At 37.5% G+C, this 144,179-nt stretch overlaps 6 protein-coding genes across 42 annotated transcripts in view; 3 read left to right on the forward strand and 3 right to left on the reverse strand.

The window, feature by feature from the left end:
* Positions 1-534: 534 nt before the first annotated feature.
* zpld1a (zona pellucida-like domain containing 1a) lies at positions 535-7,509 on the reverse strand. Of its 2 annotated transcripts, XM_088921947.1 has the most exons (10): positions 7,380-7,509; positions 6,804-7,024; positions 6,085-6,266; positions 5,257-5,329; positions 4,564-4,661; positions 3,587-3,667; positions 2,711-2,882; positions 2,247-2,355; positions 1,098-1,127; positions 535-710 (listed from the first exon to the last, which is right to left on the reverse strand). In XM_088921947.1, the coding sequence occupies exons 1-10, from the start codon at positions 7,483-7,485 to the stop codon at positions 535-537; spliced, it is 1,248 nt and encodes a 415-aa protein (XP_088778073.1). In that variant the 5' UTR covers positions 7,486-7,509. The 2 variants fall into 2 exon arrangements, with proteins under 2 accessions (XP_088778073.1, XP_088778072.1); XM_088921946.1 differs by lacking the exon at positions 3,587-3,667 and having other exon boundaries at positions 7,380-7,485.
* A 10,555-nt stretch (positions 7,510-18,064) lies between these two features.
* picalma (phosphatidylinositol binding clathrin assembly protein a) lies at positions 18,065-67,148 on the forward strand. Of its 26 annotated transcripts, XM_088920518.1 has the most exons (24): positions 18,066-18,644; positions 38,129-38,271; positions 39,834-39,909; positions 42,119-42,221; positions 42,723-42,816; positions 43,253-43,364; positions 45,468-45,574; positions 45,665-45,706; positions 46,758-46,843; positions 48,736-48,859; positions 49,526-49,662; positions 50,227-50,327; positions 52,401-52,553; positions 53,578-53,661; positions 53,988-54,065; positions 55,953-56,063; positions 57,824-57,952; positions 58,730-58,760; positions 58,875-58,974; positions 59,856-59,879; positions 62,011-62,070; positions 63,719-63,823; positions 64,999-65,103; positions 65,761-67,142. In XM_088920518.1, exons 1-23 carry the CDS (start codon positions 18,515-18,517, stop codon positions 65,089-65,091), a joined length of 2,223 nt encoding a protein of 740 aa, XP_088776644.1. In that variant the 5' UTR covers positions 18,066-18,514; the 3' UTR covers positions 65,092-65,103; positions 65,761-67,142. The 26 variants fall into 26 exon arrangements, with proteins under 26 accessions (XP_088776641.1, XP_088776644.1, XP_088776619.1 ...); XM_088920493.1 differs by lacking the exon at positions 53,578-53,661 and having other exon boundaries at positions 57,836-57,952; positions 65,761-67,148; XM_088920495.1 differs by lacking the exon at positions 53,578-53,661 and having other exon boundaries at positions 57,857-57,952; positions 65,761-67,148.
* Positions 66,517-76,972, reverse strand: ccdc83 (coiled-coil domain containing 83). The gene is made up of 10 exons (XM_088920519.1): positions 76,859-76,972; positions 75,569-75,653; positions 75,107-75,275; positions 74,001-74,168; positions 72,318-72,409; positions 72,077-72,145; positions 71,547-71,668; positions 71,355-71,449; positions 69,378-69,562; positions 66,517-67,686 (listed from the first exon to the last, which is right to left on the reverse strand). Exons 1-10 carry the CDS (start codon positions 76,924-76,926, stop codon positions 67,507-67,509), a joined length of 1,233 nt encoding a protein of 410 aa, XP_088776645.1. The 5' UTR covers positions 76,927-76,972; the 3' UTR covers positions 66,517-67,506.
* Positions 76,973-94,216: 17,244 nt separating this feature from the next.
* On the forward strand, positions 94,217-138,122 carry sytl2a (synaptotagmin-like 2a). 10 transcript variants are annotated; one of them, XM_088920521.1, is made up of 20 exons: positions 94,217-94,276; positions 105,837-106,315; positions 109,259-109,410; positions 112,918-113,041; positions 117,482-117,551; positions 117,736-117,844; positions 121,036-121,929; positions 122,685-125,432; positions 128,355-128,459; positions 129,303-129,356; positions 129,718-129,765; positions 130,785-130,879; positions 131,751-131,870; positions 132,822-132,991; positions 133,355-133,457; positions 134,116-134,277; positions 134,674-134,752; positions 135,094-135,193; positions 136,178-136,383; positions 137,356-138,122. In XM_088920521.1, the coding sequence occupies exons 2-20, from the start codon at positions 106,215-106,217 to the stop codon at positions 137,502-137,504; spliced, it is 5,589 nt and encodes a 1,862-aa protein (XP_088776647.1). In that variant the 5' UTR covers positions 94,217-94,276; positions 105,837-106,214; the 3' UTR covers positions 137,505-138,122. The 10 variants fall into 10 exon arrangements, with proteins under 10 accessions (XP_088776647.1, XP_088776649.1, XP_088776652.1 ...); XM_088920523.1 differs by having other exon boundaries at positions 121,036-121,857; XM_088920526.1 differs by having other exon boundaries at positions 121,036-121,365.
* A 645-nt stretch (positions 138,123-138,767) lies between these two features.
* Positions 138,768-141,841, forward strand: crebzf (CREB/ATF bZIP transcription factor). Of its 2 annotated transcripts, XM_088920531.1 has the most exons (4): positions 138,768-138,893; positions 139,312-140,208; positions 140,398-140,470; positions 141,076-141,841. In XM_088920531.1, the coding sequence occupies exons 2-4, from the start codon at positions 139,421-139,423 to the stop codon at positions 141,154-141,156; spliced, it is 942 nt and encodes a 313-aa protein (XP_088776657.1). In that variant the 5' UTR covers positions 138,768-138,893; positions 139,312-139,420; the 3' UTR covers positions 141,157-141,841. The 2 variants fall into 2 exon arrangements, with proteins under 2 accessions (XP_088776657.1, XP_088776656.1); XM_088920530.1 differs by having other exon boundaries at positions 138,772-140,208.
* Positions 141,842-143,322: 1,481 nt separating this feature from the next.
* tmem126a (transmembrane protein 126A) overlaps positions 143,323-144,179 on the reverse strand; it is a 2,077-nt gene continuing 1,220 nt past the window's right edge. The window contains exons 4-5 of the mRNA XM_088920532.1: positions 144,066-144,179; positions 143,323-143,769 (exon numbers count right to left, since the gene is read on the reverse strand). The exon at positions 144,066-144,179 is cut by the window's right edge and continues 1 nt beyond it. Of these exons, the coding sequence (XP_088776658.1) occupies positions 143,574-143,769; positions 144,066-144,179 (310 nt within the window). The 3' untranslated portion in view covers positions 143,323-143,573. The remainder of the gene's footprint in view (positions 143,770-144,065) is intronic.

Consider the following 144,179-nt stretch of genomic DNA (forward strand, 5'->3'; position numbering starts at 1 on the left):
GTGATGGTGCATGTACCTCCTCAGATTTAATGTGATTGTCTATAAAGGTTACAGATTAAGTAATCTAATTCGATCTTCTATACCTACAATAAAAAAAAACACAGATTGGTATGTGACCAGTTGATTTACATTTTACAACATTATTTATCTGTGGTTGTGTCTTTGACCCTAAACCCTGCAATGGAAATAGAAAATAAGAAGCTGAGGTATTGAACATATTTACTTCTTACCTGCTGATCCAGGAAATAATTTTCTGTTATTTCAACATTCAGGTATTTGTATAAAACAATCTTCTGCTCTAGCCGTGGGTTAAACGATAAAACAAATAAACAGCAGTATTCACAACTACAGTACGGATGTACAATACGCCGCTGTTGTAATCACATAATAGGGTCTCTTGTCTACATTACATCATATCAGGACTTACACTGAGAAAACAAAACAAATGATTTCTGTTTTTTATAATAATATATTGTAACGAACCCAAACAAGTTCGTTTTAGAAAAACAAAAACATTAACACCAAAAGTGAGTGTCAGTTGAAGACGGGGTTCCTGGTTCCAGACAGCACTGCAGAGTTGTGCTGCTTCCCTTTGAGCAAGGTGAGGGAGAGGATGAAGAAAGAAAAGCTCATGACTCCTAGAATTATGACACCAGAGATCAGAGCGCTTGTCACTGAATTCAACTGGAAGGCCGGGCCGTTTAGCTGTGCTGAAACAAAATTAGAAAGAACTCGTAAATTGAGGGTTAACTAAAGAGCATAATTCACAAGCCTATAATTGTTACTAAAGTATTATGATACAAACATTAGTTAATAAAACTGTTTCTGTGATTTCTCTTATACTGTATACGTATACAAACAGTGTACGTGGGAATTCCACAATTTCAGTGATTACATTTTACTTGACTAAGGTTGTCACCAAGCATTTTTTTCACAGTTTGTAAATGTAGTATTGATATATTCTGGGCCTTGGTGAACTGTGTTAAGATCTAGTATTGATTTTTAAAGGACTTCTGAAAAGAATGTAAACAAACTTTCTGGTGATATTGTGTTGTTAATTATGTGATGCTCTTCTCACACACAACACAATGGCTTACCTAGCTGTGAGTTGTTGGTTGGAGTTTCATCTGTAAAAGAGGATTAAATTAAATCATCATTAAAATCATTCATGATTTGCTTTTGACAGGCATTCATAAACTTTGAAAGAATTTTAACACATTCAGAATTCATGGAAATGCACTATAAGGGAATTTTCACTCTATCTTTACCCTCTATATCTGAGAGACAAGGATTTTCCAGTTACCTGTTCCTTATTAAAACTGTTTGTCCATGCATTTGTAAAACAACAGTTCTAGTATTACAGGTGGAATCAACATACAGTTGTTATGATGCAGAGGTAAAATGGAAAAAGTCATGTCTGCTGGACAGGCTGTGGAATCCAATTGCTTGATCCGAGTGAAGGCACATGGAGATATTAGAGCTGGCGGAGATAGCCCAACAGAATCAGTACAGCGAAGGCAGGTGTAGACTGACGAGCAAGATATGCGCTTAGCAGCTGGACTGATCAGAGACTAAGGGCAGCTAATGGGGCAAGCTGGAAAGCAGACGTTCGGCACAATGCTGGGCTAAAGTGATGATAAATAACAGATGGGGAGCTGGATCGCAGCGCAGTTTGGAAAAAGGCTGAGAGAGATCAGGCAGGTTATCCTTCTCTGTAGCGGACTAGTTGTGCTGCAAACACTTCCCTAACAGAAGGAAGCTCAATGACAGAGCACTGGACCGGGTTTGAATATCCTGGGCTAAATGGGATGATTACCCGTTAAGTGGGGACAGGTGGCTGGGACAACTGGCCCAAACGATCCCTCATGGGAGGTGTGACCTCTCATGCAAATGTGGCTGAGCTCCCCAAGTTCTGGCTCTCCCAGGCATTAAAATAGCGATACAGAAAGTGCCCCAGTTCTATGATCGTTCCCAAAGCATTATATATTGCACAGATGTGAATGTCCCATAATGTGTTCCATAATCATCCAGCTATAACGAGAGCCACACTTTATTCTTTTCTTTCTAAATGGCTCACTAGAACTAGCAGCACCTTGAATCCTAATGTGCGAAAGAAAGGTAATGGGGCTGAAACATATGCAAAAAGAAACAGCTCTTTTAGACCTTGTTGATGAAAGTTAACACTTCAGGATCTCAACAAAACTGCTCCATCTGAACAGCACTCTTCAGGCGGAGGATGCACATACCACTTCTGGTGATAATTGGACCAGCTGTGATGACTGCGTTTCCAGAGGTGCTCTGAGGTTTGGGGGTCACCTTCTCTGAAAGATCTCGTTTCTTTCTGCTACCACAGATCTGTTATCAAGGTGTGATGTTAAAATGAAAGAATCACATTAAATCATGTACTATATAAAAAGAGGTAAAGAAAGACTTGGGGGCGCTTATTTGCATTTTGAATCTATGGTATAAAACAGTATCACATAGAAATCAAAAGACATGTGATGTAAGGTCCCTGGTTCATAAAATAAGTATGATGAAGTCACTGGTCAACAAATGAATCATAGTACCATAATGGTGATGGGTTCTGATTAATAGTTTAACAACAACAATGCACATTATTATTATTATTATTATTATTATTATTATTATTATTATTATTATTATGATGATTTACAGTATACTATTAAAACCTGTGTTTTTAGTTTCTTACTGGCATGAGTAAAGGGCAGTCATCTGCCTTGCAGAGCTTGGTGACACAATGTAGAAACACCGTTGACATTTTCTGGTTTTTGTGCTTGACAAATCGGAACACTTCAAAGGAAAAACGGCCCATTTGACTTTTACCATTTTCAATAACTGTCGTTTGTGGGTCTTTGTCACAACTATTTCAAGGGAAAAGAAGAGAAATAGAAAATCTGGTGACTGCAGTTCTCAAACACACACAAACAAAGTACAAATACCCTGCTCTTATTATGATTTACACTTATGAGTGCCACTTCTACACACATAAAAGGTTAATGCATCATTAAAAATCTGCTAGTTAGCATTAGTTAATAATAATAATAAACTTTATTTTATATAGCGCCTTTAAAGGTGGCTTCTCAAAGCGCTTTACAGGATGACAATAACAATAAATAAGAAGAATACAACAATAAATAAGGAGAATACACAAGATAAGACACAATTACAATTACAACAATACAACAATAACAATAGAGGAGACCGTGGATGGTGGTACTAAGAAGAGCAGAGGGGTGAAGAATGGGACCAGTTAAGAAAAGGCTTTTCTGAAGAAGAAGGTTTTGAGTCTGGATTTGAAGGAGTTTAGAGAAGGTGACTCTCTGATATCCGTGGGCAAAGAGTTCCAGAGCTTGGGGGCATAACAGGAGAAGGACCTGTCACCCATACAATGTAGACGGGCTTGGGGGACAGTAAGGAGGGCAGAATTTGAAGAGTGGAGGTTGCGAGGTGGGGAGTAGGGCGATAATAGTTCAGACAGGTATTGAGGTGCCAAGCCATGTAGAGCCTTATAGTTACACTACATACTGTATAACAGAATTCTGTAATATATAGATGTTTTAATTACCTAAAGAAAAGGTCATATCGAAGTTCATCACTGGGATTTCCAGAAGGAGTTGTATAACAGTAGTCCATCATAACATTCCATCTGTTGAGTGATTGAAATAATTATAGGATTATTTTTTTTTGCCAGAAACAATAGAGTTCTTAGTGGACTTGCAGTTATGGGCTCATTTAGGCACTAGAGCCTCATGCCAGGATAGGAATGGAATAAAACTGCACAATACTGAAAGCTGTCACTAGGATTTTTCTTGGTTATGTACTGACTCTTTTGGGATATGGGCTTTTATAATGCTTTTTGTTGCATTTGGCAGTCAGAGTCAGTCCAGAGAGTATAGTAACTAGATTGTGTGGAAAGAGACATCTGGTGCCACTGTATCATAATGGATTGGATAAGGCAGAGTTTAATGGCAAAACGGTCCATGCTTGCTATATAAGGGACTGTCGCACAGCTGTTTCCCTTGTGGTAGAACTATTTAAAAACATGAGAAGCTTTTCTGTTTTGGGACATTCTGAGGTTACGGATACAGAAAAATAACATTGGTCTAGACTGCAGCAGCATCGAAATATGTCATAAAATACAAGAGGGCAGTTGCAAAGTGAAGGAAGAATGGCTGATATGAAAACGATATGCGTAAAATCTAGAGCAAATGGAGGCAGTTTTAATTTTTTTAATCTGTCTCTTACACTATGTGAAGTGCAATACAGCCTTCATGTTTTTAAAAACAGTTTGCTGGTTCTCAGAAACAGAGCACCCAGGTATTTCTGTTCATTCTGCACTTGGAGAGCAAAGAGAATGAACAGCCTCTGTAACTTTCTTAAAATTGTGAGATATAGCTGTAACCTTAATTTAAACAAGCAACATAAGAGCAAAAAAGTACTGTATTGCTTACAAATGGCATTAATAATCTTAAAAATAAACACCACGTTGGAAAAAAATATGACACTGAACTAGTATTTTTTACTGATGATGTACACTGTTACCTCCTGTCGAGATTGGTGGCTTTCACTGCTGCAAACACCTTAGTCTTTAGTGTCAACCCGGCCATTGGTATGGAGAGCTGTTGTGCGTACGTTGAGTCCTGGAAACAAAATACAACCAAGATTGAACATTGAGGACAAATATTTTTTTCTGCAATTTTAAGATATTAATGTCATTTGTATTTATTTTTGCATACCTACATATTTTAAACAATGGCTTCTTTCCATTGTAAGATATTGCTATTTTGCACACGTTTATTTAAGACTTGCATTTCTTTTAGCTGAGGATATTTTTTGTGATCCAATAGTTTCTCATTTATATTGATTTTTTATACACTTAGAACATACAGTAGATGTATTTTTAATGTTTCATTCATAAGGTTTTTTTTTCTGATCAAATGTGTTTCATTTTAAAACCAGAAGAGATTTTATAAAATTCAGCTTCAGAGATTTCTTGTAAGAGAATTTAACCACGAGCTGCTGTTTTCTTCAGTGGAAATTTGCATTTCATCTCTCCAATGTGCTTCACAGATGTATTACAAAATAGTCTGTCAGATGCTTTCAACATTTTCATCTGCTGTGCTTAGCTTTTTAATATGTACTGCAAAAATGCTAATTTATCTAATGGTGAATTATAATGGCTAGCCTTAACAACAGAAACTGATGCATTTTAATACTTATAAATTCTTCACTTACATTGTACAGGAGTAAATTCAAGGTGCTTAGAAAAGTACCATTGTTTTCCTTCACAGATATAGCAGCAGATGACCTGTTAAAAAAATACCCTAATTTTAAATCTTAAAATATTATCTTAAAATGTTCAGTTTGGGAAAAAAAACTAATTTTAATTTACTTTAGACCTATTTTCAGTCATAGATATTCAAACAGGTAGGAAAAATTATGAATTACAACATCAAAAACAGATAAGAAGAATTGTTAATTTTAAGGACTCTAAAACTTTAATTTACAGTTTAAACTTCACTATAAATATTTAATGTAGGAAAGAAATAAAAAAATAAAAATGAAAAATGTTGAATAAACCTTCTGCTTTGTGGTTATTCTGGTAAAAATGTTCATTTTCAATTTGACCATTTTAACAATTCTCTAATAATTACTATATGCTTGTATGCTTGGCTATCTGGTTTCTGGAAAATTACACAGTACATCATTGTACCATCCAATACTATACTAAGATTAACTTATTTTAACTCTTCTTTGAAAAAAAGAATAAATTCAATTTAAGAAATAAAAGCCTCAAGTATATCTCAACAACATAAGACTATCTATACTTGTAGCATTATCCTCCAGTTTTAGATGAAAGTTTTTCTTTTTTAGCTTCTGATTTTTTATTTTTAATATTTCAATTTAAACCTTAATTTTGGTATTCTGTGATGCGTCTGTGGATTATAAATAAAAAGAAAGAACAATGGGCATTGCATTTGGTCTCACAGGTTGAAAGGCCAATTGTAGTTTTGGAAATTTGAAAATTGAAAATTTCTTGAATTTTCAGCAGAACAGACTTACGAAGCTAGTTGAGTGTTGTTGACCAGATACTCCAAAGGATAGCTGCAGCTGAATTTGTACAGCAGTCCAGGCAGGTAACTGATAATTGTTGGTGGATCGGGGGTGTCAATATATCCTGATATATTCCCAATCTGCACCAAGGACAGATTTCCAAAGGCATTCATGCCCTGGGCTGAGGAAACCTGCAAGAAAATTGCAAAAATATCCTGAAGCCCCACTCTGTAACTATGCTATTCTGCAACTCTGCTGACTCACACTCACACTAACAGCCATTGACAGACAGAATAAAATCTTCCAGCAAATTATCCCATTAAACTAATCCACCCCAATGATTCCCATCCTAATCCTTTAATAGTCGGTCACGACAATGTACATCAGGGACACATATTCCCTCACTGACGCCAGAACACAACCTAAAGAAAGAGGCCCTCATATTTAATAGCATTTCTTTTTACAGCAACCGGCTTTTCCACCCACCTTTAAAAACCTGCTGATACTAAAAGCGAACAAAAGAAATTCCGTCTTTCCCATACTTTCTCTTAAATGATCGCAAAATGCCGTTTTGCTCTTAACGATGAATGGTCAATGAAAATGGACAGCGTCGCCCCTGCACGCGTGCCACGGATGTCGTAAAACAGTCTGCACTGAACTCTTATTCTTTCCCTCTTTAGTGTGCTGCATTTGCACAGGCTGTAACCTGGGGGCCGTGCAGCTCTTACCACCAGAGAGTTGTCACAGGATTCCAGAGTGTTCAGGCTGATGGTAAAGAGAACCACTGTGGGGAAGGTGTTGTTGTTGATAAAGCCCCGGCAGTGGGCATCTCCGTGGCGACCATTGAGGGCCAGGTCGGCATCAGTGTACCCAGAGAAGAGCACTGGGCAAAAGTTAATCTTCAGGGTAATCGTCTGCACCCCGCAATACACACTAATATCCCGCTCAGCTGAAGATGGGAGAAATTGGTTAATGCTTCAGCAATCAATTTTTGCTAAATTGCAGCTAGAAAGCTTTATGTCTCTGTGGATGCTGTGTCATTTTCTGTTCAGTGTCAATTCACTCCCTGGGATATTTAATACAGCTGTTCATAAGATATTAAAAAATAGTTTTCTTTTCACCAAGTTTTCTTGTCTCGAAAGTTATCTGACTCACATATGGTTAGAACAGAAGGCATATTAATAAACACCAATTAATTCATACAGTTAGCGTTTTCTGTATTCTGCTACAAACTGATCGAACCAAAAAGGAATAAAAATAATACTTAAAATATCAGAAAAGAGAAGACGTTTTGTTTGCCTTACCAGGGAAGCGACTGTGGTGGTTGGCATCGCAGTTGTACCCATTGAACTGTGCACCGACTGAAAGAGCCTTACTTATAAGTAGGATAACCAAACATATTTGTTCCATTGCAGCACCTAAAGGAAAAGAAGACATTAGTGTTTCTTTTTCATAGGTATGTTTCATCCATCCAAGAAATATTTCAGAGAGCTGAGATAAACTAAGATATGGAATGGCAGTACCATTGTGTAAGCATCTTCATAGCTGCTGGATCACATTGAGAAAATTTAAAACTAATTTTGTGACATGCTGCCGATTTCTGTCTGAAAACCTTTGGCTTGCTTAGGAAACTAAATTCTTCTGAATTTGGCTGTGTGTAGTCCATTTCTATTTCATTTATGCCTTCAGTTTTCCGAAGCTGAGATAGGCGCTGTATTTTAGGAGAACAGAAATGTGAGCCAGAATATTAATAAAAGAATGAAACATGGATCCTGTCGTTTTTTCCCTGCTCTGTTTGCTTCTTTGGCTTGGCATTAAGTATTATCCTAAATAATAGATGTCAAGCACATCATCAATAACATTTTTTTTTATTTTAAAACAAATTGGTTGTCAGTTTTTGCTTTGTTTGCCATCCAAAAGCTCCTTTATTTCCCAAATCCTTTATCACCATCTGATAAGCCAGCTTGGAGCTGGGAAACAATTAGGTAAGATGGATGGCATTGGCTAACACAGTGACTTTAAGATCAGTTTTTGCGGCTAAATCAGTTGAGGCAGCCCTGCCAGCAGCCAGGAAAAAAACCTGTAAACGCTTTCACTTACCCTGTACCCTGGAAGACGGCTATTCAGCGGTTCTCCATGTGCTTTGGGCTCCTGCATGTGATCGAATGGTCAGCGCTGCAGACCTACAAACAACAAGGAACATAGGTCCCAGGAAGAAAACATAAGGAGTCATTATTTGAACACTTCAACAAAAAAGGGTTGTCTGGGAGAACATGGGAAAGTCCATCAAACTTCAATGTATTATACAAATCTTTTCACAGGCCCAGAAACATGAGGAGGTTCTGCAGTTTCCCACTCATATCCTTTCTGTTTGATTTTCCTCTGTCAACACACACAAACGGTTTGACGCTGCAAGAGGTCAATTTCGGGGAATTATCTTTTCATCGGCTGTTGGAGTGAGCTGGTCCGGTGAATGAAGCAGGCATTCTTTTGCCTTTTGGAGCTAATCTGCGCTGAGGTTTGTTTGAGTGCTTTTGACGCTTGGTGTCCAATAGCCCCATCAGCACATTTCATTTGCCCTCTGCCTGTGGCTGAGAACTCACAGAACTCTTCGCTGACTCAGGGTGGATCGTACTGCTGTTTCGCGCAAAGCGAACTAATTTGAAGTGCATACATTTCTGACAGATTATGCCATTGACTTTCTCAGCTGGTACCAAAATTCAAATTATAAGGTTACATATATATGTTTCTTTGGAGTTGTTTCTTAGGAATAATACAGTGAAATGAATCTAATTATCTTCAAGAGCTGTATAACCTACCCATCCATTTTCTAACCTCTTTATCTAAAACAGGGCCACAGGGAAGTCAGCACCTACCAAGCAATGGGTACTGGGCAGGATAAATCCTGTACACCAGTCCATTGCAGGGCACATACACACACAGCAATACTCACATTCACACCAGGGCCAATTTTCCCAAAAGCCAATTAACCTACCACCAAGCCTTCAGACTATGGGAGGAAAACTGGACATGCAGAAAAAGTGGAAAACATACAAACCCTACACAGATAGCACCCCAGGAATTGAATCCACATGCTCCAAGGCAGCAATGCTAACCACTGTGCCACCATGCTTCCTTACCTCTTTTATAAACCAGCCAAAATAGGTTGTTGATTTGTACCGAGCACTGAAAAATGTACAGTCTGGGCCTTAATGTCCTATTCTCATCCCATAATTGTACTTCAAAACAAAAACCTGGTAAAGATAAATGTGGAAATACACCGCCTGAAAATAAGATGAGAGCAAAAAACAAACAGGATGAAAAACACTACCAAACAATCCATATACAGTATATGGATAATGAAAATAATAATGATAATGATCATGAAAATGCTACAGTGTAGCCATACTACACTTTTTCAATACTTTGCACTAAGAAAAGAAATACTTGCACAAAGCAAATTCCTACAGCATCCGTGCTAGAAAACAGAACAACAATGAATGCCAGTGTTGTTTTGTTTTCTAAAGTCCTTTTTCCTCCCATTAATATATGGTTATTAATGGGAACACCTGAAGAAGGCTCCACGGCCGAAACGTTGTGTTCTCTTTCTTCTTTTTTTCAGCATGGAATAAACCTATTACTTGTTCCGTTATCAGATGGACTGGGGCTGTAGAAGTCAAAGTTAAATGGTCAATGGTATTTTGCAGGATCTTCCTTTCTTGCTGCATACAGCATTGTGAGATTGATTGCTCCCAGTTTCAGGGCGTGCAAATGGCATGGTCACACTCTACCAACATAATCACGCAGTAAATACTGCAGTAAATATGTTACAACGTGTGAATCAAGAATTTTATGGTTTTGGCCAAACTGTTGTTAATACCTGAGGAGAGAATAGTAACTTAATTAAATTAACCTAATAACCACCTCTAGATTACAGTACCAGAGCATATTGTGTTTTTTTTTTATTTTCACTTGATTAATCTTCTAACGTTGGTGTGCAATTATGCAGTGGACTACAACTTCACATTATGGTACAGGGAAGAGCAAGAGTGGGAGCTGTGTGGCCTGCATCACATTCAGGGGTTTTTCCTTTCATTCTCATGTGCTCCTTGCAGATCTTCATGTGTGTTTCAGATTAGTTTGCATAATTGTGTCAGTGATTTAAAGTTTAGAAAAACAGTTTGGAAAAAAAATTGTCAATGATTTAAAGATACCACTTAAATGTTAATTCTTCAGGAAAGAAAGATCATCTCTTACTCTGCTGGTAGAACCCCTTCGATTAACATTTAATAATCTTTAAAGGACGTGTATATAATCTTCTTCCCCATGCTAATTATTCCGCTATTAACGTTTTGACCTCAATCAGTCACATTAACGGCCAGACTAATTCTTAAATAACTCTAGATGTGCCACCCACAGGGATGTATCCCTGGCTCAGCTGTTTTGGATTACATCAGTGAAAATAAAGACAGAAATTCTGAGTTTTTCAGCAGTGCCTGACAATACACTCTGTTCTAATATTATCTTGGGTGTGTCCTGATTCAGTTCTTAATGTTGGTCAAGAAGTATTTTGTCCTATTTAATCAAATTCAGATTTTCAATTGACACCAACAGGGTCAAGAAGAATGAAAATATGCCAGGGCTGGATTTTAAAACTTACTGAAACTTAAATTGATATTGTAATGACCATGCTTATATTCGGGTAATGTTTCTCCTTAACAAAAAAGGCCTGATCATCTTTTATCTAAGATGAAATCAATACAGACTCAGAGTCTCCAGAAAAATATCGTCATCTGATATTAAATAGGTTGTGGGTAATCACTTTCCTTTTTATGAATGAAAGGGCATTCCTCTTCCCTTTTGTTCCTAACGATAATGAATTAAATGTCAATGCTTGCCTTACGTGCAAGCAGTGGGTATGGTATAAAATACCCAATTACTAAAGCGTCATATCCAAGTTTTTAAAAATACATTTTGATACATTTCGTGACAAGTTTTTTTGGTTAGCTTGTGAAATGCTCGTGGGATTCAGCTATGAAGAAATGCTCCTTAAGGTAACTGTTCAGTGAAATTGTTGCATTTTGAACTGATATTTCTGTTGATGATCAGTATACTTTTCATTTGAATAAAAAGCAAATAGAAAGAATCTCCACTTAGAGTAAAAATGTTTATATTTAAATTGTTGTCTCATAGCACAGTGCTCTAATAAGAACAGGCAACTATTTTTAGAGAAAAAAAAAGTAAATTTGCTGGTTAGAAATAATAGGTAGTAAGACCAATGAAGAAAGTTCAAAACTTGAAATGACAAACTCAAAATACACGTAAAAGACGCAATAGTTTACTTTCACGGAAAACACAATAGGTTTTTTGAGGCACTTTATAATGAAAATACCAAGGGATAGAAACCAATAAATGGTAACTGCAGAAAAATTTCAGGACTGTTGGTTTAATGTGCAGTAGGAGATATATAAAACTATCACTAATAGCCTTTTTATGTATACATTTTCACAAACAATCAACCCCAGCTTACTGCTTTGCCATTTGCTGAGGATAATGAGATCCTGATTCTGTTTCAAAGAACTCGTGAGACCCTGTAAACTGATACAAATGATATCACGAATGTGTTCCTTGAAAAAAATCGCAAAGATGGAAGAGAGGGAGAGAGAAAACGACCAGACATGCCTTCTCAGCACTTTACAGATAGAGTGTGCTAAAAGACCTGAATGAGATCCTTCAGACTGACAATCATTGTTACTCACAGAACCAGATCTGTCACAGTTCAACATTACATTCAGTTTCAGATGGAAAGGTTTATGAAAATTTGCAAAATGTAAATGTCTGAATATTAAAATATAAAGATATATTTAATTATGGACATTTTATAATGCGACTCTACCACAAAATAAAAAATATAAGACCAGAAAAGAACATTTATATGTCATACACAAAGTACTAGCTGTGCATTTTTGAGATTTTGTTTTATATTGAATGAGGTTTGAACAGATGTATACTTAATAATGTGGGTCAGACCATCATGTTTAAGAAGTTCCTTTGTGTAACATACCAGACAGAAAAGCCCTTCCAGAACTAAGCTATCTCCCTAGTGGGGAAGCAACAAGACCCCTATTGTTTATACATGAAACACTAGACTTTAATTCAGAAAATATGTTATTCAGAATTGATGCACACATTAGACTGAATCAGTTAGGTTGCATACTGCTTTAAAGTGTCAGAGATCAGCACAGTTGCTAATCTGTGCTGTGACTTAGTACCATGGCATCTGTAGGCTTCTGGGTTGCTTATTTCACTGACAGGACCACTGAAAGGGATCAGACTGTAATTATACAGACCCCCCTCTTTTCTAGGGCTACTGGGACAAGTATGGACTGGACAGGTTTATTGGCTCTGTGGTGTGTTCTTACTGGTTACTATTTGTTTGCTTTTGTTTTGTTTCCCTGGTGTTGTGGTCCGGCTGTTTAGTGAGAGCAACACTAGAAGATGAACACTGTAGCTTAGGGAATAATAAAAATAAACTTCATTATATATAGCACCTTTAACAGTGGCTTCTCAAAGCGCTTAACAGTAGGAGAAACAAGCACACGCTGAGAGGAGACAGCAGAATTGGAGAATTACAGTAAGGGATTGGAATACAGCAGGACAGCAAAGGTGCAGACACAGAACCATTTAGGTGACAGAGCTGGCAGCATTGCAATGGGTGTGTTTCTGACTATGTGCTTCCTATTCCTCATGTTTGTATTTTTAATGTTTTGCAAGAAATGGGGTATTATTCCCTTGTCGGCAAGGAGAGTCACTGATTCCACTTTCTAATTTACTCCCACGGAACCCCCTGTACATATATACATATACAGTATGCCCTAGAGAAATATTGTAATGGGACAAAACAGCTTGGAAACGTCCATAAAGGAATGGGGAAACACACAGGGATGAACTTCCCTGCACAGTCTTTACAAGGTTCTGTCTATTCAAGAAAATGCAAGAGACGGACATTTGCGCATGAAATTGTTGCTCTGAAAAATATACAAATGGTACTGTAAGTGCTGTAAAAGTAATTAAAATCGGAGTAATTTCATAACTGACCATATTAAGTACTTCATGAGTATTGAAATTAAAGGTGTTCAAGTGTCTCTGCTCATTAAAACACAAGGAGAGATGATTAAATATTTGGTTTCTAGGCTCCTCTGCTTGTGTTTGTTAACATAAATACTAAATTATCTCTTTTCCTTCAGGGTATGACCTGATGATTTTCCAGAAGATAATTACTCTGTTTTTTTTTTTGCAGTGGTGTGGAATAATTCCAATCCATATTTGACATTTCCCCTTCTGTTTTCAAAATCGATTGCATTGAGATACCCAGCAATGTATCTAGTAAGCTACCCAAACATGTTGTTAAAGCTGATACCCTGGCATCTTTCAAAAAACAGCTGAATGAGATACTCAGACCAAAGGAATATTTAAAACCAAATTAGCTATATGGACAGAATTGCCTCTTCTTTTTTCCTTGCTGATGTTCTTATGTTCTAACAGTATTTGAACACAATTTCTGACGTTTCTCCCTTTTTCCCTAATTTACTGCTTGTACACTTCTCTCCCCTACCAGATCACTGCAACATACATTTTATTAACAAACCATAAAACAGACAAAGTTCTTAGACTTTCTTATGGCTTCCTGAAATGTTTCTGCTGATAATGCTATGCAGATTCGGCAGTCTTGATACCAACGCATTCTAGAAAACATTTGTAGGAGGCAGAAATATGACTGACATGTAAAGAAATTTTTAAAGAACAAATTAAATTTTAGAAAAAAAACGTAGACATGGCTTGTGTGGCAAATAACATATAATGTTGCTGGTCTTGGCTTTGTATCTTAATTTCAGGCTTTGGTTGAGTCTGTTATTCCTTATCCTGTGGTGCATTTTATTTCACTTGCTGAAGGTGTGCTGAAGCAGTTACTCAGGCAGTGCTACAATGCCCTCTAGTGAGCAGGGAGACAATGCTGAGCCACATGGAATACAGTAGGTTACGTCTTGATTTAAAGAAATAGTATTATTGAATGTTAGTGGCAATATAATAAAACAATATAATGAGTGTATTACCGTTAGTAGTTGCAACCAAATATTATTGTCCCCTGTTTTATTGCGGTCATCCACATACTTCAAAATGGTTTCATTTGAAGTAGAGACACAGTGCAGACTGACCCCCCCATTTCACAATGCTAATGTAATCATGACAGTAATTACAATATGAAGACCAGGACATGTATAAATGATCTAAGTAAGCTCTACTGCAAAGTGCTTGAACTTCTTGATTCTCTTGAATATCTCTAATGACAATGAAGTCAACTTAAACTCTTAAAATACTGTTTGATTCATAGAAAATGCCTTGGTCCTATTATTTAGTTTAGCTACTCAGCTATTTGCAACTACCTGTCATATAGAATAACCGGCTTATTCCAAATTAGTTTAGAATAAGTCTTGACAGATTTTGTTGTTTGATCAATACCTCATCTGCTTGGATGCATCATTTATTTTTTATTAAAATAATATATATATATTTTATATTTTTGTTTTTATATTTTTTGTATCCAAACTAGGTAAGTCACCAACTTTATACCACTCTTTATTAGATGACCTATAGGGAAATGAATCTATAAATCGACTCCACAGAGACTATATGATCTTGAAGCCAACCAGAGAAACATGTAAGCTAAGCTAGAGTCTTACGGTATCTGACAAACATTAAAAAATAAGATACAAATAAATATACATAATAAAAATAAAACACTAGTTTTGTGATTTTCAAAATATTATTTTGAACCTCAACAGATTTTGGTTGTCATAGTGAAGTAGTTAAAGACTGAGAATCTTCTACCTTTCATTAGAAATCAAATTTATTGACATGCTTTAGCATTTACAGTCATATTGGTTTGAAGTGTATTGGTAGGTTATAAATATAAAAATCCTACAGGCACAGGCACAGCTGTGGTATTTACTAATCTGTAGATTTGCTGTATTTGTAGTTACTTTTCTTCACACAGGACACCCATATAAGACATTCCTATTCTTCAATCCGGTTTTGCAGCACAAACAGTTGTTCATTGAAACAATTAAGTTAAGACAAAAACGAAATTATATGCAAATACGAAATTACATTCTTTATGCTTTTAAGAGATTTCTTAAATCTAAAGAATTATGATGTGTCATTAATCCCTGATTTAATTATTTTCAATTTGTACACAAAGTAAACAAAAAGCATTTGAAGGACATTGTTTTATAGCAAATATTACTTTTACTTTTACTAAATTAAACCACTGAATTTCATTATTAGGAAGGAGTGCTCTAAACGTTTTGAAGCATTTCTAAAGATAAATGAAGAAAAATGATATGGCCATATGATAGAAGAAAATGTACATTACATTACATTTGCTTTTAAATTATTTTTTGAATAGTTTTGAACTTGTGATTTCTTCCAGAAAATGATTAATTCATGCAACTAGTGATGAATCTTTTAAATTGAAAAAAATATTTTAATTGAACCTCTACAGAACTTAAAATAAGTCTATAGTTCTGTTTAAATTGCTCATGTAGTGTGATCAAACATTTCACAACAGCCTTTAGGTGTGATTCCTAGATCTTGCCACAAGATGGCCATGCATTACATTAGTAATGTAAGCACTGTAAATAAAAATGTTGATGCTTGTGATGATCCTGGACCCTTGTGAAAAATTATAAGCTAGTCTTTAATGCTACTTCTTAATGAAATTGATATCTGTCTTATTTAAATTGGGTACATGTTTGCATAGTATGGGACTGTCTCCACATGAATATAGTCACTGTGTTAAAGATTAAATGCATTATAATTAAAACCACAAAGAATAGGCAGTCAACATACAATTTGTAGTGGATGGGGAAGTCCAACAGTTTTCACATTATAGTTTGGAGTTACATATTTAAGCTTCATGGCTCATCTGGCTGGAGCATATCACATTTTCTGTAGTGTTACGTGGATACAAGCACTCCCTAGATGGAAGGCTGGCTCATTTAGCATAAACCTGATTATATTCAGCTGAGTGGACTGCAGCATTCAGGCAAATTTTGTAACCCCTGTGCTGGACCTGTTCAGCACTGCTTTGGGAGTCAGGTTGATGCTGTTAGTATAGTTTTAGGTGTCCCCTCGGCCCTCCTTACAAGAATCCCCAAATGAATGTGCCAGAATGGTGTTAGAGAACACTGGTGCAATCATTTGAATGAGATGTTAATCCTTGTGGTCATTGAAGATCCCATGGCACTGTAAGAGCAGGGGACTTAACCCTGGAGTCCTGCCTAAATCAAATTTCTCCTCAACTTCTGCTGATGGAGAACAAACTCTACCTGCCTGATCTAAAGGGTAGTGAACAGGCAGAGAATGGCTACCTTATACCCAATAGGTGGGTGCACAACATCAGAGGAGGATAAAGTAGCACACAAACAAAGATAAGCATGTTACAGAGTGTTACGTCACCCTGGAGTGCAACTCTCCTCTGTCAGAAGAATGGTAATGTATGGTTCTTGAGTGGCTAAATCGCAGCAGGGGAAGAACTATATGCATCACATATGCAAAGATGATCTTTATTACTATGCACAAACATTACGTGCGTGCTTCGGAGAGCTCATTATCTTCTTTTTTTTTTAAGCAGACTTTGTGTTTTTACAGTGAAAGATCCCTTTTACTCCCAGCATGAATGCCAGCTGAGCTCAACTGAAGCCTCTTTAGTTTGCTTGCACATATGCCCCTCTGATCATTTAAGTAGTTCCCAGGGCAGACCCAATGGAAAACCGGCCCAGTTCCACATCAATTCTTCAAACATTTTTTTATTTACAAACACAATTTCATATGGTCTTGGTTAGGCTCACAACAGAGAGTGGAGTTCAGATTCCTGTAGCTAATTAATTAGGTTACTTTCCATTGTCTGGCATCCTGTACATCGCAGGCATACGTGAATGCAATCAGACTGGACGCACTGTGAGGTAACTCGCACTGCTAATGAAACTTGGAAGAAGCATTTATTGACAAATGACAACACCCTGGTGTAAAATGGTTCCGCTGTTTACTAAACGTGTTGGTGTGCCATTTGATCTGATCCACTTGACTGATACATTCCCGAGATGAAAAGAATGCCAAGAGACTTTTCTGTTCTACGGTGGAATTTAACATTGAGGTACGTGAGTCAAATGGTAAAATGACCTCTTCTGCTATAAGGGGTGGAGCGGTGGTTCTGTAGCTAAGGATCTGTGCCTGTGGCTGGAAGGTTGCTGGTTCAAATCCCGCAGCCGGCAGAAGAATCCTACTCCAATGGTCCCCTGAGCAAGGCCCTTATCCCCCGCTGCTCCAGGGGTGCTGTACAATAGCTGAGCCTGTGCTGTGACCCTAGGCTTCTCTCCCTGTCTGTGTGTCTATGTGTCTCATGGAGAGCAAGCTGAGGTATGTGAAAAGATGAATTCCTAATGCAAGAAATTGTATAGGGCAAATAAAGTGATGTTATGTTATAAAGCCTACCTTAAGAGTTGGTTTATGGAATGAAACTTCATCAGTGGTATTTTTCTCCAATGCACAAATTACCTTCAAGACTAAAGTTACAAAAAGGGAGCACGCATGGGTAAGTGAGATCAGTCTGCTTATTTGAACGACGGAAGCAAAGACTGTTTTAACAGAGAGCCACCCTTTGATTACACTGCTAACAATACTTTCTGCCGAAATAGAGCACTATGGAACGTGTGACAGGTCACGTGAATTGAAACCATCCCTGCTGGTGTACAGACCGAAGACGGGAGCAGGGAAACTACTGTTCGCTTGTCGCCATGTTGGCTCTACAAACTCGATTCTTGCCCATGCGTTGTCGAAAACACGCAGGAGCCACAATGGAGTCAGTTTCCGAACTACACAATACCTTGGGAGGCTCCAGCAAGAGAAGGAAACGGACCCGCCATTTTCCTGCAAGCCTCCGGTCCATTTAAACCCAGCAGGGGGAGGCGAAAAAGAGGAGAGAGACACAGAGGGTGAGAGAGAGAGAGAGAGGTGGGGGGGAAGAGAGAGTGAGTGCGAGAGAGTGTGTGTGGTAATAGGTTGAGGGAGTAAGAGAAACGAGGACCCTTAAGAAAAAAAGAAGCACTCTTTTTTTTTATCTGCCTGCAGCCCGACGTCCAGTGATCTTTGGCATTTATACTGGGGCTTCTTGGACCAAACAGTGGATATAACAATATTGTTTTTCCTACTGGTTTTTCTCCCGAGTACGGACGGTTTTTGTCTCTTTTTTTCTTCTTTTCCTTTCTGTGTCAGGTGGTGGAACCGTGGAAGCCCCCGGAGGATATCCGAACATACCGATTCTCTTTAAAATATCGGGAAGATATATCCTGTTTTTCATTCCTTGTACAGAAAAGCGAAGATGTCTGGGCAGAGCATAACGGATAGGATAACTGCAGCTCAACACAGTGTTACCGGGTCTGCAGTCTCGAAAACTGTGTGCAAGGCGACCACGCACGAAATCATGGGACCGAAAAAGAAACATTTAGATTGTAAGTATCTTCGTGTTTAGGGCTCTGCCGCACACGAAATAACGTATTTCACCCGTTGCCCTCTGCGTATCGGGGCTAAAGTTGCGATAAGGACGGTGATGAGACCTGAGCTAAGTGCTGAGGCCTAAGTACATCTCATACTAATATCTTATCAGCCAGCACTACTAGCAGGATCGGCCCCCTAATATTAACGTCTCGCAGGTACGTTACATTTGTCACCGTGTCGTGTTGGGCGTAATGCTGTCACCTGTTTTTTTTTTAAATGAATAATCTGTGAGTTAGACCTCCATGCCCTCCATTTAAATCCTTAATTATTTATTTGGGAAAATAATTCACCGCAGCCACACAGCCTCTCTCTCTCTCTCTCTGTGGAAGTACGAGGCATCGATCACTGATCTTTTTATTTCTTCTTCTTATAGACCAATTTCTGATTCACCCCCCCCCCCCCTTCCTGCTCTCCACCCCCCATAAGTATCCTAATTAATTTTATTCGTAATTCTGAGTAATCTTGTCATTTATTTCTGATGGGAGGTTTATTTTATTGTGGTGTGGATATACATAATCGGTTTACCGTTTGATTTCTCCAGGCTCCTGCCCGGCTTGTCTTTGTTGGGTTGAGTTAGGACGTATTAAGTGCCCTAGTTAGCCTAATTATTCCTGCCTCCTCTGATGGCCGTGAGGGTGTTGGATAGGAGTTTCCCCACTTGCTGGTAACTTTCAACACGCCATTTAAATACTTTTTCCTTCCCTCTTCGGACTGTATATCACCAATTTCTGCACAGTTCGTAGCGCTTCGGGGCAGTTGAAGCTGTCTTATGAGGTGTGTGGTTTTGGGGGCAAAGATCGGCGGACCTGTGATCGTGATTTCGACGTGTCACCATGTCTAAAATATATGGAAGGGGGCGTCACACTTCCTTTAATTTTTTTTTTAACACCAGAGGCTACTGTCCGTCACACCTGGATACCACGTAACGCTCTTGCACACCGAATAGCGAAACAATCAGGCGTCAGATGTTTTGTAGTTGTAGTTGTAGCTGTCAAGTATGACTCCTGCTCAGAAAAAAAAAGCAAGCCTTATCAGTTGGGCTATAACGGGTTGCTTTACTAGTTGTATCTGTAATGTTAAAGAGACCCCGCTTGGAAAACCTAAACTTTTTAATCGTAAATCTTTCGAATCGAACGGCAGTTTAAAGTAAACTAATTTAACCCAGGTGACGTGCCAAGTGAAGAGACAGGGATCCTGCAGTGAGAAACTGAGAAAGTTTATTCCACTCTACAGAATAAAAGGCACAGCATACATGTGATAATATAGAAGGTTTGTCTGAAGAGATGTTTCATATGTGACATTCAGTTAACTTTGAATAACTGGAGATAAACCTGAGTTGTTGTTTTTTTTTTTCCCCTGTTGAAATGTTGAAAGAGTGCTGGAAAATAGCCACAGTTGTAAAGAGCCTTTAGAAACTGCTCTAAACTGGGGTGTATCTAACTTCCCTTGTACAGCAGAGGTAACGGACAACTCCCAGGGCTGGCGCTGGTGGGCTGGCATCTTAGAAGGCTACAATCTGCCTTTTTTAAGCCGACACTATTTAAGGTAAAGTCAGTAAAATCTGCTCAAGTAGAGAAGGCTGAAGAGTGACTGACCATTTCTTTTGCGGGATATGTTGTAAAGCAGTAGGAAGTGACACTCCACCTGGAACCCCATCTGAAAATCCAAAATCTGTGGAACACCGACGGAAAGTTGTGGATTTGTAACAGTTTTCCTCAGCTGAAAAGTAACACCGCAGATGTGCTAGACATTCGTTTGCGGGCTGCTACTGTTAAGAATTCTTCAGGTGTGGAAGGGCTGCTACTTTCATGCAATTTAAGTCAGCCTTTAATGACAGTTTTGTTCAAAGATGACACTTCAATTAAATGAGATTTCCTTCAGACGAGCTGTAAAATATTTGCTTATCCTTCAGCGTATATTTGCATAGTTGCGTCTGCTGCTGTACATTTACATGTATTTTGTTAATAGGAAAAACAAAATCTTTCATCACTCTTTCGTAAAAAGAGAAGTTCCAATTTTGACAACATACAGTTTGCAAAGAAAAAGGGAACATTCAGCCCATCTAGTTTATTTGATCAGGGGATCTCGGAGACTTTTTTTTGAAAGAAGAAACGGTATCAACTTCAGCAAAACTTGATGGTTTCTTCCATACTCTGAAAATCCTCCGTCTATAGCAGTGCTACTGTTCTCTCTTTAAAATGCATATAAATGTTTTCTTTAGTTACCATTTGTGTCCAATGATCTGTCTTTCACAGTGGAATTTAAAGAAGTTCAAAGTTGAGTAAGGAATTTTGACATCTTTTTCTTAATATATGTGAATCACACATCTTATTTTAAAAATTCCAGTTATTTATGGCCACTGTGCACTAGGAATTGTAACCCCCCTTGAACTAATGCATGTCAGGATAACAAAACCTAAAAATAGCTTTTTAATGGAATTTGTCATTCGTGAGTTTCTTTAGAGTTTAGGGATTGTCTGTAAATTTCAAAAGAAAAAAAAAACTACTACCTATTTTAACTACATAATTAAGGGCTTTCCCAGAAAAGAAGTCAACATCTTTGAGCTGCTTCCAGTGAAGCTTGTTAACTTGTATTATGGTTTTAGTTTTGGGATATGTTACAATGTGTTTCTGAATTGCATGAGCATTTGTAAAAGATTGTTTCTGGTGCTTTTCCAGCACCGTAAGACTTTCTTCTAAGTCTGTACAGTGTTCCATTAATGTCTAGAGCCAGGCTTTCTTGATTTTGTTGATAGATTCCTATTAACAGATATTTATCTTGAAACCAGCATTGTGAAACTGTTTATTTACTTACGAAGTGGCTTTCCCTAAATTTACGGAATATAATTGTCCAAGACCTTTACTCACTGAGCAAATAGTTTGTAAATATTTAATTAAAAGCTGTAAATGAAAATACCTATAGCTATAAAACATGGGTGTAGCAGGGTTATAGTACTATCACTTTCTATTTGCAGATAAGTTTAATAATAGGGAAATTTTTCACTTTTTATTTTTTAAACTTTTAACCAGTTGGTGGCCTAACAGTTATCCAGCAATAAGATACTCTCTGTTCTGGGACCTGATCAATTACTAGAGCTTTTAGCACGAGTATTTTTAAAATGTTTTGATCCCTGAATGAAGTTTAAAAATGCTCTCTGGATTTTGTTTTGTCTAATCCTATATTTTGAAATGTAAAAATAACCTGTAAAATGGTGCAATCATGTACTGTCATTGTTTCAAGGATTTTTAATGCTTCGATTAAGTGGCAGATTAACCTAGAGTTTTACAGGTTGATTTGCAGCTTAGGTGTTTTTTTTCCATCGATCATCCTATAGTTTAATTTTTCTAAGGTCATTAAATTGTTACACCAGTGTACTGCCCTATATGCCATGCTGAAAAGGGGGCACAGAATCCAGAAATGGACTCCTTGCTTTTTAAATGCTCAGAACACAACTTTCTATGATCTCATGGGGTTTGAAGAGGCATTTTGTTTTGTTCTCTGTTGAATTTATTAACAGTGTAAAGTGTCAAATGAGTGGGTGAGTTCTGGTTGTAATGTTGGGAAAAAAAAACATTGTTACAACATGTCCTCCCCTCACTTATCCTAGAACAGAAAGGTCGGCGTGTAAAGGAGATGACTTTCACCTGCAGTGAAACAGTTGCGTTAAATAGATCAACACCTGCTGCCATGCAGTGAGTGGAGCATTTTATAAAAATAGAAATTTTTGTGTATGAGTATTGGGATGTTGTGGGCACTTCTTTAGTTCCGGAAGTCTCTTCCCTTTACGTGATGTAGTACACTCTTATCTGTTTGAGTACCTCAAGTCGTTGGAAACTTCCTAACTTTAAAATGCCAGATGACAGCTGCAGACACTTTCCTGAGAGTGTGCTTACCTAGGCATATGAAAGACAAGGATGTTCTTTTTACTAAGTGAACTAATTTTTTTTTTAGTAATTCTTGGGAGTTGTGGAACCGGGGGTGTAGGAGTAGACTTTACCACATCAAGTGCACTCTTGATGAGCCTCTATTTCAGATATTTGGTTTTGTGGTCTGGGGGGCCTGTGTAACTCATTTCCTGTGAGAAACTATTTTTAGGTTCATCTCCTAAATAAGTAGCTGTACTTGGTCTTGTTTTAAGGGCATGCCTCAAATTCACAACCGATAAGACAAACTGGCTTGACTGACCTCTTAACATTCATTTGTAGGTTTAATGTAGACAGGGCCAAGAAATGCTTCTTTAGTAATGGGGATGTCGGGAGGGGTGGTGATAAAGGTTTTTGGTATTGCAGTTCTGGGATAATTGTGAGTGACTGCTGGCATTGCCTTTGGTATACAAACAGCATTTCTCCGGTGTCTAATTTTATAGGAGGTCCAAAACCCTTTCTCAGTGTGTGTGTAATTAGGGTTGAAATCCTGGGTAGTGCACTACATGAACTCAGACTTCAGTGCTACACACCCTCGTAAGCCAATTGCCTATGTTAAATGTTTGTTAAACGTAAAACATCAAGCACAAAGTAGTGCTTTAGAATTTAGTGAAGAACTTGTGTTTCTCAGTGAGGTCACTATTCTGAAAAGCCATGCGATGCACAAAAAGACCATCTGTGCTATAACTTTTTTTTGCTGCTGCCCTGTATTAATGCTGAGGGACATTAATCTTCTGAGTTTATCATGCACCACAGGGGCTTTGATTTGTTGTATAATTTCAGGTCTTTTTAACTACCCCTTTATTGTCGTCATTAGGGAAGTTAAGATGAGTTAAGCAACGTCCAATTTTGAAAAGCACACACAAAGATCTGGTTATGTTCCTTAAGTTTTTTATAAATATTAAAATCAGAAGTGTCTTTTTGTATTTCAGTGCTGTTGTATCTACCGTCATCGTCGGACACGACGGACAACCATCACGCTGTTGTACTTTGAATCTCATGCTAATCTGGATAGCCCATATGAGGTGGATTAGGTGGAGTGGTCTGATCAAGGTGAAAAGAAGTTCCTTACCAGATCTCTAGTGTGCAAGAGAGCTCCATTACACCTCAGCAGTTATTACTGACTGGAAAGTGATGAGACAGCTTAGGCTATTGACATGAGCTGTTATCCAAATGCTCTAATGAGTAGTGGAGAGTTCTGCGTTTTAGATTCCATTCCATTCCTCCAGTCCAATAAAGACTTAGATGGACTGCGAGGTACTGTAGAACCTAGAAAAGATAAGAGTCAATTGTAAATGACCAATTGAGATGTCTTTGCTTTTTAAAAAAAGTCATTCAGAGTCAAAGGTGGCATCACCCACCTTTATTTATGACATAAGGTAATGTGCATTAGCAGACAGAATCCAAAATAGGTATTCAATATGTGCATAACGCTGGTCTCATTAAACTCATGCCTTCAGTGCTGGCCTTCAGCCTGTAAGAGGTAGGGCTGATGGCTTTTTTTTTCCTGTCATCAAGAGGGAAGGAATGTGAGAATTTCTCCTGATTGCCATTGCATTCCGTTCCCTCCAGACCCGTGAGACTCCCATCCTTTCCCATCATTTTTAGACAGTGATAGATGTGGTAGCTTCATTAGTGCTAAAGAAGAGGCCCATTTTATTTTTCATTGGAGGAGCATGCAGAACTATTCAGCAGTGCGAATGACGGAACCAGCTTGTTGCTACAACAATACAGTCATCATGTACCTTACAGGACTGTATAATGCATTATAGAAAACCTATATTTTTGTGTCATATAATCATACCACTCATCACCAAAACCTATGTGAAATCTAATGTCCTTATATTAAAGGAGAATGGTTTCTTATTTCATGGTTAAAGTAGAAAGGTCAGTATACTACTGTGGTGTCTAGGTGATGTGACTTAAAACCAATAATAAAAAACAGCACAATACATGTTTGTAAAATGACGTACTGTACTAGGGAAATTCAAGGGTAGTCTGCACTGAACAAAATGCCTAGAGAGAGAATGTAATGTTACAAAACTATGAAGGCCAGGTCTGTAAATTGCTTACTGCTTTTCCTCATGTCCAACTTTATTCTAAAGTTTCTTTCCTTATGATTTGGTTCTAATTGAGTCCGCAACCCATTTTCTGAGTTATTGTTGGAGTGGTTTGATGAGAAAAGCTTTTTCATCTCATCTACACTATGTTCTGCCAAACAATATCCATAACAACAAGGGAACCGTGAGTGAAACTTTGCTTGTGTGAACTGCTCATGTTAGCTATTGCACAGAAATGCCACCTGCATTCAGTGATATCACTGTAGTAGCTTAATTTCTACAGTAATGAGTGATAGAAATTGTAAGGCAGGTATGGTGAACAGAACAATTTGATAAAATAAGAGCAAATTTTACCCACTATAAAGGAATATAAGTATTTTTACTATAGTTTCCCTTTTGCTATAATACCACAGCAGAATGAGGAATAACAGTCCAAATAAAGCACATGAGAAGAATTTCTAGCTACAGTATAAGCTAGCATCTTTAAAAACTTCAAAAATCAATCAGTGACTTGACATGATAGTCCTTGTACTTGGTAGACGGATATCTTTTTATGCTAGTTTCATAAAAATGTTGGTCATTTAAATGCCTTGCTTTACTGCTCTGCCTCTGCTGGTATTATGATCACTTCAAGTTTTGTGTAGTTCGGGTGTGCTCTTTAAACTCTGCCCAATGAAATATTGACTTTGTGTATTTCATTTGTATAGTAACTTGTAAGAGCAGTTGTAATAAGAAATTTTGGGCTGGGTTCATTATGATGATGCATGCTTTGTATGATTGGAATACCCCAGAGAAAGGTTACCTCTAGCCTAAGAATCTTTAGAAAGGCTTACTAGACTTTGTTGAAAGTACAGTTTTATTAGAAGGTTTTAAGATGCCTTATGTGACTGGAGAAGATCTAAATAGAAAATAGTTTCTGCACGTTATGAAACAACACCTGTTTATTCTGGTGGAAAAATCTTTTTTCACAGTTAATTCTTTAGGCTCCTTCTCTTTTCCTGATGTGAAGAAGTGTTGCTTTACATGTACATGAGTTCATTAATGATGGCATTTGAAAAAGCAGCCTACATACTGATATAAAATCAGAAGTGAGATTCCTGTAACACCTTTGCAGACATCAGCCGAGTTTAGCCCATATGTATGCATGTAGTTTTAATGGCTGGGCCATAGCAGAATTCTGTCATCTCATATAAAACATGTGTTTTATAACATGAATGTAAAATGTTATTATGCAAATGGTACTCTGAAGCTTCCTCATGCCTGTCATTTTCTTTCTGCTGTTTTTGGCAGCCACATACTTTTAGAACTGAGCAGAGAACACACTGCTGCTGTTATTTAGAACCTTTCCTACTGCATGTGCTGGTGGTTTAAGAAACGCACACAGTGAACCCCACTTTGCTTTTCCCGTAACATTGCTCCCACCAAACTGCTTCAGAACTGCATGAAATAAAGTGCATGATATTCTCTTTGGGTGCTGAAGAGGTGGTTTCTGCGGGTGCAATAACTTCAGATCCTTCGTAAGTAAACACACGATTCACTTATTACAGTAATAGCTGGGGCTGAAGGAAAACTGGAAGACACTGGCATCTCAGGATCAGAAGTGGAGATCATCATTCTAGTGTAATATTTTGCATGTTTGCCGGTGTGAAGAAGTTTCATCTAGTGAGCAAAGCAAGGCATACTGAACCAGTTCCCTCAGGACACCCTCTTCTGCATTTTATGTTACCTGTGAAGTTACTTAAAAATGGAATATCTTATTAGGATGTAAAAAGAATTTTAAAAGAAAGAAAACAATTGTGCATTGATTTTATGTACTGTAACTGACTAAGCTTTATTGTCATGAAAAGTTTGGAATTGCATTCCAGGTTTTTTAGAAATAGTCCAGCTAAGTACAGGAAGACCAGCATCTCCACTCTCTTTTCCCCTTTTAAACTTTAGAATTACACAGGTTGAAATAAATTCTTTCCTCAAGGAACTCTCTAATGTAATAAACTATATCTGCAATAAAAGCCTCTCATTCATACTTGAATTTTTAATGAAAAAAAGTTATAATTATGCAGTGTGGTTATATTTGACCTCTTTAGCTCAATGTGAGCTCCAGCAAGTATGTAGACTACAAACATCAGTACAATTACAGTCACTTTTTGCAGTAAGCTAACTAGAGCTAACGAGTCCATGTGTACAGCAGACTTTTTTCATTTGCATGTATTCAACTGCTATGAATTAGTCATTAGTATGTGCACCCTAAATATACTTGAATGTGGAGTAATTATACATTAGTAAATACAGTACTTTGAATTATGAATGACTTATACTCACCTTCTACACCCTTAATAATGTATGATCTGCAGCTACATACACTTATTTTTTTCCCCTGTTGATTAGTATTTATGTAGCATATAACCTGCTTGATGTAGTATTATACCCTGGTTGCCGCTTTAGATGATGTTGGCAAATCACCTTGAGTAGTTTCCTTCTAGTTTCCCACCCTGCTGTTTCTTTAGTTGTATGAATTTTGCATGTTTATTTTAAATATCTACGCTATTCAGCAAAACTCTTAAAGTATAGCCATTGGAATACTTTGTTTCACTGGTGTAAACGACCGCGAAAAATACTAATGCATTGCAATTCGTTAAGCCCATTTCCTGGTAAGCACTATTCAAAGTGCTTTACTAGGATTTATTTACAGAAGGATGGGCTGTGAAAGACTGTGCAGAAAGCAATCAAAATGTTTTCTAAATTGATTATAGGAAGCTGGGAGATTGAGCAAAATCTTGAGTCATCAGAACGAGGTCGCTTTTTGTGGTGTTGGGGAGGGGCATCCTTGCTTACAGAAAAGACAGAGCATGATGGACAGCCCCAGGGAACAGGTGTCTCCTGTATAGATTAGAGAAGGGAAAAGATGGGGGATGCTTTAACAGTACCAGTTCTGGAGGTTTGACCTCAAAATGCATTATTCTAAAAAGCAGCAGTTTGAGACCTGGAATTAGTTGGGGACACTGTCTCCTAGTCAGAGAGGTACTTGGGGACATTGTAATGTTTGCCAAGGAGACATGGTTTTAGTATTGTGTTCATGTCTCTCTTTACAACTTCACATATTCTGCTGGTATATGAACCACCTGAAACCACTGGAACACACTCTTCATTGTTCAGTTATCAACATATTTATTTTCCATTGCTTCCGTGAAGCGATCTCTAAATTTTACATCCTCTACAATGAAAGTAGGCATATTGCCTCATTTGGAAGCAGGTGAGTCATCATTGGATCGACCACTTTGTACGACGAGAGCATGTCTCTTGGTTTTGTGTATGGTTCTGCACTGTGAAATAAATCCAACTTTGTGTTTGACTCCACTGCTGTTCTTTGATTCTCCTAGCTGCCCCAGTGATGTATAAAACTATAAACTGTTATTGTGATTCCACAGTTAGATACAAAAGACATATTAATGAAGGACATACCACAAGCCTACGTATTTTTTTCCAATGTTATAACTCTTCTTAAATTAACTTTAAAAGGGTGTATCTGCCAGACACTTTCCTGATAAATATTTTGATTAAGAGTTACGAAGTTAGCCCTGTGTTCTGAGGTTTACACTTTTTGGAGCGGTGCTTTAAGCACATGGAGTTACAGTGGCATTTACCACAGTGGTTCCTGGGCGTCTGCTGTGGGTTACTGAGGTATGAAGGCAATGCTTATGTAATGTCTACAGTAGAACCTTGATGAATTAGGTAGCATAAGGGAGTCCGTTTTGGGACACCCTTTTGCTTTCCTCATACTGTTTTGTTTTCCATGTCAAAAACTAAACCACAAGGCAAAGTGGAGATTAGTATTACATGTTAAGCAGAGGTTTAATCTTTTCTTAACTTAGTGAGGCGTAATACTGTGTAAGCAGTCTCAGGGTTCATATGAAGAACATATTACACCTAGTTTAGGGCAACTTCATTCTAGACTTGAACTTGAGCATGGCAAATGCTGCCTGATTGATTGGGTTAACATTCTTCTCTTTTCTGGCTCCTCAGAGGAGAACCAATTCTCACTTGAACCTTGTCTATTTCTGTATACATGAACTGCATTAGGAAATGGGCAGCTTTCCGGTAATGCATTATTGACCCCTTACTGAGTCCACATGGTTACTTATGTGTGATGATAATTCTACACATTGTATAGCTACTGCCAATTGAAGAATACGGTTAGCCTTGCTAATAAAACTGTTTATTACAAGGGGTACTAAATTGAATCCTGACAACACAATTTTGTACAGAGGTCATCTGTAAAAAACACTAACACTAGCTTGTAATTTCATGCCTATATTATAAGGTGCGGTGAAGGAGTGTTATATAATTTTGGTTTTGCCGTGGCAGTGGGGACGCATGCGCAGAGTGACTTTTCACATCCGCTGTTTGTAATATTTACTTGTCAGCAAAGATGAACCTGTTTGGAAGTGGTGTATGAAGCAGTTTTAGAGCTGCAGGTAGGTGGGTACATTTAAATCTTAAAGAGTGGGTGATTGAGAATAGTGTAGTGAACATTACCTTTTGAAATATTCTGACATTGTGTTGCTGTGCTGATCACAACAGCCAGGCTCTTAAGTCTAGTCCTCTAATGTGAAGGAACATGCAGACACAATGGAGAAATGTTATTTAAATGGTATTTTTTGCCCAAGTTTCCCCATCAAAACAAAAGCCTAGCTCTGTGCTGGGAACACTAACTGAATCTGTCAGGTTGCACTGTTACCAGTTGGGCAGCTAGTCTGCTTTCTAAATTTCTCACTCGAAGCGGTCTTTCTTATTAGGCAGTGCCAAGATAGTCTTCCATCAGTCTCTTTTTCTCCGATTCCTTGAAACCTATCTCCTTCTATTTCAGGGACATTTCCACCAGGATGGGAGCAGTGCTTCCCCACTGCCTAAGGAAGATTCTTCCATGGCGTTAAATTCTCATTAACTACCCCCTATGCCTATTGGTCTTGGCATCTGTTGGCTTCCTCCAGCCATGTGAGACCAAAGGGCTACCTTCCTCTTCATGTTTAATAGTGGCTCTGCACCCTTTGTGTGTTTCAGGCAGTAGCTTTCCCCATCTGATTTGTCTCCATCCGTGGAGTAACTTCATTGATTGCCAGTGTCTGTACATCATTAATATTTCTGTTTCTGGCAGTTGCTCCGGCAGCAATATTTATGTTTCTCAGTGCAGTGTACGTGTGAGAGCCTGCTTACCTGATCAGGTAAAGAAGCTAAAGATCTCCGTCTTTTGCCTGGATCTTTTATTATTAGTTTACTTCAGCTCTGTTGTACCAGGTATAAGTATGCTGTAAGGTTAAAATTCCTGCACGCTACATATAAACACAAAATGTAAATACATTTACGCAAGAAATAGCAGCAAAGTAATGTCTAGCTGCTGTCGTGTAGCTGACGTTTTTCAAGCGAGAGTGAGCCCTGTGTTTGGTTTACGTCATCCAGCATTTCGAGATTACACTTCTAGGTGAACCTGTCAGCAGTGTAATGTTACATCTATGTGCTGTCAGCCTTTACTTTTCTATACCACGTGGGGCTTACAGATATCCCTGGATAACGCAGTGAATGAGACTAAATGGTGCAGCTCAATAAGGTTATGCTGTCCTAGTTTATTTTTTTTTCTAAGATAAAGGAGAAATATAGGCCACAATGCTAGCCCTTGTCTAGCATTACAGCTTAGCTTTCTGTAGTGATGCTCAATGTCAACTGTAGTTTGAGCTGCGCATTGATAAGGAAGGCACTAACCTTGCAAAATATTTCTACGCTTTTTTGCGAAGGTCAGTATCTCTGGTAAGGTAAACACGCAGCAGGAAGTCGTTTCAATGATTGGGAAATATTTTTTTAAAGATAGAAACAGGTGTACCCTGTCTTGTTTCTTCAAAATTAATAGGCTGTTCCATGAAAGTGTAGACATTTTGAAATTCATATTTCTAGAGCTCCATATAAACTTGAGTTAATGAAAAATGTTTTTCATATTTATGAATCTTGGATTAAGTCATATTGAAATCTTGATAACTGCTTCTGAAAAGATAATTTTGTACTTCATGTTAAAAATAAATGGTCAGACTACAAAGTATTAGTAGTAAGGGATCGTAGTTAAGAAATGTAGAATAAGTACTCCACAGGCAGTGTTGTCAAGCAGTTACTCATTTCTAAAAATTACAGCTAATCAGAAAGTATGGTGCTCTAGTGCTGTTATGCCATGTGTCCTTAGGATTGTACAGTATTATCCTTAACAATCTGTGCTTCTATAAAGAGAAATTTTAGGAAAAGCCAGTGTAGTTTCAAATGTTTAATTTAATTTGATTAACTTACTATAGCTTTATTTTTGGTTCATAAGTCTTTATTAGCTGAGATCCTTGAATAGAGATCGGGAGATTTTTAAGTAATTGTTTATGAATTAGACATGAATGTGCTGATGTTAAAAAAAAAACACTTGTAAATGGTTGTGAACAGCTAATTCTAAGCCTGATGTCCCGAAACAGAAATTCAGAAAAGTGAATCGTCTTTGCTTTGGAAGAAAAAAGGGTGCTTTGTTAGTTTTTAGTTTGCTTCGCCATTCAGAATCTTAAACGTTTTATAGGCTACATAGATTTCCTGACTCTGTATCTCTGTTACCCTGTATATAAGATTTACTTGTCCCAGCACACTCCTTCCTGCTAAGCTGATGGCATAATTCATATTCCAACAAGGAACAGACTGCAAAGCAGGCCTGTTAGCGGAGCCAGTTAGTCCAGCTGGACAGTGTGGCAAGAGGTGGAAACACCTCTTTTTATGGACTAGTACGACCCCAGGTGCACACCCAATTTGGGTTATTTGGTCATGTTAACACTAGGACTTTATTGCATATTATACTTTAGAAGGTTTCCTGAAATATGTATTCAGCATTAAACCAAACCAAGGACATGGTGTGATTTACTGTGTCTGTTTCAGGTCTTTACAGTTGTTACATCCCAGATTTCTTTGCTCAGTAAACACTGCAAATGCTTAGAGAGGTATATTTGGCATCATTCTCTTGACATGCTACATTGAAAGGAGCACCCATAATAGATATCTTTGTATTACTCCAGGCAGAGAAATGTTCTTTTGCTTAGTGACCTGGCATACTTAAGAATACTCTTGACACTATTGAGAATGTCCTTGAATAACAGATCCATCAGAAATGTAATTTTTACTGGCCTTCCTAGTGTTTTGAATGTATGGCTCAAATATACAAAAACGTAATCACTTTTTTTTCCTCATTAGAATGAGTTTCTTTTTAAAATGCCCTGTTATCAAGTATATGTGATTTTCTCAATAACTGCATTGAGTGTTTAACTTTAAAAGATTTAAGAATGAACCCACTGGATTCTGCTGAAGGATAAATTGGTTATGTGCTGTCCTGCCTTTATTCCCACATTAAATGTTAACATTAAGTGTTAAACGTGTGTGTCTGTACGTGGCCCAGCTGTGCACTGTGCTTGAAAGAAATTGCTGAATTAAGGAAAAGTAAAGGTTAATTTTGCAATCTGAGTAAAGTCTTGTATTCAGGAAATATGCTTTAAGATTGCAGCATCTCCTCAATTAGTATAATAAAACTTGTAATGCAAGACTTCAGCAAATCCCTGTTTATTTAGCTTCCTCTTAACATTTACACTAAGGGAACTGTTTGAAAAGTAAGCTTTGACCGCCAGGTAACCAGAAAATGTATGAAAATGTGCTTGCATGTGCCAGGTTAATAGCCTTTTCTTCTTTCTAGAAACAAAACAGTTTATTCGACCTTGCTTTTTATGTAGAACTACATAAAATCATCAAACAAAAAAAGGTTCATTATCCTGTGTACTACAGTAAATCACTAAAGAAAGTTACATTTGTGATGTCGTCATCCTTAATAGAAAGTGTTTTCTTTTGAGATTTAATGCAGTCTGAAGTAAAGAATTGTGTAAATTAGTACCTCCGCTTGTCACATTAATATAGCTACCAAAACATTTCGTGCAGCAAGTGTTTAATTTATGTGTTTAGCAGCAGTAATTGCGGTTAATTGCACACTGTGTTTAAGCTGAGAAAATACACAGGCTTATCTTTCTCTACTCAATAGAGCATCTCCTCCTCTATATCAGAGACCCAGACTTGTTGAGCTTGAGCAGAGAAGCTGGGCCTGTGCAGGGCCTCTTCCTGCACCATTTAGTTTGCAGTATGAGCTTTTTATTAGCTGGCTTTTCATTTTCAATGACATTTCTTGTTGTGCCTATCAAAATATTATGAGTGCATCTTTCTTTGTCATGGATATACCGAAGTAGAGGTGTGTATTTCAAAACTTCAGTTGTTACAAAGTAACCAAATTGTGTTTTTTATGTGCTTCATTTCTGTTTTAATGAGGTCAGGAGATAATCTAGCAGCTGAAAATACATATTGGGCTGCTCAGACTCAAACAAGGGAATTATATGTCTCCTGTGCTAAAAATTGATTTCAGAGTACATTTAGTTAGAAGCATGAAATGACTTCTGTTTTACTTAGGACCTCGGCATGATCCTATAAAAGCAGGAAGCAGGTGAATATGTTGTTTTTGTTTGTGAATGTAAAGCAGCCACTTTTTTTTTTCTGTATTCCTCATGTGTTCTCACTCAGAAAGCACAAGCCATTCAGCTGAATTTCATCTAAAAGAGCGGCGCCCGTATTCTGGTTCGAAGCCGGATGTACTGCACTCTTCCAGAATCTTACCAAGGCCCCGTTTGTCACAAGTTGTTGGTTGGTGGCAGTGTTTGATTTGATCATACCATCTAGTACAGCTCGAAACATTGATGCCGATTATGCTTTCTGTTGCAAAGCAGAAGGCATGAGTATCCCACCGTTGATCTACTAGCCTTGACACATTTTACAAGAAGTTGAAGCCTTGAAGTGTTCCTCAGTAAAGGTCACTGCCACTACCACATTTCCCACATGTACGTCATCTTGATAAGGAGGAAAACACGCCTTCGTCATACTTTACTCTTAGGCATAAACAAAGGTTTTTTGAAGATCTTTATCTACAGGTTCAATCTAAAAAGCTTACATTCTCCTCAGTTTCCATGTAAATGCAATTTAATTCAATGTAGATGGAATTTTTGTCCTAATGTTTTCATATCAACATTTTATACTCCTATAGCTTTGCTGTTCATACGGCAATACACAGAATTGTTTAAAAGAAGGCTACCTAATAAAATATTTATCTATTATTCATCTGTCATGCTGAAATCTGGCATGTGCGCGATGTAAATATTATATTAGGGCAGCATCATCCTGCTGTTATTTGAAATCATGTGATTACTTTTAGTGTAGCTAGCCAAGTGTTTCTCATTTTCTGTCAGCCCAAGAATTAAAAGGGTCAATGAGTTTTTTTTTTAACCATATAGCCATGATCATTTATAGTTTAATGCCACGTTAATTGTATTTATTTGTTGGAGTAACTGCCTAAGCAGTCCAGCTTAGGTGTCCAGCATTAGACAATTGTAATGTTAGGTTCTGGTGCATGGAGTTTTTTAGTGATTTTTCCTTCAAAATACACCTAAGCAAGATGTTCTTCTTTGGAGAGGTGGTGGGTGAAAAGTATGTGACAGATGAGCAGATTTAAGGCCATGTGACAGCATGTTGTTATTGAAATATTGATATGTTACAGTACCTCCCTTGATCCCTTCTGAAGTCATGTTACTGCCTGAGGATCAGTTAGGGAATTTCTAGTTTTTCCCTAGTTTTCTAGTTTTTTATCTGGGTAGATAGAAATCGTATACTGTTTTGGGTTGGGAACTCTTCCCCCATATACACTTATCAAGAAAAAGAGCTCTGTTTTTTTTAGAAGTATAGTCTACCTGATGGATATCTTCATTCCCGACTTCAGTTTCTTGAGTATGAAGCAATGCTTTGTTAAAACGACGACTCCTTGCAGATTCCACATTGCTGTTTGGTGCAGTTTGGTAGGTTCATAGTAGGGCAGTGTTTCTCAACCGGTGTGCCTTCAGACGTTGATGGGTGCGTGACCGAATTTTGGAAGAGGACACGGGTGAGAAAAAACAAGGGCCACAGGCTCTCTACAACTGCATGCGCAGGAATGGTGTGTGGTACCGAGCAGAGTTTTTATTTACATTTAACGGAAACAGAGAAAAGAAAAAACGAAAATATCTGAGAGCTGAGCAAGAGTTTTACTGTCATCGTCTCCTCCCAGGATAACTGTACATTTTGAGGCAAACTCAGAGGAAACACTGAAAAAAGAGTTTTGTTTCTAACATTAATTATGTCCCCATGTCTCAATTTACAAATGTAAATCGTTGCTGGAAAAACGTTTGCAAGTGAAATTATGTCAACCAGAAACAAAATTCCCATAACTTTACATATGTAAAAAATTACGATTTGTTCTCAAGGTCTAGAAAATAGGTGTCTTCATTATTTTTAACCCTAACAGGGCAGGAGTTGTCAAAGTAAGACCTCTACTGCTTGTGATAATTCCCTTACTTACTCTAGTAGTACAGTCATTAATCTAAATATACGAGGTAAGTGTGTTATGTACGGTCACACTATGAGGATAGCATCCTCCATTCAGCTACAAAGGCCGTGCCTGCAATAGAGTGAAAATCTCTCTGTCACGGTAAAAAGCGGCTATGAAAATGCTTTGTTATGGTGAAAAGTTTTAAACCGGTTGTTCATAAATCTAAGGATGGCTATACTGTGTGATGTGTGGGAGGGTGGGGATGTGCTGCAAAACTATTATTTTTGTGCAAGTGTTGGACTGAAAAGGTTGAAATTCTTTAATAGGACATCGCCACTTGATCTCGTTCTTCCACTACATTTGGATTCCTGCAACAGGGCAATAATGAGCTCTTCATTCTCCGAAGAAACTGTTTGGAAGAACCTGCGCCAAGCTTCCTGAACTTGCTGGAGTCATTGATATACTCCTTAATATTCTATTTATTACTGTGTGCTCCGCATTAAAAGCTTTGTCTCTTCAATACATTTTCCCATGGGATTCATTAAAGTGACTAGGGGGCACACGGGGTTGATGTATGAAACAAAATGCTAGTCCTGCATTCTACTGCGGCAAATCACTGTTGTCTTTACAAAAGAAATATGACCCTAGGAAAGTTTATCCTGCTCTCATCAATTATTTTTTTTAGCCAACGAGCATATGCAGACTATATCAGTTATGTGATTTTAGCTCTGTTTAAAGATGAAGACTACTCAATTATTACGGCTGGATAAATGACTAATTTTGTTTCGTGCCCTGCACTGCAGTTTCGTTTAAGAGAAAAATTATAATGCCACGATTTCCCAAGTTTGCTTCCTCTCCCTGTTATCCTATCTACAATATCTAGTCTTTCCTTGGCTTTGGATAGTCTAAAGACTGTAACTGAACCTCACGTCCTCATTGTGGGGACTCTTGCAGCTGTACTGCAGTATGTTCTTGTGTTACTCTGGAGTATTTTGACATTTAATATTTTGTTTTGGAAGACAACCTGTAACAGAGTTTTGACTACAAATATGTTAGATTTTGATTTCAACCAAAAACTCGTCAGTACATGTTCTTTGCCCTTGTGCATTTTTTTTTCAGACTCCCAAGTACATCAATGTAATTACATTTGTTGTCACATGGGAGATTTGTTTTTTGAGTCAGAGCTATGTTTATCTTACATTGAGGAAAATACTGTAATATCAAAATGAGTTAGAAACCTTGGCAGCCAACATTCCATGCTCTGGTTTTTAAGGTCAGTTCTGTTTGGTTTAAATTCAGGTTTGCTGTAACTGTCTGGATGTCCATGGAAGTCAGAGGTTCAGTACAAAGATCATTTGAAATTTATATAACAGAGAAGAGCTGTTGACATTACCCTGAACATTGCGTGTATTTCAGTATGATTCATCTTCCAGCTAAACAGGACAGTATAAGCTGATGAACATGGCTTCATTTAAGCCCTTGTACAGTGTCACTGGCAATCATGGCTAAGAACATGTGCTGCAGAACATTTTGGTTTCTTTGCTCCAACTTGCTGAGAGCTACAATTTTATGTTCAAGGTATGAAAAAGGTGTAGCCTACAGCATGCGTTCAGCTGTACAGATTGCTGCTATCCAGTTGAAATACTTGATGTAAGGAAGCTATTCATTATGCTAAATTCTAGAATTTCATTTAGACTTGTTTCCAGTGTTTCAAGTGTTATAAGAATGTTTAAGAATGTTTCAGGATGAAGCATTGCAGTTTCAACTGGGAAATATGAAACTTGGAACAATTATAATATGAAAAGGGATAAAAAGATCTGTGTCTGCAAGTATAGTCTTTTGGGCTTTTGTTTGTCACATGTTAAACAAAAAGATCAGAAGAATTAGCTTGAATATCAAAGTCTTTCTTTAAGTAATACTGTTGAATATCAAATGGGGATTAAAGCCCCCCCCAAAATGCTGAATATAAGATCCTCCGCAAATCATTCAACACAAACGTGCACTGGTGTGCCACAATAAACTTGGATCTGAAGTTTTAACAGTTGGTAGGGGCCAGCAACTAAATTTCATTGTCCCTGTTGCTCTCTGAAACTGAAAGCAAAACTTATTTTCTCGTCACAACAGAATGTCTCTCTCGAGCGACATTTTGAGCTGCCCCTGAAAAATCAATTAACATTTTTCAGATCACTTGCTTTTTCCCAGTAGTGACTCAAGGCCCGAGCCAGCAACATATACCTAATCAATTTTAAAGGCTGAATATTATTAGGCTAGATTTGATCAGAGCTAATTTGTCTTCTTTTAGTTAGAAATGCTTTTGGAACGATCCACATGTGGTTTGCATCCTGATAATGCTTTACTTAACCATTATTTTATGTTTGTTTCCCATTACTTATTACCTATTTACAAGGGCCAAAAGAATTGTTACAGAGCACTGTTTGGACAAAATTGAAGACATTTGGATTGTGCTTAAGTTCTAGAATCTAGTTGGGCTCTTTTCTTTAAAGAGGGGAGGGTTGTGATTCTGGAAGATATGATCCAACATTGAAGACGGGTTTCATGGTGTGAATGTAAATGAGCTGTAAAGCACTGGCTTAACTTGAAGCCAGATGGTACTGGAACTGAGCCAAGGACAAATAATATACAGGGCTTCTTCTCACTATACATATATGTTGTATCTGCATTCTCCATATGGATATATAACTATGAAAGGTTTGTGTATTCTTTAGGTCAACTTCTCTACTTTGGAAACAACAGAAAATTGAAAGAGAGAGGTTAAGGTTTTCATAAGGCGCAATGAACTTTATATACAGTGCTTTGTATCTGACATGCTGAACTAATTTTTGTGAAGTGGCATTATTGATGAGTCTCCTAGGTGACAAGTGAGAAAGTCAGATCTCATTTCTTTAAAGTCTTGAGATCATACGCTTCCAGTTTTTCAGTTATATGACCTTCTGTCTTGTCCTCGTAGATGCAGATAATCACTTTGTCCCACTTTCCTTCCTCTCCAGACCTGATCCAGTGTACAAATGAGATGAACGTCAACATCCCACAATTGGCAGACACACTTTTTGAAAGGACTACAAACAGCAGCTGGGTGGTGGTCTTCAAAGCTCTCATCACAACACACCACCTGATGGTTTATGGCAATGAGGTAATGTGTCTTTTCAGTTGAGCACAATCTTCCCAGTGTTTTTGGTATGAATGCTTCCGTCTGTTTTCACAGGATCTAGTAGTAGTCATCTTCTTGCCCTTAATTTTGCAAGAACAAAATTGCTTTGTTAGTAGAGTGAGTACAGTGGATACCTATCACAACAACTTATTGCATACAAAGTATGATGTTTACGGAAAGTTAATGGCATAACCTTCTCTGAGTTTAACCTCACAGACCCATGGCTGTTTTTTCTACTAGACGAGTCAGTTGTGTTAGATGAAGAATATTTAGGTTTAGTGAATCTAGAAATGACTGGCCTTAAGTTTCAGTTACAGGGAAATTATTAGAAGTCATTTTTGGAAGTAGCTTCATATGATGACCGCATGATCTAAACTGATTACCACAATCCGTGGTAGAGACTCATGTTTTTCATTTTTAAGATTGCAATTTAATTACATGTTTAATAAGATATAAATATACGAGATCAATCACGAAAAGAATCTTCTTAAGTCTGTTAACTGATTTTTAAATGTTTCTTCAGAAGAATTAAGCTGATCGGTTGTGTATGTAAATTACTTTTTATAAGTGATTCATAAATATTTTGTAAGGGTGTTATCAAAAGCCTTAGAAAAATTGTTTAAGTATCTTAAAGAATTTCACTGTTCATGCAAAAATTGTCAGGGTTTACTAGACTGTAGCCAAGAAGCTTTAGACATGTTAATAATGCTAGTTTAAAAGCAAAAACATACAAGCAGCAGCCTCATCATTTAACTTAAAATTGCTGTTTTTCAGACGTGATTCTTAAGAAATTCAGCAGGAAAAGTTAAGGGAAAGAATTCTTCAATATACTGTACATGTATACCTGTGTGTGGTTGTGAGCTTTGTGGCTGCGAGTTGAGACGTGAAAGATTTACAATTGGGTAATCCATGTCAGGTGGTTATATCACAGATAAATGGCGAATTTAAATGAAAAAAGGGCTCGTCTCTCACTGTACAAAAGCAGTATGAACCTTGGCTGGGCAGCTGTGCCTCAATCCAAATCAGTAATTAAAACTAGACTGCAGCCTCGCGTGACAAGTTAAATGTGCATTTATCGTACAGTATCCTCTGTTAGGAATAGATGGCTCTAAAAGAAATGTGCTAACTTTCTCAGTGCATCTGTGTTATAAGCCGATTTTCTTTGGGGGAAAAAAAAGAAAATAGGCTACCACATGCAATATTATATTTTATCTGTTCAGCACCCTTTCCCTTTTTAATTACTCTTATTTTGTACTACTTTTAAAAGTCATATTGAAACAGTGTATTGTTGCCTTCAGGAGAAATAATATATTTTGTTTTTGCAGCTCAGGACTGCTAAATCCTTCAGTTGGTTGATGTAGCACACAATTTTATTTACTTTTACAGATATTTTAAACCAGGTGTAGAACTCTTAAAGTGATTTATGTACAGTGTAACAGTTTGCGTTGCTGTCTCTGCTTAATGTTTTAATTTTATCCATGTGGATTGCTATGCTCTTAACAAGACGTATTTCTGCCATATCAACCTTATTTTTTGCATTGTAGCGATTCATCCAGTACTTGGCTTCAAGGAACACATTATTCAACCTGAGCAATTTTTTGGACAAAAGTGGCTTGCAAGGTGAGTGAATCCAAGCTAAGCCTGTTCAGAATCATTATTAAAATGTAAAACGTCCGTCCTAGAGTTATTTTACACTTTTTGCTCAGAAACAAAATGAGGCTTCTCAGCTGGGGGTCTTGTTGCCTGAAAATATTCATGTGAAAGGTAGCAAAAGCACACGGTGTTACGCTCTCAGCTTTTTCACTGACAAATGTAAACCTTCTGTTTGAAACGTGACAGATTCCAATTCTGCCGAAGAAATAAGGGAGGGAGGAGAAGAGGGAATAGTAGCAGACTTCCATCCATCACTTGGTGTGCAAGAAGGCTGAAGCCTGGTGTCATTCTTGTGAGAGATGATAGTAGAGATGAAGCTCCCTGTGTGTGATGCCTTGTCACTGAAGACCCTAAGGCAGCTGTCAGAGGGGAGGGCTATAGGAAGATGGCAGGATCTTCTCAGCCCAATTCCCTCAGTGCATCTGCTTTCCAATCTTATATGGCTTTCTGCACAGTGATCGCTTGACTTTTCAAACAAGTACCTTTGCTGAGGTCCTTTAGGGAAGCTCCTTTTCAGTGTAGCTAACTACTGTTTTTGGCGAGCATTTAAGGTGATTGTATAAACAGTCATTGGTGTAAACCCTCCTGTCCCTTTCGTAGAAAATGCTGGCAGGAGGGGAGCCTCCCTGTTAGGAAATGACAGCAATTTATAGCTGCGTGACGGCAGAGTTGCAGTCAGGAAGCATCTCCAGCCGCTGCGCTGTGGAGCTGTCAGTTTCTGATGCCGGAGTTCTCCAAGGACTTGTCAGGAGTCTTCATTGGGTTTTGCTGTGTTTGCTGCTGGTAAATGCTGCTGACTGGAAGAAAAGGAATTAGAAAATGTAAAACATCCCACTGTTTTTATGGCGCCCTCGAAACCTTTGCCAGTTTTTGAATATTTTCAGTTTCTTCACTTGCACATGGTCACCAGTTGTGATGAAAGTTCCCCTGCACACGTTTTTCTAATGAAGGTCTGCTTTTCATATCTTGGCAGTGCTTAAGTTACACATCAGCCTTTTATTTAATCTTGCGATCTGCCTAGAACAGATTAGACCAAGCTCTGCTTATCCAGCACATTTTACACAAACCTTAAATTTTATTGTACCATTAATGACCATTTGCAACTTCACATTTAAGTTGGTTATTTAAAACCTTTGAGGTGACCATGGCTGATTAAGATCTTTTTAGCTTTATATTACATTGGCTGCATGTCTGCTTTGCAGATATTTGTGGAGTAGTCCTGATTAGGTCAGCAAGCTCTTTCACATGGCATTCTTTCTCCTCATAGGTCCTGCTCAGACATTCACAGCATGTCTAGACTGTGAGGAGGAAGCCAACCACAACTTGGGACTCTTTTATGTGGCTCTCTTTAATTTCTAGCAGGAAAGAGTCCCTTTTTGTTTTGAAAGACTCCCTGAGACGTGTTGAGAAAGGATTCATTTTCCAATTGCAGCATTTCCCCTCACTGAAAATCTTTAGACTGTTAAGTGTTAGTGAGTACGGTAGGCTTGGGTTGTGGCTAACCCTTATCTGTAGCAGAACCCAGAAGTTCGAAGCTGCTTTTTGGCCCGTTTCCTGGACTCGTTGAGTATGGGGCTGTGCTGTTCAACAAATAAAGTTTGGCTTCTTGTGGGCATCGTGGGAGTTTACGTAAATAGAAGAGAACTGTAGCAGATGTGAATGAAACAGTAAGGGGAATCGGAGATCAGTGTGATACAGTATGTTGTATGAGCTGTAGTTCCACAGAGCAGCTTGGCAATGCATGGTAGAAACTGGAAAAAATATACTTTGGACACCCATTCCATGTTTGGTACCCTGACATTTCTGGTTACTCTGCTGCTTTAATGGCGACAGGCCATGCATTCTGTATCCAGAGGCATAGTGTGTATATAGTGGTAACGGAGACTTCTAGTTTCATACTATTTCCCAATTATTACCTGAATTTTGAGAAGCACAGCTCTTCACATGCTTTTGCAAACCCTTGTCCATAACTTCTGCCCAGAACATTATAGGAAACGGATCATTGGGATAGAAACAGACTTAGTCGTTTTACAGACGTGGAACAAAGCTTTATTTTGAAAGCTTTTAAAAAGAAATCTGTATATTACCCTTGCGCATTTTGAATTCCTTCCCCTGCGGTGGTGTAAAAGATCTGTTGTAGTTCTAACTTTTTTTCACCTCTTTTTTTTTTTTAAAGGGTATGACATGTCAACTTTTATAAGGCGGTATAGCCGCTACCTGAATGAAAAGGCAGTTTCCTACAGACAAGTTGCTTTTGACTTCACAAAAGTTAAAAGAGGGTAAGATATTTTTTCCTGTAGTGCTTATAAAGAGACTCTAATTGATATTTCTTTAGTTTCTTTTTTTTTACAATACTAGTATTTAAATTGTAGTGTAATTTTGTTTGCTCTCCGAGGTTTAAGATGCCACTGAATAAAAATGAAAAGATGTAAGACCTTGTTAGAGGTTACAGATTTTTATGTCTCCTCCCAAAACTTAAAATATTGATGTTAGCAGTGGTAAATATTTAATTGAAAATCATTTTCACTTTTAACAGATGTGGTTCTTAAAAAGCCAATGAGTTAACTTCTATTTTGGAACGGGGGTTTATTTGTAAAGTATTACACCAAATGGCATTTTAACATACTGATCTTCCAGAAAAAGCAGTCTGTTACTGCTCATCAGTTTCTTCTTGCTGGCCTGTAGTCTTACAGGTGCTGTTTTCTGTTGATAGTAATTTTCAATCGGAATTTTAAGCAAGTACTAAATTTATATTTGTTTCTGTTTTTTTTTTTCTGCAGTGCTGATGGAGTGATGAGAACTATGAACACAGAAAAGCTTTTGAAAACCATACCCATAATCCAAAATCAAATGGATGCACTCCTTGATTTCAATGTGAGTTCTCATTAAGTACGGTCTTTTTTTTGGCAAGATGACAGAGTTCACTACCTTCTCTTAGCATAATTCAATTAATAGCATTAATTCACAGCACAGTGTGTATTATATTCACATTGAAATGTATTTAAGTGTATAGGTTTAATGTTGTCCCTAGACATTAGAACCCACAAATTAATGCACTGTACTCACTAGCACAGATCACGTAAAAGTAGCAGAATTATGTTATTCACCTCTTTTTATGTGGCTTTTCTTACAACAATCACTGGTGATTAGTGATCACGTTTTGAAAGATATGCCCCTCTGCGATCTAAGTAACTTTGATATGCCTGGGTGTGTATTTGGATGCTTTCTGTGAAGTTTAACACTTGGGGGACGTGTCTGTGGTAATGGAATAGCTTATAGTGCTGCTAAGATCAATGTGGGTTTTCCACAGGTCAATGCCAATGAACTAACAAATGGAGTCATCAACGCAGCTTTCATGCTTCTGTTCAAAGATGCAATCAGACTGTTTGCAGCTTACAATGAAGGAATTATCAACCTGCTTGGTAAGCGATTTGAGTTGACCCATAGAAGTTGGTGTTCATTTCCTGGAACCGAACATAATGTGCTTCCATCCCAGCAGTCTCCCTCCCCGCTTGAATGTGAGCTTTTTCGTTTTCCCTCGGAATCACTTTTCTCTTTGTGAAGTTGGTTTAAAAAACAATTTATGTTTTTTTCAATTGGAGCAGTTTTGCCCAACAGCTCCCCAGCTCTGATGCTCAAGGCCTCAGGGTCTCAAGGTTTAAATGACCTTGCTTTCATTACTAAACTAGGCCAGTTTATCCTTTTCCGGGTGGTCATTTAAGGAGACCTGCCAGAAAAAAAAAAGATTATATACTTCAAGCACTGGGGTTGATTAGGTCTGGTACTGACCCATTGTATTATAAGTTTCTGTAGTTGGCGAATAAAATCTAACTGAAAACAGCAGTGAAATTCTAAATCGTGGTACTATACACACTAAATAGACGTATATATCTGGAAGTAAAATGTTGTTGAATAAGTACTCTTTCTATTAATCCAATTTGGGTAACTGTATCCTTGTTTCTCCTGATCTGCTTTATTTGTGATTCAGGCTATTGTTCTGTTGCTGTGCAGGAGAGACTGATCAGAGGACACCGATGTTGGCAGTTGCCTTTAATCATTGTTTCAACATTTGTTTATTGCCTGTGCACATAAACCTTTGCTCCTTAGGCTGGTGTTCTGAGATAATAGCAGGCCTCTGTAGTTACCAATGGCACTGTATCCACACTTCATTTTGACATGGCACCCCCTTATCAGAAAGGTTGCTGTTGTTTATGTTCGCAGATAGGTACAGAGTACTGAGAAGCAGTTTTCCTTCTTGGAAATGTCATCATTCACATTCCACCATTGCAATTCAGATTTCCCAAGAAGGACATTTTGAGGGAGGGGGCTGCAGTCTGAATCTAATTGTAGTAGTATCTATTTTCACATCAACATAAGAATTTATTTCTACATTTAGATGAATTTGTTGCCATCTTTGTGGTAGTGCATTTTTCCCCTCTGTGATACCACTGTTCTCATTTTTCTGCATATTTTTTTGGAAATACGGTAAATGGGACTGTTGGTCGTTTTCTGACACATGCTTGAAGAGTGAAGGTAAAGAAAGACAGTCCTTGTCAATTTTCAAGGTCAGGTATACTGTACAAGCTCTGTCAATGGGAATTTGTTTTCCTGCCAATGGCTGGGCATCCCACAGAGTATATAACAAAGCTGTAGGTGAACACACTTGGTATTCTCACTTCCCTGCCTTATGCCCTTTTGTGGTTGTTAGTCTTTGAAATGTAAAGATTATTAGAATTCAGGAGCTTCCTAACTGTGACTGCTCAAATAGTTCAGTTAAACCAATCTCTTGCGTAGCAGATGAAAACTGCAATCTCAGAGATCGTTTGGAGGGCTACAGGGAGAAGAACAAATGGGATGGAAATATTGGGTGGTTGCCAGTAATATTTTGTGCAACTTAACTCCGTTTCCTGTTTATGAGAGGCAGACATCTGTTTAATCTATGAGAATGAGAGCATGCTTGTGTGAAGCTGACATGTTGGTGTGACTCCTTGTCTGCTTGCAGCATGACTATTACTGAGGGGGTACAAACTCTTCCAGAGAAAAGGTCGATTTGAAGATTTTTGGATTATGCAGCAAACACAAAAATGGCTAAATTACACTTCATACCAGTGACTGGTTTGCAGTCACTATCAAATGTTTATTTTAATGTCACAATCTAATTTGAAATGTCAAATGTGTACTTTGTTCCACAAATATATTTTCTTCAAACTCTGACTCCTTTTAGTAAGGTGATAAGTCTTGTTAATGAAAAGACATGTAGTTTAATATTGCTCCCCCCACCACTACATGAGAGTTTTTTGAAAACCTCAGTAGCTCCCAGTACAGGTGGACTTAGTAAATGAAGCCTTTGGTGCTGACAGAGACAATAACATTGGTTGTATAGAACATGGAATGAATACATTAGAATGTAAACCACCTAGCACTTTGTATTTTGTCTGTTTTAAAGTAGCACCTAATAACATGTATGATAGCACACAAACACATTTCAGAAGTGTTCTTATTCCCATTCCTGTTTCAAATTACAGAGAAGTACTTTGACATGAAAAAAAACCAGTGCAAGGAGGGGCTCGACATCTACAAGAAATTCCTCACTCGAATGACCAGGATCTCGGAATTCCTCAAAGTCGCCGAAGTAAGATGTAATGGGGTTTTGCCTATTTGGGAGTTAAAATTCAAGCGCAGTTTGTCAAGACTCTAAATGGTTCCACTTTTATTTCAACAGCAAGTTGGGATTGACAGGGGAGACATACCAGACCTGTCTCAGGTAAGAAGGCAGTGCTGCTTTCTAGCACAGGATAGCCTGAAAATCTCTGCTCTTCTAGCTTGACTTCTTTTTAGTTTGAAGCTAATCAGTATCACCTATCCTTGTGTATAGTTGAGCTCACTTGCCGAACTTTCCAATCTTGATAATGCTATCTGGCACTAACTCTTGCATAAACTTTCTTCAGATTAGGCACTGCCAAGTGCATGAATGCTTCCAGTGCATGTAGCTGATAGGGAAATCTTTTACCTCTTTTTCTTGACTTGAAATACAGCAAATAAAGGTGATAACTGGGGTCACTGTGGTATTTGTTTGGCCATCTGTATTGGGCACTAAATTAAAGGAACATCACAACCTAGGAATATAGAAAAGTATGGGTTCAGGTGCGCCCAAATACCAGGCCCCCTTCAAAAGGCCAGAGGGCTGGACGTGCTCTTTGTGTTCACCACAGCATCAGCAGGCTGAGAGGGTAACCGCTCATCTTCTTATGTAGGCAAACGTGTGTTACAGTGCAGTGGTATAGCTTCCTGTAATGCCCATATTCATGTTGGTGACATATGACTCAAGCTGGGAGTTTTTCTGGGTGCTCAGATGAGCTCGTAAAAGTACTCAGCAATATCTGCTGAGACACATGGCTGATACTTGAGGGACTTTCAGTAAGGGTTGTAAAGGTTTATCCATGTGATAACGACTACTTTTACATGTTGCAGTTTTGTAAGAGGAAACAGTTTTTTTTTTAGCTAGCAAGCAATTAGTATGTAATGATGCTTATTTCAGTAGCAGCGTTGAGTTAATATGTTCACTTGAATAATATACAAAACTGACTGAATGCTAATATTTTCTATATCTTACCATTACCACCTTTATATTCTGTATCTTCCCTATCTTTCCATTTTCAGTTTACAGTATGTGTAAGTATCTGCATCTCACTCTTTTTATATGTATATGTTTTGCGATTGCTTGATTGGTATTTAAATTTAAAATACTGCATGTTTTTATTAATTTAGTTTATTATTTTTTGCTGACAACTGAAGAATTGTACCAATTGTCCTAGGCCCCCAGCAGTCTCCTTGATGCTTTAGAGCAACACTTGGCTTCCTTAGAGGGGAAGAAAGTCAAAGATTCAACAGCAGCAAGCAGGCAAGTTTTACTTTGTTCTGTTACAACTATGTTCTGCCTTCAGATGTGGCTTGTTTTTTTCCAAAGAGATGGATATTGTTCAGAGGTCAAGCCTTTTTTGCTTGAATTGCGAGTTAAAAATGGAAAAACTCCCAAGGCTCATGCTGTAAAGGTACCTGGGCAAAACATTTTCCTTCTGATAACCGGCTGTTTTCAGTCTGAGATTTGTATTTCTTTTTTTTTTCTGAGAAATGCTAAATAAAAAAATAAATTCTGATATTTGCACCAAGCAAGAGTGTACAGAATCAGAATCAACTTTAATCGCCATGAACATTTCATTTACAAGGAATTGACTCTGGTGTACTTGGTGCTGCAGAAACATTCTACAGATAGCATGCACAAACAAGACAATAGTCAAAAGTAAAAAGACAGCCCTGGGATAGAAACTGGTCAGGTACCAGGCGGTACTGGTTGTAATAGACCAGTAGCGTCTTCCTAAGGGACGTTTATGAAACAGGTGGGTGAGAAGGGTCAGTAGCACTCTTTCTAGCCTGCTTCTTTAGTCTGGAGCTGCACCAATGGATGGCAGATGACAAACCAGTGACCCTCTCAGCAGAGCAAAGAACACACTGCAGTGGGCAGATTTGCCAAACCAAACAGTTAAAGAGGCGGTCATAATGCTCTCAATAATGGCTCTGTAAAACTGCATTCAAATTGGTTGTGAGACACCAAAGTGTTTTAGCAGGCGCACGAAGCACATTTTCTGCTGTGCTTCCTTTGTGATACTGGTCATGTTCATGTCCTGTTTAAGGGTATTAGAGATTATAATTCCCCAGAATTTAAAGGACTCCACCTCATTCACAGCCACACCATTGCCTATCAAGAAATCAGAACTCAACCACGAATTCCACCATTTTCAGGGTATTAAGCCCTAGGTGGTTGTTAGCACACCATAATACCAACCAACTTGCCTCCCTCCTGTACATGGTCTCATCATCATTAGGGTGATGTCATCCGCAAACTTAATTTGCTTGACGGAAGAGTCGCTGGAGGTGCAGTTGTCGGTGTGCAACAATAGGTGTAGAAAGGGATGAACGAATATTTGCCTTTCAGAAAAGCAGCTTTTGAGAATGTATAGAACATTTCTCTTATCTGATCAGACTGCCTGAGCTACTGGCAATAAAAGGTGCATTGAAGCGCTGTCAAAACACTAAATTCATAACCTTTCACATTTTCTCGATTTTCTTGACGTTTTTTTGTGTACCTAAGTGAATTGTCCTGCTAGCAGTTATCGTGCCATTTTCAAATCTTTAGTGTTTTTGTGCAGAAGGCATTTTTCTACATTTATTTCATAACTTTGCCAATTCTTTTGAACACTTAAAGCGAAAGGGGAAACCTGACGAAAATCTGGAAAATGGTCAAATTCTATTAAATCATTTGGGATTCTGACAAGGTACTCAATATTATATTCATAGGTGTACAGGGAACTTTTAAGTGCTGCCTATTACTTTTGTAGTAGACAGCATATGGTTTGTTTTAAAAGCAGTGGCTATAGAGGAGTTTTTTTAAACTTTATTTTCCCTAAGGCAATAATATACAATTCAAAAAATCCGTCTGTCAGTGCTACTCCCCCACATGTTTCTACCTAAAGGTCGCAGAGATAGTCATGCAGCAACAATGAGTGCCTAAGCTTCACATTCTACCATGAGCCCCTCAAAGCCAGGTATTTTTGAAGAACTATAGAAGAGTCTGGCGCAAATGATTTTTCCCTGAATATCAAAAGTCCTGTTTTCCCCGTGTTGAAAACGTGATCAAGCTTATATAAGTTCAGAAACGCCAGCGAGGCACTTTGTGCGCGGCACGCGCTATTGTTGTGTGTTGAACTCCTGTGTCTTCCTTCCTGGCGTTCCCAGGGCCAGCACTCTCTCAAATGCTGTCTCATCACTTGCAAACACTGGCATATCTTTCACCAAAGTGGACGAAAGGGAAAAACAAGCAGCTCTGGAGGAAGAGCAGGCTCGCTTAAAAGCATTGAAGGTACTTTTTTTTCCTTTAATTTATGCTCTGGATTGGCTTTCAGAATGTCTAGTTAGCTTTTTTTTTCTTATTTATTCAGCCACAGGATGTGCGATTTCCAGCTCGGCTTCCTTTCTGATAATTTATTTTGTGAAAGGAACTGAGTTTTGAGTCTTATCAAATGCATATTTTTCGTAACTGGGCTGTCTGTAATTGGATCCAAATAAACTGCTGTACTTGAGTACATTAACCCTCAGCACCGGCAGCCTGTGCCACCTGTGTGTCCTGATAAAACTGGATCTCAGAATCTAAGGGTGTTTTTTCCAGTTCTTCCTTAATTTTCATTCCCATGTAAGGATTTGGGATAATCAGTCTTTCACAGGCATGTTCAGGAATAAGTGTGGTTCCATCAGATAAATTATAAGTCAGAGTTTAAGTGATCTGTACTGAGTTTGTTGATAAATTCTCTGAAATGCTGAAGGAAATGGTCTGGGTGTGGAATGTTATCATTTCAATGACGCCACCGACTGCCAACCACATAAAAAACAAAAAGCCCATTGCTTTTAAGATGCAGTTTTTCCGTTCCACGGTCCTGTAACAGAATTTACATTCATCTCTGATTGCATGCAATGTAGGGCGACATTGAGAGTTCTGGCTGGAAGTTAATTTTTAGCCACTTCTACCTAGGAGCAGCGGCTCAAGGAGCTGTCCAAGAAGCCTCCGTCCTCTGCTACCACCGCCGCGTCGCCAGTCTCCACCACCGGGGGGAGCATCAGCACAGCGCCCGCCATTGACCTCTTCTCCACACCTAGCTCCACGAACAGGTCTGCACTGTAGACAAGGGGTTCCAGCACCCCTAGGGGGGTGGTATTACTGCATAAGGGAAAAAAACGAAGTTGCACAGTGTATGAGACTCTTTAATTTTCAACGTAGTTTTCATCTGGTATTCTGTATAATCTGCATCAATGAGGTTGGATTCTATGAAACTATTCCTTTTCCACAGAAATCTCATAACGTCTGCAAATCAGCTGACAACTAAGGTAAAAATTAGCCGAAATTATCGATAGTGGCAGCTGTTACATTTGTGTAACTACGGAGAAAAAAATGCATCAGCTGCAGTGGTTTATGCAGAAGCTTTGATATACTTAACATCTGTGCTTCCACGAGTCTGGTGCTGGCAGCAATGAAGGTATCGATTGCCTGTGAAATTCAGCTCCGAACCATTCTTGTACACTAGTATTTAAAATTTTGCCACGTTTATCTTCTGTGTTTAAATATTTGTGTTTTAACCTTTGTGTGACCATGGGCTGTGAAGAAAAAAAAATATTTCTTGATGTTTACGTTTTGGCCTGAGAGCGGAAATCAGCTGCTCTGATTTGTCTCCTCAGCACATCAAAGGTGCCGAATGACTTGCTCGACTTGCAACCAACATTTCAACCATCAATGCATCCCATCTCCACTGCACTGCCTACAGCTAACACATGGGGAGGTACGTAGCTTGGACAGAGGGTAATTGTGTGAAAGATCTGGCTGATTAGTTGTACATGCAATTCTTTAAGAAAGACATGGGGCCCTAAATTCAAGCACTTGTTTTCTTAAGCTCCTAAGTGTTTTAAGTATAGGGCCCATGGTTCTCATTTACATGATAGCCACAGATTGGATTCTGTCCATATCTCTTAGTAGGCCCTGAAACAAGTAACAAAGAACTGTATTTAATAATGCAAATGTCTTTAAACTCAATCAAGTGCTATGTAGGCACATCTCTGCTCTATGCATTCACACATGTCACAGGCAGTGAAAATGAGAGTTTCTAGCTGAAAAATATCTTTGGCAAGTGAATCTGAACATTGATTTTAATTGCATGACAGTTAAAATATTTAAAATTGTGGCAGGGACGCTCTGCTTTGTGTTGAGTTATAGAATCACAGTACTGCTCTTTTTAGGAAATTTGGATTAGGAAAATCCACCTAATAATTATTTGGTTTTGTTCCAAAACTGTTCTCAGATATGTTCTGGTTATCACTAGGTAAATCCTAGATTCCCTATTTATAGAGTAGTCATATTGATAAATAAGAGATGGTGTAGCAGCCTGTCCACTAGTCAGTCTCTCAAGGCTTTCTAGTTTATGTTTTCTGCTAGAGATAGGGAAGGGGGGGTTAAATAAACATTTTTATCACTGGTGCCTGCAGTGCCTAGCATTATATACTGTAGGTAGACCTTGTGGAAGTCGCTTGGCAAATACTGATGATAACAGTTTGATCCAGGTGAATAATATCACAGGCTTCTAGAATACTATTCCTATTGTGTGTAGTATCCTCTGGTTTTTGTTTTTTAGCTGAGCTCGCAGTCATATAGTTGGGTCTATTTTATTTAATAGAATTATTGTAATAATAATAAATTGCTTTTGGAAAGTTTCATGTAGTCAAAGACAAGTAAGTATAAGATAGATGTTGACCTTCTAGTGTCGTTGTACTTAATTTTTTTGAGTGGACCTGCTTTAGTGAATGACACAGGAAATGGTGTTCTTTTGTGGAGATGATATACCAGAGAACTTCTCATCTCCTAAAGGAGCACACCTGTCTTAATTTTATGCAGTGTTGAAGTTATGAGTACTTTACATCTTGGAGATCTTCTTAAAATGTTATGAATTCCTTGCATTCATCCTAAACAACATAAAAAACAATATAATACAGAACTGAAAATCATCACTTTTTGTTTTCATTATTGTAAATTCCTAAGCACTGGTTCCTGGGAGACAGCCTCTGTAAGTGAGCAACTTGTGAGAAAACAGAAGCAGTTTTGAATTTGCTCCTAATTTCAAAAACATTTCTCTCCCTTCTGTTTTGGAGGCCAGTGTTAAACAATTCCAATTCCAATAAGTGAATCACTACTGTTTAGTCTGTTACAGAGCTGTGCACACAATTATAGGTCTTGTAAAGGGGACTAGAAACGTGAATGCTAAAGTGAATTTCATTTGGTAAAATTCCAGCTCCTTAAAAGGTAAGTCTCTTTAAAAGCATTGGATGAATACTCTTCAAAAGAAATATTGGGGAGTACAAAGTTTTTTTTCTCTACATTATTTTTAATAGATTTAAGCAAGTCCTTACTTTGCTCTTCAGAAATTATGTAAAGAAAATTTTCTCCATCTGAAAAATTGTAAAAAGATGGGTAAAAAAATCTCTTGAACATAACCTTCAAAAGAAGCCTGGTTTGCACATGATAGTAGTGCATATGCTTTTATTTCTCTTCCCATTTTCAGTTGTGTAATTTCCTGCATAGCAGCCACATAGTGTTGAAACTGCAAAAACTTTCAAATATCAAAAACACAGGTTTCTTCATTTTCAGGTTTATTTAATTGAAATTGGTTTCAGTATATGAACAACAATCCAGATTTATCTTTAAAAGCCCCTAATACAGTTACTGTTTTTCTTGTATCTGTTCTCTCTGCATGCCTGTTTTAAGCACACATCGTGAGTTCTTTCAGTGTTCTTTTGTCTTTCTTGTCACCTCTCCTCTTCTAACATTTGCCTGTTTTCTTTTTTTCTTTCCTTTGCCTGCCTAGATCCTTTTACTTCTACTGAAGCTGTTGATGACTCCATTCCAAACTTAAACCCTTTCCTTACAAAACCTGTTGTCGATGCTGTCCATCTACCTGTTGTGTCTTCAGACGCTGTTAGTTTTTCTTCTAGGACACCCAGTCATGAAATGTTTGGTGGTAAAATACCTTTTTTTGTTCTCTTACTCTTCGTTCTGGTGATACTTTTTTTTCCTCTTACTCTTTGTTCTCCTGTGGTGTCTGTTCTTTTCTTGTTCGGCAGTTCCACACTACGGAATACTGTCAGTAGTTTTTCCTGCCTATGTAAAGTGTGTTTGCTGCATTGCGCTTATTGTTGGATCATTCAACCTGTTGTTTTGTGGAGGGGTTTTACCATGTTTAAAAAAAGTCAGATTCTCATTTTCAAAGCTTCAAGCTCCATTTAGAATTATTTTTTACGATATTAGCATAAAAGGGATATCTTCCTTGTGGTTGCCCTGTGCAGAAGTACAATTCATTTAGTTTCCTTAAGAAAAATAAAGAAATGGAGAAAAAATGTCAAGCATTCTACTTATGAGTCTGAAGGTCTTTGGTTTGTTGATCCATTTACAGAAATCCCACTGTGATGGCAGTGCTTTTTTGGTTTTCTGGTATCTTGCTTGGCAACAAAGTGGTGGGAAATACATTCTAAAGCCCTCCGCTCTTTAGCTCATAGACAGCAGTCCTCAATTTTCTAAAGCTGCCAGTGGGGGTGGAGCTGTTTCGGTTTTATTCTGTGGGGACTGAGGAGATGTGGTCTGGGCTTGTTGGGTTGAATGGGCGTTTTAAGAACCTCTTCAGGACGTGAACAGTATGAGGTGGGGTAATGAGTACTTATGCCTTTCAAATGCTGGATTTCAGAATGAGACAGGAAGAAATCATAAACTGTGTATTTCATTACATTTTTATTTAAATTATTTTTAAATTATGTATTCTAATAATTCAACAAATTTGACAAATACTCTTGTCACTGTCTCCAGCTGTTGGAAGTCTTAATAAAGATACTCTTACTGCTTTTTTAATATGCTGTCTGTCAGTATGCATAGAACTGTGTTCTAATTTATTTTTTAGACATTTTTGTAAACTTTTTTTTTCCTCTAGGTTTAGCAATTAAGTGGAAGTAGACCATGTTTGTTCCTGAATATTAATATTTCTGATTCTCTAGATCGTTTCAATCCATTTATTGACTCAAGCTCTTCAGTTGCAACCAATTATGAACACACATTTCGGATAGAGCAGTTTATCTCAGGTACTTTAATTGTGAACCATTGCACCTATGTTTTCTGCTAACTGAAAACATAGGCATCTGAACCTTTGCCAGGTTCACTTGTGGAGACTACAAAATGTAGTAGCTCTCCTTTTCCCCTAGGTGCTCTGTAGTACATACTAACATTGTACTGTAGTTACCTGTTTGTGTTTCGTACTTTTATTATGTTGTTCTATCTTTGTTGATGTGAAAACCTACATTCGTTTTGCTGTCGATTTCTGAGCTTTTATGTTTTGCTCTTTGCATCATTCTCTAAACCTGTTTTTTTTTTCTTGCTGCTCTTTTCATGCCTAAATTGTGCCTGTCAGATTCCTTCTGTGGTCCATCTTACCCTAACGCTCCCCTCTTCCACACTGAGCCCTCCACAGTAGCGGGTCTATTTGGAGGTAGGTAGCTGTCGTTGTTTCTCCTCTTTTGTTCAGTCCCTCCGACCCAAATCTATCATCTCCTTGTCGGTAAAGACAACACACTTTCCTGCAAGATGTTTTTGTGCGGCACATTTTTAAAAACTGGCTACTATTGAAGCTGGATTTGTAGATTGAAGTTTTGTAGAAGCAAGGTGTACCTTACGAAGTAGGCTAGCCTTATTGGGGAAGAAAAGCTTTGAACATACTTAATGGTTCAGGTAATTAATGTTGGCTTCTTTGAGTACTGCCATGACTTGCAGGCATCGATAATCTGCTGATAGTAAAATTGTGAAAAGCTGTTGCAATCTGTAATCCCCCAAGTAATCTACAGATAATTTGTAACCCATGTATGTGATAATTGTTGAATATGATTAATGGGAGGAAAAGTAGTGTTCCCATCTGCACATAAATATTTGTTACTCTTTCATTTAACAGTGTTCAAAAGTTTTTAAATTACTTTATTCACAACCAAGACTGTAAAAATATTGTTTATGGGGAATTGTATATTAAATTCTCACTGGCACATCCTTTCTCACTGTTGACAGTGTTTACCTCACTGCTCAGGACAGTTCTTAAGAGATTTACATTTTTTTGTTGTCAGAAATACATTTTCAGATGGAAGTGCTTTAAATATGCACCATCTTTACAATAAGACATGTGGAAGGAGTGCATATTTTCTCCCTGGTATTGGGAAGTGTTTCTGAACGTACTCTTAACAGTCTGTTGGATTAAAGTCTAATATTGACATTTGTGACAGCCTGTCTTGGATATGTAAGAACTAAATATACTAGTTAGTAAATTGGATTTCTAGATTTAGTGTAGTGTACTTCGGCCTCTTTTGAATGTACTGTAACATTTGATGTGTGTGTGGTGGTATTACATGCTACACTTCTTGTTAAATTACTACGGAGTGTCCTGAGAAGTTGAATCAGCAGAAGGGAAACGTGCAAACATGCAAAAGGAAGAAATTGTTTAAAGTAAAAAAAAATAGGGTTAGTTGTTTGGAATGTTTAAGTAAATAAACTGCTGTGATTTTTAAATAGCTGGACCTCTAGGGAACAGTACAAATGAACCTTGACATGCTTTATTAAACCTTCTGTCTGTAGCTGATTAGGACCAAATAGGACCAAATAAGTACAGAGCTAAACTAACTTGACATGGGGCAGGACTGCACAGTTGTGCAATTTTATTAACTAGTGCTTATAGGTGGACATTGTTAATGTATCTTTTTCAATGGAGATGCTTTTAATGCTTTTAGTTTTTTAGACATTATGTGGAATTATATGGAACATATGTAATGTTTGTAGAGTTCTTCTTCTTTGGTAGAAGAGAAGCTTGTTTTTCAGAAAGTATTAAGGACAATAATTACTACTAGTGAAAAGAATAAGTTATGAATAACACTCCCAACTCCAAGTGACTTTTATAGGTTAATTAATATCCTGATTTTACAGTATAGTTGTGGAGTTTAGTATTTCTTTATTCTTCATTCATATTTGGGATTGTCAGATCTGTCATGTACTCAATAAAATGTAGAAATGTCTTTCCATACATTGGATGACTCTTTAACCTGTCAGGAACCCTTCTTAGTTTGTCCCAGTTCCTCCAGTTTTTATTGTCTGAGATGCTGGTGGTTTAGAAATTCTGTGCTTTCTGCTTGTATTTGCAATATATTTGAACTAACACATTTCATCAACGTGAAACAATTGCAGCGAAACTGCCTTTTGGATATGCAAATGTACCTTATTTACAAAAGGTCAAGGGTTGTGCTTTTGATTTCAGCATTAAAAAGCTGTTTCCCTGATACAGTACTTCGAACATTAGCAGCTGTTAGACTGACCTGACATTTTCTGTCATCCTGTTTTGAAGGGTTCACTGCATCTCCAGCTTCTCAACCACAGACCTCAAGAGGCCTTAACGTTGACTTTGACTCTGTGTTTGGCAATAAATCATCTTCTGCTAATAACCTGGATTCTGCTGGTAAGTCTTTGTGTTGATGCTGATGTATATCTTCATGGAAAAATCATGGTGTATCACCCTTTGCTCACAAGTATTTTTTATTTGAACTGTGAGGAGAGGTAAATCTATTGGATGTTAAAATGTTCTTTGGAAAAGAAAAATGAAACAAATCAGTTTGGTGATTTTAGTGTAGTTATACAGTACATTGAGTGAACAAAGGGTATACTTTGGTAGTAGAGCTGAGAATTTGTGATCTGCATGATTGTATTTTTGATGTGTGCAAAGAAACAGCATTTTTGAGATGACTCCTGTGTGTGACCAACCTCACTGTTTCAGAATGCTTTCACGATCATCTAAACTCTTTCAAGTCCTACTAGAATGAATGTTGGTGGTAAAACTGTAATGTAAATGGAAAACCCGCATTCATTTTTTGCTATCAGTTTTGAATTGGAACTATTCAAGGGCTTGGTTGTTTTAAGGGGTAAACATCTTTTTGTGTACAGTCATTTCAGATTCCTATTGAGTAATATCAATCCACATCTTTTTGGACATAAAGCTAATGAGACTGATTTTTTTGTGATGTTTATTCCTTTTGCTTTTCCCATCACTAATGTTTCGGAAGCCTGGGTGTTGTGTTCCCAAGTGGCACAACTTCACGTGTGCTGCTCTTTTTTGACATTTCTACCTGGCAGTCTTACCAGTCACACTCTCTTGACCTGTTTTATACTTCAGTGGTGAACTACTGTTAATTTTGATCCTTCTTACTAGTTAGTATTTAATGGTCTTTAACCCATCTGCCTTGAAAGTTCAGTGGATGTTTTTCAATAAATGCTATAATTGCAACTCCATTTAACAGACAACTGTTTGGGAACTGTGATTTAAGTATATCTTTGTGCCTTTTCTCCAGCAGTGTGCTTAGGTGCCATGCTTACATTCCACTGCTTAGAAGAGCACACCTAACCCAAGTCCAAAGAGTTTCTATTTACCATGCTTGAGCTGTGAGAGGAGCATTCAGGGATGCTTCCTTCTTGCACACAGTAACTCTGTGAAATGACCCCAGACAGACTGCAGTATCTGTTTTTCATTCTTTCTGCTGTTTGCCTTTTCAGTTAGACTAGTCGGTTAAATGCCAGCATGGAGTATAAAGTATCTGCAGAGGAATTCAATATATTGCTAACAACAGAAAAGGAAAATTTAGTTCATGAGCACAAACTACTACAAGCAATAATAAAATTGGTACTGTGAACTGTTGACATTAAACTGAAATGGCCATCAGTACAACTTTTTTGTTGCACACTGTAAAAAAAATAAGTTAATTTGGTATAAGATATGATCAACTTCAAATGAGCTTTGTTATATGTTGAATTGTACATTTTGTACTATTATAGTTTAAGTGCCTGTTTTCTGGTGCAAAAATATGAAGTACAGTATAGGATACAGTATGGTGTTCTTGTAAATGTATTAGACGAGAGAAACACTTTAACAAAATAACGAGGAACCGATTAAAGTATAAGTATAAAAGAATAGTTTTTCCTCTGGAAAATCTTGCTTAATTGATTTTTTCCCCTTTTTTCTCCTTTATCTTTTGGTAAACATGTTTTTGGGCCTTGGCTTTGCATGGCATGCATGACGGGGTGAGTTGAGATTTTCAGACTATTCTAGCTGCCAGGGGCAGCTTTGATTTTGGTCGACCTGACTAGCTGCATCTCCACATTAAACTTTTTTTCCTTTTACCCTCTTTTCTTTCCTTTTTCCTTTTTTTTTGCCCCCCTTTCTTTAAGATGATGTTTTAGGTGGTATCCTGAAACCCACAGTGGCCTCCCCCAATCAGGCTTTGCCTCCTACCAAGCAGCAGCCTGGAAAACTGGTGTCTGACGATTTGGATTCCTCCCTCGCCAACCTCGTAGGCAGTACGTGTTGAATTGTCCTGTACCTGCCGTCCTGCATTAGTTGTCTCGACACTTGCTTAAGTACTAGTGCGGACCCTCTCTGGGTGCCGTCGTAATGCAAGACAAAAGGCACAGAATTTCAGTTCTTTGCCTGCACATTCGAACTTGAGGGATTCATTCCATGCAACACACTGTAACGTTTCTAACCTCTGCACAGGGATAAGAACATAAAGGAACGGAATGAGAGAATGGGAACAGGAAAGGAGATTGTTTGGTCCCTATAACCCATTTGGTGGTTAAAAGTTAATGAATCCAAGAATGTCCCATCTGTTTCCTGAAAAAAAAGTGTAAAAACAGAAGCTTGTATATCGTCTTTTGCAATAAAATAACCACAGGTTTGACTCAGTCACTTGGAACAAAAAGCACATTGAAGGTGTGAGTTTACATTTATTATAGTACTGGTATGTTGAAAATCCACAGTCACTCCACAAAAATGTTTCTTCCTGATTCCAGCAAAGGGTTAAAGCTAACACATCTAGCCGTGCAGAGGAATGACATAAAGAGTGCTTTATTTTCCCATGTAAAAGCAGTCTTTTAATAGATAGCTCAGCTTTTCCTTTTTCTTTCATTTAGGAGACATACAGCAGGTGCTGTGTGAACTAGCAAGTGCCTTTTGTATTCACACTCATGCTATTGAATTTCATTAAGTGTAACGTCTAGAGGAATACAGATGCTGTATGCAAGCTCAATGTTAAACCAGAGTTTCAATTTACAAGCCTTTAATTGCGTTTATTCCAGATCTGGGGATTGGAAACGGCACAACGAAAAAGTAAGAGCATGCATTTCCTGTCATACAAACTCTATGTTAATAGTAATGTAATAAAATATAAGTAATATAAGTATTTATATGGAATAGGAATAATTTTTTTTTTTACTTTCCAAGCGACATTCATTGGAGTCAACCAGGAGAGAAAAAATTGACAGGTGGAACCAACTGGCAACCAAAGATTGCCCCTACTACAACATGGAACCCTGCCACGATGGTAAGTGGACTGGTAAAACTCCACTAAGCTTCATGAAACCATGTAATTGAAGACGCTACGTGCAGAAAATGTTATTCACTCTCTCAAAATATTATTATTCTCTTCTGCTATTATTTTTTTAAGAATGAGATGACTTAGTGCCCATGTTAATTTGGAAAATGAGGTGTGATCGTGCTTCTCTCTCTGGTTTTGTTGTTATTAGCCGCCAGATACTCCTAGTGGATAACAGTGTTTGCAAAGATTTACATTTAGACAAGAAGCTAATCTGTTGATACAAACCTCTGAAAATCTCTAGAACAAAACAGAACGCATCTTATTCTGTCAGTGTAAATCAGTGTTTCATTTGGCATGAGGCATTAACATTGAGTAGTACATCAGAAGAATGGATGGGGAATGTAAGGTTGTATTTTTGCAAAACTATTAATTGTAGTTAAAACCAAATCTATTTGCCAGTAATGTTTTGTCATCAGTGCTGTCAAATCTTAAAAAGTAAATACTGAGATTTCAGAACTTCATTTCCAGTATCTACAGTAATCAGCATAACAGTAGTTTTAATGACATGGTACTGTATGTTTACAGATATCACATAGTTAATCCTTAAATTTGAGTTTCTAAAAAACTGGCGTCGGAAATGCAGCTCTTGTAGCAAATGTTGTTCCTCAAAGGGTCCATCTTCTTGTGCCGTTTTATTTATCCTGCTTTCAGTGTTTAAAAAAAGCCATGACCTTGGGGGTCTCCCAACCAGACACATTTTGGTTGGTGCTTGAAATGCTTTGGTGTCGTAAATGTGAACTAAAATTGTTTCATTTTGTACGTTTGAAATGACATCCTCTAACCTGGTGTTTATTGCATCGTGTAATTGTTCTCCTGGGGGGAAACAGAATGGCATGCATTTCCCACAATACGTAAGTGAACAAGTTGACCATTACCTGCTTTAAAGCTGGCATGCATTGTATTAACCACGAAACTTCTACACATCTGTCACGTGCTCTCTAATCAATTTGCTAAAATGACCTTTTTCCTGCTTCAAGAAGGCCTTAATGTAACCTACTGATCTATCAGATAACAGAAATGGCATGAAAGATGTGTCCTGTTTTTTTTAAACTCCTCAAATGACTGAGCCTGCGGTTTGGGGGGCAAGCCTTGACTCTGTCTAGAGATTACAGGATTCCGTTTGTCACTCTTTGATTGGGTGTGTTCTTTTGTGGTGTGTGTGAGAGTGATAAACATTAAAGAGAAGACTTTGTATTTGCATGATACATGCTTTTAAAAATACGCAACCTTTTCTTTAATAAGTAGCCGTGTAAGGGGATACTTTTTTATTTTGTGAGTGCTGTATCAATCTTTAAAAAGACCTGGGCTTCTAACATCTAAGCAGATGTCGATTAAATGCATCTGTTAAACATTTCTGTTCTTTTAAACTATTTTGGTCTATCCCTCTAGTTTGAATGACTGGATTTTGAAAGTCTTACAATTTTTGTTTTGCTTTTTTAATTTAGATTTTAAAAGCAATGCAAATACACTATGATCAATACCATATTAGCATGTAGGAAATCTATAGAAAACTGCCTGGCATAAAATAAATGATCATTATTTTAGTTAGCTAATAGCAATAACCCTAAATAAGGCAGTGTTATTTTTTATCTTTTACTGGTGGTTCCACAGGATCCAGTTGTCACAATTCTTTGACTATCTTAGTAAGCCTTCATGAAACTGGCTGACGGCAGTTTTCACCTCCCAGGTGATTTTGAACGGATTTCAAATATGGCACAACATTGATAACTTAAGAAAAATAGTCTATTCTTTGCTTCTAAACATGTATTCCTTTAGAATCTGCCTTAAAATGTAGAATCTTGCACTGAAGTCAGAGCCCTGACCTTTATAGAGTCAGTTGCCTATTTACAGAGATCGTACAACATTTCACAGTAATGGATCATATTTGCTCCTTGTGATGTTTTTATAATCCTTTACAAGCACTGACCTTAAACTATCATTAATGGCTGAAGGTTTGATACACGGCGCACAGTTACTTTTTTAACTAAAGGAATTAAAAGTGCTTTTACTGGCCATTGGCTAGCTGCTACTGCACCTGGATAAACAGAACTTGGTAGAAAGAGTACTTCATGTTTTCGGATTATCAGGACTACAAAACAAAAGTGCCAAATAATGATAAGGAAGGATGTTTCTTTGGAGAAGTAGTTTTTTATATACCAAATATTCTCTTATGTTATTGTATTTTTGCCACTGCAAAGAAAAAAGGATCCCTGGTGAATAGTAACGTAATGAGTTCAAAGGAAGGGCACTTGAAACTTAAAACAAGTGAGCACTATGCACATATAAATGCAACCATTTGGTGTATGTACATAGCCACTTTTTGTTGCAAGCCTTAAGGAACTGAATACTTAATGAAAGATTTCCTTTACGAGAGCCTTTCATGTAACTAAATAGGCTATAATAATGCGGAAACAAAACTCTGACTGCCAGAAACCCAGGTTCTGTTTTGTAATCAAACAGCCCTTCAATAAAGAGCCCCTCTTCCTGCCTTTCATAGCAGCTCTGCAGCTGGCTGTTGGGGCTGTGTTTCCCTGTACTGGAGACATCAATCTTCTTCCAGTATTCTCGCACAAGTGCTTTTGGGCAGCCTCTGTGGTTACTGTAGAAAGGACTTACTTAATGTCTCCCAGATGTGAAATAAGCTTTGCCAAAATGGAAGTAGGCAGCGAAACTGAACTGATGCAGTGTAAAAAGTAAAGTGTACTGAAAAAAAAGACAAAGGGAACCTTTTATAGACTACCTGTGTCATTTGAGGCTTTTGCGGGAAGATCAAAATATAAACTCCTGTCAGTCTTGTATTGCATATAAGCTGTGAGAAAAAATGCTGTTTAGGATAGTGCATAATGTCAACAACCTACATAGACTGTTTTATATGGTTATATTGCAAGAGTCTTATATATGACTGATTTTATTCAGTTGAGCTTTATGTCTTGGCAACAGAAAACAAAGAATGGTCTAATTCTTCTAATTCTGTAATCTTAGGCACCTTCCGTTATGGCCTTTCCAGCTACGACGCCAACCGGAATGATGGCATATGGAATGGTAAGTGTTTATGTGGACGATTGTTAAAAATGTAATTAATGTTAGTTACTGCAGTGTGATACTTCGAGTGCAACTATTAAAGCCACTTTTCATCTAGCACAGTGACGCATGCCTGCCAGGTTCTCCAGTATAGTAGGTAGATTTAAGAGCTCCTGAGCACACTGCATTGAGAGGGGACTTTTCACAGGACATCATTCTGGCCTAAATTGGATTTGTTGGATGGTCTTAGATTTATATATCTACTTTTTAATCTCTGGAAAGTTTATGAACAGCCAGTAAATGAACTCAAGTAAGGGATTTCCCTGCCTCTACTGGACACTTTGCTGCTTGGTCTTATTGCGCTAATTCCAGCTGAATCTCATAAAGTGGCACTCAAGAAAATGGCATTCCGCATCATACCATAGGGTCCTGCCCAGCTATAACAAGATATTTTCTTAGAGCTGCCAGCTTGTTGTACTTAGGTGAGATCTAAGACACAGTTAGAAAAGGCTAGCTAACAACGTGTGTAGAGTCTTAATGCTAACTTATGTAATATCTGCATTTCGGAATTTTGAAGTTGTTCCAGAATTTATTTTGTATCGTTCTCTACTTAAAAAATTCTATTTTTGTTGCTGTTTTTTTCCCTCAGCATTATTTTTATCTCTGTGTTAAGGAGAATCTTTTTAAGCAAATTATTTATCCCACTTCACAGACTTCCTGTACCCTGACCTTGTGTTGGGATCAGGATGATAAATCACTGTTTGGCTTAACTAGAACAGCTACAGAAAAAAAGCAGTTATGTCTCTGTGAACTGTATGTACCAGGGCAACACCCAAGGGAGGGCAATAACTGACTGTAGATTGCATTAATAACACTAACTGGTAAATGCATTCGTTTGCAATGTAATATTTACATGCTTTGTAAAATATGAGTGCCCGGTCTTGGACAGGACATTTTAAAATTATCTTTGAGGTGGCAGTGAAGAAAATGACTATTTACATGGCTTTTGGAATGCGATCAATATAAGGTAAAAATCTAAAATGTCTTGTCAGTTTAAGGAAGAGCCACATAAATACATCATTATGAAAAAGAAATTATTTTCCCAATAATGTGTCAGATTTGCAGAGGGATAAACCCACAAAAAAATTCATCTGGGGGTTGTTTTTTTTTCAATGGTCTTCCCATCCAAGAAACCAAAATGACGGAAACATTAAACAGATGACACAGTGACTAACTTGCACAGCTGATGTCCATATGAGTTTTGGGAACAGTCAGCTTTTTAGCACAGTGGTTAACTAACAAATGGAGTAGTCACTCACAGAAGGGTAGCTGAAGCCTATATTTTGCAAATGACATAAAACTGGACTCAGACCTTAAATTAGGTTAAATTTTTTTTAATCCTCTTTATAGTAGTTTCGGGCTGTTAAATTATTTTGCTGCATGCCCTCTTACAGACTAGAAATATATCTTCAGGTCTTAGTAAATGGGTTACTATTGAGTGGTTTAGTTGCAGAAACAAACAAATCTAGAGTGAAAAAATGACTGTCTGGCCAGCATTTGGTTTGCATCTTTCATTTCTACTGAAAATCCCTGCCCTGCGTAGGGCACGGATCTCAAGGCTAATGACCTTACCTGCGTGTTGCTGATACCTGTGTTTGTTTTATGTTAGCCTCCACAGATGGGAGTCATGCCCATGATGACACAGCCAACCATGATGTATACCCAGCCTGTCATGAGGCCACCCAATCCCTTTGGCCCCGTGCCTGGCACGCAGGTATGTCTGTGCTCCTCCCCAGAGCTGGCTCCTCCAAGACCAGTTCACGGTTTGCATTTCAGCAGTATTTCAAGAATAACACTGATATAATACACATTGAAAATAAAATCTTTAATGTCCATGATTCTTTTTTAAACAGTCCTCTTAAATGGAAAATTGCCTGTCTGTTGGAAGCAACAAGCAATTGCTATTTGTACAGGCGTACTCTGTAGCCTACAAGTTAGTAATTTAATAAAGAATAAAAAGCCATTGCAGAAAGAAATAAGCATCAGTGATATTGCACGATTGTAACTTCCCCCCCCCCGTTCATGAAACCAACATTTTGGTTGAACAGGTAACTTGCATGTTCAAGGGGCGAATATAAGTGACGTCAGGAGCCGTCTGAGATGGTGTGGATTTGTCTGCATCTTTCCATTTGTACGAGTCTAAGACTCCAATTGCACTCCTTACATGGCAAGTTCTTGTATATAACACTGCTAAATTCCAAGCGAAAACTTATTTTATTAGGCTTAATTTCTTGAGGTGGTTGGAGGTTTGTTTAGATGCAAGTAGAGCGAAATGTCTTGTTTCACTGCACTATTCATATTCCAATCTCATACTGTACAACTGGTACTAGAATACTTTTGACAGTATTCTGGATACCCCTGTCAGGAATGGTATCTTGTGTACGGTGGAATTCTGTTCTTAGTTCATTCAGAATGTAAAAATGCTGTATTCAGAATGTGTTCAAGATTTCACACAATTTCATCCATGCACGATTTTAGCAGTATTCTGAAGTTAAAGACTTCCATGTAAACATCTTAGAAGGATATGTATTCTACTGTCATGTAAAACACCTTTGTCTGGAATACATATCCTGAGTAATCATATTTTTTTCAGTATATCCACATCCAAACCAGTATATACATTCAAACTGAGTGAGTGAGAGTCTTGCATTGTGAAGAAGGGTTTCTTTTCTGTGGCTAATGACATTTTCCAGTTCTTTCACGAGCTGTCAGAGCTCAGTAATGGGGCTGTTTTAAATAGCCTCAATAATCACAGATTGATCGTTGAAGCTTGTATAACCTTCGCTCTTGATCTGTCTTGATCATCACTCTACCTGTAAACGTTTTTCTCTTTAATTTTTCCTGGCTTTTCCTCGGTTCCTTTACTGTCTCTCATTCTCTCTGAACTAGCTTTCTGCAGCTTCTAGTCCTTCCAGTCAAAGTCCTCTCAGAGCTCCAGGAAAGGACCCCTTTGCAGAGCTCTCTCTCAAGGATTTCTTGTAGAACATCTTTTAGGTACAGCATGTTCTGTGTCTGTGTTTGTGCTGCATGATCATTGTGGTAAAAGTCCTTGATTGAAATACAGCAGCCATGTAGCCAAATGTAAGCAAACTCACTGACGTTCTGTTGCGAATACTTAGGCGTGTAGTATTCTTCATGGGAGTTCTTGGATCTATTGGATTTTGACGTAATCAATAAATATGAAAATAAGAATAGCCCATTTATTATGTTTAAATAAGGGACCAGGAGTCAGGAAATTGATCTAAAGGGTAATAAATTGTTCCCAAACTAAAATGTATTGACTATCTTAAAAGACCAAAAGGGCAGGAAACCATTTTTTTATTCCAACACCTTCCTTTCATTCTTTGTGTAACACAGTAACAATTTTAACTCTTGATGTTAGTCAACATATAGGGCTGTCTCATCATTCTTTCCCTTCAGTTATAGCTTCTGAATAAAGTTGAAGACATTGGTCTCCAATGTAGAGTTTGCAACACAAAACTACAATGAAATGACATTTAAGTTACCAACAAGAAGTTCAGAAATGCATCTGCACTGGAGAAAAAGTAAATTTGTGCCTTTTATTTTTGGTCTTTCCTTTGCAGAATTAAAACACATCAACATGTAAAGTCGACATTAAATTAATCAATTTCCTTTTTTTTAAATCGCCAGATGCAGTTCATGTAATCAAAAGGGAGTCCTTGCTTTCTGAAGATGAGCACGAAGCAGCAAAGCTTTCTCCTTTAAGCAAAATCCATTTTGCTGTCTTTATTCTTCAGTAAGAATACCAACATAATATGGACGAGTGAAGAAACATAAAGGTTTAATGATTTGGAGAAAACCATGTTTAAAGAGCGTCTCTGGTTTGACGCAACTTTTGTAATTTGTCTAACATTGTAACAGTTTAAGCTGCTGTTACGACCCAACCATTGGGATAACTCATTCTTCATGACATCTGTAAAAAGGTAGTTGTGGGTGCCTGAAGGGAGGAATTTAGGCTTTGCTGGTATGTATAAGAAAATACTTGGGTGTAACATACAGCTTCATGTTTTCTTCAAGGGGGTGGGGGATATAAATCATTTAACACTTCATCTGATCATCATGCAGTACCTAATTTAACTGTCACAAATTAGAGATCCTAACTACAGGTTATACTATGATTTTGTTTTATTTTTTTTTAATAACTATTACATTTGAGTAGACATTCCTCGTGTATTGTTTGTATTTATTTATGATTATCCGTTAAAAACAAAAATGTACTACATCAAACACTTCCTTGTGAGTGATTCAGGACTATACATGGGTATGGTTGATTGTATAATTGAGAGTGACTGAGTTTAAAATATTAAAATAATAAAACACCTGTAAAACTGACTGATAGAGCACTAAGTATTCTCTAAAACAGTTTTATGTGTAGTACAATTCTTCGTAGCTCAGAATCTCACAACCCTACATTTGTAAGGGAAATAGGGTGGAATATACAATTTATTAATCCACATAGTCAATTCTGTGCCTAGGATTTTGCAAGGGAACATTTATCTGACTAGCAAAGCACTACATTTGTGATTCAGCAGTATTGCATTGGGAAGGATCTGTATTGCTTTATGCTTGGCATGTCATTATTTTACATTGACAATTATATGGCTGCCTTTCCAATCTGAATGTGAAGAGTTGCCTTCATGCTATGACCATCTTTCAAATGACCAGAAATTCAGGAATTTCAACTTGTCAGTAGATGTAGGAGAAGCGTACAGGTTTTTTCTGGTTAGCATCATTGAAAAGGAGGACAAAATCAATGAAAGTAAGTTTCTTTGTAAATTTGTAGCAAAGAGATCCAGTTGAACAGAGGTGGGGAGCACTGTTGATCGGTGCTTTGTGTATATAAACAGAATCTTACCATTTGAGGAGCATGAAGGATAGTCTGAAGTATGAAGGCAATTCTGTTCATTAATTTAGCATATTTGCTGCATTGTCCTTGCAGATTCTATTTTTGTTTATAAAGAAAATGTATGTAAGCAGAAATGGGTTGATTTTCAAATAAAGTGCAGCTTCCACAAAAAGTCCAGTCTTTTCGTTTTTCTGTTCATGTCAGCTGCTTTTCTTGGGACAGCTGTTCATACCTCTGCTCTACATTGTCTGGTGTGTCTAAAGAGATGCTTCACTGGTAATTTAAAGGTTTAGAAAAGTGGGTGCAAACAGGTTTTCTTTCATAAAACATTTTGAAATGATTGTGTTACTAACGCAAATCATTTGTCAAACTTTTTCTCATTACATGTGGTAGAAGCTTCATTCAATATTTTAATTTTGAGGGGGGGGAAAAACCGAGACCACATTAATCCCAATAATAGAAGCTACATTAATTTACCATACGAAGGTCTTGTATGGATGTTTATTGTGGATATTTCTAAAAGGGAGCAGTTAAACATGGGCAAATTTTGCATGAATCATCTTAGGGGTTACAGGCCACTCATCTACCTGCTGCTGTGAAGCATCTGTGTTGCAGTCTTGACTTGTGGAAGAAGAGGCAGGAAGAATGGGCACGGCCTGGCCAACTACACTGAGCAGCTTCAACTCCAGGGGACCTAGCTGCATGGACTCCTACAGACAGCGGGGGAAAGCGTCAGTAACTCTGTGGATAGTTCCAGGTGGCTTTCTTTCACTTTGACAGGGAGATAGGTTTTTCTCTTAATATACAGTATAGTCTGTAGTTCAGCCTTTACCAAAACAGGTTGCTTATCTGGAATAAGATAATATTAAGGTCTGTAATAATAAGTTTCCTTGCCAGATCACACTAGCATAATACCATTACGATATTTGTATAGTTTAAATTACTTTTCTAGAAGAAAGTAAAGTGGAAATATCCACAGGTTGCTTGCAGTCTATGAAGAGCACCCATTAAATGACATTTTGAAATATAAAATCAGCATAGTATCTACTGTATTATTTTAATAATCTGAACCCCATTTTATTCTAATGTCTCATATATGGTTTGATATGAATACAATTTCTTGCCAGCATGTAAGCTATTTTATCAGACTGTGGTTTCATATAGTTTTACAAAATTATTTTCTATTGTAAATTATTGATAGTCTATGTAGCAAGAAAAAGAAGTCCTCTGTCTAGCAGTTTATATTTTTAGTATGAAATGTTAGCCTTAATTTATGGATATATGAATTGCAGGGAACTTTATGTAATATATTTAATATTGGTAAAAGGTAGTATTAAAACTTGTAAGATTGTATTAAATATTACACTTTTACTGCCCTTAAGCTGTGACTGACCTATTTATAAACACAACACAAAACTCCACAGATGATGCTGGAGGCTTAGGCAATTCATGAAACATGCCCAGCCTGGTCTGACTGCACCAACAGTACTAAATCTGAATACAGCATACAGTAAGTGCCTGTGATATTTTTGCATAGTTTGTACATTGATATTTATGAAATGTTCCACTGGATGTATTAACCTATGGTTTATTAAAAATGTTTTGAAGAATTATATTGATGTACTGTGAATACTAGTAGTACACTTGTGACATGAATGAAAGGTTTCTTGAAGAAGTAGGGTACGTGATTAATTCTTCAGAAGCACCAGGAGGATCAGTTTTGCAAACCTTTGCCTCATGTTTTGAACTCCTTTTTTTGCCACAGGCTACGGTAAAGCTTCTCTGTAGTTTTTTTTCCTATAGCCCCATATTTTCTGTTTCACTAATTAAAGAAAGCTGGGTAGAACAGTCAGACATTCCACATCCATCATCTTTTGAACCAAAAGATTGAGTTGCTGAATATGACCATCCAATAAGATGATTATTGTGGATGAATAGGGAACTGAGAACTTATACTTTTCTTTACAAAATCTAAATTATCTCCTCCTTCCAGGACTGTTCTGGTTTAAATCTAAATGTACACCTCACATAATTACCCGCACAATATTATTCAAATGGGGGTCAAACTATTGCTGATTATTTTAGAAGACATAATATTTTTCGTTGACACATTCCACTTGTATATTAATTCCTTTAAAAAACTCAGTTTGTGCATGTATGTGTACTTTGCCAAAACATTGAAAACAGAAAGTTCTGGTTTTGTTAGGCCATTTACAAACGATCCATTCATGGTAGGTTTACGATTTTTGTGGTTTATGACAACTCATCAGATGCAATCAGATGAGTCTGTTAAAATATAAGTTCCAGGTCTGTTCAGTAATAGAGCATTTAAATCTGTATCCCCTTTGTTTGAGTTTTCTCACAAAGTGGAAACATGGGCTTTACTTGCTGAATGCCTTACTTGAAAATTCACCTGGCTTCCGTACAGTAAGGCTCTGAGATCCTGAGAGGGTGATCCAGTTGGCGAGCCAGCTGGCTTGCTGCAGCTGGTGGCTGTTTCATCCCTTTCCAGCTCTCCGGGCAAGCCAGGACCCTTCTCTCCTTCCGCTGTTGCCAGGAGGGAATTTATAGGTCTGGAAGACGCATCTGGAGGAAAACATTCAAAATCAAGCAGCTCAAATGAGAATACTGCCATGTTTATGATGCATCTCAGGAAATACTGGCAGGATACATTGTAACATTCTTCACAAAGTTAGCTTTGAGTGCATACTTGTCTATGGACTGTGACATCTTCCCCAGTAAACCATTTCAAGGAAATCCCCACTATGGGTTCTATGATGTTCCAACTCCCCCCCATCTATCTGGGTAATATACTCATTAGAGGGACTTTCTGTTAAAAAAAGTACAAAATTATTTGTATAATTTATTCTACCCTGTTAATTTAATTTCAAATGTAATATACTGCTGCTGCAAATGTAAATGGTTTGCATCAAAAGCACGAGTACAGTAGCCATGCTATGCCATGGCTTTCTTGCTTTTTAAGCAAGCTCTGGATAGAGGGTGTGCCTTGTTATGACTCCAGACTCCAGATTCATAATAATTATCACAGGATAGAAATTGCCTTCCATTTGTTATTGAAATGGATGCTGTTACAAAAAATCCTCACTTTTCGTGCACTTCGTCACTTATCAAAGAACTGAAGCTCTTTTTTAGATCAGCTCACATTTTTTACAAATGTGCAAAAGATTAAACCCATGCGGTCCAGCGTTCTTGAGTTGCCCATATGATGATGGTTCAGTATCTGTTTAAAATAGACTGATCTATTATACTGATAAGGATTTGAACCCAAAAAAGCGTGTAAGTGCAAAAAAGTGCTTCGTTTCTGAGTAAGTCTTAGAATCAGAGATATTGCATGTTAAATCTCTACTAAGTGGTAACATTTAACTGTAATTTACTGGTCTCAGGAAAAAAAATAGGTAAGATAAAAATGTCTGAACAGATTTTTTTAAATCTCTTTTGTAACTTAACAGAATATTTCATAATCATTTAAACCTCTATGTACCAGATTTCTAGTTACACCTTGCTGCCCAGCTTTTTGTAACATAGGTTACTGTACATTGGATGACAGTTGGATCTTTCAATCTTATATTTAAAAACTTAATTATTTTTTTTAAACTGTATATTTTCTATATTCTTGATAAAACACAGTCAGAGTTAATCTATCACATGTTGTACTGTTCACAGTTTATTGTACAATGTGGTTGCAAACATCAGTTATGTAAATACAGCTCTGGTGTGGATATGATTATTGCTCACAACCTAATATGTGTTAAAAATGTAGAATTTTATTTGGCCAATATTACATATTTGCTGCCTAATGGAAAGCCAAAAGAAGCAGTTGATGAGAAATTACAAAGTAGAAAGAAGTATAGTTTACTTTCCTCTCTCGAATGAGAATACCATCCTCAAAACATATCAGAAGTACCACAAATTCAGTGCCCTCTTCTGGTCAAAACCCTGAATATTCCTGTATTCAATTTTTCTTAAGAGGTAAAACAGGCAGGATGGTGGCTAAATTCTCCATCATTGTACTGTTTTGCCTAATATTTTGTATTATAATATAATATTATTAATAAGAATATAATATTATTTTGTATTATTATATAATATTTTTAAGACCTTAACTGTTATTCTTATTTTGACCTGTCATATGTTAATAACTACAATTCACACAAGTAGATAAATTTAGACCTTTGATAATGGTATTAAAAACATTTTTTTATTGAAAACTAGAAAAGTGAAAGCCTAGTAGGGGAACTTTTTACTAATAACCTTTAATATGTTTAGCTTACATTAAATGAGCAATTTTTTCTTTCAAAATTCAAGCATTTGGAAGAACTTCTGGGGCTGTGCACTCTAATGCCAATATATGTTTTACCCGTTTGATCAGAGAGATTTATTTTTTCCAAGTCTTCGCCAAGCATCCCAGAGTCAGCAACACCTAGGCCAGCCACCTGAGTGAGAAACACCTGTCTGTGGATGATTACAAGAGGGACAGAAATTAAATAGGATTTGGCCCTATCCAGAGGAAGTACTCTAGTACTAATTATAGTAAGTGTAAGTCAGTTACCGAGAAATGTTGAGGTCATCCAGTCTGTGTTGAAACAGCATGTTCATCTGTTCCAAATTTTCCTCCTCAAGTTTCTGAACAGAGACCTCCAATAAAGCAACTTCTTTTTTGTATATTGCAATCTATAAAAGGAAATAATAGGGGAAGACTGTAAACAGGACTTATCACATTATCTTCAGTGCAGTCCTTTCCAAGATTTTTTTAGAAGATTCAGTTTGACTAAAATTGTTGGAACTTTACAGGACTGTCTGAAATTAACATGCTGCCACCTGTAACTTTCTTATAAGTTCTTTATACCAGGTTGAAGGACTCTTACACTGAAGCATTAAAGAATATTTTAGCAACTAGGTAGTAAGCTAAATTATATCATAAATTTGATAATGATAATATTAATTGATTCATCAATCTGGAGAAATAATATCAATAACATATATTAGAGAACATAGATATATAAGTATGAATTATGATCTTCAATATATCATAAAAAGTATCATCAAAGTTCAGAACATATTGATAGCTAAATCACATACCTCTCTTTTCAACCATTCATTCTCTTTGATTTCCTGCCGGGTGTATTTGTCAAGATGTTCTATGGCCTTCTAGGATAAGGATATGGCATCATTAATTGCTGGGAAAGTCTATATTAATTTAAAAGTGGAAAATAAATAATATATTTGTATCCATTTGAAAGGCATCTTAAAATTTTGTTCCAGGCTATTGTAACAATAGGATTTTCTTTCTTTGCAGCAGTAGCTGAATCTGATTTAATACCTCTGAAGCTAGATGTTTCTTCTCATTAATTAGCTTCTCTGTTTTCTTATCAATTTCATTAATGGTCACATCAAAGGATCGTTGGATATGATCTGAAAAAGATAATGGTTATAGAGAAAGTTAAGTCACATTCCCACAAGCAGTCTAGTAATCAATAAAACCATATTAGCAAAATGTATACTACAATTTAAAATAAATATTGATACAAAACTAACCATGATAATAGATCATCTTTTATTATGCATCTCATGAAGATAAAAAATATTTTAAATCATGAAGCAATCATAACAGAGGCAAATGATAGATTAAGTACATCAGTTGTACACAGATACAGAATGACCTTCAGAAAAGTCAAGAGGAAAAATAGTTTATTCTACGAGCCAAATCATAAAGAAGATTATAGTACGGATTACAGAATTGTATTTATTTCATTTTCATAGAAAAGCTTTCAAACACTACAAGTGCTGCATCATGGGCATCTGCAGTACTGTTAATAGGGAAACTAGGGAACCCTCAGTGAAGGAATATGAATACTAAGCAACACACAAAAAAGTAACAAACTGTTTTGCAACAAACTCATTTTTTGTAATGCTATTCATGCTACAATATTTACTTTTTAATGTCCAAAGTTAGGTTAATAAATAAGGTGAATTTCTGAATGATCCACCATATGTAATTCATAGGTGGATGAGAGTCTCCTTCATCAGGCCAAACAGGTGGTGAACTACATTCCCCATAAGGTTGGTGGGAATGACCTGCCACCCTCGTCACCTGATTGGCTGGCATAAAACAATTGGCCGGGTGACTGTGTAAAAAGCAGGAAGTGGGGGCTTCCAAGGTTGGTATTTATCTGCTGTTTGCAGACAAACTGCTGATCTTCTGTTACACAAATAGCACCGGAAGGTGAAGCATCTGATTGACAGACAGAGCAAGCAAGCAAATGATTGAAAAGTTGTTGAAAGTTTCAGAAACAGAGACTTTTGTTTTGGAGCTTGTAAGGAGATTAGCTACCTGATTGTTGTTAGGTAGAAGCTCAAAGAAGAGCTTCAACATTAGGTTTTGTTTGGGTATGTTTTTGAGTATTGTTCCTAAACACAGGAAACAAAAGAGCCTTTTCTCTTTAGCTTGTTGCTGCTTTGTGTGTTTGTTTCACCTATCTTGACCTTCTTATTTATCACATCCTGTTGTAGGGTGTGTCACACCATTCAAAACCAAGCTCCTGACTGCACTGCAACCCTCACTGTATGAGTGCATGGTCGTGCTGCAGACTGGCAAAGTAGCAATTATTCTCCAGGGCATGGTTTGTTTTACTCACATTAGTTCCTTTTTTGCATACATACTGTATAAGTGCAGTTCATCTCACATTTCTGCTACATGGTCTACTGTACACTGAAGTGTGAACAATTACAATCTTCGGTGTCCCAGGATATTGGTGTCAACACTTTCTTATCACTTTGAAGCGACATACTTCCTTGATGTCGATTTTCACATTTTTATCCGTTTGGGCTCCTTTTGTTTACGTTTGAAACAAGAAAAAGTTCAACAGACGTGAAGCAGAATAGGTAGCATGAGGCAGGAGGTGGGAGGGTGAGGAAGCACATCTCACTGTTTTTTAAAAGAAATGAAGCCCCACAGCAACAGCAACTGGGAATCAAATTCAAACTGAAAGAAGGAGAGACTGACCTGCCATCTCCTGGAAGTCTTTCTGCATTTGTGTGAGTTCTGCCTCCAGCAGTTGGATCTGAAGGCTGTGCTCCTGGCTTCCCACTGTCTTGTACTCCAGCCAGCACTGCTTCTCGCTCATCACAACCAGGACTTTCTGTTGCAGGGTGTTGAGTTCATCCCGTAGCTCTGCCACACACAGCAGAGTCCACCCTTAACCCCTGACATATACGAACCGTCTTTCCACCTTAGCCAAATTCAACAAAAGAATATGAAGAAGGGGAAAAACATCTGTAGACCCCCCCATCAATTAATAAATGTTAATGTCAAGAAGTCTCAATGATATTATCAGGGCTTAAGGGACAATTAAAAATGCAAAATGTTTCTGTAAAATTACATTAATATCATTTAATTAGCACACTGTTATAGAATCCAGTAACATTATAAAATGAGGTGGGAGGTAATTGGGTATTGCAACAGGTCTTTTTAAAGTTGGATACCCTTTTTATGGATATAGTCTGGACTATGTCTGAGTACCTATGGACCACTTTAAAGGAAGATGACCAACATTGAAATGTGATCAGCATCAATGAAATTCATGAAATTGTAACTACTTTCGACATCTTCTGACTTTTTAAAAAGAAATCAACAAAAAGTGGGGAGCAGAACAGGAGGAGACAAGGCAAGCAATGGAGTTTTTATTAGCAAGCCACTTTTACATGTAAATACCTTGTGTTGTGATTATTGAATAACTCTAATAGCACTAATACCGCATGGGACTCATATAAGTATTTTGCGAGCAATAATTATAATAATAATTGCTTACACTTATATAGCGCTTTTCTGGACACTCCACTCAAAGCGCTTTACAGGTAATGGGAACTCCCCTCCACCACCACCAATGTGCAGCATCCACCTAGATGATGCGACGGCAGCCATAGTGTGCCAGAACGCTCACCACACATCAGCTATCAGTGGGGAGGAGAGCAGAGTAATGAAGCCAATTCATAGAGGGGGATTATTAGGAGGCCATGATTGGTAAGGGCCAATAATGAAGAGAGAGGAGCTGTAATGTAGCTGATCATTACAGATTGACAGGAAAACTCTTATGCAGGCTGTGTGCATACCTTCCAGTTCACTGTCCTTGCTCCTGGCCAGCTCCCAGTATTTATGGAGTGCCTGGTCTACCTGTTCCCTGTTCACCACCACTCTCTGCTCCAGATCGCGCTCCTGCTCCTTAGCCTGCTTCAGGAGAGTTCGGATGTGCCCCATCTGCTCTTCCTTCAGCTGCTCCTTCTAGGCAAACACACACAGCCCGCCCACTGAAATAATATTACATACTGCAATTCCTTAACCGAGACAGATATGCTCCTCAGTATAACGGCACAGTTTTCTTTAGGTATTCTCAGGTAGAAGAAAACAAATAAATGTGATCTCCAGCCTGGAGAACATTAACAGAGAAGACTCTCATGCACAAGTTAATGTTTTTCTAATATTTTTCTTTTAATAAAAACAAAGCAGTTAAAGATTAATTCCAATAGGCTGTGTCTGAAAATTCCACTTGCCAAACCCCAAAAAACCTCCCTTACTCGTTTTTTGTATCTTTGGTTCTTTTCCTCCAGTTGACTCACTTCAGATTGGAACTCCTCTATTTCCTTTCTTTTTACTTGGATTCTAGAAAAAAAAAACAACAATCAGGATCACAAGAGTCATGGTCTAAGAATGTCTGGAAGGGCGTTCTGTTGAAGTCTCACTCTTTGAAACAGAACATAAAAAGGTTTGCAAATGTGAGGATGCCATTTGGCTCACTTGTTTGTTTAGCTGCTAATTGATCCAGGGATGTTGTCCAGCTGTTTCTTGAAGAAAGCCAAAGTATCAGTTTCAATGATGGAGATAAGTAACTTGTTTCAGACTCCCACAACAGTTTTTGCAAAGACGTGCCCCTGTTCTGAGTCTTTAATACTCTTTACATGTTTGTAAAATCTGTCCCACTGAATACTTTCATTGTTACGTTATAAATATCCCAGTGAGGTTATTGTAGGAAAAATAAAGATCGTGTCTCAAATATGTTTTAGAAAAAGAAAGCAAAGACTTAAAAGGATCTTGCCTGAAAGTAACAATCTTTCAAATGAGGATTTTTACCACTGAACTATTTTAAAGTTTTTTCACCTTTTATTTCTGTACAATACATACAATAATAAACTAGAACAGCTGCGTTTGTGATGTCTATAGAGAATGTTTGGTGAATTACTATACAAAACTGGCATAGTAACAAATCAGAAACAAGTTGATAAAATAGGAGGACTGATGTTAGTACAAAGGTTTCCTTCATTATTGTACCAGCTTCAAGGTTTTGACCACTGGCAAAAATTATTTTTTTCACAGTGATGCCTCTGAGAAGGACACAGTGATGGGCATTCTAAGCTTTAAAGGTTTTTCTGAAATTACAGCAAAATCAGTCAGCATTATGAACCAGACTATGTGCTTCTTGTTAAGGCAGCAAACACAATAATAAGCCCATTTTTCAGCCCGCTGTTGCTTCAGATATTAGGTGAAATGGTCAAAGAAAATGGTTAATATCTTTCTCAGCGTAGGCAAAGCCAGATAATAGCTGCAAGACTTTACCTGGAGCACCCAGATACCTGTAGGTTTAACAGTATTGCTAAACTGGACTAGTGGCGAGTTATCTACTCTTAAACAATAGCCTTCTTTGTACTTAATCCATATATCGTTAACACAAATAATTGCTTACTAAATTGCGTATTGTAATTCTTCAAAAATGTGAATGTGAAAGAGCTATATGTATACAATGTTCTGTGCTTAGAATAAAGGCTAAAAAGTTCGCAACACTACATTGGCGAAGATTGGTGCCGACTTACTGAAAGGTTATAAAGGCTTCCGCTAAAGTCATCTTGTCCTCCGCAGATGCAGATTTCTTCTTCCCCATGTTCTCCGATACTGTGCACTTACCAGGTTTAAATAACTCGTTCCAACACTCTGGCAACGGATACAGAAGATATCACGGTTAAGGCAATACGATTTAGAATTTATCGGATTGAAAATTTACAACAACATTTTTTGAAAACCTTTTGGGTAGGCAATCACAATGCCACAGCTATGGTGCTGTTCGTATAGGGGCTGTGCCTGCATGTATACCATGTACAGTACTATACTAGAACTAAAGCAATTCGAAAACTTTACACAAGCAATGAGTTATACTTGATGACATTTAAGAAAATTCAATCAGATCTTAGCTTATAATGATTATAATAAGAATTCTTAAATTCTAGTCCTTCGTGTTACCTCTTTAACCAATGCCCGCAAAGAAACATGTAGCTGTTTTGAAATCGCTTCCGTGCAACTTCGACATTGCTTTCTCCCGCTGCCATGGTAACAACAACAGGGTATAGTAGTGAAGGAAGAAAATCGATTTCGAGATTCGAGGATGCCCTCTGGCTGTAGGAGTGTGTAATTGCATTTTACAAAAGTGATGGGAGATTATCAAACTTTTATTCATAAACATTTTTCAGTTTATCGATCATTAAGTCGTGCGTAAGAATTTTCCAAGAATCACAAAATAGTGTGTTTTAAGGTTACTCTGGAAACATAACTTGGTGTTAAGTAGAAGTATAGTTGGTTTCAGGTGTGAAATGTTTAGCTGGTGCACATGGAAACAACATTGGTTGAATTAAGATAAATAGTGTCTTTAAGGACTTAAGGGAATTTAGCTCTTTCTTTCAAATAATACATAAATTACTCATATACTCTGCTTAATCGAGTAGTAAATGTTTTTAGAAGTTGGTAATTTAATGATTACCTATAACAATTTCTGGCTTGGGGGGCAAAGACCAGTGATGGAGTCTCTAATACTTTATTATAACATTCTGTGTTGCTCATGTTATATGACATATATATATATGTAGTCTTGGTTACACATTTGTGCTGAAAACCCAAATTTCTTAATAGTTTTTTTTAACAGATTGACTCAACCACTGAGACTCATGAGATTTATGGGCACCACGCTTCCAGAGAAGTTTTGATTGTCACCCTGGTCTTGCATTAAAATCCTTCAGAATTTTATGTCAGGACTCTAAATGGGCTACGAGACTTTAATGTTGTCATGTTGGATTTGGATTAGTGGCTGTGTGAAGGAGTTCGTGCTACAGTAGGCCTGTCTGTGGCCATCATGACATCATCAGACAAGTCCAAGATGACTATGTCTGACGTCTGTGAGATAGGGTGCTGCTATTATAATTTCAGAGATGAAAGGTGAAATAGAAGTAGTTCTTCCTTGAAATCACAGTCCTACTTGGTTCCAGCTCTGTGGAGCACACAGTCATAGCATTGTTTGTGCTTGGGGAGTTGTGATACTCAAACAGGTCTTTGCTGACTCTGGTCAATTATTAAGAATAAATTCCATAGAAAGATTCCACATCAGCAGCTACCTTCCCTCAGTGCTTTTCCTTTTACAATCACCTTCCTGCATTCTTTCATCTCAGGAATGTGCATACTCCCGAAAGACAAATATTGGCCAAGATCAGGATATTCAAGCTAGGCTTTTAACAGCTCTGAGTCCTCAGCTGAGAAGAAAATTAATGTAAACAAAGGGAAAGTGTGTTGTTCCCTGCATGCTAATGTTGATATTTGAAGGATTAATGAGTAACTAAAATAGGAGAGGATTCACAATCTGTCCTGGTCCATGGCACCTTTTCATCACAGTACTAAGGTTCAGAATTTTAGAAAATTCCTTGTTTGCTGGTCTCCCCTTGTTGAAATAATAAAAAAAACTGCTTCTGAAATTATATTTGAAAAATCAAGACATTTATTGGATATCCTGTACATCTAGTCAGGTTACCACACACCTATTCACATCAATGGGACTGCAGCGGAGAGGGTCAGTAGCTTTAAGTTCCTGGGAGTTAACATCTCAGAGGATTTAACCTGGACCCACCACACCAACACCATGGTCAAGACAGCACGGCAGCGCCTGTTCTTTCTCCGCAGGCTAAAGAAGTTCGGCATGCCATCACATATCCAGGCCAACTTCTACAGGTGCACTATTGAGAGCATCCTGACTGGTTGCATCACTGCCTGGTATGGGAGCTGCTCCGCACGGGATCGCAAAGTATTGCAGAGGGTGGTGAAGTCAGCGCAGCTTATCACCAGCTGTGAGCTACCAAGCATACAGGAGATCTACTCAGCTAGATGTCTGAAGAAGGCCAGGTCCATTCTCAAGGACCCCAGTCATCCCAGTCACAAACTGTTTTCCCTCCTACCATCCGGTAAACGGTACCAAAGCATTCGCTCCAAGTCCAACAGACTACGGAACAGCTTCTACCTCCAGGCAATAAGACTGCTAAATAGCCAACCTGTAGCTCCTTAGCAAATCACCTGTAATGGCTACATGGACACACAATTCTCACTATATCCAGCATAACTGCACTACATGTATATATTGCATACACCATGGTCACATAACAGCTCTACTCACATTGAGTTTTAATTCAATTTAAAAAATGTAACCTCAATTTTGTGATTTTTGTGTTTTTGTGAATTTTTGTGATTTTTGTGATTCTTGCTGCACGCCGTATTGTCGTGCATTTGATAAATAAACTTTGATTTGATTTGATTAAATCAAATCACATTTTTGCAATGCACAGATAGTTGTGGAGCACATACGTCAGATGTTTAAAATATGCCAGCAGCCATATCACTCTGCAGCTCACAAGTGGCAACCCACTGAAGCTAAGCAGGTGTGAGCCTGGTCAGTACCTGGATGAGAGACCTCCTGGGAAAACCTAAGGTTGCTGCTGGAAGAGGTGTTAGTGGGGCCAGCAGGGGGTGCTCACCCTGTGGTCCATGTGGGTCCTAATGCCCCAGTATAGTGACGGGGACACTATACTGTAAACAGGCGCCGTCCTTTGGATGAGATGTAAAACCGAGGTCCTGACTCTCTGTGGTCATTAAAAATCCGAGGGCGTTTCTCGAAAAGAGTAGGGGTGTAACCCCGGCGTCCTGGCCAGATTTCCCATTGGCCCTTACCAATCATGGCCTCCTAATAATCCCCATTTCTGAACTGGCTTCATCACTCTGCTCTCCTCCACTCTGTCACTCTGCTCTCCTCCCCACTGATAGCTGATGTGTGGTGAGTGTTGTGGCGCACTATGGCTGCCGTCGCATCATCCAGGTGGGGCTGGTGGTGGAGGGGAGTCCCCATTACCTGTAAAGCGCTTTGAGTGGAGTGTCCAGAAAAGCGCTATATAAGTGTAAGCAATTATTATTATTATTATGCCTAAGAGTGAGATCACCATAGGCTGTGTCTGTGTGAAAATCATGTGTGAAAACTTGGGACTTTCCTTAGTCTGCAAGCTTTGCATGTCTTCCCATTCCTAAAGGTAGTAGAACCCCTTGCTCTGCAGCAAGTTGTGAACCAATGCCCTACAATATCAATAGCTCTTTAATGTAGCTATCACTTTAATTGAGAAACAATTCTGACATTCATCACTGAAATAGTTCAGAAGTAGACTGTACCAAACTCAATGGTGTAGATTTGAAAGGCCATACTGTTAGTAATTTTGCTCTACACTGACCTAACAAAGTCCCATGACGATTTCTCGCACAATGTTATAATATAGGAAAATTAATTCGGTTTTATATAAATCACTGTCGACAGTGAAACAAAAAAAGCATTTTAATCTGTTTTCCACATTTTAGAAAAACATAATTATACAATTTTCTTTATAAGTTATTTAAAAAAAAAGTGATGCACATAAGTGTTCATGTAATGCAGTAAAAAGAAAGAGACAAAGGAGCTTAGTAAATTGATTCAATTTAATCAAGAGTAAACAAGGTTGCACATTAAAATCTAAAATTAACATATCCATAAACAAATTTTCAAGATGTCAGCTGACCTGGGCAATGGCTTCCACGGGTCCTGTGCTCTGCTGTACAAGTTTAAGTTCTTTAAGCTGGTGTTTAGAGTCAGGTCTTAGGTAAAATGAGAAAATCTGAATCAACAGATCTCTGATTAAGTGTTAAACTATACTTATGCAATAATCCCTTAAAATAACCTTCATTTATCCTCTACAGGATTGACAGAAGCATTAAAGTCCACTCTAAATTTCACAGGAAGCCAGTGGAATTTACATAGGGCAGGAGTTATCTGCTGAGGTAAAGTAGTTTTAATTAGCACATGAGCCGTAGAATTCTGGACATACTAAAGTCTACTTAGTACCTTCATAGATAACCCTATAAGTGAGTCTAAACTTATGCTGTAAATTGTAAAAGCATTCTCAGAAGTAATTATAGACTTTATTGTAATTTTATATGTATTCCATATTTATTTTTAGAATAATTTCTTACAGCAAGAAAAGGTACAGAACTCCTGCACCAATGAAAATGTATGTAAAAATTGCAGATGATGTAAACCTCATCCTAGCCACCAGGTGGCACATTTAAGTATTAAATTACCATTTATTCCTATTCAGAAAGCCGGATTTTGTAACAGATGCAAAGAAGTAACAAGCTTCATTTACCTAAGCTGGCTGCACAAAATATTAAAAATGTGGTGCTCATAATCAAACCTGCTAGAAAATTATGGAATTCCAGATTTTCTCAACTTTAAATATTGATTTAACTATGCTGTTATTTGCCTTGAGCCTCCAATATATAAATCAGATGAACCGTCCTCATCTGTCATAGAAAAGGCAAAGGCAAAGTCCACACCAGAGAACAGGACTCATTTGCCAGAACTCATCCAGGTTACCATAGTGTGAAGCAGACTGAGAGAACGTGACTCTGTCCATCTCAGGGATCACCTCCGAGGACTGCTGGTCCTCCTTTATACAGGAAAAACTGAGGTAAAGCACCTTGTTCAAGGCACAACGGCAGTGTCAGATGAGATTTGTATTAATTTAGGTCCATGCCCTGCCCTCAGATCTCAATCATTCACCTCATGCTTGGTTACACTTTAACCAAATTCAGATTCACAAAGTTAAAGAAATCTGCCTTGTCTTCAACCCATCCTTTTTTCTTAATCTGTGGTGGATTATTTCTTTTTTAGTTAGCAGCCACTTTTAAATAAACCCTTAACTGTCTAATGGAAAAGCTTTACTTATAGTAATTAAAGGAAGGGTGTGTGCTCTGATTGTGTTTCCCTTTCTGTGATTATGTGCTACGGTATCTTTATAATCCCTCAAGTGTTCTCTAATATAGCTAAAATATTCTATTCTAGTATCTGTCTTTTTTATTATTCACAATGATCTTTTATTGTTAATTGCATGCAGATGCAAGGACTAATTTTTATAATGGGCGTTCTGCAAGTTGCAGGAGAAAAAAAGATAATACTGAGCATTTGTTTTCATTTGAAATATGGATCAGATATGATAAGAAGTCATTTTGGAGTTTTTAGCTACCTGCTTTAATGGACAATTAATACAAACATTTCTGATTCATTGAACTGGATGTATTTCATTTGTTTACTGTAAGAAAGCTTTAATAAAATCATAACTTCATGATTCTGACAGACTTCTGACAAAAACACTTCACATTCCTGAATCATAAATTGTCACCTTCTTTTCCTTTTACAGGGAATAGTTTTAAAATGTTTAATTAAATCATGAATCTATATTTATTTGAATTCGTTTTTTCCTGTAAAGTGTGTTTATGTAAATTAGTAAAATACACAGATTTTTAAAAATATTTTTGCTCACAGCATTTTTATACCTTAATTATAAATTATGCTGTACTGCACTCCTGTGTCTGAGAAACACCTTCTCCACGGTGCTTCTCATTTCCTGCAGTCGGAGTCCGTAAATGAGTGGGTTGAGCAGAGGGGGGACAATGAACAACTGCAGAGACAGAAAGGTCCGCACCGCTAACGGCACACTGCTGTTGTCTAAACGGCGGCTGATGACCTCGAAGAGGACATTCATGCAGTACGTCAGGAACGTTATGATGTGAGGCAGGCACGTATTCAGAGCTTTGCCTCTTGCTTCCTTTGAAGCCTTCAAGCAGGCTCTCAGTATTCTCTGATAGGACAACGCAACCAAAAGCACTGGTATGCCTGGAAATAAAATTGTAGCAAAGATCCCATATGTATTTTCCTTGGTAGTGTCCATACAAGATAGCCGCACAATGGACCAGTTGTCACAGTACACTTTACCTATAGTATTGCCACACAATGGAACCCTGGAAGTTAATCCTAGAAGTCCACTCAAAATCAAGACAGGAAACAGCCAGGCAAAAGCAACAAGCTTAGATACGGTCCCGGGCGTCATGATGCTGTGGTATTGCAGTGGCATACAGATGGACACAAATCTGTCATACGCCATTACTGTCAGTATGGTACATTCACAACAAACATAATTATGAAGACAAAATACCTGAAACTGGCACCAGAAGCGGGTGATCATATGCACATCTGACAGCAAGTTACTCAGAATTTGAGGATACAGAGCAACACTCAAGTACAAGCCATTTACAAACAGGTTGCTCAAAAACATATACATGGGCTTGTTCAGGTTCTCTTTTAGATAAACAATAAGAATGAGGAAACCATTAAGAAAAATAGTTACCAAGAAAGCTACAAAGATGAGGACAAAATACAAGTATTTCATGCTGCCCATTTCTTCATACCCTGTTAGAAGCAGCACTGTAACATTCAGAGGGGAAGTCATTTTGCCCCTTTCTGCCAGGATAAACTGGGTCACACTTAGAACCTGCAAACACAGAGAACATTCTAAAACTGGATTGTATTAGAGAAGGCATTGAAGTGCTAGAGCTGCTGTTCCTTGCATGACTGCACAATTGAATACCATTACTTTTTTGCCATGAACTGTTTGAACTGGACTGATGGTAACAGGATCATTCTTAGTAGATACTGTAGTTTATTATGTTATTTTTAGCAGCAAACAAAATTATTTTCAAAGGTGTTCATTTAAGGTGATAAACTTAACAGTATGGTGTGTGTAGTCATGTTTTAAAATAGTAAATTACCAGTAGGCTTATATGGTGTTTTCGGTGACAATTTAAATGAATGCTTTAATGTCATAATGGTAAAAATGGTCTTACTGATCCAAGAATTTCAATTCAGATCTCAGTATCTAAATAACAATTCACATAGACAGAGCAACAGGTAATCACTTACATTTCAAATAATAAATAACACAACAATTAAGCAATTAAAGATCAGAGAAATCCACATTATGCACACATCTCAAATTGTTCTTGACTGTTTTTTAGAGCACAGTAGAGGCAATTTAAACAACAAGAAAGAAAAGAGAGTTTCCATCATTGTGTTGTTTCTACTATGTATGGTGCATGTTTACATAGTAGATCAATAACCATGTCATTCCTCTTACATATGCTTATTTATTAATTGATTAACTGATATAAAGACTTATTTTTCAGCCTGGAGGAAAAACTAAAGAGTCAATAGTCTGACTAAGTATTTTAAATTAATAAGAACACCCTGACTACCACTTGCTTCAGTTAGAGTTTTTCAATTAGCCTAGGGAAAGATCATTAACAAATTATATTACACTTTATAAACCAGTGAATAAACCCATTTGAGAAAAAAGGGATCAAGACAAGTCTACAAATTTAAAAATTCATATACCCAAATATTTGTAACTTATTTCTTATTGGAATAATTTAAAAATGTTTTAAAATTTTCATCTTGAATGAAATGTTGTGGAGCTAATGGTACAATTAAACTAATTTCATCTTAGAGCACAGACTACACACTTACCTGCTCCAAGCAGTCTGCTAGAGTACAAGTCGCAGGGCTGAAGCAGGACTTGATATAGGTTTGTTCAGTCCCAGTTAGGGAGCTGGCGAATTGGCGGATCTGATCACGGAAATGTCCAGGGAAGGTCTTGGCACTGATTTGAACTAACAACACCGAAGACAGGCTAAATTACAATGGAAGACAGACGAAAACAACAAGGCAGGGCGTGACATGGGCAGTGTAAGGTTGGGAAACACTGGAGAATATGGCAACAGAAATTCTTGACACATTGAACGAGCCATATTACCTAATAAAATATGGAAATGTTGAATATAAACTGGTACGTTTTATTTTTTAACCCTCTTCATTGTTACATGCAATGTAAGTGTTAGTGCATCATGTTTATGAAAGAATGATTTTGGGCTTGATGCTCTTGTTTTGTTTACCCTTTTCAAATCCTTTTCTCACTATTGCATTTCTCAATGTGTGTAATGCACATCTAGCCCCAGTGTTGTACTTCCAGTTTAATATGACTGCAGTCTGGTTATGGAGCTGACATGACAGTGGTTAGAAATTGAAAGATGGTTTTGTACCAGAAACGTTCTGCTATGGAATTTCACTGTATGTTCTGGAGAATCTCCTAAGTTTTCACTATAAAGCTCGTTGAAAGAACAGGTCACTCCAGACTTGTCTTTTTAAGTGGTATACCCACTTAATTGCTTTCATATTGTATTTCTGAAATATTGTATTTTACTATAATACTATTACTATGAAAACAGGAACTAATGGTAAAAGTACTTGATTACTATTACTGTATAATTATCATTATATAATTACTATACTATTACTAATACCTAAAAATGACTATTGATTTACACTCTTTTGTTTGTGACTTACAATTCTATGACTTTTCTGGCTGTGTTTATCATTTAAGTTTGTTACAGCTATGGGTGACTAAGGAAGTGTCTCTAAGAATCTGAAAACAACGGGTAACACCTGGATTATGTCAACATTTCCAGCTTCAAAGCAAAGGGATGTTTGGCTGACATGTAGGGGGTCCAAATTCAATTATCAAAGCAATCCTAGAGTGTACCTTGGTTTACCTTAATTAAGTTCTGGGTGAATGATGAAGTGTCTATCAACAGTCTGGAAAGACACCATTTAAAAAGTGGAACAGACAAGAGAGGGAGAGGGAGAGGGAGAGCTCTTTGTTCCAGATCACCATGAAAGACCAGGTTGGAACTAAGTACAGTAGAGTCGCGATTATCCGACCTAAACGGGACCGATAGTATGTCAGATAATTGAAAATGTCGGATACTGCGGAAACTGAGTAGACAAATCATAGATGAATGGAAGCGCAGTATAAGTATGATAACTGGTTTGTTATTCTGCTGTAATACTAAAATAACAGAGTACAAAGCTATTGTTAGTTATTATTTGAAAAAAAATGAGTGATTGGAATCTGTTTCTAAGATGTGCTTCTCTTCCTTGCAGCAAGGTCTCGCCAGCGTCTTAGTAACATGCCATCAGTAGCCGTCGCCTCTTCTTGTTACGTAAACTAGTGCCGCTTCGACAGCCTGGACCCCTTCGCTGTGCCCGATTCTTTCAGATTTGCCTAGTCTCAGTTCAGACCCAGCGACGTCATCTTCATCATCTTTATCGTCATAAAATGATATTGAGGGAAAATACAATAGGAAACATAATAATCACAAACGCGAAATCAGCAAGCGAAGCTACAGTACATCAACGGCAGTACGTGACACCCGGAGAGACAGAGTAGCATCGGATTGTGCAAAATATTATGCAGGTGCACGCATAGTGTACAGTATAAACTGTACATTATGGTGATTGGACGGAATGTCGGATAAGCGAAGGTCGGATAATCGCGACTCTACTGTATTAGAACCTTTTTAAGAGAGCCTGCTATTTTCAGGGAACTCTGATTTCCTGTGTAAAGAAATCCTTGGTTAAATGGCCTCTGCTAGCTAGTGAGTGCAGTTTAAGGATAGGGAGATAACAGCAACATGGCCAAAGAATCTATCAATGTAGAGTTCACAGACAAAGCACATGTTGTTTTTCTAGATGTGACGTCAAAGATAATATCTACATCCTGTCAGTGTGGAATTTAAGCAGAGTTATAGCAAATCCTGCCTTTTTTCTTGCAGGATGATTTTTCTACAAGATGTTTTTACAAAGTGATTTTTTTTAAATCACCCCCCTTGAGATGAATAAAGTATTTTGAATTAAGTTGAAAGTACAGTATCTGCATTTAGCACTATGTTTCTTGTAGTGTTGGAGAACGTTTCACATAATCAGGGAGAAATTGCTCTGATATTTTTAAAAACTATGAGGAGAAAAAGGAAAATTCATTTCTCGTTCTAGACACAGACCAAAGATAGCACTGTACAATGTCTATGACTTTTTACACTGTCATATCAAGTAAATTGAGCTGAAAAAGATGAGGACAGGAACAGGGGTCCAGTCATGGGTTGGAACTAACACAATGGAATCAGAAAGAAAAAAACAAAACAAAAGTTAATACAAGGTCATTAAAAAACATTAATCACCTCAGGGCAAGAGGGAATGAATGGCCACAGTTTTAATGTTGAATAATAATCATTAATTTCCCCCAAGAGAGTCTTCTGTGTCTTGAGGACTGTAAGCTCTGGACATTTCTCAAATAACAACCAATCGCTTGGTCCTATATGGGAAAACAACAGCATACAGTTGAGTAAAAACAACATGTAGAAAAATTCTGATAGCCCACTGGGTCTCATTAATGTTGTGCATATAGTGTACGTGCTGAGGGTTTAATCCCTGGACAAATACAAAGAAGTAATGGAACAGAATATCCCTCTGAGGACAAAGTTAGGAGAAGGTGTCTACTCATAGGCTTCTCAATGATGAAAACTATGGTATTTCGAAGTCAAGATAAGTGGAGATTCCACAAATATTATTATATATAATAAAGTTATGTTTATACAATAATCTTATGAAAACATACTGTAGAATGAAATCATACATCATTCTGTATTGTGTATTATTCTGTACCAACCTGAACTACAATATCTTGTATTGTATGCTTATTTAATTTCTATCCAAAAGAAGCAAGTTATAATTAGATAATTTAGATATACTAACATCTAAGTTGTATAGTTGCATTGTATATCAATGCTGTTTTAGATTTGCCCATGTTTATATCATCGAAATGCACACGGTAGTTGTACAGCATGTGTTTATTCATTTGCTCTTACTGGCCCCTAAACAGATTCCTCCATAACAGCAAGCCTTTGCACCTGTAGTCCAACCAGTCTATCTTAAAACAAAACATAAATATAATGTATTTGCTTTTTAAGTGACTTTTAAGCTTTTTAAGCTTTTTAAGCCACAAACATCCCAGCCCTTCAAATGTACAGTATTTATGCTCACACACTCACAATTTCTGCCATGACATACTGTAGAAAAGGATAAATTCCTATACAAGAGAAGAAATTAAAAAGGCGTTATTTTTTGCTATAGAAACAACTTAACAATAACATGTAAACATAGCATGGAAAAACATTTTCATCTTACAAAATCTTGACATCTTCGAGTGTCTTACTTAAATCATTTTTTTAAAATGTTGGAGTGATAACATTTATGTCTTATGCGCAAGTGCTCATGACATGGGCTTGGTTGGGTATTGAGACCATCTTGCTTTTAAACTTTGTACAAAGACATTACAATATTGGAATCAGAAAATAAATTATTGTCAGGAAATTTGATTTTTTTAATCTAAATTTTGCTCTCTCGTTAAACCTTGAGCTTATGGTTCCTAAATATCAGAATACATTTAAAACCATCAATAATAAACATACTGTATATCACAGAGCTTTAGACAGTTTATCATTAAACAATGTTTAAATTACTGTATCTCATATTTGAAATTTGTTCAGTAACAATGATTTGATGGGAATGGGGAACCTATAAAATCATATTCCCATTCCAAATATTTTTTTGCTTCTCAAAATAGTGTAGCTTTTGCAAATACTACATGTTGTTTTTCTCTTTCTTGTGCTTATTTTATTTTGGGGATCATTAATTGAATTTTACTCCATGTGATGTAAAAGCTTCTTTTGATGAAAGACAAAGTTTTCATCATGACCCATAAGAGAGCTGTCATATTACATATATTTAATAATCTGGACGTTTTAATTGTGTACCTATTTTTTGCATTTGAAATAGAATTTAGCAACTATTCTAAAAATGTCTTTCTATGCTCAGTGTTTCACTATTGTGAGATCAAAGATCATGTTAAAGTTCTTATTTTGTTATTAAATTTGAATGACTTAATTTTAATTCCATAATATGGAACAGATATTAATTAGCATGAGCTGACATTCTAAAAAACAATATTTACAATATTATGTGGATATTTACAGAGAAATCTTCAAAGGAAAGTAAAAATATTTTAAACATGTAGCAGAATTCTTGCATGCTATGAAAACATGTGACTTCAGAGCATCAAGAGCAACCATCGTTTTGATGTCCTGAAAGTCCTCTGTCATTAATACTTCTGTGTGGATTATTGACACAGGCTGTGCTCTTTTTTATTAAATTACATCAAGTTAGTTTCCATGGTTTATAAAATACTGTAGTAACAGATGCAGCTGCTCAATACAAACACAATTCTTCAGCAATTACTCCTGATAAACTAGTTTTAATCTTAAGAAAAATCATTACTTTATATGACCCTCTTTTTCATCATTGTTTTACTTCAAAGGAACAAGTAAAGGTTTATTCCATGGTGAAAAGAGAAGAAAAGAATCACAACGTTCAGCTGTGGAGCCGTCTTTGGGTGACACAGCTACGTACTTGAATTGTTTTACTTCTAAGAGGATAGAGACAACTGAACTGTCCTTGCACATATCTCTCCATTTTGAACTTGGTTGTTGCTCTAAAAAAGGTCAGCCAGCGAGGAGGTATCTCTAAAATAAAGCTCTTTTTTGTTTGCACAAGACCCTCAAAGAACATAGATTTTCCTTGCCAGTCCCATCCATTATTCTAGGTTGCATAAAGTAGAGTGTTTCACCACATCATCATCGCTCTGAAGAGCACATAAAGACACCCCTTCATACTCTGATTCCATAATTAATGGCATTGTTTGATTGGTCACTTGCATTATACTGTGATATAATAATGCAGGAGTAATACATTGCCAAAGGTTATATTAATACTGTAAATGCACAATAATAAAACCAGGAATAATTAACTTTTTTTGCCAATGATGTGATTTGTTCTTATTATTCGGAACCACTGTAGGGCATATAGTATATACTTTCTGTATATTGTTATGTGACAAGGCTGCACTAGCTATTCCAGTGGGTTACACATAGCCGAAGAGCTGAGCTCAATTAGAGGTCAGGTTTCAGCTGGATCTTGGAAATGAAAATTGAAGTTTATGTCCAGTCCAGATTAGCCACATACACCAAACAACCCTTTCTGTGGGAGGTACTTGTAGGCGGATAATTACTTTTATAAAATATAGTAATGATATCACAAGCTCAGAGGTTATAACAATTCTAGGAGACCAGTCCGGTATATCAGAAGTTCTACCATGGTAACGCTGTGTCTCTGTCTCCAGAACTGAAGAAGCTATTGTAGAACAACTGTGAACAAGCTCCAGCTTCCAAAATAGCAAAAACTCCAATAATTCAGTCATACTTGTTGAGGACTGAAACCTAAAAGGTATTTTGAGCTCTGAACAGGCTGGCAGTAAATTCAGGGAAAAGAGTCGTGCTTTTGATTTTTGAGGGAATATTTATTTCCTTTGATACCCACAAGGCAGAGCTTGTATCTCTGGGTTGCATTATGTGGTTTGGAGAAATAGGCCTCCCAGTTTAGCATCAGTTTTTGACTGCAGACTCTCTTGTGGTGGGTCTTTGTTGTTTAAAGACGAGAATTACATCCATAAACAATCGTGTCTGGGCTGCTTTAAGATTGGTCCATCTTTGAAGGGACTAATGAGGGTAGCTTTGGATTGTAGAGGGCCTGAACTCACAGACTCATAACCTTTGTTGATTTTTCTAAAAAATAGTTTATGTGCCTTAGGTATCAGTTTAGTTTCTACTTTTCAGCTTGTAAAAAAAGTATACTTGTGTATACTTGTAAAAAGAATATTTATCTTTTAAGTTTATCTGTTTAATGCACAGCCACTAACAGAAACAAAGAAACCACACGGTCACTCTTGGAATAATTCCTGACTTCGAAACGGAAGGTGTTTTATATAAAATGTATTAAAATTGGTATCAGGATTCTACATTTTAAACCCTCCTATTTACAACATTTGGAGTCACAGCTCAACTTAATCCTGCATGAGCCCTTATCATATAACAAAACATAGAATATTTTGAAGGCTCGGCTGATCAGCTCTAGTTTTGATATGGTGAGACTGGGAGAGCAAAACAATAATCCGAGATGTATCAAACTCTGTTGCTGCTCCTCTTATGAGCTTTTATCAGGTGACTGGGGCAATGTTTATGTGTTCTGCAGCACAAAATGTACCAGATAAGAACCAAATTAAAACAAAAATGTTTCTATATTATTGTCCTTATAAAAAGCTTTCACAATTTAGTATCACATGATATTATCAAGAGCATGCCTTGCACCTTGGCACACAGACTATCATTGCCACTTTCAGGTGGTTCAACAGTGTGTAGAAGCACATTGTCCGTGCTGGCATTCTACTCATACAAAATCTCTGTCTAAAGACTTGTAATTACAATGTACAGGAAGACCATGTCTCTGATTCAAAAGGCACCAAGGCACTTGTTTTACTTATTTCATACAACGAATGTGATTTTATGAGTGGTGTCCATCTTACGTCTTGCCCATTTCACTCAGGTGTTCAACAAAAAGATGGAGTCAAGAACATTGCTGAGACAGAGAAAGGACAAAGCTCTGCATTTGTCCAATTGTAATTATAGAGTGTTATTGATAAGCAATTGACACAACGCTGCCAACAGTTAGTCAAGACTGGGGTACCCATGAACTGGAGAATTGTTAATGTACTATCCATCCATAATAAGGGGGAGACAACGGTGCCTAGTAATTATAAACCAATAAATCTGACTTCTATTACATGTAAGATTACAGAAACAATCATCAGAAATAAAGTAGAGGTTCACTTATATTTAAATAAGTTTCTAAGGGGTACTTAATAGGATATGGAAAAGATAAGCATTGCTTAGCTACCTTAGCTAGCTAGAGTTCTTTGAACAAATAACAACCCTAAGACACACACATGACAGAACATAATGTATGAAATTGTGGCTTTTGATAAAGTTCCTCATAAAATTTTAATTCTCAAATTACATGCATATTTGCATAGAGATGTGATAGAAAACAGAGGGCTCTGATAAGGGCTGATGTAATTAATGGAGTTCCATGGCCATTGGTACTAGATTCATTACTATTACTAATGTACAGGATATCAATGATCTAGATATACTGTAGTTAGTAAACTACTCAAATGTGCACACAATAACAAAATAGGAGGATACGTATGCTGTAGAAGAACTATAAGATGTTGTGGAGATAATTGCTGATGGTTCTTATGAGCACCACATATGGTTTGCAACATGTGTACAGTAGTGGACTGTGTTCTGGAAGTTAATACTCCACTTCACAACATTAAATGTTCTGTTGGCTTTAGACATTCATGGCATGCTTTTCTTAAAATGGACTATTTTCTTCCTTTCCATCCATTGATTTCTGGTATCAACAGCACAGATTCCCAACTTGAATCTGCCTATATCTCAATGTCCAGCTATGCCCTACCTTTTAAAGTCAATCAGATCCGAGGCGCCTATTTGAGGGAAGGCTATCTGCAGCCACAACTTCCTTCTGGCAAGTACATGTTCTTAAAGCTAGTAATCATGTGCCTGTTGTGGAAAGGACTCTTTGAATCTCTGGGAGTGTCTGTTTATTCATGTAATGGCTCTGTAAATTTCTCCTATACAAATAAAGAACCAGGCAACACTTAATTTTCTAAAACAGCACTATCTCCCATTCATTTAATGAGAAATGTCTGTTCTACCCCCTTAAAATGAGCAGTTTAAAAATAGGAAACCTCAAATGGAGGCCCATCTTCGGCCAAACACACAAAATGCAAGCTGTTGTGGCTCCTCCCAAGACTTTAAAGGTTTTTATTATAGTTCCCACAACAAATTCAAATGTTTGTCTGGCAAAAGAAGAGATTTGCTTGCTGTTTTTAAAAAACCAGATTGCACAGCACTTACGACAGAGTTTTGTCATTTGGATGGCGAATGATAAAATAGCTAAGCCTGGCATTTAATGTGGTCCTCGTCCTGCGACACGAAGGCATCTTCTGATGTAAAACAGAATAAAAGCCTATCGTTAAACAATATTCTCGATATCAAATCTATTGTGCTAAGTTAGGAGGACTGCTCAAAATCTTTATCCTCACTTTAGTGTTACCGCCTGATTGTAGAAAGATCTCAGAAGCTGATGGGAGACCTTGAAGTTAAACCAGGTTGCTGGTCTAAGTGTTTTTTTGGGACCAGTCAGTGCTGCTTCTTCCTCCTGGACTAGAATTTCCAAATTTCCAAACCAACGCCCCAGAATCCCCTGGTGCGACTCAGGAGAAATTGTGCTGTAGGAGGTTCTGGATGCAATGTTAAAATTTAAAGACCCAATGGCACTGTGGAAGAATAGTAACATCACATCTTGTGTCCTGGCTAAATCCCATTCCAGTTTGAAGTTTATGAGTTTGGTTGAGGAGCCAATGGTGTATAGCTACCATCTGTGGGATTATGACTGAGCGCCTCTAAATTAGCCTCCCCAAGGGTGAATTGCTACTGTATATTAGAGGGTCACACAGGTACAGTTTATGTTGCACTTCAGTGGTGGATCAAGTGAGTTCGCAACTATGCAGTATACAGAGAATTCTTGGATCCTTCCTGAGGAAACGCAATATACAAATATATATTATCTGAATTATTATTCAGAATAAAATCAAAGGTAAATTGTCGGTCAATCATTCTGTTAATCAAACAGGAAAAAAATACCCTTTAAAATGAGAGGATGCTTTTCTGCGTCCGTGTCGTATGTAAATTAACGTCATAACATTTCCTGCACAGCTGCTTTTACAAAGCGCTCACTTGCCTGCAAAGCTATCGTACCGAACCCCTGAATTCCTGTTCTTGAATCGGAAGGTAGGTACGTACTGCATACAATACAAAGTCATGCATTGACATATTTGGCAAGAAGGTGTTAAGCTTCTATAAAGGTATCCGAAGGATTTTAAAGAAATAATAAGTGACGTACATTAGTTATGCACTCTTTAACTTTTTCAGCAACAGTACCCACTGAGGTCGTTGTTTACACTGGTGGTGCAGTGTAATCCCTTTACATCTCAACTGTAGTTGTCAGTTTTCTTGAGCTGAGCAATGAAAACCTCCCTCTTTTTGATGTCAGTCGCAGCCATACCCAAGCGGATTCAATCTACTTCCACTGTTTAATTTTCATGCAGCTCCGCATAGATAAGCGAAGCAGGAACGGGAGGGAGGTAAAGTGAACTTTATTTTAGCCTGGTTATTCTCTTCCTTTTTCTTTTTTTTTTAATCGAAACCTTGAATTATTCGTTCCGCCGCTGGACACACTGACTACAGAACACAATTCTCAGAACTGTCTTGTTATGTTTCTTTTTCCTAGTACATTTATGCAAATAGAGCCGAGGTCTAGTAAGTGCAGGGAACGCAGCTTGTCCTAACACGAATACAGCTATACAGGCTTTAACAGGAAGAACTTGAGGACGTGTAAACTAAGGCTGCTTTGAAAGACTCAGGTGTCCTACAGGTATGGAAACAAATGGAACATGTTTCAGTACTTAATGTCAGTTTAATTTTACAAATATTTTGTAAGGGAGGTGGGGGAGGAAGAGGCAGATTGTTTGAGATCTTGAGTAGCAGCTGTGCCCGATCAAAACTGTGCTAAAAAAGTTATATTCTGACTGCAGGTGAAGAAGGTGAAGAAATGGAGGGTCATAATCTTTTGTTTTTAAAGGGTTGTTTTGAAAAAATGGTAGGGTTATAATGCTTTGTTTTCTAAAATGTTATAGTAAATATGTCGTACTAAGTTGAATTCCAGACTTTTAGATTAATCTTGGATAGGAAAATGTTCGTTTTAAAGTGGTGTTAAATGAGGATGAATGACCTTGATACGTACAACATGAAACATTCAGTTGGATAAAAATAAATACTTTATCGGGTTTTTTTTTCTGAGAACGTAGAACTGAGCATAAATGGTTTTATTCCCCTTGTTCGATTGCCTTTTGTATATCTCGCTTGGTACTGCGTTTGCTGGAAACACTACATCCAGAACGATCGGCTGCTCGTTGATGTTAATGTTTATAAAGTGAATTTTAAATGTCTTTTGGGTTTTGGTTTAACGTGTTGTATCATAAAAGAGCTTTTGTGTTATTCTCCAGGTGAATGTGTTGCCGTCACTTGTGCTGTTGCTAAATTTTCGTTCCGAGCAATTCTGCAACTGTGGTAATATCTGTAATCGTTATCGGTATTTTGTTTTTTGTGTTAACGAGTGGAAACTTTGATTACTCTTTGGCATTTTGAATTTTTGAGAAGAATTCTTTAATGTATATGACATTATTTTTGTTATGGCCTTGAACTCATATCCTGCAAGGTGATTTTGTACTGTTTTAAGACTGGCTTTTAAGATAGAATGATACATTTCAAGACTTTGTGTATTCCCAGCTGTAGGAATACACTACGCGGTTACATGGTTTATAATGAAAATAAAGTCATTGTATATGTCTTTTAATTTAATGATTATAGTTTTGAAATTACAATCATAAGCAAAAAAAAAAAATACAGTGTCATGCAGAGCTTTTGAACTTTTTCTATGATTTTTTACATTTTCACATTACACTATTACTGTTAGTGTAATGTAATAAAATAGGCTGAACTCTCCTTATGCCGCTGATTTAAGGATGTCTTAGTTGATATACTTCAAGATCAAATAAGATTATATGAACATCTGTTTCCAAAAACAGCAAAACAATAATTCAATTTACTCTGATTTTGAAATGACATTTCACAATTTGCTCGTGCAAAGTAGTACAATCGTAAGACATTTTTTCTTTTGCAGCTGTGATGGCTGATGACAATTGGCCTTACTGTTTCAGGAACCAGACTGAAAGCTGTTGATTCATATTCTTAAAGTGCATTTTCTTGGCAGTTTATTTTCCTAGGATTTCAAAGTTGCTTCTTAGAATAGAAAATGTTTGAATGTGCACATGGACATGTGTAGAATACGGCAGTAATATACATGCAGATATTTAGATAACATAGAAAAACAGAGAGGAGTCAATGCATTGCCTTTGCAAAGATGTACCTTCAGTTTACTCAAGACAGACTACAGTAGGTGGGTGGAATTTGGGATTAGACTCAAAAGCATGTCTGATTTACTGGACCTAGGCCTTGGAGAAATTTAAACTTATCCTTCATCTATATTAAGTTCCTTGTTGTAATAAACTAACCCATTCATTAGACTGGTATTCAGTGACCGTTGGATATAATTTGTAGGGGGGCTCAATATAACCCATGTGTCATTCCTTCTTTAATGGATCTTAAAGTGGTTCTAGTCCATGTATGGCATTGTGTTAAGGAAAAAAACTAAAACAGCTGCAACAGCCCACACACCTGCCATATTCTCACAGTGCTCCCTTCTGCCAAGACTGGACAAATGTGCCAGTCAAATTCCCCTCTTGTCATGACTTGTAATATATACAGTCATGTGTTGTATCTCAGATCCATTAAACCTATATTAACTATAAACACTATGTAGCCAATGTATGCAAGTATTTAGCAAATGTCAGTGTCAGAAGAAGTATCTCCCTGACTCAAGTGTTATAGGGGGTGCAAAACATCGTTAAACTTTCACTTTTGTCTGCTGTGAATGATTTTTTTACAAGCTGTAATGCCAGTTTGGGCTGAAGAATTTATTGCTTGACATACTGTACAAGCAGCTGCTGTTGCACGCTGAATTATTATTTGAACTTCATAGAGTGAAAGTGATTTGGTGCATTTCCCTGACTGGCATTCTGGTCCGAGATAAGGCAAAGTAGTTCAAATCAATTGTTTGGGGTTTGCCTGTTTTCTACTGAGTTATCACCAAAGGCCTTCATTAATAATTAATCTCATTAAATGAGATTACCATTTGTAATTTATTTAGAAAATGAGTTAAATAATAATAATAATAATTGCTTACACTTATATAGCGCTTTTCTGGACACTCCACTCAAAGCGCTTTACAGGTAATTGGGACTCCCCTCCACCACCACCAATGTGCAGCATCCACCTGCATCCCATTCAACTTATTTTGTAAATGTAATTGTAGATTCAATAGAGTAATTTTGTAAGTTTTTAGCCTCTCTTGTTATTTTTGTTATTGTCTTCTGCTAAATCACACGTTGTTTCTATAAAATATGTCCTAAATTACAGATGAGATGGTAACATCATTCCCAATGAAGAAAAGGCAGTTGCAGCAGTTGTCATTAAGCATTTCCTTCCTGGACATTATCATTTATTTTGTAGAGGGTTGACAACATCAAAATGTCACTGTTCATTAGGAAAGGTTATTCATAAAAAGAAAGCTGTCCAAGATCAGATTCTTCTGAATCTGAAAACCATTCAGGTGCCAATGGTGAATGAATTAGAAAATAGTATACAACATTTATGTTAATGTTATGTTAATCAACATTTTCTGATTTTGAAAATGGCCATGTGGCCTGTACATGAAGCAAACATCATCCTCTTAAAAAAGGCTTAATACGGATAAGGCAGTACTGCTTGTATTTCTGATAGCTCCCGTTAACCGAGAAGTCAGACGGATTTCCCACAGCAACACACCACTGTAGTGTGAGAATTCCATCTTGCAGAAAGGCAGGCAGGGTTATGCACACCCCCGCCTGATGCTCACTCATGAATGTGCGCAGACGTATACACCCGCAGCAGCAGGGTCACACTTTTGGCTAGTCTGAACGCCTGTGGGTTAAGGGGAAGTTGAATCACGCAGGGCTATGCTTCATGTTCCTGCATGTTTCAATAAAACCATGTGCTACAGCTGTTACGGACCTCAGCCTCTTTTTTTTATGGAAAATACGAACTTCTGCTGAAGCTCACTGCATACTGTATATGCCTTTGTAAATGACCAATCAATCAAGACATGACCCTATCATATAAAAATTAGAGGAGACAGATATTGTTGTGGCAGAAGCTCCCAAACACCTGTGTGATCCCCTTGCACGCAAGGCAGTACACGTTTGTTATCACTGTTCTACTTGTACAATGTTGTGTACTTGTAACTAACACAGTTTCCATTTTCTAGATAACAGGACAATTATAATGTACCTCACACTTGTGTGATGATCTTAGCTGCGTGTGACGTCTAAGTAGAGTGCTTAAAAAAGTTGGGACATGAGGTGTATTCCTCCTATTGTGCTGTACAGATGCTTTTGAGATCTGCCCTGTTAGAAAACATCATAAAACAGGAATAACAGTATTAAAGGGTTTGAGAGCAGATGAGTTTATTTACAGTGACTTCAACTGCAAGTGAGTAAATACAAAGGATCCTCAGATAACGTGTAACTGTTGATATGACAAATTGCTCTTGCGTTTCCAAAGCAAATTTTTAATTTTCGTCAACAAAACCACCTTTTAGTCCTCTTCAGAAACTAGGGTGGAACTGGCAGAGAAGTCCTTCATTAAAACTCACCATGGAAAATGTACTAGCTGTTTTCTTTTCACTTACTGTATACGGTTTTCCTGTGCATTGACCCATTCAGCTGTGTTGTAAAGTCCTTGCATGCCAAATCTTGCTTATTCTAAGCTGTCATCCATGACTTTTAACCCTCTAGCAATCCTGAATGAGAAACTCAGACGTGTAAGTTTGATTTTCTCTACATGAGGAATGATGACAGGAGAGAAACGAAACTTGGGAAGGTTTGGTGTTGTGATCATTAGCGTCCCCTGTTGCATTCTTTTTTGTAGCAGGACATTGCCATTCTAAGAATTGCTTTTCCTTAATATTCCTAATTTAATTTTTTTTCTGATTAGCGTGTCCCCTCCCAGTTTATTCACATTGCAGTTTTTGTGTGAAGAATCCTAGGAGTTTCGCCATCAAGCAAAGTAGATTAAATGAGTTATAACCTACAGTATGGACTATCGAATGCAGAATAAACAGGCTCACCTTAAACTGTCCTCAAGTAACAAAGCCAAGTCAGTGAACTCCAGATAGTTTTCACTCAGTAGCTTTTGGGTGTCAATTCATTATTCTGTACATTTTTTCTAACAAAATAGACACATGAGCACAGTGGGGAGTATAGAATAGAGAACAGAGCCCTCCCAGTCAATATCTCTACCTCATCATTATGCTGCCGTTAGCAATTGAAGCTGGAGACCTGGAATAGGGTATTTTTAAATATTAAACATTGTTGCCTTTAGCATTGGCTGATAACCCTCCTGGATACAAAGGGGTTGTAAGTTTGATCTTAACTCAGAATTGGATAGTGGAAACTCGTGACTGGTGTGATACGGTTGTTTTGTACCTTGATCAGATTTATGAGCAAGTTAAATATATTGTAGCAAGATCAGAACTGTAGTTGTGCCAGTTGATGCTGCCAGTAGACGGAGACGCATTACATTTTAAGTCTGTTTGGCTGAATGGCAGATGATACTTTAGCACAACGAACATTTAATTTAAAAAGATCCACACAACACAGTAAATGGCAGTTATGTAGTGATAATATGGCTTCAAAGACCCCAAGAATAATTATATTGAAGGTATGCTGATTTTTAAGGATTGGTTAATATCCACCATGACATGATAGCCTCATGATAGTTTGTAAGTTAAAGTGTGATTTCAGTTATCCCTAAAAAATCTAATTGAGAGTCAGTGATGTACTTTGCCAGCAGAGTCATATAAAACATTAGAAATACATTGTTAAGCATCAGAGGTTATTTCTGACAACAAGTGATAAAAAGTGATGCTACTGATAGCATAATTTCTCAATTTAATTTATTTTTATTGGAAAAGAATACAATAATATAGTAACATTGTATATTTTGTTCAGCAAAATGGAAAGAAAAACCAAACTGTTCAATTCTCAAATCAATAAAATGCTAGCAAAATAATGTGTAGTTTCAGTACTTAGCTATAACTGCGATACAGAAATACGTGTGTATATAACTTGTGTGCATGCACTTGGGCAATATGCAATTATTTCACAGCATGTTTAACGGCTGTGTAAATACAGATTTTTTCAGGCCTTGTTTTCTGCTTTTGTTTATTTTTGTCACAAGATGGATGGAACACATTCTGGTGTCTTTGGAATACCATATTTATATTACAACGTGTTTATCCAAGCCCATAGCCCACAGTGGATACTGTGAGATTTGCTGACTCAGTGATCAGTCTTTACTCTTTATTTCTGTTCGAACTCAATCACCTTTGTATCTTTGGTGTAACTAGAAAACAGAACAGCCATCAGAACAGGCTTGCGCATAGAAACCTTAGATTTAACAAGACATATACAGATGATGATGGGCTGAGAAATGTCATGTGCCTATGTTAAAAAGAAAGATTTCAAACATGCACAATGAGAAACTGCGATTTAAAACAGATCCTAGCATATCATACATTTACTTTCAAGTAGTAATTCTTTTTCACTTTTCAAAAGTGAGGACGTTTTAAAAAGCATTATGAGCTGATTAGTTTTTGCATCACTATATGCCTACCTATTCATTGCATTTACTATATTTTAAAAAATCTAACAATAATAAAGTAACTTTAACTGTTCCCAAGCCAACATACTGTAAGTACAGTACCATCACTGTTATTGTTGTTGACCTACTGTAGCATCTATATCACTATTGGGAAACAAGTCTGAATGAGCAGAGCTGCAGAAAGAAAGTGTGACCTAAGGTTCTGTTTTATTGTTCTTCAGTCAGTTATCTAGTTCTGCTCTGACTAGAATGAATAAAAGAATCACAATAACTTAAAAAATGTGTTTGAAGGTGTGTGTTATAAAAAGATCTGATCTTCCCTGAGGTGCTCTGTATTCTGGCATTGCACAATGTGAAAATGATATGGGGGCATAGGTCCCATAAATTCAGATTAGCTTGCTTCATTTGTACAGAGAATGACAGTTATATAAAATTAAAGATAAATATTTTATGAGTATTTTCGATGTAGGAAAGAAAGATGTGTTTAATATGTGGCTAATCTCTCATACCTCTCATGTTTTCAACTCCGTATGATAGTTTGTGTATGTATCCCTGTACTGGCACTAAGCAATAGAGGAAATGGGCGTCTGGATTTTTGTGTGGGCGAAGGTATGTGTATGCAAGGACCAAGGATAACTTTCCTCTGAAGTTCAGGGAGGAATGCCGGTCTCTGCGGCGGCAACTGATTCTTATTATTCTTTTGTAAGAAGCAAAAGTTGGGAAGTGTCAGTCAACTTCATTGTGAATATGTTACCCCTGACGGTGACAGTGCAGAACAGGATAAACAGGAAAGCTGTGTCACCCTGGGGCTCTATTTACAAATACCTTAAATAAAAAAAAACAACAATCCTTACTGTCTGTCCCATAGTTGACAGCTTCACTCTATGGCATACATTGTAACAACTCCACACCTCCAATATTTACATTTATTTAAAGAGTTTTGGGAGCAGCCCCTCAATTAATAAATATGGATAATCATTCAAAAAGCCTGTCCTGGAATTGTTGAATGGGATTGTCAAAATAAAAAGAGAAACTATGAGTAAGGCCAGAACAGAGGCTGAAAATCCCATCATCACTATTATTTGGCCTAAGAAATGACAGCCACCAACCCAGCAATTTCTTATAATTAGCAAAAGCAGAAGGTTTCTGAGTTCATTTGATTAGAAGGTGTGATTCTTCTCTAAGCTTTGAAACTGAATGAAGTCATGGCTACAGAGCTCTCTTCATCGAAACGCAATTCGTAAGCAAGTTATTCATCACACACTCCTGCAGCAGCATGTTTTATATGCTATTGCAGCAATGCCGAGAACAAAACCTATCAACTGAGTTGAGCCACCTGAATGTGAATGTGGGAGTTTTTGTCTTGACCTGCATTCGTATGAGAATCCCATTAACCGTGTGTTGAATGGCTAATACAACCTTAATCCCAATGCTCGTTTTCTGCCAGTTCTTTAACCTCACATCTCACTAACCTGTATTAATATGCATTCAAAGAAACCACAGATGTTAAGTATGGGTACAATCATAGTCAGCTTGAAGCTTTAGCAATGTAGCTGATTTTCTCCTATATTTAGGAGAATGTCTGGATCAAGATGAGCCCTGTCAGAGCCTGAGGGTAAAAAAACTCCTATAGAAACAGGAGCAATACCAAATAAACAATTACATAATGTATTTTGGAACTCTCATTCACAGGTGATGTGGATACAATATGTCTTCTTTAGTTACCTTCTGCTGTTTAATCTATTTAAGAAGATGGCCAATACTTAGGGATCTAATTAAGATCCCTGATAATCTAGAGGGACTGCCCTTCTGTTCCTTGGGGGAAGCAAGGCACCTTTTACTCTTACATCTGTGCAGAAACATTGTGTGCATTATGTGCATCTTTAATGATAAACAAACCCCTTTCTGTGCTTAATAGTTTATACTAAATGATCATATAACACATTACTAGTTTTTAGGGTTACACGTAACATACTGGGACTCTGGAAATAAGAGTATTATGTCAAAAGATAAAGAAATGGAATGAACTCATAAAGATGAAATAAAAAGAGCTTTGTGAGCCACTTGAACGTTTCATGAAGTTTTATGGTCATTTGAAATACACTTTTAATGAGGCTTAGTTTTAATGTAATTAGAGCTGCAGTATTCAGTTAATTGCTGTAATTTGCTTGGAGAAATGTTAAATACTGTGCAGAAATACTCAAGTATGCTGTGTGTACACAGAAAATATTTTCTTATGTAAGCACCTATTAACTGTAGAGATCGCCTTGAACATGAACTTACCGATCATGTGATAAAGGTGATGTTATATTCTGCAGCTCTTGTCTAAGAAACTCTTTATCTTGTTAACTGTACTATAGATGAATATGGGTAAAAGGAAAAAAGCCTTGTTGAAACTGGGCCTTTTAAAATAATGTTTTATCTTGTATCTCAAATCTAGAATTATAGTAGTCCATGTTATACCATTGTTTAAATGTCACCCTATGTATGTAAGTGCAGTGTATATTAACCAATCCTTAAAACCCACAGTATAAGAACGAATAAAGAAAGGCAGAAACTCCTTCTGACTTGTGTCACTTGACAATTAGAATATTGTCTTATTTTACTGCAGTTGTTACTTTTCAACGCAACATAATTGATTTGACTTTGAAATCATTTTTAACTTTCTGCAGTTTTAAACAATAGTTTTATAGTTGTAATAATGACATTTGGATGAATAATTAATCACTGCTCTTTTATTTGCTCTGTACCAGGCTTGTTCAGTTGTGTTTTAAATTTAGACTCTGAAATAACCTGGACAGTAAATATTTTAAAATTGGCGTCTGTCACACCCAGCAAAATATATGTTATGCCAAAGTATGCTATTAACACATTTCATTTCTATTGTTATGCTGACAGGACGTATTTGTGCGAAATACCTCAACTACATTCCTTTGTGTAGTAGTTACATACTGTAAGTCTGCTTGAGCGCAGTACAGAACACAATAGGCTTGCTTTCTAGGTTTCTTAATGTGGTGTAGGAATGCAGTGTGAGAGTGCTCCAACAACAAAATACTTTTTGTTTATCACTACATCATAAAATTAGCTTACCTGAATTGCCAGTTAGCCCAGCTGAACAATGAAATGGTTACCAATTAAAAACCAGCTTAGTTAAGTGTTCTGAGGGATGTGTGTTCATACTGATATAGAATTACTTCAGATACAAAGAAAAACGAATGCCTAATGCTAAGGACCTACTTTATAAAATAGTTTCCTTTCTTGTCTGCTGCCGAAGTATTTTTTTCTTCTATGAACTATGCAAAGTGGCAGTTTGAAATAAACATATTACATCTGTTATGTAAAATCATAAAAAGGCAATAAATAGACTAATAATAACAACAGCATGGAACATTGTAGATTCATATGTTGCTTCACCACCATTTTCAATGTATATTTTCATATGTACTGTATTTTGGAAAGTCTTTTGAATCTTACTGTTTCTGTGGAAATCATACTTCTCTGAAATCTCTTCGAAGTTGTTGCTATATCTGCCCTGTGCAGCACCCTATGGAAATGTGTATGTGCTTAGAGAAAACCTTAATGTGGAGATAAAGACCACATTTTTTGTTGCTATGGATATTACCATTGTTGTCTTTTAATAAAATAGAGCAGGCAAGTATTCAGTGTTTTCACAAAAAAAATCTCTTGCTTTGCTCACATGTGTTTTGTAGAAACACATACTGCAAATGTTGAGATACTGTATACTTAATTTTAAGTTACACTTTGATGTTTAAATAAAAAAATAAGCTAGGAATGGTGACAAAGGCTGTTGTCATTTTTTAATTTACTTTCCTTTCTAGTGTCTATAGTCTTTGAAGGAAATCACACATTTTAAGGTGGCAGCCACAGGAGCAAGGTCACCTTTTTTGTCTTCCAAAGGGGAGCTGTCTGTTTTATGAAGACTTGTGACAAGATTTTATTGCCTCTTCACCAAAGGGTGTTGTCTCAGTAACAAAGCAAACCACATCAGCTTGTGCACAGCTGTTCATACTGCTCTTAAATCCCTGGATAGACTTAAGCAAAATAACCTTATTTCTTGAGAATTCTAACAATTCAATAAATATTTTACAAATAAATATTATTGGAGCAGCAGATCTGATTAAGTCCTTTCATAAACTATGACCATTATACGGTACAGGGTTCCTCCTGTTCAGTCAACAGCACTAACAGTCCACATAATCATCTAGAACAGGTTCAGCAAAGTATGATAACCTCAGAAAAGTCAATATTGGCTTTCTTTAGAACACCTTTGGTATCACTTGGGAAATGTATTTCATAATAATGTAGCACTACACTAGACTTGGAAGTGCAATGAAAACGTACCAACTAAACTTTCAACATTTATTTTACTTGACTGTCATTTTGTTATTATTGTTGTGATTATCATTATTGCTGTGACAGGAATTTTAAGTTCATTTGGTTCTCAGAAAGAAAACAGTCTGTTTTGACTTTTACCCGTCCCTAGTACGTAAGTGAAGTCAGCATAATTAAATTCCTGGAACAAAGAGAGCTTTATGTTTGGCTCTCAATCATTTTTTCTAAACATCCAAGTTGAACATCTTCTGATGGTCAGCTGACAACACTGTGTCACATGCTCTATCAAATCAGTTGGGCTACTGCTGTTATATAATTACTTTTTTTTTAATGTTTTTTCTGTTTTAAGGACGTTTGGACAAAGAATGTAAGAAACGATCTTTGATTATAATTTTACCATCATCTAATTTTATGCTGTATGTTACTTTTGTGTTTTTTTAATAAAGCTTTTCTTTTCCCAGCATTAAAAACACATTTCAATCTTTCTAGTTCCATCTCTCTCTTGCTTGGGGCTGATCCTGTCAGGTCTTTCAAAGCAACATCCACAGTGGCAGAGACTGGCACCCATTAAACCTTATAAAAGTAGAAGCATTTATAGAGTTCCCAGTTCCAAACATATTTCTCTGTATGTTTCTTATTGGAACTAGAATAGGCTAAACTTCAAAACACTGTACACTGCCTAGTGCATATGTGTACTAGTACATGATGCAACCTTTGCACACTTAAGGTCTTTTTGCACTGTGTTTCTGAAGTGTTGACAAATATCCATAAACTGTGATCTATTCACCTATCAGAAATTCCAAACCATTGTCAAATGCCGGTGTCCCACTGGGAAAGCGTTGCGAGAAGCTTTGCCAAACAAAGGGGCACCATCAGATGCTGCTGTAGGTTTGGAATTTTGTGATTGGCCGTTGTGTCCGGATTTTGGTATGACCCTGGACTAAATGTCCTAACTGGCCCTGTTGGTTGCAGGTGCTGTATGTGGCTGCTGTGCGTCTCCTGAGTGCTCAGTGGGCGAACTGGGTTCATTGGAATAGGGAGCTGAAGACCTGCCTCCCTTGTGGAACATGGCGAAGGCTGAAGAGTAACCGGCCTGGACCTCATGATAGCTCGATGAATCGTTCAAAACAGTAAGATCATCAAAACCCAGAGAAAAGCGCACAAACCGGCACACAAGTGCTTTTGTACATGTTCCGTTCCAAAGAGACACAACATTGAAACGACATCTTTGACACCGATTCACCTTTTCTGTCTCACACCTTTGGCCAGTCATTTAAAAACAACAGATAATTCTGGCTTCTTAATTTCACTGCTGTTGGTGCTTTGAGTGGGTTTGGGAAGGTGGCCAAGATGATTGATCTGAGTTACTTAACGGAGGAGGAGCAGGAGATGATAATGACAGTCCTTAAGAGGGATGCTGAACTGAAGAGAGCAGAAGAGGAGCGCATCAAGTGAGTCAAACTTTTTTGTTTTTCATTACCATGAAAAAAAGCACTGCTTGAAAGTAGACCTTGTATTCAAAAGGAGTCCTTTAAGACATAATGTCCACAAATGGATAAAAGATAAGGGATCACATCTTAAGTGCTTTTTTAATTATTAATAATGCTTCATGCATGATTCCATTTTTTATTTTTTTACAAGTAGCTACAGAAACACGCTTATCGATTTCTGTTTGATATATGTTGGAAGTAACTAAGAAGTAAGAAGCTCAATGAAGATTTCACCTCGTCCACTATAACTAGGAGGTGTGCGCAATCTGTGCCATTCTCTTACTTATTTGTGAACTGTTGTATAGAGTGTGGATTGCAATATACAGTCAAACATATCATAACACTGGTTTCATATCCAGGGAATGTGTGAAAGGAGATCATCTGGTGATGCAATAAAACATATGATAAACAAGATTCAATGTATTTTTTCTAGTTGTTGGCTTAGCCATACTTTTATCCTTTACGAAGTTAAGTAAACTCCTTTCATGCCTTCAAAGTTCTTAGTGAGAGTATGTACAGTAAGTATTCTTAACATGTGGAATTTCAATTTTAATCTGCCAGGTTTTAACTGTTCCAAAGACAATGCTGATAGAATGTGCCTGGCTATATGTATTGTGCAGCTCTGATATTGATTGATATTGATGTTCTTGTTCTTTTCTTGGACATTTCTGAGATCCCAAGAAATGTTTATCAGTTGCAACTTCAATTTATCATTCTAACAGGAAACTAAGACAAGTAAATGTTATGTGATCCCCATCAAGCTAGGAAAGTTCTCATGAATCAAAGTCTTGCTCACACTAGTATATAGGGGATTAAGGAGGCCCCCTGTTTAATAACTTACTGGCCTTTTAGCACATGACTAACATAGTTTCACAGATAGCATGACAAGGACTGTTTCATATTAACTCTAATATTGCTGGAGGTTACTATATATTACTATACAGTATATATAATTACTATACAGTATATCTTGCAAAGCAAAAATAGTTTTGCTTGTTTTCTAAGCAGTTGTAGAGTTTGATAGGTTAACCCAGCCATTTGTTTCTTGCCCTTTTTAAAATGATAAATTTGAGGTTGTCTCAAAAACATTTCAAAAGCAAACACGATGTAGATATCGTCAAATGTGTCAGTGCCTGTTTTATTTTAACAACAATTTCCATCGCTCTTTCTGCTTGGTCATGGCAAGGAACAGTCACAGCTATCATGCAGCAGGCTTATCTTGTTCATTTTAGATTAAGAGATTATTGAAGGAAGCAAAAAAATACAAAAGGTTTACAAGATCACAACAGTGATTATTTGAGGTGAGTCCAGACATTCTGTTTGGAGTCCTATGGCCAGGAGGTCAGCACTCAGCCAAGCGGGTTAAGCTAAATTTTCACTCCATAATCCTTTCATGATGCTTTAATCTTGGGTGTTGTCATTCCTAGTGAATTCAGGGCATAGACAGAATGTGATGTTTTTGTGTGGTTGTGCAAAAGGATTATATCTGTATGTGGTGTGAACACACTCAACTGAGGAATGAGAGCCTGACTAGGATGGGATAACAGTAACTTGTGTGAGGAGTGAGCCAAGGTGCTGTAGCACAGGGGGGATGAGGTAGTGAAGAGACGCAGTGAAGTCTGGGAAAGAAGTTTAACCTGACTCCATTTAAGGTTCTCTCATCATTACAGGAGGTGAATGCTTTTTGACAAACTGGAATTTGATATGAAACTTTGCTGCTGTAGAATTGCAAAATATTTTTGTGGTTAGGTGGTCATCACATTACAAAAAAGATTTTGCTGCCCCTGATTCAGTTCAGAGAAGGCCAATCAGGTATGTTCATGGTTTTCAGGGAATGTATTACAATCACAGGGTAAAAGAGGTGAGGCTTTGTGTCACAAACACAGAGGACTTTGAGAGGATCCAGTTTATGTTTCCAGAATCGTCAGAGTCACTGAATCATTTCTGCCTAACCAAATTCTTCAGTGTCAACAGTAAAACACAAATTAGATGTCACAGAGGAACTACATTGAAGTGCAATTACATCTTAGAACACAAAAGGTGCTGGAAACATGCAACGCACTGCTCAGCCGTGTTATTGAAGCCAAAACCCTTGTTTCTTTCAAGCGATCTCTGATCAGTTAACTACTAACTACCGGAGAGGCTGGGTGAACTGAATAACCTCCTCTTATTTGTTACCTCTCTCGTATTCTCATGTGAACCATGTTTTCATTAATAGAAGTGTCATTTGAGATCATGGTATGCAAAAGCTGGTTTGAAGCCTTCCCTCTAGTGAAAAGTGTATTTTCTCAGAAGGTGAGAGTCAGGCTGTTATTTTTTTCCCCACTTCACAAAAATTTGAAATCCCAAGAGGAAAATCTGAGTCTTTCAACTTCCTCCATAAAATAGTGAGGTAAGGTGGGAAATCAGTAAATTAGTGATAATATGTAATTGTAATTTGTATCAGGTGTGTTTTTTCTTTCATGCTGTAATATAGCCAGTAGTCAGGAAGTAACTGTAACTATTGTGTGAGTCATTGTGGGAAATATATGAAATAGCCTGGAAAGCGTTCCTTAGGCAAAATTTAACACCATCATTATGTCAGTATAGTGATTTTTATTATAGCTTCTTTAATTTAGAACACTGATTCAGGACTCTGTGATTTAGAATGTGCTGTATTGTTATACAAGAGTTTCATTACAGGATCACTGTGTTAGGTTATTCTCCTTTAGCTCAATGAGAAGTTTTTCAGACTTCTGTGGGAAACATGGGATATTGCGTGCCGACAGCAAACGCTATCAAGTTAAGCAGTAAACGCATTATTAAAAATGCCACGTAATTACCGTTGTGTTGTCCTCTAGTTGTGTGAATTCAAAACCAACATCTGCCGGATGAATGTGACCTTTGTTTCTCTGCCTCCTCCAGGCATCTGCAGAAGACTTTACGGGACAGCAGCAGGTTGAAGTACATGACGGGAGAGTGGTTTTATGAAACCAAGTCAAAGAGGCACAGAGACAAAATACATGGATCAGACATCATACGGGCATCAATGAGACAGAAAAAGCCAGTGACGCTCTGTGAGTTCTTTTCCTTGCAGTAAACAGACAGTTGTTCAAAGAGAGAAGGTTCTGTGTTACCTAAGCCCCAAACTAAAATGTAGCAAGTACTGTGAAGAATGAATGCTAATGTGAAATCCTGAAACCTGATGTTTTCCAGACCAGCAGTTTCAAAATTAAATGACAAATAACCCCACATGAAAATACGCACAATATATACAAATAGAATGTTTCATTCATTTTTTTGTTGCCAAAGGCAGTTTTTTTAAAAGCACTTGAAGAAAATGGAAAAAAAATCTGCTGTGTAGCTTTTTTGTCTTTGCACCACAAAAAAACAGATGTTTTCCTTGCTCTTCCACTTTTTCACATATAGACTTTTCTTATCAGATGAAAAGTAGTGTATTTGCATGTTCCACTCTACCAGCTCAGCACAAAGCACTAGAGTTGGGCAAAAATAACAGAGGAGAATAGAAAATTCTCAAAACATGACAAAAATTACAACAGGAGATGTTATAATGATGGGAAAGAAAATAGCACAACTGGTTCTGCATAGAAAGACCAGAAAAATGTTTTTCCCACTGCTTTCCTCTGAAAAAAGGCAGATGCACCTGGTCTTATCAGATTTTCTTCCCAAATTAGACAGCCTACTTATTCCCTGTATCTAAAAATTAATTTTCACTACCATGGCAAATATGATTCCTCCTAAACATATGTTGTCCATTCACATTGTTCAAACCAGTGAATAGTTACATTGCTTTAATATCTTACAGAGGGACTGAGTGAGAGGTCATGTTGCTTGTGGTACACATGCTCTAGCTGATTGACAGTCGACCAATGGACAGGCTGTAAAAGATAAATACAAACCAGGAACGGTTTGAAGGATGGGAAGTGACAGCTTTAACTTTTTTTCTTGTTCGTGTTTTGGAAAACGCACTGTTTGTTGTAAGCTTCACAGATATGCTTTAAGTTCTGGGCCAAGTCAGCTTTATTGATTTGTATTTCTTGTTTTGGTTGTGTCCCGGCTGCTCTGGTTGTACATCCCCTCTCTCAATACATAGTGGTCATTGCTCTCTCAAAACAGCGGCCTTGTGCTAAATGCATATGCAGTAAGAGCCCAGTTCCTCTGTTCTGAAGGTAACCAGTGCTGTACGAAGTGTTTACTTCTAAAAGAGAACATTTTATACCAGTTGATAGTCAATGGCAGAATGCCACTTGATAATGGAGTTACAGGTTTTGTTTCATTCAGACATAATAACTTGGTTAGCATTCCTAAGTTTTTTCATCCAGGTCAGTGCCATTGTGTGATGGCTTCTCATTCCTTATGAAAAAAACGTCTACAGTAATTTGTTTCTTAAGAAAGGACTTCAGCAGAAGCAGGTCATTTATAGCAGTTGTGGTTTATAAGAAACCTTTTTTTTGTGTGCTGTACCGACTGGGGATTGTAGAACCTTTTGTCCTGTATGAAACTGTACACTGAAACAGGCCATGGTGGATGTAAAAGAATAGAGATAGAAAAACCTTACTTTGAAATCAACGTTCAATACAGGCATATCAGGACACATGTGAAAAATGTCTGCTTGGTGTGGATTAATATCATGTTGCTGTAGGTGGAAAAATCAAATAGTTGACATCATTCCAAAATTGCTTTAATTATGTGACTTGTCTGTGACCTTCTGTAATCGGAATTAAACCTCTTAACAGATCCACATACTGAAATTAGTATCCCTACAACTTCTGTTACTTTTGCAGTGCTTCATTAAAGTATCAAGTGGTATAAAAGCACTGCCCTAAAACATTTTCTTTGTTCAGTGTTGACATTTTAATTATAGAGATGAACTAAAACAAATTAGTTTTGTTTCTTTTATTAGGAAGCAGTAGGCAGTATATATTTAGGGGAGTGGATGTCTAACATAAGAGATTGGTCGGTCATGCAAATCCTCCTGAACAGAGAAGACTTCTTATATATAATATTTATTCATTTTGATACAAACCTGATTTCTGTATTTATGAATTTTGTGTATATTTAACTCACAAATTCACAGCCAAATAACCTCATAGTTTCTTAATCATAAATCAAACTATCAAATTAAAGTGATTCTCCAGCCCTGCCAGAGCCCCTGTCTAAATACATTGAGTTGGGAAGTGAGTAGCTCAACATTTCATTTTTACTGGAATTTAAATGTTAACAGGTCTGACCTCATTTGTACAAGTCTAATATGTCCTCCTTACGTTGAAACAGAACAGTAATCAGCAATGGAATAAGGAAGGCAGTGCAAACACTGGGCCATCAAGCCTGCGTCATTAGGGGGCTTATTAATCATTCAGGGTGCCACTTTTAGACAGTAGTTCAAAACTAAAATATCCTTTGGAACAAATTCACATTTAAAAGCAAATATAAATTCTCTGTAAGAAAATAAAAAGCACACACTAAAATGATTTTTTGGGTGCTCTAGTTTTCTTCGGACTCCCAAAGTCATGCTGGTGAGGTTTGATTGGTTACTCTAAGTGATCCTTTTCCTTGCGGGCCTGTGATGACCTGCTGTCCTGTCCAGGGAGAGCAGTCATGTGCTCTAAGCTCTGCCTTGGGGCCTATCCTTCTAGATATCCTTGGTGTACACAAACCTAATTAAGAAGAGTAGGTTTCTAGTTAGGGGCAGATGGGTAATACTTCTACTACTACTACTACTACTACTACTAATCATCATCATCATCATCTAAGGAGAAGTACAGGAAAAAATGAAAAAGTTTAGGCCTCCTTTTAATATCTGTTTTTACCTGTTTTCTACTGAAAATTTAAGGGGAACTGCAATGCTATTTTTAGATTTTGGGGTTAGAAAGCAAGAGCAGTGACGAAAGGCATTTCAGATCACAATAAAAGTAAAATGTACACTGTAACTTATAAAAGCTTATACTACTTACTTGCTAACTCTGAAGACAGATCATGTTGGAACATTTCTGTAGTGAACATTATGCTGCACAACCTCTATTTATTCGTTCGTATATCACATTACCTTAGTAATTAGAGTGACTAGTGAGCAGGAAGGGCTGCATCACTTCACAATTCGTGGAAACTCCTGTTATCGCCAATGGCGAGACCAGGGGTTTGCAACAAAATGGCAACGTACAGTACTTTCAAAAAGTTCGCGATTTTATGATTAAATCGAAATTTGTAAAATTTGTAAAAATATTCTATTATTAATAACAATTAATAATTATTTTGTTACTGAGATTTAATAACCAGTCTGAGAAACAGCAGTTCCCCTTCAAATTTATGTTTCTAGCGAGTTGATGAACTCGTACTCATTTAAACTAAAGGAATTCTGGAGTCTGAGACATCTTCTTATGCATGTATATTAATCAACAGAAGCTCTCAGTCCACTTATATGTTTATTTCTTAAAAGTAAACGCAAGTAGAGACTATGTCATGTGATGTCAGGGAGGTTAACAGAGGGAAGGTGTCTCAGTGTGGTCAGTCGTGACCCATTCTGGCTCTTCATGCTCCTTTGCTTTTCTTTCCTTGTTGCGCAGTGGAACTGAGCCAGAGCAAAGCAGAGAAGCCCAGCTTTGTCAACAGTGAGAAGCGGGACATCTTCATTCCGCCCGAACTCTCGGGACTCATTGAGGAGCCGGAGGAGGAGCAAGAGGAAGAGAGGTGACAACTTAGGCCCCTCTTGACACACACTGGCATGCAGGGTAGTCAGGCTCCAGGCTTTGAGGACTTGGGTCTCCATGTAGTCAAGCTTTCCTTCCAGCTGGAAATGATGGAGCTGATTAAAGTTACAGTGCATAGAAAGCTTTTCTACACTTTGATAGACATGTGCATTGTATCCACTTAATAAAAGAATTAGGCTAATTAAATAATGGGAGCCTTGGGTGAACAGAAGTCAGAAGACAATGTGACATATAAATTGATCTGACACCCTTGTACTAAAATATCTGTAATTTGTTAACTACATAGGTAATTTATTAACTACATATACAGTATAAGCTATACAGTGTATATTCTTACATTGATAACAGAAACAGCTATAGTTCACAAATATGCATTATGCGACGTTTTGAGATTATGATATTACTAACTACAATTTAGAATTCTTTGGAGTTAGATTAGCTGTCTTTTCCTTAAAGTTTCAGACCAATATTATATGACCAACACTCAAAATTTCCTTTATGCTAAAAAGTAAAAATAGTGGTCAGAGAGATTACAGCAGACATCAAACTGATCAAGATAATAGTGGAAGAGATGTAATAATCCCAAACAGGTCAATGGCAGTGCAGCAGCACACATTAGAATAATGAAATTTGCATTTTAAAAATGCAAAAAAGAAAAAAAAAATACTTAACCAAAAAAGCTTACACATAAAGCCACCCACTAAAGATCCTGAAGCCTAATTGGTTTGACTTCCTCCTCAGCTGGGCTCCATGAGGCTGTGGCTTCAGAATTAAGTCCTAAACAAACTTTGCTTGAAAGCCTACTAGTAATATGTTACCTTATCCCTGAGCAGTTTACTGTATGTTGTAGCATGATTTAGGGTCACCAGCCAGAATTCTGCCTGCTTGCCTCTCCAAATGAAACTAGTTCAAAACAAATAAATTTTTAATAAATATTAAAGTGAAAATGAGACTGACTTCTTAAAATTAAAAAAAAGGTGTGGCTGTATATTGTTTTTTATGGTGGAGGTCAGACTTGACTGTAAATGAGAAGAGATTTCATTCCCTGGTAGGAGAATCCCAAGGCCTGTGCCTGGGTCTTGGTGACCAAGTATTGGTACTGTCCTTGGCAGCAGTATACAAAGGAATTCTAAGGCTAAGACATTTGATGTTCAGAGAAAGCTGTAAAATAATTCCATGACATAGTGTACTACAAATATATCAGGTTTCGGCTGTGGAGCCTTCTCCTCTCACCCGAAGAAGCAAGGAATAAACCTATTACTTGTTCCCTTACTAGAATGATATCTCTGCATGGACTAATTAGCAAAATAATTGGAGCTTCTTAAAGCGTGTGTTCAGAAGGCAACAAAGGTAGTTGCAATGGTCTCAAGAATTATTTAATTTGGGACATATCTTTGTTGAGTTCAGAAGTACATAGATGTGATACATTTGTTTAGTACAAAGTCCTGAAAAGAGATCACATCCTCATCATTATCTCTAACTGTTTCAGCCTAGGTTAAACACTTCTTTTGTCTTAATCTTAATGCTAGTAATTTACTAGGACAATTAGCATTTTTTCAGTATAGAACTGGCTAGCTGTTTTTACAAGGAATTCTGCTCGAGCACATATTGTGGTTTTTTCTCCTGTAGTTGCAATTTAATTTAGTTTCCAAATGCAAAGTTGTGGTTTCAAGAAAAGAAAATTGCTCATTATGTGTTTTCTTATTTTAATCAGATGCAAGAGCCCCTAATGAAGTCTTTAGTAACTTCCCACAAAGAACGAGGGTTGATTGTAGGAGGGTTATTGAACAGAAGAAAGTTTCCCAAGCCTTCTCTAGTGTGCTTTGAAAAGACCTAATTCTGGGGCAAGAAAGGGATTATAGTGCCAGGTTTCAATTAGCTCAGGGAATTTCTGGGTCCAAATGAAATTAGCGCACTACCTGTGTGTGGTGAGATATAATGATGGAAAAAGATTGTTTTTATTAATTTAATTTATGTCTAACAAGAAGTTGCTCTTTTATTTTATTCCCACTATGTTTGTTACTTAAATAATTTTTGTGTGGTTGTTGTTAAAATCCGTATTTTATGGTGTAGTCTTTTTCAGTGGCCTCATTTACTTCTGGCAGCATTTAGCATGCAATCTGTCAATACGTCAAAGAAATACAAGATTTAAAAGAGCCAGCCAAATGGCCTCTTTTTGTTCATAACATAGCATGTCCATGTACAAATAAAATTACTCATACCTAGCTCTCTGTGATATAAAACATTTTTCATAACAAGAAAAAGGGATTATTAATAGACTTTTTAAGTAGGAAGAAATGTGCACAGCCAAGAAGATTGACTTGTATGTTGAATAACCAGTTCAGTGTAATAGTTGCCACTGTCTAAGAAGCTATATTGAGAAGAGGAAGAAAAGCCTTTTGAAGTTATGGCTAATGAAGATCATACAGTTCATTGTCAACAAACAGAGGCTAATCACATCCAATGTATTACACTCCAAAGTATTAGGTGAGGTTCCCTTCCAGGTATGGGTTTACTGTTCCAGCCATGTGTGTGTCTTTGAGGTGTGGGTGTCCTGTGAAAATGTTAATAGAACCGTGTGACTCATACTAAGTCAATAGTCACTCATGAGTCATGTCTTGCATGCATTAAACACATTATAGAGGCAGGTATGCCTCCACAATGACAGTAATATAGTACTCCTATAGATTTAATTCAGATTCAGGGCAGAAACTATGCATCAAACACAAGAGTTTTTTTCCCTTTAATTTTTCTACTCATTTTTACGGTATCATTTAAAATGTTTTTTTGTGGTTTATTTGCTTGTATCACAGAGTTGCTGGTTAGCTTCTGCAACAGTAGTTTATGCCATACTTCAGTTTGCTTCAAGCTTTCGCTATTTAACACAACAAGCAGAACTCTGGCTGTATCTTTATCTGAGAATAATATTTCTATGAGTAAAAACCTTTTGTAACCATAAAACGGGTATGCTGTTTTGTCTTCACACATATAATCAGCAACCACCCATTTACATAATTACCTAAAGGCTTACAATGTTGACATTATGACATTACGAAAAATAAATATCAGTGAGCCTCAGTGCTTGACTATTTCACAGCCAAAGGCCCAAAGGCCCATTATATTGTGACTAATCTGATGGCTCACTTATAGAATCAGCAGATACTTTAGGAAGGCAACAAAATATTGGAGTCTGCCAGCACTAAAACAGAATATGTTCGTGTTCGTCTACATGCCAGTTGTGCTTTTAACTCATGCTTATGTATGACAATATTTGTCTAATGACAGTACTTTTACTCTAATTTGTACAATGTTTGAGTCAGAATTGCCATTATAAAGCTCACTCTTCTAAGTAATTTACAACATGTACTTGTTAAACGCTTTGTGCTATGTTCCACTCTTTGAAGTCATTGAACTTGCTATGTATTTAAGTAGTAATGGCATAAATTCAGATTTCATAGTATTTTCTCTCTCTAGTACTGTTCAAAGGGGAAAAGTTAAAAGAAATATAACAGAACCAAAGCTGCTAAATTAATAATGTTATTTTGACTTACAGATCTGTATATTTTAAGAACCTTTATTCTAGCTTGTGCTGCATGTGGCAAGGAAATGCAAAGGTCCCTTTTAATCTGAACAGCCCAAGCACCCTGTCTGTACATTCTTTGCGGACTCAAACCAGGCCTCTGCCTACTCCTATCTCACAAATCTGGCACATTCTTGTTTAAGAATTGGGAAGGGTAACCTTTTTTTTACAAGCCAGAACAAATTGGTGTGTTTACCATGTAGGAATGAGTCAGACAGAAAGCAGAGCCTTGTGCCTCAGGTTCATAAATAAGCCTCTTCTAGGGTCAGTACTCACATGCTTTTTCCCCCCATTTGTTATTATACACTACAAAATCACACAAAAGCAGGAATGAATTCTGCTTGATCTATTACATACTTCATAACAGTACAGTATGTTCCTGTGCGTTTTGTTTTAAATATTGGAAGAAAAGCACAAACAAAGGCATCTGCATCACGGAGAGCTGTATAGCTTGCACAGATCATGTTGTTTTGTCTTGACAGGTTACACCTTTGGGTTTATACTGACCCAGCATCTAATAATGTAATTATCAGCAGGATTCATTCAGATTTTTTTTTATTTTATTTTATTGTAAAACTCCCATTTCAATCAGATAATACGGTCAAACCTATATTGTTTTAACTTCCTTGACAAGAAGGATAAAAAGCTTATTTCCTTTACGAATGCTTTTCTCTCATCTGCAGGGTTTTCAGTGGAAGCCATTATACCTATTCCAAGTTATTACACCGGTTTCTTAAAACAACATGAAGGAAATAATAAGTTAACACACCTGCATGTGATTTTGCTCTATGATCATTAAAAATACATCGTTTTTGCTAAGCATTCTTTTGGCTGTTCCAGGAAAAGTGACCATCCCTCCCTGGAAGCCCAGGGCGACAAGCTAAAGAAAACAGCAACACCGTCCGTCAAGGTCTGTGAAGTCTTCTGACTTTTTCCCTCTACATCAGGTGCAATCGCTCAATGGGAGAACACAGACCATTTTCCCATGTCAATGCACCGATTGTTTTTCATGTAACATTAAATATATTGTTGCAGATGTGTGTTCTTAAGAAAGCAGTGTTGTATGAAATATATCTTATTTATTCTAATTTTAGCAAAGACAAAATCCGTTCAACAGTATGTCTGTTGGGGAAGAGACAGCTGACGAAAGAGAAATCCACTTAACAAATGGAGCTCTGCAACCCGTTAAGACATCTGAAGGGGGTAAGTAGTGCTACCTTCATCATTCAGTAAGTTTACCAGAAACGTGTCGCATGGCATTTCATAATGCAACACAATGAAAATGGATGGTCATGTTACTGTAATGATGCATAGCATTAGAGCTTAAAGAGTGATTTCATTTAATATTTTTAAATACATCTTTTAAATGGCCTTGAAGATGTTGTCTTAAGTTACCATAAAATGTACCTTTCAGTTTTTTACAGCGAAATGATGTTTAATGACTTTTCAGCAACAGCAGATGCTCCTTTTTGAGAGAAGAGAGATGCCTGGTGGCTGAGAATAGCAGTAGCAGTGTTTTTAAACGATTTCCATATGTTCTTTGTGCTCAGATCAGCCCACAATTAGGCTTCCATTTACTATAAACTAGCTTCCAAAAAGCACTAAAGAAGATTTCTAAATCTGTTTGACTTGAAAAACAGAAAAATAAATTGTCAGTCATTTTGACCATCAGTGCATTTTTCTGGTGTATATTATTACTTTTAGAATGTGCTTTTCTTTCTCTGTATATCTGATTAATAGTACAGATTGTTTTACAATAACAAATTTGTTTTTCAATGATTTCTTACAACTGGAAAGGGTATGGCTGAGAACAGGTTAATAGAATCCTTTAAAACTGTATGTCATGGGCCTTGGTTCCAGGGCTTATCTTTAAGAGAGCACATGATCTTACTTAAAATATATACAAATATACACAATACACAATGTATGTGAAAATACAGCTGTACACACACTCCCTTGAGAAAGGTCTGTAAAGCAAATTGAAATGTTGAAAAGCTGGTTTAAATGAAGTAAAATGTTTATATGGTGTATAACTTCACGTTCTTAAATAAATGTGCCTAAAATATGTATATATATTAATATATATATATGTATTTTCTCCTGATAAAAAGTGCTGAAATTATTAGTTGTTAAATATGTATTAACAACTAGCCAATGGTGTCTCACTTTACCTAAAGATATTGCCTTCACAATTGTTGAAATGTGTGACTTCTTATAGTATCAAGATCTATAGGTTGGCTTTGCTGTGCAGTGTAAGATTGTTAGTGGGAAATAGAGTTTTCTAAATATTCACCAATTATTTTTTATTATATATATCAATCCAATTTAGAATCATCATTAACAACCCCTGTACTGCATGGAGGGTATGAAGCCTGGCAGACATACACCTCCAAAACACCTTCCTGCCAGGGCCATTCACCGTTCACACTGCCTTGTGGGAGAGTTTGCACCTCTCGGAGGAGTGATGCATCTCTCACCAATTAAGTTGTAAGGCTGCAGATCACCTAGTCCATCACAGGAGTCACAGTTTGTCTTGAGAAACTTACCACAGCTGATAAACATCCACCAAAACTGCCAATTGTGTGCTGACACTTGGGGAAAGTTGGTCAGAGTTGTGTAGATTTAAGTGCAGTAAGTAGTTTAAAGCATAAATGCTTTTATGAAAATTATATTGCTATACTACCTGGAATCCCCTTTTAATTAAATAAATCCTGAAACACATTACAAAGCAGCACTGGATACAGTATTTCAAAATATTCTTGTACTGTAGGTGCACTGCTAGAGGAGAAATGTCAGTGCAAGTCAATGTTAATGATTATGATGCTGTGGTGTTACTTGGGAGCAGAAATGTGTTCTTAAATGTGTTGAATATGTGTCAAATAATGAGGTATTTAAGATCTCATTTAGGTAAAAAAAATGTATTGTTAAAATGAATGGACGACTTGAAGGACAGACTATCAAAATATTTTCCTTGCAAACAAAAGTAAGTCTGGTTAGCTGATCCCATTGAAACCCCTGCACGTGACTTCTTTTAGACCTTCACCTCCTTGTGCCTGCGCCTGAGCACCGTCCCCTGCATGTCTCCATGCCTCGCTGTGTGTTATATGCATGAGTGGCTGTGCTGTTACAAGTGCTTCACAATCCTTTGAATGCGCACATACTCCAGTGCTGTTTGGGGCATCTTTGTTTCTAACTCACACAAAGCTAAGAACAATATCACATCTGTGAATGTGAACCATTGTAATAGAACTATTCAAATACATACACACAGGCATGCAAACTTTAACTCACATTTTTTTTGTAACGAATATTTAACCTGTGACTATACACAGGCTGATCAAAGCACTTAATATGCATCTTACTCAACTTAAATCACAGCCCTGATAATAAAAGAAAGTCCAAAGTTTTTAAAACACAAAATCCTCTAAGCCAAAGTTTGAAATATAAAAATAAACAAAGCTTTTAAAGAAATATAAAGGCATGTGTTTTTTAGCTTTACACTTGTATTGTAGTGCATTGGCAGCACTATATAACCCAATTGATTAACGCTTTGCTTTGTTACATACTGTAACAGGTAGGAATGCCTTTGTGCTTGAAGGTATTAGATTTGTTTCTAGCCAGTTATTGTTCAATTTAAATGTTTTATTTCTTTTTCAAAGCATAACTAGGCTGAAGAGTCTTTTTTTATTAAGCACCTTGAAATTTGCTGAAATGAGCCAATGAGCAAAGCTTTGTCAGGACAAGCATCAGAATTTAATTCGGTGGGTCTTAGTGTTTAGTCTACTATGCTAATGCTACTGCTCTTGTTGCTCAAGAATTATACTCAAAAAGACATGTACTGCTTGGTAAAAGGCCGTAAGCTGACACGCATGACTAAACCACAATGTGCATACACTTACGTATTTTTTCTCTAACCTGAAAATATCCGAAGGATGTTTTTCAAGGAGTTCATTTGCTTAGTTCTGCGGTGGTGACTGCCCTAGAATAAATAAGGAGTTGTATACTAGAAAAATGGCATTGCATTTCTTTTTTTTTACAGAACTATTGCATCATTCATCTTAGTTTAAAGATTTATAATGTTCACATAAAACATTTGATTTCCCAGATAAATTAATTCAATGGCAAAAAATTCAGTTCTCCATATCCAAGATTTTTAGAGACATTAAACAGTAAATTAAGCTTTTATCCCACTTGCCTGTTACTAAATGTCACATGCTTTTCATGCTAACACTCACTTGAGTGTTACTTTATGGATCTGGATACATGGTGTTGGTTGGTTAAGTGCTAATGTACTGGATTCATACATGCAGTTAGTAAAAAACCTAATGCTTTCTGTTGTGGTGTGCACCTACTACTCTCTTTTATCCATCCCCATTGTTCCCCTTGTTTTGCAGAGATCTTGCCACCTGCCAAGAATGCTATACCCAGTGTTAATAATCTAAGTTCCGAGAATCCCAATGTACCCCAAGGAGACATCAAGCAAGCACCAGTTCCCAAAAAGAGAACAAAGGTTTTCAGACCGCAGGACTCCTTCTCAGACAGTGATGGGCCTTTCCCAAAGCAGAATGGCAGGGGAGACTTGCACAGCAACGTTAGTACACCAAGAGGAATCCTGAAACACAGTCTCAGCTGTAGTTCCAATGACTCTGAAATGGTGCAGAATAACAGCAACAGCATCATCCACCATCTAGAACCTGCGGGCAACGGGACTCCTAATCTCCAAGGTGCCTCCCCACCGAACGTTGCTGATGGAATGGGCTGCATCAAGGAGAGAAGGGAGGAGTTCTCCTTCAACTCTCTAGATAGAAAACAGGTCCGGTTCTCCCCAGCTGTTAGACAGGGAAACCACAGAACAACTTCAGAGGTAGAGGATGGCAGGGAACTGGGGGAGCACGACCTGTTGGATCTGGATTTTATGACACCGTCAGACGTAGAGGCGGGCAGCAAATCAGAGAAAAGTAACCAAGGCAATGGAGGAGGCAATGGACCACCCTTTAGTGAAGCTTTTGGTGTGGGGCCTCTGGAACCAGAAGATCCTACCTTACAACCCCGTGCTTCAGAAGCTGAAACCTCCCTATCTTCGCTCCCCGCCGATAAGCTAAAAACATCCTTGCCCGAAGATATGGAGGGGCCTCTGAGTGAGGCCCCGGGCCATTCGGCTTCTTCTCCCAGGTCACACACTAGGGTGAATCTAGACTGGAAAGAGAAGGACACAGGTGAGGTTCAGAGCAACAGGGAACTGACAGAAAGGAACAGCAGAGTCATAGAGCCTCCTCAGATCCCTGTTGGTAAGACTGCTTGCAGATTTTTCAGTCGGTGAAATGATTTCAATCCAATCAACTGATCAGTTGCTTGCTCTGATGATTGAATGAGTCAGCAGTGGACCATTGTGTTATCACCTGTAAGAACTGCTTAATAAGTGAAGCAAAATCCATAGCTAAAGCTCCAGGAAAGACAACCATTTGGTGGCCAGCAACTTATTGCAGCAAAATGTATATTCAAATATTGTAAAAAAACAAATACATATAAAAGGTGTTTTAGATAATATTAAATACACCATAAAACACTTCTAATCTAAAAATCTAACATCTAACATTTGCTTTTATTGACCTTCTGCATTTCTTTTACTAACCCAACCTTACTGACAACGATACCTGTTGTAAACGCAATGTGCACACATGTATATGTGTCACATTTGCTGATGGTGATTGGTAAATTGGGACTGCAAGGAATGCAATCCTTTCAGTCATTATGAGAACAGATTTTTCTATTTTACTTATGAAATTGTACAGTACATGCATTTCATTTGAAGTTCTTGTATGATTTAGAATTTCACATTACATTATAAATATTATTATTTTTATAAAAATAAATAGTATTATTATTACTATTATTATTATTATTATTCTTAGTAGTAGTACATTTATAATCATGTTAATATCAGTAACGATAACATTGTAAGATCACGTGTTTTCTAAAGGCAAAGATATTTTGAAGGTCATATGGAATGAGCAAAAATGAAAAAAAAATGTTTCTTTTACAGATCAACATGAATATCATGCTGAGACCTATGCCCCTCAGGTGTCCAACATTCAGTCTTCCAGTAATGAGAAAGGTAAGGCTGATAACACTGGTGTGGAAAGTCATGCGGCCTCTTCAAACCCAGACACACAAAGCTATATGCTCACAGAGGAGGAGGGCGATTCCATAAGCAAGGTCCTAGAGTGGTTCAGCAGGAGCTCCGAAAGCATTGACAGACAAGCCCCTTCTCCAAGCGAGCAGGTTTGTGAGCAGTATGACGAAGAGGTAGAGCAAGAGCCAGGTGTCCATATCTTTGCCACAGATGAGCCAGGAAGAGACAGAGGCTTCATGAGGTATCGTGCTGAGGACATACGATCATCACAGAGTGACAAGAGGGGGGCGTCAGACAAAGGTCTAGGAGTAGAAGAAAAGGTCATCAGCTGTAAAGAAGACATCTATAAAGTGAAGACTCCTGGAAGTGGTATTTACTCTGAGAAATCCGAGGACAAATTCACACCTATGCATTATACCATCCATTCCTCTCTTAACTCAGGTGAAGCTTTTCAGCCAAAGGGGTGGATGGCTGCAAATGAGCCAAAGAAAGGATTTGAGTATGAAAGGAGATCCTTGTTCCCAGACAAAAAAGTGTACGACTTGGATGTCATCTCGCATCCCCATCCCACAAGTGTCAGTAGGGAGAACTACACACATGGTGGCTCCCCAGTTAACGTGAGCATGATGGACACAAAAGATAAAGACCCACAGAAGGAGAGTCATACGGAAGATTCACCACAAAAAGTAGCCAATTTAAAATCCTTCTGGGAAAGGGGGACCAGTGGCCCCAAAATACTGCTGGGCAAACCAAAAGCAGATGATTTGAAGGATGAAAAAAGTAAGTTGAAAGAGGCCGATTTACCACAAAAAAAAAGCCAGGATTTTGCACTGCAGGCTGAGAAAGACACTCAGGCTCTTGACAGTGGAAGTGAGGTTCATGGTAAGTATGCAGTACACCTGGAAGGTAATGAAGGAAGGACAGATTACATTCAGAAAAGGCTCTTATCTGGCAGGACCTGGAGAGCATCAGTTGATGCGGATAAGAATAAGAAAGAAATATCAGATGATGTTAAATTTCACCCTACCATTTCTCAGTATGAACCATACAGAAGTGTGATGAGTGACTCTGAGAAAGAAGCAGCATTTACTCCCAGCCCTGTAGAGGAAAGTCTCCCTTCTTCTGAAAATAATCAGAAAGAGGAGGAGATAAATTATACTCCTAAATCCATCATTTTTAGTGGGGAAGTGTACACCTCATCTGCAGGGCAAAATACTGCTGATGATGGAAGTCCAGAGGAAGGAGAACACAAGTGTGAATTGATTTCCTTGTCCAAACACAGCACACATGTGTGTCAGAGCAGCCCAGTACCACTTATCAGGCGCAGTCTCAGTCGAGAAGATAGCAGGAGTGGCAAGATAAGTGATCTGAAGTCATTCTGGGAGAAGGAGAAGAGTGGGCCAAAGATTATTGTGGGTGAGCAGAAAGTTGTTTCTGAGACTCATGCCTCCATTAGCGAGGTAAAGCAGCCTCTTAAAGCCAGCCCTGCCACCACCTCTGAGTTAGACCTTAAAGTAGCTGACGTTAAACCCAGCAGCAGCTCTGACAGAAAAAGCACTTCCTCGCTGTCCAGACAAAAGCCCACTTTCACAGTTCTGTCAATGAAGGAAAGAATGCAGAAGGAGTCCGGGGGTCAGAGCTCAACCAACTTGCAATTCAAGAACCTTCGTAACTTCTGGGGAGGGGCATCTGCAAGCCAGTCCAGCCCATTCCTGATCAAGACGCAAAGGGCTTCTCCAGAAAATGTGGCAGTGAATCTAAAAAGCCCTACAAGCCCAAGTTCAAACGTTCAAGAGACAGCTGAGCTATTCCGTCTGAAAGAACAATCACCAACAGAGGATAAGAAGCCATTTATGAACCCAAACTATTATCCCAAAGTTCTTCCTACTGAGCCTGCAGGTGTTCTTGTTAGATCCTTTGGAGCAGAAAAACGGCTAGTGAAAGCTTTTTCCGTTGATATCACAGAACCTAAGAAAGAAATGATAGAGAAAGGGGAGAGATCAGTTTCTCCCCATTTACTGACGAAACCACCTTCTTCTGTGGAATCTGTTCAAATGAAAGAAGATCTGTCACAGTGTGAGGCTGTAGAACCCCAACAGGACAGGCTTTTTAGTAGAGTGTTGGAGCAGAGCAAAGCGTTTCCTCCTCAAGAGGGGGTGAAATTTCACACCCCACCACTGCAGAGCTTGGCCCCAAGCTCGGTGAGTACAGAAGTGCAGTCCTGCAGTGCTGTGATGGGTGTCAGAGCTTCTCCAGAGCCACCCAGGACACAAGGAGGCATCATGAGTGAAAAGGAATACCGGGTTGCCACTCAGCCTGTCTTAGACATTCATGGAGGAAACCTGATGTGTCAAATCAAAATTCCCCCTGAGCCCCTCTCAGGAACTGGTAAAGAGATCCTCGGTGAAAGACAATATCTTGGTGAAGGAAAAATATTAACAGCAAAGGAAGGTATAATATCAGAGAAAAAGGTGGGAGACATGGCTTTATATTGTGAAGTACAAAGTACACCTACAGAGACAGAGGAGAACCTGAGAAAGCCAAATAGGAAGATGCCCCGGCTTTTTCCTCATGATAATACTGAAGACATCGACTATGAAGGTTCTTCCAGGAGCAGTGCATCAGACACCTGGTCTTTCTCCTGGGCAAGTTCAGCCTGTGAGCTTTAATTTTCTTTTTATTTTCTCATTTTACCACTCATTTCAGGTGATTTAATTGGAATTTCAAAGCGGGAGAGTTGTGATTCGGTTAAGTAATTTAAAACAAATTTTGATTTCTGTGGAAGCAGGGTTTAACACAAAGGAATGAAGAGGGAAGGGGCTGGAAATCCGGTCCTGACATCAGCTGACGTTTTGTACTGTAACTAATATTGAATGTAAATATCCAGAAATGATTCCTTCATCTTTCAGCACAAGATACTTTATGGTCCTCAGTTGTATTCTGTAAAAAGATATCGCCATGGTATTCAGTAAACTTTCCTGTCTGAGACACAATTTAATACCTTCATAAAATGAAAGACCTTTATAAAAATTTGCAAAATAGCTCTACTTCTTTCTCTTGTCTCATTTTCCAGTTTTTGAGCAACCTTTTTTTCCCCTGATGCTGTTATCCCTGCTTCTACATTTAAAAAAATGTTCATTAGATAATAATCTAATGAAAGCAAAATCTGTTAAGAAACCCTTTGAGATATTTTTGAAAAAGTAAAACTTTTAAAAAGTGGATCATTTTTAATAATTGCTGCTCCTACCCTGTATTGGATAAAGCATTTAGAACTTGGATGGGTGGGTAGTTGGAATTGTTGCCCCTGTTGTGCAGTAAGTGAAACTACAGTTTAGTGCTGCTGCTTAAGGGTTTTGAATTAAAATTCTTTAAATTGCATTCATTTAAACAATGCGTGAAGAATTTTAACTACAGCTGAATTATAGGATTCCTTTAACTAACATCATTCATGCTAATGGAATCATAATATGTTGACAGAGGTCTTAGAATAAATGAATCTTTCAAGAGGAAAAAAAGACTTCCTTATTGTTTTTGTTGAATTCCGAGTTAACACTAAAATAAAATATATGGTAGCCTTGTAGTGATTTTTAAATACTGTTGTTATTTGTACACAATAGTACACTTAAGTTTTAAAAAACAAAACTTACAAACATTGTGGACATCACAGTAATGATCCTGGCTGCCTGTGTGTCTAGAGAATTTCTTTATCCATATTAGTTGTTTACATAATGATATTAATATAATTCACATCCTAATTATGTCGTAACTGATGGTGTCAGACCACTTTAAAACCTCAAAGGGTTTTGCTCACAAGAGGTGCTCTGATTCTGAGAAAATAATCATTGAGCTCGTGAGACTTCTTGCACGACACTCTTGTTCTGGGTCATTTGGGTTTGTTCTGTCCAAATGTCTGAAATTCCTTCCTATTGTTTAACTACGAATCATGCCTCACATGCCACCATATTAGACATGCTTTTGTCATGCTCGTATTAGAGGACACGGTTGCACTCTGAACGCTCTTACTCAATGAGAGTAAAAGACCTTTAGATATCTCTTTAAATAATGTAAAATGACATAAAATTACTGTCTTATTAATCGAAATAGATGGTTGCAAATTACTGGCACTAATACACTCCCATTCTGTATAGGTGTTAGCCTTGTATAGTTTTTGCATGAATTAAATAATTCAGTAAAGAGACATTGCTGTCAATCGATTTAATAGTCTAGCTTCAAGTTGACATACAGTACTGTAGGATGTACCATGTACATACATCACTGGAAGCACCGGAGTTTACAAAAGGACATTTTCTGCCTTAAATCTACTAGCTCTTACAGCCCTTCTGTGATTATTTTAGTCACTTATATCATTCAATGTATTGTATTATTAAATACTTTTTAGTGTTGCTGTTAACAACACTAAGAGACCACTCTTACCAGTCATGCTTCCTAGTTGTTGGAAATATTCAAATAGCATCTCAAGAATGCAAGTGAAGCAAAATGTTTTGCGTTATTATAACAATTCCACACATAATATATATACAGTATATATCTACTGAAGATCCCTGATCCTTTCAATTTTTCTCTGAATCCCATTTTATTTAATGTATTTTGAATACATTTTGGTTATTTTTTTAAATCTGAAAGTTCCAGTTTGTTTATACTGCTTGTATTAACATTCAGAATCATTTCACAAATATACCAACTCCTTTGTGGGTTGGGGGGAACATTTGTGGGCTCTAATAGCATGACGAGAGGTTGTCTTCACTGATTTGTTGGTTTTAAGAGGGTATTTCTGGTTTTGGGCTTGCTTAGGGTCTTGGAAAAGTGATTTTAAATGATTTTTGAAAACAAAATGTATGGACATGTAGATTCAGCTCTGTTCCAAAAAATAATAAGTTTCTTTTTGTTTTAAATAATAAATAATAGCAGTATTAGCTATTAATATTGTAAAATATATGTCTTTTAAAAAACTTTAAAAAGTGCTTCAGGACAGCCTAGATTAACATGCTGAACAAACTCCTGGGATCCCAGAAATAAGTCACAACATATGAACAACATCAATGTGATACTTGTCTGGCTATTTCAGTTTTTTCCCACCTCCAATTGCTGTGTAGGTTAATTTGTGTCTTTAAATTAATTTGTATGTGTCCAGTGGTTGACTGGCCTTCTGTCTACATGTCCAGGATAGGCTCTGGGTTGATGTTAATCCTACCAGGAATAAGGCTTTCTGTTAGCTGATATCTTATAACATTAACTGTTCATGAACAGCCTGCCTGCATCCACTGATCCAAGCCTGTGATATTAGAGAGTATCAATTTTAAATATTGACTTCAAGTTATTTTTGATTGATGTAGCAGGTCTGATTCCTTATCCATTAAGTGGGATCATTTCAGACGTTTGTACACCATTTACTCTCATACAAATGACCAAATGCTTGGCTACCAAAATGACATAACAGGAACTAATCATTAATGTTGGTTATATTGTTCTTTAATACCGATTGGTATTGGAGACTCTTGAGGGTACAGTATGTGTGGGTATTTCATGTTTGCAGAGTTCATGCCTTCTAATTTGTGGCAGGTAATGATGAAGACCAAAACCCCATTAGGAGGGCCTTGAGACGAAGTTCTACAAGGCTTGTTTCGTCTGCAAAAAGTCTTGAGGACATTACAGCACTACCATCAAGTGAGCACAACCTCTCTTCTTTGACCTCATGCCTACAGTGAACCTGTGTTACACTGGGATGAGTGAATTGTCCACACTTTATATTGATGTAACAGGTTATACTCCGTATAAACATTGCTCATGAAAACCAGCTTCCAAATCTCTTACAAGTATTTCTCAAGGGAGAGTGTGAGGGTAATGAAATCTTAAACAGTTATGGCCCATCTGTGACTTTTGTTTTTTTTTCAGTTTTTGCAATATCATTGAGCACGCAGAGGTATGCTGTTGGTGAAATATTGTGATGGATGAATCACCTGTGTGTAATGCATTTCAGATAAATTTATTCTAAAAGACCTTTAAGCAAATGGTTTTTGTGAAGCCAGTGAGAGAGAGAGACATGTATACAGCTGATGCTGTGTATACTGTATGCATACATGCAAGTATGTTTAATTTATAACTATTTGATAAGTATTAAACACTGGGGACTATTTATGGCTGATTTCTGCTACACAACCTTTAGATATAGTCTTCCTTAATGACCATTTCCAGTCTTTATCCTTAGCAGCTGTGGGAGCTGGTAGATGAAATGAAGTCTAAAACAACAGGAGCTCAGAGACATGTCTGTCCTGCGCCGATGAGCCTACTTGTAACAAAAGCAAACTTTTAGCTGAAAAATTGCTTTATTTACGAGGCTATTTTGTGATGAAAATTTTCTTTTATATGTAAAATACAGTATTTGCTTATATGCATTAGTCTTCCTCTCACTGGCATCAATATGTTTTCTTTGATTCGTGTTTGTGAAAAGAGATTGCTCTTGGAAATGCAGATGTTTGAATAATAACCAGTTCCATTTTCCCCAAGCAGAAGAGAGAAGCAAAAATACATCCAGAGATGAATTAGTTCTAAGTGTGGAAAATGGTAAATATTCTTCCAATTTTTCCTAAACCTTTTTCTAGCTGCTGCATTCCGTGCATGTACATTGCAGAGAATATTTGCCTACTATCAAATCCTGTCTTTGTGAACATCAGTGACAATATCTTTTTACTAAAAAAAAAAAGTATACATCTGAAATGTTCTTCATTCTTTCAGTGACGTTTACTTAACGTAGATTATGTGATAATACATTCTTAAGATTTTCCACAAATGTTTTTTTTAATTCAGTTTATTATACATATTTTATAGCTTTTTTTACAAAGGGAATTCCAGTGATGCTTAATTATGAATGTGCATATTTTTGCTCATTGTATTTTTCTAATGTGAGATTTACACATTCAAACAGACCAGCTTTCAGAGCTTGAGCAAAGTCCAAAAGAAATTGTTCCAAGATGTAAGTAAGAAAGTACTGTTCTGGACAAACAACCACTAATGCATTTAACCAAAATAAACCAGTCTTAACTAATCCTTTTCCGCATGTATAGGAACCCCCAGGCTCTCCCTTCACCTGTGCAAATGTTTAATATAGTCCAGACCTATTTAACAAATGTTGATTATTAGGCTCAACCATAGGTACCCAACAATATCTGTTTAATTTTTATGTGATGTTCTTTCATAGTATCAACTTTAGGCAGATACAGAGTGATTGTTGCATGATTCTTGTTCTGTGTAACCATATTAATTTTTATTCCTGTTTTCATGTGCAGATCTGGTATTATATATAAAGCTCACTAGAAATCTATAAAATACAAGTGTTATTAGCTGAAATCTAACAATAATGAATAGTGTTTTAACTTAATCTACTCCCCTGTGGCCGCTAAATCCTCTTTATGCATTAATTTTATGTTAAGCTACAGTAAATTTGTTGCATTATATTTTCTGTCAGGAAAGCTCTTCAAACAGCAAATAGCAGTTTTCTGAAGGTTCTGGGCAGCTCATAAAAATTAATTGATAATGTTATTACTTTTTCTGTAGTATGATTATATGTTATGGATTTGTTAAAAAAATAAATCTATGCGTTGATTTTTAATATGTAAATTAAGTTCCTGTTTGGGGAGTTCCATTTATCTGTAGACTGAAAACAGTAGAGAATCCTTTTTAATTCAATTTTAAGATGACACAGGATAGAGAACTGTAAGTGAATGCCATGACAAAAATGTCTACACTTTTAGGAAATATATAGATTAGCAAGAAAGGGTTTGAACATGTATAGCATTATTAAAGTTCAAAAACTTTCATGTGTTTTTGTTAAATAGTAGAAATGAATATAATATTAGGACAACTGTGGTTTTTAATTGTGCCATTAGATGATGTAACCCTTTGAGTGTCTTTAATTGACTGGAACAAGAGCTTCTGACTGCAGTAAAAAAGGTGTAAATAGTGTGCACACACACCTGCTATGCTATCATTTAGTTTCCACAGTGCCATCCACCCCAACTTCAAAGTTCTCGGACACTGAGAAGATAAAGAAAATGAGCAGATCAGTACCTGCTTTCCTGCAGCAAGAGGTGGGTTAGTTGTCAGCAACAAAAATTTTAAAAAGTCTATAACGTGTTTGCTAGCGGGCAATGAATATTAAAAATTAGTTCTTCTTTTAAAATAATTTAGAATAGAACACTAGTGGTTTAGTTGTACAAAATGATAATATTTTTGTTCAGGGTTTTCTTAAACACAGACTTTGTTTATTTTTGGTGTCTCTTATTTTAAGTTATGAGCTCCGTAGTGAAAGCTGATTACTAGCTTCACAGAATACTTCTTCGGATGGGATTATTTTTTGTTGTTTTCAAAGAACTCTTACTCTTGGCCCCCTGAAAGTCAATGGCATACCTACTGGCTTTTAAAGTCTTAAATTTCAGTTCATGCAATCAGTGGTGAGATGAAGGAGGTTCGACAATGAATTTTGGATAAATTGAGCTATTCAGTCAGGGCAGAGACTGTGTTCCAGGTTGCTGGAAAAATCCCCTGAAGAGAAAGTTCCTCTGATACAGGCTTGCATTCGTAAAGGCACAAGACTATGTTAGGGTAATATAAAAATTCAAATACAGTTTTTCACTAACAGTGCTTCACGTGCTAAGGGTATGTTGGGTTTTTTTTCTCAGCACTTCTAATATTTGCTTTGTCATAATTTTTTAATTCCTTTGATTTTTTTTTTGCTTCTTTCACGTGCAGTACATGACGTTACATGATCACGTAGAAATCTTTATATTACATGCTGTAATGTAATAAGACACAATCACATCAGATCCATTTTATTTTAACCTAAGTTGCAAAGCATAACCATTCTAACCCACAAAGCAGGATGTTGTTGCCTTATTAACCCTAGAGCAAATGACGGCCTGTGTCTCACCCAGCTCTTGTTGTTTGTGCGCTGTCTTATAGAGCGATGGCAGAGACACTGACTCCACCTCAGAGAACAGTTTCCACATTGGCAGACAAAGGAAGATTGGCAGCTCTCTAACCAATCTTAGCAACTCTTCTGGCATGGCATCAATGTCCTCTGTATGTTGACCCAACCAACCCCAAGCTTCTACTCATTGTAACTTAGCTAAAGCACAGAATTTTAATAAGCTAACATGGTTTTATTATTTATACAAACTTGTTTTTTTTAATTACAAAAATGCAGCAAATAGTGGCTTTCTGACATAGGATGTTTGCTCTTCTCCAGCTTATGTATGTACAGTATGCATGTCTTTATGTCATGTCAGTTAACAATTGTATTTATAACTCCCTAATGTTTCTCATTCAGGCATTGAATTCCTCCAGGCAGTGTGTATGAAATTACTCTACCTGTCTATAGCGCTTAACACAACTCTTAAGCTGTTTGCTGTAGCTTTCCTTGTCTACTTCTTTTGTCCCTCTATATTACAAACATACTTACGTAAAAGAAAGAACCCATTATTTTTGTCGGCGAAATATAACTGTTTTCTCATGTGTTCCTGCACCCAACTTCTTATCCAGACTTTCAGTTGGTGTAAGGATTACAATAATTTTCTGAACTGCTGTGATTACATTGGTGTACAGACAAAATGAAGAAATAAAAACAGGGAATACACTGTATGTTTACATACTGTACACTGTATGGAAATCTGGCTTTCCTGAATTTCTAGAAGTAATTTCTCACGTCTCCACCTGGTCTGCTGTGTATTAGGGGTGTATCTCCTAGGTGGGGGCTGCACTTCACCAGTGATGTATCCCCTTCTGTACACCAAGTGTTTTGGGATCCTTTGGGCTGAAAAGCTCTACACAAATGAAAGGGTGTAGTTTGCAAAAAAAGACTTCCTTTGGAAAAACTATTCTGAGACCATGAGGATTAAAGCCAATGGATTAAAGAGCAGTGAGGAACTTCACTTTTTGCCAAAATGACCAGAAACTTCTGTTGTGCACCCCAGTCAGGCTTTCGGCAGCCTAAATCAAAATAAACTTGAAACTTTCTTTCTCACAAATGGAAAGGTCAGCGGAAGTGTCATGAGTATCTATAGCGGGGATTTCGGCAATGTGGAGGTCACAGGGAACATTCAGTTCGCCATCGACTACGTGGAGCAGCTGAATGAGCTTCACATCTTCGTGGTCCAGTGCAAAGACCTGGCAGCCGCTGACCCCAAAAAGAATCGCTCAGACCCGTGAGTACCACGTTGGGTAGCTCTGGACCGGCCAAAATGAAACCATATGGTTCCTACGAACAGAGAATGTCAAGCTGTTAAAATCAAGTTTTTTTTTTTCCCAGTGGATGTTTTGTTCTGTCACAGGCATCAGGAGCAATTTGCAATATGCATCATTCTTTTTGGTCTCTCATTCTAGAGATGGTTTGAATGGATCTGAACAATTTTGTGTTTTGGGGGGATATCTTCCATTCTTCAGTAGTCAAATGCTAGTCTTTGAAATCAGCACCTGAACTAGATTTGATAAGCGATGTAGAATCTGTATTTCTGTGCCATTGCAATATCCAAATATGTTATTTTGAGGAAAACTGTTTTTTATTCTAGGTATGTTAAAAGTTATCTTTTACCTGACAAAGCAAAGATGGGTAAAAGGAAGACTTCAGTGAAGAAGAAGACTTTGAATCCGACCTACAATGAGATCCTCAGGGTAAGATAATCAAGCCTCGGCTTTTGAGAAATGATATTGAATAGAACTGTGTTACTGGTTTCATGTTCTACAGACCTTTGCACCATCAGAAGAACAATACCCATTTCAGAGCACAGCCACATGTAGTGAATGTATATGTTCAACAGTAGGAAAAGATTTACATCAAAATATGACCTGAAAAAATGTGTTTAGGAAAAGCTCTAAACCTTGGTTTCATTATGTGCTTTCTAAAGCTACAGACTTTGTGCAGAGGTTTGGCAAGCTTTGGGGGCATTTAGGGTGGCCCTAGATAGTAGTTAGTGAAGCTGAAGATCAGTAGTCATCATGGGAGAAGCTTCTTCTCTGCAGTGGTGATCCCTGTTTTAACACACAGTAGACAGGCATACAAACTGTGGGCCATGCAGTAGGCCATACTAAATAGTTCACGTCAAGCATGTTAGCTCCAGTGTAGTGGTACAGCACCTCATTACTGCTGAATTTGAGGAAAAGCATAACTGTAAAGGGATACAAAACTAGGATTGTGGCAACATTGGTAGTAAAATTGGACTATAATTAAGGACAATTAGTAGCTTCACTTTACATTTTGCTTTAAATAGACAAAATGAATGTGTCTATGAAAAATAGTGCATTTCTGAACATAATTTATTTCTATTTTCAGTATAAAATCGGCAAGGAGACTCTCGAGACTCAGACCCTGAACCTCTCAGTTTGGCACAATGACACTTTCGGCCGTAACAGCTTCCTGGGTGAGGTGGACCTGGACTTGTCCAAGTGGGACTGGAGCAACACGCAACTGAACTTCTTCCCCCTTAAGCCGAGGGTAAGGCCTCGACCTTCAGGGACAGATTGCACCGGCTCCAGTATCTTTCATTTTTAGATCATTTTAGATAAGTTTGGTAATTGTTGGCTCTACAGGACAAAATGTTTTTGGAAAATTCGTGAAAATTCAAAAACTCAAGTATGAGTGATCAAGAAAAACTCATTTCCACTCATTTGAAAAGGCCATTATTTTGAAGTCCTAATTTTCTCATACCTAGCTGTCAGGTAGTCCTAAAGCTGAAGTCATATGGACCATTGAAGAGGTTCTATGTATTATCATGTGATGGACCTTTTTCCCTAGGAATTTAGAAAACAAAGAGTAGAATCAATCACCTCAGTGTAATAGGTGTGTTTTAAAGGCATTTTTTTTTAGAATAACTCCGGTTTCCTTGTGCAGACTCCCTCAGGCCTCCAGCTTACAGACTACAGAGGAGAGATGAGAATAGCCCTGCGCTTTCTTCCTCAGATCTCACAAAGTAAGCAGCTAGATCCAGTTTACAGATCCTTTAGTTTGCACCTGTCTGTTTAAATTAGCAGTGATGATAGATGAGGAGATAGAACAAAGTTAAAGTTTTAGGGCGAAGAGCATGCGGGTTTTGTGATGTGGGATAAGTAATATCATTAAGTAATACCATAGCATCCCGCCTTTTCTGAAGATCTGATTTAAATCTAGAAAATTGTAAAAAGTTGGGGGCAGGATCTTTCAGTTTTGTTTCAGTGAACAGTTTTGTTTGATAAAGTGTCACTAAAGTCAGAATTCTTCTAATTTTAATCTTGTATAATATTCTTGTGTTTGATACTGAGTTTTGTTGCTCAGGCAAAAAGACACCGAATACCGGAGAGGTACACATCTGGGTGAAGGACTGCAAGAGTCTGCCTGCAATCAGGGGGACAGCTATCGACCCATTTGTAAAATGGTATATCTTAATAAACGTTTCCGCAGCTGTGTTCACATACAGACTTGCACAGTCATTATCATTTTTTAACTGTCTAGCGCAGCTGTTAGAGGCTGACACTGTCAGTATCAGCTATCCATAACTATCTCCTTCCACTTTAGCTGGTAAAAGCCTAATTCAACTGCTTACTAAGCCAACCAGATCAATTTCACTCTCTTTAAAGACCTTCAGTTGTTGGGGATTTAATTGGTCATATGAAAACTGGGGGACTACGACCCTCAACCATTTGTGCACCACTGAATTTTAAGGGCTCAAGTGATGATTGAAATATTTAATATTATTAATGTAGTACTTTGCAGAAACAATGATATATGCACATTATTAAAAGTCTTCAGAAACATTTAGATTAGAGCATTAAGAATCAGTTCAGCTGTTAAAGTCAGTATGAGAGTAAAAAAAATAGGATTTGTAGTTAAATCAAATATATTGCAGTGTAGCTGTTGATATCGTGCTGTTTTTGTACCTTATACTGTATATCACGAGTTGTCCTTACTCAGTCACAGTCCTGTCCACAAGAGGGTGCTAGCATGCGGCGTTCCAGACTATTGACAGGGAAAAGATTGTAACAGTCATACTGGTGCTTGAGATTAATCCAAAGAAAATTAACTTCATGTGAAAATAAACATTTTAGAGTTGTGAGCTAAATCCAGAAAGAAAACAAAATATGAACATTTCAATGAGTACCAGAAGTTGAAAGGCATGGGAATATACATTCAATCTGCCTGTACATGTACAGTACATATACACGTGCTACAGTATATAGACAGTACATATTCTGTACTGTGCCTTACTTTTTTACACTTTCTGCCACCTCCCATGTGTTTGCTGCTCATTGTCCCTTTTTCCTTGACGGATTTCTCTTCACATACCTCTCTGCTCCTGCCGCACTGCCCTTGTCTTTCTGACTGGCTCTGTCTCTTACTCTGCCTTCGCCTGCTTCCCCAGCTCGGTGCTCCCAGACACCAGCAGGAAGAGCCGCCAGAAGACCCGAGTCCTGAAGAAGACGGCGAACCCCGTGTTCAACCACACCATGGTGTATGATGGCTTCCGGGTCGAAGACCTGCGGGAGGCCTGCGTGGAGCTCACTGTCTGGGACCACGACCGGCTCGCCAACCATTTTCTTGGAGGACTGAGGCTTGGCCTCGGCACAGGTGGGAATACGGAATTATTATTACATCAAATATACTGTAGCTGTAATTGTCTGTTGTTTCCCTTCATGAGATAAGCTGCTTCCGTCACACCTGGTACAAAATGACAAGTCAAGCAGCTAAACAGTGTTTGAGATTTATGTGGTACTTTCTTGAATCCATGAAAGCTTTGAATTGTGACACAAGTGAAAGAAATCGAAGCAATTTCTTTGGTAGGAAAGGATCACTACCAAACCCGAATGACAGCACGTAGAGAAGTAATTTAAACGGGGGGTGCTCTGAGACTTTTGCAGAGGTTACAACACACTTCCTTCCCATAAATACCTGTTGGTGAATAATACAGTGGTATTTCAAGTATGAGGGATGAGGGAAATCATGAGGCTGGTTTGCAATTGGCAGTGAAAGCAGCACAACACTGAGTTTGACAAGAGACCTTTGCTACTGCATTAGCTGTCTTCACTGATTTAATAAAACAATTGCTGTCTCTGTAATGCTGCTTTCAGTTAGTGGTTAAGTTGGGATTTCTTATGGGATTGTCCCTATACTGCATTTTAGTCTCCCTGTATAACATTCTTCTTCCTATACAGCATTTGAATCGCCTGTACAGCATTTTGTTTTCCCTGTTTAGTGTTTTGGCTGTCCTGCTCAATATTTTGATTCCCCATTTATAAGGTATCTTTTGTTGTCTCTGAGGCAATTTTTTGGGATTCCATACAATGCCTTATTCTCTCCATTTGTTGCTTTGGTCACTCTAGTATTGTGTAACTGTGTTTCCCTGTGGGCATTTTGTACAACAGGTATCAGAATGAGTACGTTTTAAAAAAAAAAGTATTTATTGTAAGCATCAGTTAGGTGTTAGGTGTAAGCAATTTGTTCAAAGAGTACAAGGTTAGTTTGAGCTCCTTATTGGCAAATGACAGTGGATACACTGGTGACCTCTGCTCCAAATGCTTATCAAAACCTCTTTCTCTTCAGGGAAAAGTTATGGAGCTGTGGTGGACTGGATGGACTCGAACACAGATGAAGCAACTTTGTGGGAACGAATGATAGACTCTCCTAACGAATGGGTTGAGGATGTGTTACCTTTGAGAATGTTAATGATGGCAAAAAGTTCTTGGAAATAAACAGAAGATTGAGTGAATGACTTCTCTATCAAAGATCTTGACTTCTGGATGTCAAATCAATGAGAATCACGTTGTTTCTCGGGTGAGGTACGGATTGCTGATTCTGTGATAAGAAAATTCAATGTAACAAAACAAACAATAAACTAAAATGTATTATATTAATTAATCTAAAATACCTAACTAAGACATTACATTGTGTCGGGCTGTCTGAAAGATGAAAGTGTCTTATGATTTTTGTTTTGCCAGAAAATAAGTGTTGTAAGCCAGGGTATGGCTTTACTGGTAATGTCTACACCTGTTTTATGCCTTATTTGTTAGTCTGAAGACTTTTAATCTGTTTGTACTAAAATGTATGGAAGGCACAAAAACAAAGATAACCAAAATTTGCAAACTATCAGTGATTTTAAGATGTAAGATAACTTTTTTGTACCAAATGTTCCAAAACATTTCCAAGACATACATTTCTTGTTCAGTTTATTATGTGTTTTTTAATTTCCCACTTGAACAGCCTCTGCATATTTTTATAGTATTGTGTCAAATATTAAAACATGCCCATTACCCCTGGCTTTTACTTTGCACTCACTTTGCAATAAAGTGTCAAACGTACTACGGCAGAAATTGTACTCTGTTGTTTATTGCTTCAGTTATGAATGGATGCTTCATATTGCATATAGTGTTTTAACTTTTTGCTCTGAATTAAATTCAGATGAGGTGTAATTGAGACGTAAGGGGCTGTTTATGCTTTTTAGTGTTGTTTAATGCTCAGAGCAACCCCTAACGAAAAGGGCAAAAAGACAAACAGCACTGCAAACCTTATAAAAAAAGCAGAGTCCCAGCAATTAAACCATTAAGTGATCACGTTGTATTGTACTGTGCAGTACTAAACGATGTAACCTGCGAAGTAATATTATCTGCTCAGCCATAACTTAATTATTGAGTCTTTTAAAAAATGACGATTTAGTGGTTACCTAGTGGCACAATTTGACTGGATTCTAAGGTAGGGGACTCCTACTATGAAATGAACACATGCATAATTACATTTATTACAGAGCGCTCTGTATTGTAACAGCATTAGCCGCGTTACATATTCATTTACAGCCCAATTAGTGTATCTTAGCTCTCACTATTCCAGGACTGGCGAGTTTTCAGATTTCAGAAATACACCATAATAGGCATTACGAACCTCAGCTAAAACCCACCATTTTTAAGGTGGGGGGGAATTGCATCTCTGCGTCACAGACCTCGCGAGACTACAAGTCTACCATCCGGGATATTGGCGTCGCCATTTTCTCTTCGTTGTAAGTTTTTGGGAGAGGAGCGGGTTGCTGTCGGTGAAAGGAAAACAAGTAAACCATAACGCCCGTCGTCAGTGTTATTCCAAGAGAAGAGGTAACACCTTCAATGACTTTATCATCTTTCCGCGACGGGCAACTTCACGACAAAAAAAAAAACTTTTTCCATCTGCATGAACTGAAATACGCTGTGTCATCCGCTGTTTGTTGACCTAATTTGGAAACACTTCGGTTAGTCCGGACAGTATACTGCAGTAAAAAACAAAATCCGCTTTTTCGCCGATTCAGATTAATTTTTTTCAGCCGATCAGACTGTTGCCAGGTTTTGAAATTGTGCACCACAGACTGGAGTTCTTGGAAGTGATAATTTTGGGGTAGGCCAAATCGATCCAGGCCTCCTTAGTCAGCAACTCTTAAATAATGCGACACGGAGGACGCAGAAGAAATACTAAAACTTTTAAAAATAATAGTTCGGTCGACGGAATTAAACCGTCTTCGACTGATTTATTTTCCAGTTGTGACCGGAGAGAACGGCAGAAATTGGATCCTGCCCGGAGTGAAACTGAGACGTTGGAGGCGCAAGGTGGTAAACTAACCAGAAAAGGGGGGGCAAATGCCGCCATCATGTCTCCAGCTCGTAATGCTGGCGTTTGTGAATCTGTTGAAGTGACCGAGAGCGCGTACAGCTTTTCCAGTAAGGGGTCCTCGCCGGAGAGCGAGGAACTGTCCGCCTTAGAATTTGACGATTTCTTCAACATGGACGACCCGAGCTGGAAATTTGAGAGAGAGGCTGTGTCTCCTCTTTTCGAAATGGGCTTGGACGGATTTCCAGATCTGGCAAGCTGCTTATCGGCGGACAGGGGTCCGGATCAGCTGTCCGGGTGGCTGCCAGACGGAGACCCGTCGGTAGGTGGCGCTGTGCGTGGACGGCTGCCCCCCGTGGGTAGTGTTCAGGCCGCCCCGCCCAAAGAATGGGGCCCCGGGAAGATCAACAAGAATGCGATCGCGGCACGGTTGAATCGTCAGAAAAAGAAAGAGTACGTAAGTGGTTTGGAGAGCAGGGTGAACTCTCTAGCGATGGAAAACAAGGATCTGAAAGAGGAGAACTCGCACCTGAACAAAAGAGTCGAGGAGCTGGAAGACGAGATGAGGTACCTGAGAGCTGTGCTGGCCAACGAGAGCGTGTTAGCCCAGCTCTTATCCAGGCTCACGGGTGTGAATGGCATGAAATTGTCTACCTCGCTTTTCCAGGAGTCCAGAAAAGACGAACACGACTACGCCCTGCCAAGGAAGAGGGTGAAGGTGGAAGAGAGAGAGACCTCGGGGGGCGTCTGTCTTCACGTGGATAAGAACCACGTCTCGGTGGAATTTTGCACGAAATGTGCAGAAAGTGCAAGCGCGTCGTTCAAAATGTAGGGTCAAGTACTTTCAGTTTTCTTTTCAAAAGCTGTTATGAGACTGAACTTTAAACACTGTAATCTGCACGTCATTTTGGCTTAGTTTTGTAGATCTCAAAGTATGTACAACAACATCCAGAACTGAGCATGCAGTTTATATTGTAAAGTTTTCTCATTACAAGTTACTGCTAAACCTGTTGACAGTTTTCTTCTAGGTGATTGTTGTGCCATGCTGGGTTGGTGGGTTACAGAACAGCCATGCCTCCATGACTCCATGGTAAGGATCACGTACTGGAAGATCTTGTTAAAGGAAAATGTAATATAAGAATTTAAGTTGTGCTTGATACCTTTTTCTATGGATTATGTTAACATAAAATCAGTTTATACAGGGACAGAAATTATCAGTTTTCTTTTTGCCCAGATATGGGAAATTGTAGGCATAAAAAAACTAGTTTCTTTTGAGGTTATTTGTGGGGATTAAAATTGATGTAGTTTATTTGGCAGTGAGTCTGGCAGCATGAGATCACTGCTAATTTCAGTCCCTACGTGCATTTGTATGTGAATATTGTAAATGTTGTAAAATGTTGAATATTCTGATGAAATAATGAGTTAATACAGTCTTTGGCTATCATTTAATGTAACATAAAATACGTTTATTATGAATAAAATGAGGTGAGGTTTCACAAAGAGTTTTGTATTGTTTTGGTATTGCATTTAACGTGATACAAACCCCCTGCTGTATTGGGGAAATAAGTGGCAAAGTTAAGTTTATGCATATTTTTGTATAAGTTAAATATTTGGAGAAGATATACTCTTTGTGAAACATCCCTTTTCTTCAAAGAATATTTTCATTTAGCATCCTTATTTTTCTTTATGCTAAAGTGGATTCTGCTGTTGGGGAAGCTGAAGAAACGGGACCAGCTGCTGGCATCTTGTCCTGGTTTTTGTTTAAAGGTAGTATAAGAAAAGGTGTAAGTTTCTGCAGCATTTGCTGGCATCTCGGCACAAGGAGTGGTTAAAAATTCAGCGAGATGGGCTATGTGACGTAAGGAGTGGCATTGAAAGTTTATACCATTAACAAAGAGATGACCAATTAGCAGGTTAATGCCTGACAGTCCTCCATACGACACATGTGAACTGATACAGCTGTAAAACAGTTTACAGGTGTTACTTCAGTTGGTACTTGAAAATATGAAAAAGGCTTATATGCTGGCAATATGGTTTAATATTGAGTAAGTCTGAGCTGTACTTACAGTGGCACTTTTATCATCTTAGCGTATGACGTGTGAAACTACTGCTTAAGGTGAAGGTGTAGTAGAAGGTCTATGCATCTGTGCCTCTACTATAAGGTCCAGCCTAACAATGCTAGGGGAATAGCAGTGTGCCCAGTTCACACTTACAATACTCTGTAAAGTGTTAAATATAAACAAGACACTGACGGTGTATGTAAACTTGAAAATACATTGGATCAGGGGATTTAGATTAATAATTTAAAGTGATTTCAGGTAAATATACCACATGCCATCAAAACCTTTTCTGATTTTTACTTTGTCTGGTAATGATTTCTGTAAAATTGTTGATAATGTTAGAAATGTATTTTGTTTGAATCAACATTTAAGAATTCTACAATAAAGCTCAAAATGATTCATTTAATGGTCCATGAGTTATTTACTAATGAGTAGGTTAATTGCCTTTACTGTAAATACCTTAGGGTCAATTCAGCTCTGTACTGTTCTTTCCTTGCACAGTTTCTGGTGCTTGAATTAATGCATCTCTTTTTCTCTTTTCAAACAGCAAGCATTGTCGACAAAACTTCTAGTCTTTTCCTTCAACATAAAGGATAAAATGGTACAAGGGTAATTGTTAAAGGAATTCATTGGTATTCGGATGATCAAATCACCTGAATTCTGTTGGAAGCCTCATGTTATCAGTTTGGCCAATCCGGTGACATGGATTGTGGGATTAAGAACATAAAAGATGGGCTGCCAGTCTAGCTTCTTAGGTTGATGTTGCCTGTTTGATCTGATTAACACATTCTTTCATTTGCTATTCTACAATATTATAAAATTGTAGTATTACCATCTGGTATGAAAACTACCCTTGTAAATTCTTAAAAGAAGATGAAGACAAAGTATGCACAGCCCATAATTAAAGTCATTATATATTGTCAAGGATCAAAGCACAACACTTTGGCTGCGGAGCATTCTTTGGGTGCCAAACCATATAATGTCTACTACGTATGTTCTGCTAGAACCAATACCAAAACTATATAAATTCTTTAGATGTATTCAGCTGTAGATAGTTTGTATGGGGCATCTACACTGTATAGTAACCACACAGGTAAGAAATCTTACAAGCTACATCCTTAGCCAAATAGGAATGGATTATAAGTGGGCAATGCAATTCTTCATCCATCCATCTTCACTCTGCTTTTCCTGGTGAGGGTCGCGGTTTCAGCAAGTAGATAAACCCAGACTTCCCTGTCTACCAAAAACAGATTCCAGTTCCTCCTGGGGGAATTCTTAATCCAGTGTCCATTAATGTACCTATTCATTTCATTGCCTATTTGATTTGTGAACCCTCTATTTTGAGGATTTTACAAATGATAAGATTCTTCTCATGAGAAAGTGCCGCTTTGGATGTGGTAGTTTTCCTTAGATACACAAACTGGTTAATTGTTAACAGCATATATCCAATTTCTAATGGCATAGTAGTAGGTGTATTAAGGGTTGGGATGCATCTGTTACCTGGGTTTTGCAGGGCATTTAAGGTAGAGCATTTCTCGTTCTATACTGTGCAGATAAAACTGTTGAAAGTGTTTTGATGGTTCTGTGCAGTTATTAAAATGTAAGTGTGAATTACATTAAGTTTTGTGAAGTACTTGGGTGATTGATCTTGCCTATAGAAAACTACTTATGGAAAAACTTCTGGTATGATGTGCTGTTGTCTTGAACTCCCATCTGAGAATTAAACTAGTGGTTTTAGCAATTTAAGAGATTTTGTATGATAGTAGATTAGAGGAATAATGATTTAAATAACATTACACAATACTAACCAAATAATTTATTTTTTTCTTTAATCAGTCGTCTCCTAAATTGAAACATACATTGATTCCATCACAAACCAGGAAAAGATTTCCAGAAGGAAAAAGTTTTAATTTGACCATGTTTAATTTCATAATACACATCTGAAGGCCACATTATAAAAAATAATAATACTTGATTCTGCAATAAATGCACCTTGTTGAACATGAGCGTTTTAGAACTTGAAAAATGTTCGTGCTTCTGTATAGAGGTAAGTGAGAGATTTGATTAAGGGAACACTGACCATACCAAAATGATTCTGGCAGCAGTATTCTGTTTACTTTTTATATGATTTTCTTACTCCATTTCATCATTATCTGAAACAGGCAGCTTAAGCATTTTCATATAGATATCATGATGCCGTGAGCTCATGTAAGTTCCGAAAAGTGCTTGAAGAATTAGCACAAAGCTCATTTTCCTTAAGATCGGTTGTGTAACTGTGATCCAGAAACGCAATACATTTCCCTTTTCTGGCATTGGAGTAGTGGAGTACCTGTGGGTGAAAAATTAAATTGGAACATCAAACTTCATGGGAGGAACATTTCACTTAAACTCAGCAGAATTTTTTTAATCAAGTAGTGGTCCAACTACTAAGTTTTGAATATAACAGTAACCTCTACAACATCAAAACCATGTTAGCTAACAGTGTTGGTCATTTCATTAGGTGGGGCACAGCAGTTTTCACTATAAACATTTTAAGCCTGTCACATGTTGGACATGTTTCAATGCTGCAAAGCATTATGGAAATATAGTAATGTGAACATAAACATGACTTGGCGGGACTCTTACCTTATTGCAAGGCCTGCGTTTACTGGTAAGGCTAACAAAATTGGATAAAGGCCACCTGCAACAGCACCAACCAGTCCACCTCTGACCAGAGCACACACAGAACAGTTCAAGTCC

The sequence above is a fragment of the Atractosteus spatula genome, chromosome 7 (genome assembly GCF_055471065.1).
Source record: "Atractosteus spatula isolate fAtrSpa1 chromosome 7, fAtrSpa1.hap1, whole genome shotgun sequence".
NCBI lineage: Eukaryota > Metazoa > Chordata > Actinopteri > Semionotiformes > Lepisosteidae > Atractosteus > Atractosteus spatula.

Bases quoted from the DNA above. Each gene is read 5' to 3' on its own strand.
- sytl2a (XM_088920521.1), top strand. From the start codon at position 106,215: ATGATTGATCTGAGTTACTTAACGGAGGAGGAGCAGGAGATGATAATG. The intron at 117,552-117,735 runs GTCTGTGAAGTC...TTCTAATTTTAG, and splicing joins CAGCAACACCGTCCGTCAAG to CAAAGACAAAATCCGTTCAA. The intron at 121,930-122,684 runs GTAAGACTGCTT...TTTCTTTTACAG, and splicing joins GCCTCCTCAGATCCCTGTTG to ATCAACATGAATATCATGCT.
- crebzf (XM_088920530.1), top strand. From the start codon at position 139,217: ATGCGACACGGAGGACGCAGAAGAAATACTAAAACTTTTAAAAATAAT. The intron at 140,209-140,397 runs GTAGGGTCAAGT...ACCTGTTGACAG, and splicing joins GCAAGCGCGTCGTTCAAAAT to TTTTCTTCTAGGTGATTGTT. The intron at 140,471-141,075 runs GTAAGGATCACG...TTTATGCTAAAG, and splicing joins CATGCCTCCATGACTCCATG to TGGATTCTGCTGTTGGGGAA.
- zpld1a (XM_088921947.1), bottom strand. From the start codon at position 7,485: ATGGAACAAATATGTTTGGTTATCCTACTTATAAGTAAGGCTCTTTCA. The intron at 6,267-6,803 runs GTAAGAGCTGCA...ATTTTCTTGCAG, and splicing joins CCTGTGACAACTCTCTGGTG to GTTTCCTCAGCCCAGGGCAT. The intron at 711-1,097 runs GTAAGCCATTGT...ATTTTGTTTCAG, and splicing joins AACCAACAACTCACAGCTAG to CACAGCTAAACGGCCCGGCC.
- ccdc83 (XM_088920519.1), bottom strand. From the start codon at position 76,926: ATGGGGAAGAAGAAATCTGCATCTGCGGAGGACAAGATGACTTTAGCG. The intron at 69,563-71,354 runs GTAAAACATATA...GTTTTCCTCCAG, and splicing joins AAATCTCTCTGATCAAACGG to ATGCGTCTTCCAGACCTATA. The intron at 67,687-69,377 runs GTAAGGCATTCA...CGCTGTCTGTAG, and splicing joins GAAGCCAGGTGAATTTTCAA to GAGTCCATGCAGCTAGGTCC.
- picalma (XM_088920518.1), top strand. From the start codon at position 18,515: ATGTCTGGGCAGAGCATAACGGATAGGATAACTGCAGCTCAACACAGT. The intron at 42,222-42,722 runs GTAAGATATTTT...TTTTTTCTGCAG, and splicing joins TTCACAAAAGTTAAAAGAGG to TGCTGATGGAGTGATGAGAA. The intron at 57,953-58,729 runs GTACGTGTTGAA...CGTTTATTCCAG, and splicing joins CCTCGCCAACCTCGTAGGCA to ATCTGGGGATTGGAAACGGC.